Source organism: Micropterus dolomieu, linkage group LG05 (genome assembly GCF_021292245.1).
Source record: "Micropterus dolomieu isolate WLL.071019.BEF.003 ecotype Adirondacks linkage group LG05, ASM2129224v1, whole genome shotgun sequence".
In the NCBI taxonomy this organism is placed as follows: domain Eukaryota; kingdom Metazoa; phylum Chordata; class Actinopteri; order Centrarchiformes; family Centrarchidae; genus Micropterus; species Micropterus dolomieu.
The window spans coordinates 2,399,709-2,506,260 of NC_060154.1; the positions used below are offsets into that span (position 1 = coordinate 2,399,709).

Here is a 106,552-nt window from a genome sequence, read left to right on the forward strand (position 1 = left end):
CTAGCTGTCAGATAAATGTAGTGGAGGGAAAAGTGCATTGCTTCCCTCATAAATGTTGTGGAGATGAAGTGAAAAAATTGCATAAAATGGATATAATCAAGTAAAGTATCTTAAACTTGTAGCAAAATACTTGAATAAATGTACTTACTGTAGTTACTTTACACCATTGCACTCTGAAAGAAGCTAGTCTGCATATTGGGTACTAATTATAAATTAAGCGTTAATTTCTAATAATCCGTGTGTACTTTTAAGTAAAATTTTTAATGCAGGTGTTTGACCTGTGTTGGAGTATTTTAACACTGTGGTATTACTGCTTGTACTTAAGTCAAGAATATATTATTTTTCCACCCCTGGTCATGAGCAGTCATTAAATGCTTAAAGGGTTATTCTGTATTTTTCAATTACAGATAGGATGTTAGATTTGGATAGGGAGACTGATCATAATTGAACATATGAGTCAGTTTACAAACCTTTCTGGTTTACAGAAAACCTAAAACCACTTATATAGAAAGCAGTAATAACATTTGGGATGTTACGTTGTTGTCTAGTGTTGGTATGTGTTAAGAAAGACCTGTCATTCAATTTGGAGGTGATATCAGGTTCCCAAACTGTTTTTTACTCCTTTATATCAATTTCCCACTCTTATTTCCCTTTACGTAGCTTTAAGGATGTAAAAATCCTCTCATCCCATACTTAAGCTATATAAAGTTAAAACTGTGTTTAAACTGTGTGAAATATTCAAACTGACCACACAATTTAATGACTGTACCATTCCATAAAATAGAAATAATTTGTGTTAAATTTACATTTACCCAAAAAATTCAGACTGATGGATTATTGATCCCTGTTAGAATTTAGAATAAAGTTTTGTAGGTCTGAACAAAGTTCAACAACTTTGTCATGGCTGACCTACAAGCAGAACAATGAGGTCCGGGAGTTGAAGAGGAAAGAAGTTGCATTTAGTTAATTCTATTAATAAAACATGTGATGTGTACAGCCCCATACAGCGTGTCCTAAAGGATGTCCAAATGTTTGTTTTTTCTCACTCTCACTGAACAGGAAGTCCTTTAATGCATAACTGAATAGTCCCATTCTCATCATGAAAACATTAGTTTACTGTGGGGAAAATAGGCCATTTACTCAAGTACTGTACTTCAGTGTGTTTTTGAAGTACTTGTATTTCACAAAACATACATTTTACCTAAAAAAAAATTTTATTTACACAAATGTAAACAAATATCTATATGTTAGAGGCTAAATTGCCTAACCCTGTTAAAAAGGGTTAAATTGTGTTCCATCTTGACCAGTTATAGTGTTGAAATAGATAAAGCAGCACAATAGTGCACAGGTCAGTGTTATCTGACAGGTCAGGATTATTATTTCTGATACATAGCATTATAGTACAGTTGGGTAGTTTAACTTTTAACAATGCAATCAATCAGAAAATAGCTGTCAGATAGATGTAGTGGAGTAAAAAGCATATTATTTTTTCCTCTGAAATATGGTGAAGTAGAAGTATAAACTAGCAAAACAACTGAAATACTCACTTCAAGTACAACTACCTTTTAAAGTCTACTTGGGGGCAGTACCTAACTGAGTAAATGTTACTTTCCACCACTATGATCTGTAGGAGGCTAGTCTATATACTTTTACTTTTATGTAATAGCATGGTTTGTACTACTCCACTGTAACTTAAGTAAGTTAGTAAAACATTGACCGAAGGACTTTTATCTGCAAAAAAGCCGGTACTTCTACTTTTCCTAAGTAAAGAATCTATACATGTTCCAGCACTGCTAATTTATCTGCTAAAATAGTGGCCAGTCATTGAAGTGTTAAAAGTTAAATTTTTACAGCCACAGTCGCATGGTTCCTGATGTGCGTTCTCTACGTGTTGGGTCAGTCTGTCCTCAGTTGAACTGAAGTCTGTGTCCTTGTGAGGGAAGTGGACTACGGGGCCCCTGGGAGCTGGAACATGGATTAGATGCTGCATGACAGGGCATTTATTCTCATTCCACTGAACTTAACCTTAAACCTAAACTCTTTAAAAATAGTTTGAGAAGGCCTCCACTCCTGTGCAAAGCACATCTGTCTGCAACATCTTATGATGTGGCCTCATGTGGCGGACTGACTGCTGAGGTAAAGCACAGCATGGGATGTAATTAGTAGGATGATGTCAAGACGGAGAGACATGATGGATTAAAACATGTGAAGTATTCTCATGAAGGAGCCACATGCTGTAGCTGACAGCTTGTGTGAGTTTGTCAGATCAGAGAGGCGGAGTGGTCAAACAGAACAGTTATCTCAGGTCAGGGACAGACCTACTTTTTCAAAAAACACATGTACACAGTTGGATCCGCCAGTGCTCCGAGACCCAAACCAGAAAGCCCCTGTATGTTTGCTGCGGGGTCTGTGTTTGGGATCGCAATGATAAGCGGGGTTTTCCATCTCTTTCAGATGTCACATGATGTAGATCAAACGGTGCTTGGCATTGAGCGTCCCGAGACTGGAATGTTTACCTTTGACAAGAGCACCGGGGAAAACAGTCTTGTTGTCTCAGGAGCTGCTCACACCCACACACACACCAGGTTTCATGTATGGTGATTTAAACCTTGCCGTTTGGAGGGCGTCAGAAGGGGGGTATCAACACCAGATGAGCTCAGAAAAATAGGGCTGTTTGAAATCACACCCACAGAAGGAATGCACACCTGCATGAATACTACAAGCCAAAATCCAGAGGTTCTCCGTCAGGTATAATGCTAAGAGGTTATTAAACAAGATGATTATGTAGCTTGTTTTACCAAGATTGGGGTACAACTATTGCCTTACTTTAAAGTTTATGGTTTATACGTTGTAACTAGTGGTAACTAATTTAAAAACAATCCCACCACAAAGTCGATTCAGTTGTTGTTCTGGAGCTCTTATCACATGATCTTCCACAGCAGGTGGAGTTCGCCCAGTTGTCACAAACCTTTCGGAGAACATCTAAAGTTGCACGTTTATTGACAAAACAATCTTACCATTTGCCGAGGAAGATCATGTTATCGAAAGTTTCTAAATGGACCTTGTGGTGGGATTGTTTTGTCAGATTTCCAAGGTCAAAAATGGACAGATTATTCAGAAAGGCACTTTAATGATCACTGCAACAAAAGAACTGCAAATCATTGTACAAAAATCCATTTATAACAACTTAACATTTATAGCTGCAGACTTGACTGATTAGTGGTGAAAGAAGCGGTTAATTAATGACTTACTAACACTTAAAGCCCCAAACCTGATGGCTAATGACACAGTAAGAAACTCATGACTCACTTTATAATGGGCCATCAGGTCAGCAAGTTAATACACCTGGAGACTTGGGACCATAAATACTCCTGTAATGCTTGATTTTATCTAAATATAAATATATTATTCCCTCTGCAGAGAAGGTGATTGGCTGCAATCTTCCATCTCTTCGGGACCTGTACGCCACCAGGACTCTGAGGCATGAAGGAAAAATTGCGGCTGACCCCTCACATCCCGGTCACAAACTGTTTCAGTCACTCCCCTCTGGCAAGAGGCTGCTGTCCATCAGGACTAAGACTTCTCGCCACAAAAACAGCTTCTATCCTTCTGCAGCTAGCCTCATCAACAAGACCCGGGTCCCCCACTGACACTCCCCCCTTCCCTCTCAAATACTGTATATCTTTGCACACGTAAACATTATTTAATTTCACATAATTGTACATACATATTGCATACATATTTGTTGTTAAGTGTAAATTGTTATTTTTCTATTCTTTTTCAATCTATCCAATATTTATATATTTCTACATTTATTTACGTCAACTGTATATTTGTCTTTGGTGTCTATGTGTAGCACCTTATCTCCAAAACAAATTCCTCGTACATGTAAAAACTACTTGGCAACAAAAACTTTTCTGATAAAAAACGTTTTTGTGATTGGCAAGGGAAAGAAAGGACACTGAGGTTGTTGGAAGACTTGGGCCACAACTTAGTGGTTACTTACTAATCACATTAAATGAATATTTCAAGCTGACGTACTGGTGCAGACGGAGGCTCTGGTCTCTGTGGGGGAACCAGTGTTGTTTCTGGTCCCGGGACGCAGCGGTGGCGTGGTCTGGTTAACCAGTGTCCTCTCCCAGGGCTAAGAATCAGCAGCCAGGAATGTGATGTGAGTGGGCACAATGACGCTAATCCCCAGCAAAGTTGTTCTTTTTCTTCTACTCTTCTCACAAGATTTCCTTAATCGGATAATCCATGTCTTATTAAACAGGCAATGCAGAACATAGACTGAGGTCTGGGAGGAAAACACTGAAACAGAGCTGGGTTAATTCATGGCGGAGGAGTCTCGGGACGCTCTCACTGCTTTAATGTTGTGAATGGGGAAATGGATTTATTCATTAGACCCACTACACCTGCATCTTGGCATGCCGTATTATGGTTCATCTGTGTGCGTCTGTGTGTGACAGTGTTTTTTGGTGTGTTTTCAATTAAGTGTATATGATTGTGAGCTTGTGATTGTACACTTGTGTGTGGGAAACCCAGGAAATCCAGGCTCCCATGCGCCAGCATCCATTGTGTTTAGTTTCCTCCTCTTTCTCTCTGAGTGACTGTGTGTGTGAGTGTGTGTTTAGCTGCAGTGCTTCCCTCTCACGTGGCTCTAATGAGAAGTAGGAGGTAGTCTGAGCCAGAGCATTGCACTTGGCAAAGTTAGCTGGAAACAATCTCATGAATGGGTCAAGGGAGTTACGGTTGCAGGCTTTACCATTATTATGTCCCCATGCAAGAAAATTGAGTTTTCCATCTGAACTCACTGTTACTCCCCCCTCCTCCCCTTTCATTCCATCAAATCTGTGTCCGAAGATCCTATCTTCAATGACAATAGAACAGCCTGTTCAGAACATCCACATGAAAGAATTCACTGAAGAAGAAGACTGAAAGACCATATACAGTGAGGGAGAGCTACAGTGTGATAAACACAATTGAAGTGTACAGTCACCACTCTTTGTAAGGCTTATTGTATCAACTCTTTGGCTCCACTTCGCTGCAGTTTCAACTTCATTGTCCCCTCCAAGGGGCAAATTATTGTGCAGCAAGGAATTACAGTTGAAAAAAGTGTATTTTTGTACTCAAATTTTTTTTCACATATCACAACAAGCACATAATGAATTTTAGATGAATGTTTTGAGACATCACAAATGACGTAGTATTTTCCCTAACCTCTAATGGTGTCTGGCCAAGTTAACTATAACAGGTAAAAACTTAGATTGTCTTCCCGATAGGCATAACAATATCCACAATGTCTGAATGCTTCCTCCTTGCATTAGAAGGTTATGACCTTAGTTTTATCTGCATTTAACACAGACCAGAGATAAAGGGAGTGAATATCCTTTAGTTTGTGCAACTCTAGAGCATTGAACATTTTTCAAAATTAAATGTTAACTTGTCTCTAGAAACAACACCCAGTTACTGCAGTTAATCGGTTAGGTAATGTTTCTTTAGTAGAAAATAGAAACAGTCCATCAAAACTGTTTACATGTCTATGAATTATTAGAAACCAAGATATCTTTTTTTTTGGAAAGACATGCTTCTGTGGCCCCATCCACACTACTCCGCTTTAAAACGAATACGATGTCCGTCCACACCAGCATTTTAGCTGCGTTCACGTACACTGGGCATGCACATGCCGGTGTAAACATGAAGCAGATGCTCTCTCTCTTCCATAGTTACAGAAGATTTGGTGATATAATAAAGTACAATAGACGAAGAACCACACCAGATATTTTTTTGTCATGGACCAATAATGAACTGGGACTGTTTCTGAATGTAACACGGGAGCGACTGTAATTACGGTGACATAAACAGTAGTACAAGTGTAGGCTATAAATGTTATTTGCACAGTACAAAATATGTTAATAAAAATGACCACTTGCCTTCTCAAAAATCTAAAATTCTGTCAGTAGCATTGTGTTTCTGCTTTGTATGACTTATAAGACACAATCAGAGAACCACGTCTACGTCATCATTTCTAAAGTCTTCCGTTTTTGCCCGTCTGCACTAAAACCCTCTCTGAAGTTTTAAAATGATAAACACGTTCGGCAGCGTTTTCAAACTTCTCCGTTTTACGTCTTCGTTTTCACTGTTTTAGTCTGGAAAACGAAGTAGTGTGGATGGGACCTATATCACAAATGATAAATTACATTTATCTCTATTGTGTTTAAATGAGACAAACATCTCAAACCTGGACAAATAAATCCCAAACTATCTTGTGGTGAGATGCCACAGGGCTAAGAAGAAATGTTTTCCCTGTTGTAATGTTAGTGATGGGACGTCCTGTGTCAGTGTAGAAATGTCAGCCTGTATGTCCAAGTATTGTTATCCAGATCTGTTTTTCACTGGATTTCAAAGTTTACCTCGGGTCACAGTGATCCGCTCTGTTTCTAAGGTTGTTATGAAAGTGGCTGCAGATTTCAAGGTGTTTTCTCTCAGCTCGTCACATTCCATCTGCGTGGACGTTCAGAAGAGACCAAACATGCAGGAGCGGCGGGAGAAGGTTAGTAAGGGTCACTGCTGTTCTTACACAACACAGAGTTCTTTGACCCTGGGTATACCTATGCTTATGTGCTTGCAGGGAAAACATAACACACAAGACAGAGAATAACAATCTTGCACTGGGGAAATCCTTGATGAGAAACAATCTTGTGGGAGGATGTTTTTTCTCCACTAATCAGAAAAGAGCCATTTGTGTTTTTGGCTCCTGCTGAAGACCTCTAGGAAATATTTTGTTTCACAACCTTGCAGAAGCTTTGGTGTGACACAAAATTTCTCGGAACAGTTCCGCACACTGAAAGCATTTCAGAGCTTAATCTTTGCATATGGAATTGATCAAATCTAAAATGCAATCCTTCAGGATGAATTATGGACTTGAACGCTTTAACTGTGCTCTGTGACGGTCTTCAGAGACTAAAAGTGGAGCAAATAGCCTGTATTCTGAACCAGTTCCAGATTCAGAACACTGGTCCTCCTCTGCTTGAAGATTTCACAAGAACAATTTGAAAAACATCATAAAATAGGCTATGTACTACTTTGTGCAATGGCAACTTTTTTTTTGTAAGACATAACTAATGACTTATTAATGGTTAAAATAGTTTAGTAGTTCTCTGTAACAAGAAGACATCAGAGACTATAATTACGATATTAGTTCAGTAACTTAACCAACTGAACAAGCCAACATCAGCAAGCTGCTATACAATGTGTTTAGAATGATGAGTAAAAGAGGTGAAATATAATATGGTTGAAACATCTGACCTGAACTCTAAATACAAATCAAGTGTCATGCTGGATAAGGATAAACCCCAGCCAACCTGGCAACCCAAAAATATTTTTTATTATTTGGCTCATAACTTTAAATCATAATCATTTGGCGGAGTCTAAGGCTGTCACACAATTTGAACGAATAAAACTGACTTATCCACATGAACAAAACCCATATCCAAAACAATGATGTAGAAATGTGTTTCTGTTCATTATTGGTGCCTCCACCGCCTCACTTGAGTGATAAACAAACGTTAGTCAAGGTAGCTGCATTTTACTAAGTCAGCATAAAAAACCTTTATCAGAGATTGTTTTATAGGGCGTCATATCCAAAATGCTTCCACACATTACAAATGGTTTCATCATGGCTGGCTAGTTTTCTACATTTTGTGTTATTGAAGACAACAACATAAAGCCCAGTACTGCAATTGGTCAGAGAACCATTAATACAAACACTGGCAACCCTTAATAAAAAGGGGTACCAAAAAGCTAATAATAATTTTGATTGACGGAAATGTTCTTTTCTCCTCTTTGCTGCCCTGTTTATCACCTCACGACCCTTCATATTTACTTTTCAACCCATTCATGGGTCTTGAACCCAGGTTGGGAACCACTGATCCAGGAGACCAGGGGTTCTTTATTTTAGTGACGATATAGTCCTTAGTTTGTTCTCAGGTGCATGCTGCGGACTTAATGCATGTTTGATGTTGAAGTTCACCACTTGTTTGGCCACACTCACGCACAAGCATGCACTCGCTTAAAAACGGATACAAACAGATATACAAAGATGCATGTTTAAAAAAAAAGCATCTACAAAGTTATACACACACACTTAAGCGATGGGGTTGTTTTTTTCCTCCCACGCTCCACTGTCCAAATTCCAGCAGGGTTTACAGTAAGGGATGTTATGACACATGGGGTCATTGGGTAAGCAGTGCGAGGGAGGGGAGCAGTGAAACTATCGTTAACCCTGCAGAGTGTCCCAGTCGGCTGCGTCACCGGCCCAATCTCCCCTCGGCTGCGTCTGACTCAGGCTGCTGATAGACGGTCGTTCCACTACACCACAGCTGTAAACGAGGCCTGAAGAGGCCCATTTCCGCCAGCTTATCTCAGTGTGTGTGCGAGTGTTTACATTGGCACTCCTGAGCCGGGCGTGTTTGATCATATCGGAGGGTCCGGCAGGTGGTAAACACACACACATTGGCTGTAACTTTCTCTGTTATCATCAAAAAAGCGGAGTATTGACATCCTCTGCTGTGATTGCACACAATCAGCATGAATCACAAAGCCAATAAGAGGAGGGCGGGTCACTGGTTCATCATTTACTCGTTGAAAAACACAACCTTGATGGTTTCATGTCAGGGCACGATCCTTGCTGTGTTGCCATGACAACCTGTCAGTCAGGATGCTCCACATGCCACAGCACTTCCAGCTGCTTTACTATACACGCACACCAGCAGCAAACACACACACACACATTTTCACTGATGAATGTTTAGAAGTCGGTTCTTCCTGTGACAGGACTTGAACCATCCCTTCGCACTCAGCTCGACACACAAACAGACACAATGATAAGGCCCCAAGGGTTTGTTTTGTTTTCTTTTTCCTTTCAAACCTCCCATTTGTTTGTTAGATTCTTCTGCTGGGGGGTGAAGTGAGAGGCAGAAACATGTACTGTTTAACCCACAGAGGCCCTGACACCTTTGTCATATCCATTGTACTATATAGAAAGACCGTCCTCATCAGCAAAATGAAAAAAATATGCTGTTTTACACCAGAGAGGGCAGTCCATGCGTCCCATTTCCTACCAGCGCTCGTTGTTAGTTCTTTTTAACCAAGCAGTTATAGTTGCCTGAGCTTAACCAGACTGTGTTGCAGCAGGAGGTGGCAGATCAGAAAACCCCGAGCTGTTTTAGAAGGCACGGACGAGTGACGTGTTTCCTCGTTTTTAAAGGGGGATCAGTCACGTAGTCATGAATGATCCGGTGCTTCTTATTACGTTTTATGGGCATTTTATCATTGTTTGTGTTTTGTACTGTTTTGTCATGTTTTCTTGCTTAGTTTTTTGTATGTGTATAAAAGGCGGATCTCCTTAGGCCACACCCTCCCTCATTACACAAATACACATCACCTGATGTGCGGGAATCCAATAAGCATTGAACTTTATACAGTTTGGAGTTGGAAAGTATGCATAAAAATGATGATAGGGTCAAAATACTCACTTGCCTAATAATTGTGCATGCGGCGTGTATACCATCGGTCCGTGCCATATACTAAAAATAAATAAAAAAAGGCTTCAGGGCCAGTCTTGGTCTCCTGTTTCAGAGTTTCTACCTCTGATTCAGGATGTATTCCAGTTTTCTTGGGCTGTCTGACAACACTAGTGCTGTACCTGAATAGGGCTGATTTGCTACTTTAAGCCAATGCTTTAAATATTTTGCTACCCTTGTTTTCTTTGTCCATCTCAGTTGTTTTTACAATCAGGTAATCATGACCAAGACTTGTTGTGTAACTTGCCAAGGTATTATCCTCAGTTGCTGTTGTGTATTGATATAGCAATGAAAAATCTGATGCTTCGAGTGACAACATCGGGTTCAAAACAGGTGCTCACTCACTGACGTTTAGGTTGCACCCGCAGAGGAAACCCACCCATTTCAGGCATCCATACAGTTTGTTATGGGAAGAATGTTGAAAGTACAAACTCAGGGGAGGAATGGTGAACTTCTCAGAGATTTATCGGGAGAAAAATAAAAGTCAGTCTACATTTGTAGGCTTCTACATTTGTACGGCTCCAATATAGTATAGAACTGGACCTCTGGAGAAAATCCACAGGTGTAATTAATTTCATTAATGATTGTTTACTGTCCCAGTAAGCCAGTGTCTGATCTGACTTACTTTAAGGGAAATCACCTTCACCTTGTCTCATATTTTGTAGATAACATTTAATGAACTTGTAATGAACAAAATATTAGTTTTTTGGTTTTATGTTTTTGGAAAGCACTTTGTAACTTTTAACCTGCCAGCTTATTAATATTATTATTCTTAAATGATGAAATGAAAATTAATTGAAGATTAATTGATAATAAAAAATAAATAAATCTCAGTTACAGCCCTAATCACATGAACTCTATTGAAGTACGTTATGTTTTTGCTACCTGATGCCTGGCTGCCTGTAAACTCACCGTACGATTGTTCGTCTTTTCAACATTCTTCTCTTGACGAACTTTTTGAGCACTGAATTATACACTCATACACTATCTGCTATCGACACGTACACAAACTCTGCTCTCATGTTTCTCTGGTAGCAGACGTGTTCATAACGTCAGTATGAGGCACCTTCTGAAAAACACCACTTGAATCAGGCTGACATTGACCCCGATGTTGCTTACATCAGCTACTCTGTTTTTCTACTGTTACGTAACTTTGTAACTGTGATTGATGGCCTCGTCATATGTACTATGGATGTGTATGTGTGTGTGTGTGTGTAGGTGAAAATCAGCACAGGAAGAGCGTTCTTACTCCAGGAGACACATCCCCACTGGCTTTATTTTTATAATCATAATACGTCAATATCATCGCAGTGCAAACACTTAGTATAAAATATCATCTTTAACAAAATGTACATTCACATAAAACATCTCAATAATTACATCTTCAACAAAAGAACTTGACAAATATCCGATCATTCATAATATATCTCTGAAAAAGACTCTACAATGTACAATAATAGCTAGTAATACCTACATATAACAATTGAAACCCGTATCATACAGTATGAAAATATCCAATTTACAGGAAAAATATTGTACATTACTCCTTTCCATCAACTGTTTAAAGCAAGTGTATAAAAATCCTCATTTTTAATCTCTTAGAAACTCAAAGTAAGCATTCAAGCTACTATATAGACTTTAAAATCTATTTTAAATATTATAAGAAGTACAACATCAGTCCGTTCAGGTTATGGTGTCCAAATAAATCTCTCTAAAATCAACGATTTGATGGTTTCATGTCAGGGCACGAGTCATCATTTGGAGTTACAAAACTGTTAAGGAACAGCTCAAACAGTAAAAACACAGCCATTCAACAAAAGGAAATCCACAATAACCGTAGCCACACATTCGGTTGTGCTACAGCTCAACACGAAAAAGTTTGATATGTTTATGAAAATAGGTTGGCACATTTGAAAACCAGCTACCTGTTGACTACAGCAGGAGCGGGGAGGAGGAAGAACCCCCGGTCTGATGTCAAACCATCCTGAAAATGTCCTCAAAAGGGTTTGCACACCAAACTCATGAAGAAGACACAGGTCAAAAAAGCACCTTACATTCAAGAAGACCGCTACCTTTAGCGCATGCATGAGGACTACAATAAAATAGAGTCACCGTGGGTCCGCTGCTCGGCCTGTATGAATGTTTCATTAAAGCATGCACGTAAGAGCCACAGGCTTGCAGGCAGTGCATGCTAGAACAGATTAGAGGAGTTAATGGCTGTGGTAAGCCGTACTGTGAGTAGCATGCTATACCATAAAATAAATCATCTGGATTTGTATGAGGAAGCCAGACACAGAGGTTTGGGTGTCTCCTCATTAACATCAGTTTTCTTCTCTCTAACAAAGCAGCTTTAAGTTCATAAAAATAGTAGAACAGAATATTTTAACAATAGAAAATATTTCTTAATAAACAAGCACGCAGAAAAAGGTTTTCTTTTTTAAACATAATTCCATGAGGAAGGAATCACACTCGCACAATACAGAAAATCAGTTTTCTAAGTCATGCTTCAACTCCACAGAGATACAGACTGGTGTGGCTAGCTATGCACACTCTATTGGCTACATACACTATCAGGTCAAAATAGAATCCAGCTGGCTACAGCATGCAAGGGTGAAGAGGCTGAGATAGGAGACAAACCGCTTTATTGCTACACTTTGACGAGGAAGAATCTGGAAGTCAAGCATCACAGGGAAACAGACAGCGAACATGACTGGAATGCAGCAGTGGCATCATGCACTTAAAGACACTGAACAGCTCTGCTCAGGGAATCAAGAGCTTACCTCATGTGCCGTTGGAGGGTTAAAGTAAAGGGTGGGTATCACCGACCCAGAAATGATTGAAGGCAATGCCCTGTCGTGTTTTGGCAAGTTTATACCATTAACTGCCATTTACAATTATACATTTCATCCACTTTAAAAACATGTATCTCTTGGACAACAATGACCCCTGTAATTAATTAATCTGAATTTATGTCCATTAAATCAATGCAAGATCTAAAAGGCAACAAAAAAAATGGCAAGAAACTCATTGTGAGGAGTGGTCGCTAAGGCAACAGCACTGATTTGGTTTTATACTGAGAGAAAAGGGTCAGCTGAAGTTGTTAAAGGAATTTGGGGATATTGTTGTGAGAGGCCTGCGTGCTACACTATCGATCGTTCATTGTGATGTGTTTTTGTTTGATGCTGAGTTGTGGATGCAGCTTTCAACTCTGAAATAGAGGAGACACCCGTGGCCTTTGATTGATTACAGAGCAACGTGGCTAAAGCATCCTGTATCCCATTCATGACACTCCACGGGTTCGAGTGCGGAGGGAGATTCAGAGGGTCCGAGGCCGCCTCAGACTCCCATGATTGGTCCTAAACGCAGTCCATCCCCTAGTCAAGGACTCCCATTGGACGATCAGTGTCTCCCACAGACAATACAAAAAGAGTGGAGAACGGCTTTACTTTTTCCTGCTTGTAATAAACTCTTTTAATAAACTCTCTCTGCTACTGCCATGTTGTTGCCATCCATGCTATTTCCCCAGCTCCACTCTCATTTTCTTGTTTTCCAGGGTCGCCATGAAAACAGCATCCTTCACACCATTACTGTGGGGACAGAGGGCAGGTACCTGGTGGTGCTGGTGGAGGTTGTTGGTGTGGACATGCTCGGGCTCGGGGTCCTGATGGTAGCGTAGGTGGTCACTGCGGGGACGGGGCTCAGCCTGGTGCACACGCTGCCGTGGGTGAATGTGCTCAAACGGCGCTCAGCGTTGCCGGTCTGCTGCTGGATTTGAGACGGCCTGCTGCTTTTCCTGCACCCTTCCAAGAGGTATGTGAGCATCTGACCTTTGCCCTTCACGCTGACCTGGCCACGGCAAACAAAATTGTAGTAGTCTTTGATGAGACGATAAACATCCTCTGTCACCTGGAGAAGAAACGCAGCATGGATGAGGATTCTCAGACTTTCTTATGTTCCTCATGTTAGGAGACAATTAGCCATCAAGCTCTCAAATACAATGCCTCTTCCACTTAAAACAATGTAGATAAGGACTTGAAATTCTAACCACTCATGTCTGTACGTTAAGCATGGAGCTACAGCCATGAGATGTTAGCTTAGCTTAGCATAAAACAGCTAGCCTGGCTCTGTCCGGTTTATTCCAGTTCTGTCCTGTCTAGTTTAAAATTATGCCTACCACTCACTAATTCTCCAAAGACACCAAAACTCACTTATTAACACAATCTAATCATAAACAGATGTGTGGTTTAACAGGAAAGTTAAGTGTTGGGGCTATTACTTGACAAATACGTTTATCCATCCATGCAGCACTTCTGCACATTGTCTCAGACTACAGAACGGGTTGCCAGATATGGTGGGAGGTTTTGAATCACTGTGCAGGCCCAATGGTACCAAACAAGCAACTTTACTATAATAATGTGCCCAGCTGCTGTTTCCCAAGAAATAGTTCCAGTTAAGCTAAGTTAGTTTTTTTAATATTCTTATAGTATTTGCACCATATCTGTATCATCATGTCATGTGTGACAGTTTTCTTGGTGTCATTTTGCCTGTATTGCATTTATTGACATGATGCTGTTTATGTTGTCCCCTTGAGACTTTACCTGGTTAAACAAAGGAAAAGAAAGAAGACTGCAATGGACTGAATTTACCGTACCTGTATCTTTCCTTGTACTCCAGTGCTGTCCATCCTGCTAGCTACGTTCACTGTGTTTCCCCAGATGTCATACTGAGGTCTTCTGGCTCCAATCACTCCTGCCACCACTGGTCCCACATTGATACCTGGAATAAACACAAGAGAGCTGAAACACACATAGATTTTGATGACTCAAAAAATTGTTGAATTTCCTATTGCGAAATACCACTGCACCACAGTTCTACCCTTCAATTCCTTGTGGCATGATTTATAAGGTGAATGCATCATTAATAAGCTAGGAGCAGAAAAGATTATGACCGATCCCTCCCTGCCAGGACAGAAACTTTTACCCAATGACATGGAAGCATGGACACTACACATCACCTTCACGCAAAGTCTCCATTTATTACACATAGTCTTTATATTCTTCATGCTGTTAACTGTCCCCAGTCAGTATTTTGCATATTACATCCTCTTCGTCTTAAACACTGTACAGCTCTTTTTATGGTTAATCTTTCGACATTTTTGAGCAAATATATTTTACATATTTTTAATGTAAATTTATATTTTATATTTAACATGCAATATTTGTTTCTTTTTGTTTTCTCTTACTATTATTGTCACCGTTACACACCAAAATGTGAAAACAATCACATGCATGTTTAAACAAAGCACCTTTTTTATTGCTAAATTACAAATATATGTATCGTGTATAATCTCTGAACTGACAAGATGATCATTGCATACACAGGACATACACTGATCCTTTTTCCTTTTGGGGTTTCAATTCTGTTGATGCTAGTTCAGACCAAGAATTAGTATCAGTAGTGCTGATCACATATATGGTCCGCCTTCCATGGCTGCTGCTGTTATTCTATGCATGTCTAAAGGATTGCAAAATAAACAAAACGATTTGACTAATTACACCACAGTGATGACATGTATCTGTTTCATCTTTACAGCCACAGTTCTGAAGGTTTTAGAGGTTGGATGACAATATGGCACACGTAGACTAAGACTTTCGGCACTTTCTGGAAATCCAGAATTACGCAGATTCCCAAAAGTTGCGTTTCAGCAAAGAGGGTTTAGCCAAGCACACAAACATGCAATTTTTACACATGGAGCCCCACAGTCTGCAGACAGGATGGCACTGTATACACCAGGCTACACTGGGATTAAACAAGGGCTCCTGTTGCAGGCTCCCCACAGGATACCCAACACAATGGAACCCAGAACTTCAGTTCTCGCTGTGACGAGCTTCCTGGATGCAACGCTCTTTCTGTGATGCATTTCCTTCCAAACCTAGTGGTGCGAAAGTGCAATATGTCAGAAGCTCTGACACCAATGTTTATATAGACCTGTGTGTGTGTGTCTTGTAACTCACCTACCAACACCAAGTTTACATAGACCAGTGTGTGTGTGTGTGTGTGTGTGTGTGTGTGTGCGTGCAGGTGTGTGTCTTCACTCACCTACTCTCAGGACAAAGTCATTGTAAGACTGGTAGTTGATGGCATCCAGGACATCAAACATCTCGATGGCAAAATCTGACACTGTGCATAAATGTGAGGTGATGGACTTCTTCGCCTACGAATCAGAAAAACATGTACATATCAGTACAACACAGACTTATGCACAAACAAGCATGCTTACATCCAAGTTTAGAAGTGATATTACCCACCAGTTCTGTTCCTGTGACATGATTAAACACGTTATTATCTTCGAACCCATGGTTTTCTACCAAAGTCAAACCACCTCTGTGACTGGCTGTTCAGTTTGCGTAAAGTTTATCAGAAGTTGCAGAAAGGACTCTTTTGTTTGTCAGCTTTGTAGGATTTAAATAAACTTTATGAATGTGGAATATGCTGACGCCATAGAGGCCAGTAATCCCTCACAGAGGATTTGTGGACTGAAACGTGACGGAGTTCTAAATATCAACACCCAGAAAATAACTACCTGAAAATGCCGGGCCTCTCAAAAATGCTGTGCGCACTCTGAAGAGTTTCGAAACAACCCAGCAAACACACTATATAGCTATTGCATGTGTACCTTAGAGGCAGTTGTAGGGACCAGCCCTACAGCAGCCATGTATGTACTGCCAATAGTCTTGATTTTCTCAATATCCTTGTAGCACTCTTTGTCCATCAGCTGTAAGGGAAAAAGAAGAGAAAAGGATGAAAACAGCAGGAAAGCATTACAGCTATTACAAATTTCAAAACAAATTTGAGTAAATTGTCAGTTTAAGTTCATATATATCATAGGTTGTGATGGCAAACCAATCCAAATGCAATTTTAAATGGACTATTTTTGAGCGTTTGAGTAAATTAATGTTTTATGTTGCTGATTATAGATTCAAGTAGGCCAAAAGTCATCTGTAAGTAATTTCTCATTTTGAAAAACTTTCCCAACCGCAACCATTGCTTATTATATTGCATCAATAAACAAGTATTTTTTAAACCCTCAGTCATGGCCACAATGTCATCTTTGAAAATGACATTATGGAGGTCATATTGCAACGGAGCTTCCCTCCAGAAGATATAGTAGGCAGACAGGAAACTGCAGATTTATGCTGGAACCAAGCATTTACTCACCTCATCAAAGTCAGCGATTATCTCATTGAGCAGCCTGAGACACTCAACGCCCATGTTGTTCCCGTCCAGCTCAATGTAGAAGTCGTTGAAGTTGGCGATTGAGGCAAACAACACTCCAACCTGAGCGTATGACTGGTAGTAGAGGTCCTGGAGGGGAGAAAAGTTAAGTCAAAAATGGCCTGATCAAGCTGTAATGTAATGGTCAACGGTGTTTTTAAAAAAAGTGCAAAGAACGCCACTGTTGGAAGCAGAAAAGAAAACATTAAAGCATAGCAGGTCAGTCTTTAGGTTTGGGAACATGTAATAATATAACTTCAGTGTCCGCCTACTTGTATTTAAGTATTTTATTGTCATGGATGGATGTACACATATGAAGGAACTTATAACTCTGGTTCTGAAAAGCACTATAGAAATCAAGTTTACTTTCTAGTTTGTCAGTGCTTCCACCACATATCACAGTCTTCCTCAGCAAATGCAGCTTGACATAACCTACAGTACGTGTGGTCGACTGCAGACTGAACGCCGTCTTGTTATCACATTACTATCACAAGTAAGGTGATGACACCTCCATTTGCTGAAGAAGGGCTTTAATTTTCCTCTTGATACAAATGAGAAAGTTTTTTTTTTCCCTCTCTCTTTTTGGAAATGTAAATGTAAATCCACAGACCTCACTGTAAACGGTATTTATTTGAGCTACTTTCTACTGAAGAAACAGTCTCTATAAAATGAATAACAAATGTCCTGTTGTTTAACCAGAGTAGCAGGGACACTGTTGTTGGATTGATACATTTGTGTTGAAGTTTTTTAAAATGTCCTCTCCTGCTGAACACATACGACATTTAATTTGCTTTCACTGATGTAAACGAGACACAAACATCATAGCCTTGTTTTTAAAGGCAGGGTGCTGGACATTTTTTTTTCTTTATCCATTTATTGTAAGCCAAATTCCAAACTGTGATGGAAATTTACTGTATTTAATTAATCTTTAAACAATTACTTGCACATTCTGTTTGCTCCTTGTCAATTTATTTGTACTTTGACATATGGGATTTACAGCAGTTATGTTAATAAAAGCCATATGCACTGTAGCTGCAAATTCAGATTCAAGAGAGCTTCTAAGTCAAGTTATCTCCGACAGCAAAAGTGTTGCTATGTTACCAATCAGGTGCCATTCAGAAATATAAAACAATCAAAGAGTACTGGGACTTCAAATTTACGCCCAAATCCCAGGAACAAATATGTGTATGAAGTACAAACAAAACTAGTATGCTTGCAGGTAGCCACAGTAGTTCCACATGCAATAAAAACTCTTTCTCTATCACTGTTTTGGAGCAGTGAAACTTTGAATTCCAGGCAACAGAGTCCCACTGTGCTGTGTTGTGAATACAGTACATGGGTGAACTCAGAGGAAAGAGAGGAAGCCTTTCTATACACTGTAGCTCCAAGGGGTCCCCAATGTGGCGGAAACATGCTTCCTGACTTCCTGCCCCCAGTGTTTACTAGTCACAGCCTCAGACGATCCCTGCACCATCTGATGCATAACCCGCTGATTGTTAAAAAGAAAAGGCCAGTGTTACTGTATCTTTTCATTATTATTAACAAATCCCATGACAAAATCAAAACCAAAAATAGATTTAACCTACTTATGGCCAAAGTTTATGGCCACCTAGATCATGCTGTGCACTGTATCGAGAACCACTGTTGTATAGATACTATAAATAAGCTTGCTTTGCTTCCCTTGTCCAAAAACAAACAAACAAAAAAGCCATACTGTTGCATCTGTGTGTTCAATGTAGTTTATTCCAAAGATGACAGCAGAACATGCTCAGTAACGTCTGCCAAGATATTTTGAATAATAATAGACCGTATGTGGTTCTTCAGGGGTTTGTTGACAATAAAAATATGCTTTTATTTTTGCAGCAGTTATTCACCGGAAAAGTCTGAAGGCTCTGCTCTCGGTGTTTTGCTACTAAAGGTCAGCTACTCGTCATGTGGAGTACTATAGCTAAAAACAGCTGTATAAAGCCATTGTGATGTAATCAGAGTTTTTTCATCTTGGGATTGTAGATTTTAAATTTTTAACAGAAGTTTCTAAGTGACAAAGTGGGCACATAGAGAGGGCGGAGCGCATGAAATGCACGGACATTTACCAGGAAGAGAGGGTGTAATGTAAAGAAGCTGTCGAGGTGCATAATGGGAAACGTAGGATCCTGCATTTTTGGAGTTTAGAGACTTAAAGTCTGGATATCTCAGACTGTGATGCATCAATTTTGAACATTCTTCTTTTGATGTGTCCCTTTCAACACCTCGAACTTTATGAAAGTGCAATACTAAGTCTGGCATTAGTCTGCTGCTATCCTAAGTGTTCCTTAGGTCTGTAGGTGTCAGTCAAAGACCCCCTTGTGGTCAATGTGCCGTTTGTTATGCTACAATTTAGTCCAGATTTGGTTACAATATGCTAAACAGGCTACACTCTGGCTTGTAACATCAAAGCTGTGTCCTAATTGCAGTACTCTTCTATTTACGCAAATTATGCACTGAATACTTTGTACTATACAAAGTGTTATAATTACACAATCACCATCCAAATGAATGTGATCCTTCATTAAATCAGCATTTCCTGCTTTTGCATCTATTTTGCCATGGTAAAAGCAGATTTTTGAATCATACAATAATATAGGAGATATGTTTTTCCTGCTTATATGCAATTTAATGGAAACATTTCTAATAAAAAACATTCTGCACAAAAATAATGCATATTTTAGCATATTAATTGGACGCCTGGCAGGATGAATGGCACATATTTCACTGGTTATGGGCCATCAAGTCTATTCCTAATATTTCTGTCCATGTTGTATATTCACGCATGACTTTTAGCATGAAGATTAGGACCACAGCTTTAGTGTTTACAAAAGCTACAAATTTCCTGAAAGGATGCGTGTTTTCATCACTTCCTAAGAAAGGGGGAGGGAGCCCGAGGAAGGAACAGATCAGTGGATGTTCATCAATCAGTGGATACAGACACACAGGACTGTCAGCTCACACTTCCAGTTTAACACCACAACACACAGTCGGGGAAGCAGCATCATTGTGCTAAACAGCTGGGATATTTTACCCCTTTGAGACCCGAACTCTTCAATTATTATATATTGGACATTTTTTGGCTATATGGGAAGTTGTTGGCATACAAACACCAAACATAAAGGAAACTATCCACTTGTGCATCTTCAGTGTTATCAAAACACCCGATTACCTTGAAATGAAGATTCTAGTAAGATGAGATTTCAAACTAGCCAATAAGCACTGGTTTGGTTTTCTATAAGTCAAAAGATGCCTCAGTCATACTGTGTTAAATTTGTTTAAAAGACACAGATTTTTAGACATCTAGGCCTCTGGTTTCATGGCAGTATGGGCTGGGAGCATAAGCGGACTTAAAGACCAGTGGCAGTATGTGCAAATTCAGTGGTAATGAGACTGAAAATGTTTTTCAGGTACAACGAATCATCTGCATGGGTTGTCCCTGTAACAGCCATGTCTTCTACATCTCATGCATTTCATTACCGTTTACAGAACTTTATCACCCCTGAGGTCCAGACAAACAACTGATGACAGAAATCTGAAGTGAAACACTCGATTCATCATCTTAAAATAACGAAATTTGTCTTGATATCTCATTCCATTAAGAGGGTTATTTAACCAAATTCAGCTCTGTGTGCACGGAATAACAAGTCTAAATGAGAAATGTCTTATTTATTATGCCTAATATACTTCATGAAGGCAGCAGGAGATGGATTATATTATTCAGCAGGACTGTGTTAAAAACAGAGTGGAAAACATTATTGCAAGTAATGGAAAAATCTGGAGCACTGGCTCAGTAACTCTATCAAGCCCTGTGTAATATTTCTATAATATCCTTATATCTGGTAGAGTTTAGTACTCTACAGTGAGCTTAACATACGTGGATTCTATTATGTAATTTCTAATATCAGAATATCATTATTACCATGATATTCCTCTGTCATCAGTATTCACTGCTTTGATTTGTTAATTCATGATATAGTAACATGTATTCTGTTTTACCTACATAATAGTGAGTTTATCACATTTTTCTCTTATATTAGTCAGACTTTTCTGTAATACTAGAGTCCCTAAAGTACAAACAGTTCAAATAGTCTGAATATTTTGGTTTGTAGTTAGGGACCTAAACCCGTGTTATTGTTGTGTGGCCATGATCCCCCAACGGATTATAACATTTATTTAAAGGGTCATAAGATGAGTACCAGAGTAAGAAGTAGATAAATAAATGTGTTATTCAGAATTATGTTTATTTTTCAGACTTTTCCCTAATCTTTGCATTTTTGTTGTGTAATACTGTTTACTTTTGGCTCTCACAATCTAAGAAGGCAGCAGACACTACCATCTATAGAAAATGTGCTTGTTAAGATAGATGTCTGGGTGTCTTTTGAGCTGCAAATCACCAAAAAAGCACTTCCTGGGGTGTATCAGGAAGCACTGGGAAGGAATCTTCGCTGGCTTCAGAAGCCTTAACTCTCTTTAAACTGATGATGGCTCTTGGACAAGCCTGGACATGTCTGTGGATGCTCACCATGTTCCTGGGGTTTGACATGAGGAAGTGCTGAGCCACATGAGCTGGCAGCAGGTTGAACAGGATCCTCTTATTGTCCAGCTTCACCTTCTCCATGTCGTCTCTCTCCTCCTCCGCCTGTACACCATCAGCAGTCACGCAACACACGAAAGGAGAAGGAGAGGTGATTCCTTACAGAGTGATACGAATGTAGAAACCGATGTGTTTAAATACAATGAGCTTTTTTACAGTAGTTCAAAGCTCAAAGGTAGATGTAATTGCGTATCCTTATCACTAGAGGGAGATAATGTTTTGCTAACAAGACAAACATTCACTGGCATTCTTAAAATAGAAACATACACTTCAATTATCTATTGAGACTGCATAAGACCATGCATGCAAACACACATGCAAAAAATATGCATCATATCAAAATATTACAGACTGAAACTGAATCCTAAAATGTTTGTTTGCCAGTCCATTGAAAAAACTTCACTGTTTCCGCCCAGAAATTAGTAATATTATGCAATATTTTGTTTAGTTTTCTTAAATAATTACAAGGTGAATATACAAATTGAAAACAAAAAAATGAATGTAAAGATTTATACACTGCAAGAGAAAAAGAAATACAGAAAAAGTTGCATAATTAGTTGGTTTAAAAAATATTTAAGATTCTCAGCCAGTGAGGAGCATTTCTGCGGTACACATATAACATTATTCTGCACATACATACATACATACAATGTCTGAACTGATGCAGTAATGACAGAATAACTGACCAAAGGATCTAAACAGGGAAATACATGCTGAACAGTCAAGGTTTCAACTGTCATCTAGTAACATCCAGTATCACCGCTGGAGCTCAACTGATACTGGATTTTAAAGCTGATACCAACATGAAATAACTGACCGACATTTTTGTGTGTGTGTCTGTTGAAACAAGAAAGAATAAAGCAGTTTGCTGCAGTACAATAAAGAACAAAATTATTATTTGATACTAAGTTACCATAATCTGAATTGGAAACACATTGAATATATTTATACTGCATTGGCATGAAAAACATTACAATAATTTAGCACTTGTGTTTATATGTTTGTTTTTTTTACCACATACACACAAGGAGCACTTAGACAAAGCAGGGGCCAAACTGACTTCCCTATGATCAATGTCCAACCTGCTCTACCAAAGCGACTTACTCTTCCCTAAACACAACAGGAGCATTTTGGGGTTCAGTGTCTTGCTCAAGGACACAGCAGTAGACAGGAGGATCAAACCACCAACCATACAATTACCAGCCGACCTGCTCTACGACCTCAATTATAGACATACATGACTAAATAAGACTTTATTGCAGTGCACAAGAACACTGTATGCCCAAACACATTCATACCTGAGTAGCCCAGAGATAGTCCAGCCGTAGCTTCAGGTCCAGCTGTCTTGAATGCAGAGCCAGAGCTCCAGAAAACAGCAAGACAGCCAACACAGGATCGTACCCTCGTGTGTGGAGAAACCCTCCTCTGAAAGACACACACACAGAAACAAAATGGGTTGTTTCTTTATGTTTGATTAACTTTGTTATTATAACAAAAACATATAAGACATATACTGTACAGTCCCTTCCAAAAGTATAGGAACAGTAAGGCATTCCTTTGTTTTTGTTGTTCACTGAAGACATTTGGGTTTAAGATCAAAAGATGAGTCTGAGACAAGAGTTCAGAATTTCAGCTCTCATTTCCTGGTATTCACATCTAGATGTGTTAAACAACTCAGGACATACCAACCTTAGTTTGACTAGTCCAAGTTTTCATCCTTGGTTCAAACCTATAAAGACTGCATTTCCTGTTAAAGAGGATAAACCAACATGAAGACCAGAGAGCTGTCTGTGGGAGAAAAGCAAGCCACTGTCAAGCTGAGCAAAGAAGGAAAATCGAACAGAGCCATTGGACAAACATTGGGCAGAGCAAGCACAACAATTTGGAATGTCCTGAAAAAGAAAGAAACTACTGGTGTACTGAGCAACAGACGCCCAACAGGTCGGCCAAGGAAAACAACAGTAGCTGATGACAGAAATATGGTGAGAGCTGTGAAGAAAACCCCCAAAACATCAGTAAGTGACATCAGCAACGACCTCCACAGTGCAGGGTGAAGGGATCACAATCCACTGCTGGAAGAAGACTCAGAGAGCAGAAATATAGAGGCCACACCACAAGATGCAAACCACTCATCAGCAGGAAGAATCGCAAGGCCAGATTGAAATTTTACAAAGAAGTACAGAGATGAGCCACAAACGTTCTGTAACACAATCTGATGGACTGATGAGACCAAGATTAATTAATAAACACCCCGAAACAAACAAGAACTGAAAGAAGCTGCGGTAAAAGCCTGGAATAGCATCACAAATGAAGAATGCAACAGTTTGGTGATGTCGATGGGTCGCAGGCTTGAGGCAGTTATTGCAAGCAAGGGTTCTGCCACCAAATATTAAATGTTATTTACTTTAAGATTATTTGATCTATTACTTTTGCTCACCTAAGAATGCTGTGGTCTGATACAAACGGTGATATGTCCTAAGTTGTTTAACACATCTAGATGTGAATACCAGGAAATAAAAGAAATTCTGAACTCTTGTCTCAGACTCATCTTTTGATCTTAAACCCAAATGTCTTCAAATTCAAATTAGCTTTACTGGCATGAATGTATAACAACAATATTGCCAAAGCATCATACAAACTACAGTGAACAACAAAAACAAAGGAATTTGCCTTACCGTTCCAATACTTTTGAAGGGGACTGTAAATTAAACCATATATTGGACCACAAACGCTGATCTTTTTCATGTTAAACTGCACATCACGCATGCAGCTCAGTCTCACCCCACGGCTTGGCGATAGCCACTGGTCTCCATGACGACGGTGTAAGTGACAGAGAGGAGGAGGAGCAGGAGGATCTTGGGGACCGAGGAGACTCTGAGGTAGGGGACAATAGTGAGGGTGCCGGCCACGCAGGACAGCAGGGCGTATGCCATGTTGGGACAAGCTCTGTCGGCTGTTGTGCTGTTGGCATCTGTGGGGACGTCCTCCACTGAGTCGCTGGAGTTCATCCCAACTCTCCCCCAAGGAACACATCCCACCTGGGGGAAGGGATCACAATAAAGTGGGTTACATAAAAATACCAACCTAAAATTAAGCTTCTATCAGTTGGACACTGTTTATGATGATGCAATAAACTAAACTTTACTTTATTTAATGAACTGTATGAAATGAATTGTTAGCTTTGGCAATACTGTTGTTTAACATTCATGCCAATAAAGTTGAATTGAACTGAATTGAATATAATTAAATTGAACAGAGTAGCTGTTTATATTATTAATCAAGTAACAAGAAAATGATATAAAGACTAAATTAGTTAGCTTTAGAGGTGTGGGTAGACTGATTTTACTTTGGACAGAGCCATTCTTTTTTTTAGCCTTTATGTAGCTAAGCTAATAGCATTCTAGCTGTAGCTTAATATTGAAAATGACAGATATATCGATCCTATCAACTAACTCGCTGCAAGAAAGCCAAGCGGGAAGCTTCCAGTCAGCAAACTGATGACAACGCGAAGTCCCTTAAACCTGCATTCTATCAAACGGCCAGCAGGGGACGACTCTTCTGGTTGCAAAAAGAAGTCCCGGCTCCGTTAGAAATAATGGGAAAATGACCCTACTTCTCAGCTGAATAATTACCTCAGTAAACACTTTCCTAATGAGTTTATGGTCTCAATCAATAGACCATGAAGCAGAGTATGCTTCAGGGCGGGATTATCTATGATTGACAAGTCGTTACCAGGGCGACCTGTCAATCAGGCTAGAGTGACTCGTACCCACGGCACTGTGTAAATTTTACCAGCGCTATTGAAAAAGCTTATTAGGATTTGGCTGTTCACTTTCTCTGGTGAGTAGATTTAGTTTTAAGACTGTTGTTCCCTAGACAGTTAGCTCCACCGTCACAATGCTAGCATGTTGATGTTTAGAAGGTATATTGTTTATAATATTCAATATTTTAGTTTAGCTTGTTAGCATGCTAACACTAATTTTCTTGTATTATTATTTATTATTTGTACATTCAGTGAATTATTTAAAATGTAAGGTTCTGGGGGTGTTTTGCATTTACAAAACAATCAGCAACAAAACAGCTGGCTGTAAATTAGCAGGGCCATCCCTTCCCTACATCCGTGCCGCTACACCTTTGCTTTACTGTATTTCAGTAGTCACACACCCACACACAGACACACACATCAGAGCCTGACTGAGTTTTGGGGCTGATGTTGATATCAACCGATTTTATTTTAATGGGTATTTTACACTTGAACAACAAATGTTTAATTCTTCTGAAGATCTGCAGGACCATCTGCTTGGCTGTGATGTGTAACTTTGTCAACTCATGTACAGCAGAGACTTGGTGAGGGTGTAGTCTGCTGGATGAACAATGAAATGATATTTTAACCCCCCCATGTAGCATTTATGAGCAATTAATACATTCTTTGCAGCATACTATAACACGTTCACATGCACACTGATGTCTCCCAGTTTCAATCATTCGTTTACATTAAACATAGAGAAACCTGGTTATTCATATCGCGGTATACATGATTCTGATCATCTACAATGGTGCAGACATGTCATGACATGTCATTAATTCCTTAACATCAAGCAAATTTGTCATTTCATGGTTTGTCAGCTTCAACTCTGCTGCACTTACCTCCCTGCTAGATTTGGATTCTCCATCTGATCATCGGTAATGGATTACGAAGAGTGACCGTGCAATTTATGCTTGTCAGCGTGTCATAACATCATTTATGATGATATACACTGTAAAGATATACTTTATATTATCCAGTATCTGTATATTATACAGTATATCTTTTGAGTAACTACTGCTGTATGTAATTCAAGTTGAAGATGCTACTGGTGGCCTTGGGATGAAGTGCTGGCCATTGAACTACACCTGTGTTATTCCCCATCTCTCTCTTTTTTGTAATTTCTCTATATTGTCATAATGTCATAATCTCTCTATATGAATGTGCACCTGCACACATAGCAGACAATAATCGCCACCTTGCTTAAAATATTTACATGCCACAGCATCTCAGTTTCTAGCTAGCATATGGAATAACCCTAAGAAGCCATATCTCCAAACTGAGCTTTTCCAGGTTACTCCAGAATCAAGCGCGGCAGATCATAACTGGAGAACTGTTGTGCATGTGAATGTGACTGTAAGCACGTATTTAATCTGACCGCCCCCAAAGAGTCTCTGTACAAGGCTCCCTATCTGATGAAATCATTTTAAATACCAGGGTGCCTTGAGGTCGCACTGTATATCACTTTTTGTATAACACTTTTTTCTGTGTATGTAAATGAAATGCAGATCTATGACAGCAACTTCTGTCTTTTTAAGTATGCAGATGACATGGCTGTGGTAGGTATCATGTTCAAGGGTAATGAGGAACCGGAAAATTCCTACATTAATCACATCAACAATCTATTAACATGGTGTGAAGAGAGTGTTTTGCTCCTAAACGCTAATTAGGTACTTGTTGTCAGCAGGAGTGGTGGGCAAGCAATGTGTCAGTCAATTGCAATTAGAAATAGTTAAACATTTAACACAGAAAGCAAGATCATACAGAACCCACAAAGACAATTGGCTGAGCTATACACCACACAAACCAGGAGCCACGTTAATAGTTCAGGACTCTTCACATCCTTTGTTTAGTGATTTTCAATAAATCCCTTCAAGAAGAAGATAAAGGGAACCCACAGCATCCTTTAGAGATACTTTATTTCATCCTCTGTCATCTTACTAAACAAATATATAAAAACTACCAATTGGGATCTTAAAAACACACTTACCACACAGGCCTGGGTAACAGAGTAGGTAAGCAGAATGAGGAAGACACACAGCACTGTTCGGATCTGGATGGTGAGGCAGCCTGGTTGGCACTTAAACCAGAGGAAAGAGAAATGGAGATGGGGGAGCGGTTGGAAAATAGAACAAGTCGGTACATGGAGCACCTGTTTATCTACCTCAATAGCATTTGAGACACATCATTAGCCAGAAAGGGAAATCAAATGAGTGCATTTTGTCGTGTGGTTCATTATGTGCAGGCCTAATAGAGGAGATGCTTAAAGGATATGGTGTCACTTCAATGTAATGTGATACCATAGTGTCATATAGAGGGTATGAACATGATGTCAGAGTAAATAGAAGTCATCACGGTCACTCCAACCTGACTTGCAAGTATGTAACAATCAGCATGTGCGGTCATGCTTTTACAGAGAAGAAATTACAACAAAAACTGTGCTGTGATTACTTGTACGTAGTTTATTTACAAAATTGCTATGCTTGTAATCAAACAGCACCGGTACAATAAACACAGCCCGCCAGAGTTTATGATCCAACACAGCTGTTTAAAGACTGGTTATAATATAAGATATAATATCTTCCAGAACCTGGGTGGTGATGGTGCAGTGGATAAGATGCATGGTTTTGGTTTGAGAGACCTGAGTTCAACTCCCCTCTGTGATACGTCCACCAATGTGTCCCTGAGCAAGACACTTAATCCCTAGTTGCTCCAGAGGCGTGCGACCTCTGACATAAATAATCGCTTTGGATAAAAGCGTCAGCTGAATGAATTAATGTAATAATATCAAGCAGGTTTTCACAGTATACTGAAGTAATGTCAAGCACTTTCTAATAAGAGGTGTACTTTAATGTCAACTAAACAAGCACATCGTTTTCTGAATGAGAAATGTAAAAAATTTAAAGCATTTACAAATCTTTTTACAGACAAACAGAGTATTTGTTTCTTGGTCTTGAATACAGCAAAGCTCAAAGGTCGACTATTTTATAGAGCTTTTAACCAGCATATCTGATCTGATTTTGATACACTAACAATTTGTGCTTTAAAATGTGAATAGGCATCTAAAGGCTTTCAGGCTTTGTTTAGTGGAATGTAATGCAGACATAACTAGTCAATTCATTTATTAGTCGAGTTATAGAAAACTAAATTTTGATAACTTATCTTATCTAGCAAAAAAGTCAAATATTCATAAGCTCCAGCTACTCAAATTCGAGGATTTCTTGCATTCAATCGGTTGAAAAAAATTGTAGATGCATTATTCGAAAATGAAAATGGACCTTAGTTGCAGCCCTAGAGTGATGTTATCTTCTTGGCTGGAGCTACAATACTCTTTATGCATGAGGAAATAACATTGTTGGCAACATTTCAACATCTACTACTGTCCAGTACATTATACAGATCACTGTTTTGCCATTTAGCTGTGTAGGAGAAGTTGGTATCATATAAAAAAGTGGCATCAGTGTATACCCTCTATACAGACGAGTTACTGAGCAGAATCATGTGGGAAGAGGTCTGGGAATCCTACCTGAACACTTGTGAGATGTAGGTACATGACACAGGCCACATGGAAACACACACATAGCACCAGCAGCAGCAGCACCAGCATCCCCCTGAGAGAGAAGAGTGAGAAGGGCTTTCCCAGTTTTCCACTGACTGCAATGAAAACACCTTCCATTTTAATTGCCTCACTACTGCCAAGCAAGATAGATCCAATTACGTTACACGAATGGGCAAACTGCACATGTAGAAGAGTGTGTGTGTGTGCGGTGTACGTACTGTGGAATCATTAGCAAATAGATAAGGCCAAACAGAGCAGCGAGGATCAGCGAGAGAACCACTGCATTGATGAAATGGTCGTCATAGACCTGGTGATACTAAGGACAAAACAGAGAGAAAATGTCAACATGAGGCATTCATCCATCCATCCTTTCAGATGTTCATGTGGGGCTAGATAGGAGTCCTTTTCCGTGGGGAACCCTTACCCTTTTACACCAAATGCATGTGCAAGTGTGATATTGTGTAAGACCATTTTTCTATATGGGGTTCTTTGGAGGACAGTTGCATGGTTGTTCAAGGTTATTTCTCTTTCATTTGTTCAGATTTTGATGAATAACCTTTCAGTGCATTTTCCATTCCAAACCCAAATACCAACAAGAGTTGGGTCAAGATATTTACAGACATTTCGTGAATCTTAGTGCACAATCGTTTTGACAATGACAACATTGGTGAAAAATCTTTGACAATGCAACATTGGTGAAAAATCTCAAGCATGGCAGGATGTTGAGAGAAAATGTATATTGTGACTGTTTTCGTCCTTTTTTAGTCCGTAACATCCTTATTGCCTCTGTAAAGCTTCACGGAACTCTCTTCATTTTATGTTCAGCCTCGTACAAACTATGCAAGCTTATGTGTTTGGTGTAAAAGACAGATTAGGTGTTTCCTGGCTTGTTGGGATATAGAATCAGTGTCCTTACAGTTTGATATGCACAGAATACCTTAAAAGATTCCCAATCAACCTGGCAACTACCACTGTGTAGAAGCAGCAGCTCACTCTGACCATCTTCTTCCCTAGACCCTCTGATGCTGAGCTCAGATATTCCACAAAATTAATTTTACCTGCTTGCATCCACGATCTTATCCTTTGCTATCCAAAGGTAGATGGACCTTCACCTTTAGACTCAACCTCAAGTATAACCCACTTGAGAGAACTGATTCCACCTGCTGTTCTCACGCTCCATCTTAACCTTGTGAACAAGACCTGTGATAATTAAGTCCTTTACTTGGGGCAGCAACTCACTTATGAGAAGCAGCTAAACAAAAGGACAGAAGAGTGGGAATTCTCAAATCCTGAATCAACTGTCATCGTCTCGGATTAAGGTCACAGACATCAAGGTAAGAAAAGCTGTGCGGTTATCTTGTCATCAGCTTAAGCGTTGAGTGAAATGTTTGCCTTGTAGATGAAAACGTGGATAAAACTGAAGAAAAGTTAACATCAACCATGAATGTCTTTGTTAAATGAATCCATCTATTGGTTGGTAAGAGGACCTACCAACCGACAACAGAGTGACCTCCCTGGGGCCATGTGCAGAGAAAATGAAAGGATGTAGTCAACAGGACCAAGATGTGCTGTGCTATGTGGGAGCCCTAGAATATAATGTCCGCATAAGAGCTTGAGCTTTTCTGGACTGAATGAATCTAATTGAAACCATCCAAGGATTGCTGCAAAAAACTTCTCTTATGTCATACAGAAAAAAATAATAATTTCAAGAGATCTGATTTAAGAGGGAGATATGAGAACTTCTGCAACAACAATGTGTCCTGAACTCTACCAGCATCCTATGAAAGAAATCTTTTAACTGTAGTCTGTGGGAGTAAATTAACACTTTACACTAATTAAAGTTTTTTTCTGCTGGTGGCATTTTCCTGACTTCTAAAATATGTTAAAATTAGTAACAATTAAGTAGTTTTTACTGTGTATAAGGTTTTAATTCTTCTGCTACCACTTTGAATGTATCGATTGCACACAAAGACACAGACATAGATACTACACAAACACACACACACACACAAAAACCCATCCCTGTTGTGTGTCTCCTTTATGGCTCTACCCACGCACACATAGGAGAAAGATATCACGTGTGCCGCTCAGACGTTCCCAAATCATTATCTGCACTCCCTCCTGAGAGGGTGGGTGGAATCCACACACACACACACACACACACACACACGCAGACATCATAGACAACAGGCGTGGGAGAGAGGGAGAAAGGGGAGAAAGAGAATTAGAGACTAGAATTAGAGGTGTGTGTGAGAGAATGGGAGGGGTGGGGTGGACATGCAGTCACGAAGCATGTTACCTTTTGTGTAATGAGGAAAGTATATATTTGTTGAATTTCTTGAATCCAATTGTAAATATAAATCCGAGTTACTGACTTTTCTGCAGATGTTCAGTGTGTGTGCTCACCCTGCGTTCCCTGTCTCTGCTCCTGTAGAACAGGGTGATGTAGTTGAGGTCTGTTGTTTCGGACTCGGTCTGCCGCGCTTCGATGAGCCGCCCGATGTAGCGGTTGACTCGTGTTCCTGGTGAGTGCTGCACGGCGGTGGCCGAGAAAGATGTCCGACTCCTCAGCTTCTCTGACGCGGTCCGCAGGGCTCTCCGCTGTCAGAGACAACACAATCAGTCTCTGCACGGGCCAGCCTGTCTTAAAAATGTCTTAAAGTTCACTGGTTTTGAAATGATGTGTAAGGCATACCAGTGCAGAGTTTTGTGAGAGGTCAGCACTTAACACTGTAAGATTTTGTTATAACTTTGGAAACAAGATGAAAAGTCTACATGCCATGATGGCCTGGCCTTGTGAGGCTGCAATGCTCGTTATACACCAGAAAACAAGTTTGTTTACAAACTTTACAAACTTTAAACCTCATTACCACTAGTGAGGAAGAACATTTTTGGCTGAGTGTTGTAGGCTAAATTGTCAGCAAATTAAATTCAAGTTTTTCATAGTGTTAAAATTAAAAGACCAGCAAATAAACACATGCACCTTACATGTATTTGAGTTAGATACATACAATGCATACACACAGAAAAAACATAGAAAGCATATGCTATTATCACTGAAAACATTTTGACATGTCACAGTAAGAAAAGCAAAAGTGTAAGTGAAAAAATGAATGATGGCTAATTACTAGCTACAGTCTGGTACAAACTGACTAAGCCTAAATTACATTATGATTATGGTGATGGCGCATAGATAAGATGCTTGCCTTTGGTGTGAGAGACCTGGGTTCAATTCCCACTGTGAGACATCCACCATTGTGTCCCTGAGTAAGACACTTAACCCATAGTTGCTCCAGAGGCGTGCGACCTCTGACATGTATAGCAATTGTAAGTCGCTATGGATAAAAGCGTCAGCTAAAAAAATAAATGTAAAAGAGGAGTCGTAATAGAAGAGACAAAAGAAATCCAATGTAAAGCTAGAAAAGATAAATAAATAAAATAATTAAAAACAGGACAATGCATGCTCCAACCGAAAAGGCACTTCACACAAAACGGTGGGATACAGTAGTTAACACACCTTGCCTGGAAGATCTAAGAAGCCGTAACAATTAATAAGATTTGGAATAAGATTTGATAGCAGACAGGGAGCCAGTCTGCACAGCTGTTTGCAGCAGCATCCAGCACAAACTGCAGATGGGAAATACAAGTCTGTGAGATTCAAGAGTAGCAAATTGCTGTAATTAAGTTAGGATATTAGTGCATGGACAACTTTCCATTAATTATAATTTTTCTACAATTTAGAATCTGTACAGCAGCCATTTAGGTCAGCTAAACTCAGAATCAGACTGTTGACTCAGCTGTATTCATCTATGTACAGACTTTTTTCACAGCTGACATTGCAAAAGCAAAGGTGTGATAAATAACTAATAATAATAATAACTTAATAATTATTTCCAGTCCCTTTCACAATAGTATGTGAGTATATTTTACCCTGCTTATTCGTATCACGTGTTGCTTTTTAATTAAGCTATTACATTCTTAGCCTCGGGTCTTTTTAAACTAAGCTGTGCATTGAGTTGAATGCTAAAATGCAGGCAAGTTAAATTGTGTGCCTGCAGTTAGCATATATTAAATGTTAAAATGCTAAGATTTTTGCATGTTGTAGGATGCACCTGCTCAGAGTTATTTAGAGCAGGTTAGTGGTATAGCAGGCAATGTTTAGTAAGTAACTTTAACATTATTAGCTTATTACTATACTAAGATTAGCCCATTCCTTTAATATGGGCAAGTTAGATTGTTATACTAAGCATGGGAACATATAATATTAGCTAAAGTTACAGCTAAAGTTAATTAGAAATTAGCCAGTCAACTTAAGTGTCAGACAAGTGGAAATTAACTAAGCTGAGGTCTGGATGATATACAGTTTCTAACTTCTCACCACCAGCTGTAAATTTACACTAATGCCACAACATATGTTTCGTGACGTTTAAGTGTTGGGAATGTTAGTATGTTTACAGTAAGCAAAAGTCCTGTGGGTGCATTCTGGGGAGATGCTTTTCATGAAGCTCAGTTATCATGATGCCATAAACCAGTGAAATGAGGCCCAGTTGAAAATAACCAGATTTATATCTGCAGCCAACTGCAGCATATCCGATACTACAACCCTTTACAGTTAATCTAAATACGGTACTTCATTAGTTATTTAACAGGGTAAGCCATATATATATATTTATATCATACATTTTATGTGTTATATGATTCTTATCTGTCATAAAACAGGCACATACTGTACTTTATGGTTAGTCTCAGCTGTATGTATTATTAAAAGGGTTGTCAGCCAGTTCTCCTTGTCATATGTATTTGACAGCTACAGTACAGTATTATAAATAGAATGTGAAGGAGTCTATAAATTTACACCTGCTTCTACAAAAGAAAATTAATAATTTAGTCTTGAGGGAAGTGATACAAAGATCATAATATAATTCTGCTTCCACACTGTTCTGTTCCTAAAGAATCTGCATGCATCTTAACAAGTAATTTAATCTCATTTCAACCGTGTTTCGCGTAAAAATGTCACTTGGGTGAGACAGTTTCATTTTGTCTTGGTGCAGTTTCCTTTGTTTCTGTAATTTTGTAGAATGTTTAATCTCAGTATCTTGAAACAAAACAGAATAAAGCAGATTGCTGCACAAGTGTTAACAAAACAACACTTCTGACACATCCTGAAACAAGCTGAATTATTGTAGAGCCACAATAAATAATTGCACCTAATTGGCTGATTTTTTTTTTTAAGTTGGCCAAAAAAAACCTCTAAACTGGCAGAATGCAAAGTACACACATGCAGCATTTGGGAGTTTGTCTTGTGCGCAAGAGTTATTAATTTCAGGATACATATTACTTATTTACACAATACCTGCCAGACAATTTAATGGCAAAGGAAGTATCAGAAATTTAACCTCTAAAGCAGCAGCTTTCTGATTTAACTACACCAAAATATACGTAACACAGTTTTGCTTCCCATGGAAACAGGTTTATTATGACCGATACTTTCAATAACTATGCCAGAAGTTCTTACATTCACTAGAATGGCAGCAGCCTACTGAGTAATAAATAACGTAGCTCAATTGGACAGAAATCTAACGTGTCAGCACTACGTACCACTGCATCTGTTTTAGGTAATCAAAAATCTGCATTTAATTTTTCATCTTTCATATTATTAAATATTATTTTGCCCAACCAATTTGCAGTGTTATAATTCCACAATGCTAGGATTTTAGTTACTTGGATAATCATGTAACAATATGGCTAATGCTATTAGAGGAGATGAAACCAGGCTGTCATAATGCAACCTCATCAGAATCATGACGTACTAATGCCTGGCCGAGCTCACACAGCTGGGCGGATTACAGCTAGCAGGCAATTTCTGACAGCCAGACCTTGTGATGCCATGACACCGATCATCAACCACCAAACCCCGACCGACCGTCCTCGGAACAAACCAGCAGCACTGTGATTGACTTGCTGTTGCATCACACTGGTTTAAAAGCAAATACTGTATAGTCAGAGGGATCATGAGAAACACTGAAGGCAAGCTGAAAATAATGTTCATATGCACATGCAAATACAACACAATATCAACACATACAGTATCTGCACAGCGAGCTTAAGAGCAGTGAGTTAACGTCATAATATGCTCATAATATCTATTCCACTGGCTTACTTTTTAACAAGTAGTTGTAATGAACTGTACTACTTCTGATGCTGAAATCTAGAAATCCAGATTACAGAGTGTATGTGTGTGTGTGTGTGTGTGTGTGTGTGTGTGTGTGTGTGTGTGTGTGTAGCAGATTAGAAATCCAAGCAGGATTTCACTACATCACAAATAGACATACAAACCCATTAAAAGGATTTTCCTTACTACGTAACCTGGAAATATTCATGCCCATTCTGTACAGTAGTGGTACACTCATGCATGCACACGCTTACATACCTTGTCGTCATCTTCGCAGGTCATAACGTTGGAGAAGGGGATCTCAGCCTTGAACATCTTCCTACAGTGCATCAGCTGCACCAGCAGGTAGCACACTGTCTTGAACTTCATCCTCTTGGCTGGTTTGATGTCTGACAGAATAAGACCTGGGAAGATCTAGAAATGAGAACAAAGATAACGAGATGAGCATGAAAGAAAGAGCAAGAGGCTACTGAGAGGTACAGAAGATAGTTTATAGTTTAATTTTGGACCTGATAATGATCTCCTTACATCGCACACTCAATCCTCTGAATCTCACACATTAAACATTTGATCATTCAAGGCTGAAAACTACAACCAGGCTGTGTTTTGTGTTCATTCATTTCCTCTCTCTGTTTCACTTCATTTGTGAACTTCTAAGAAAAATGTTTTCATCTTGCTTTTATCTATGATGTTCCAATTTCTGTTTGTGGAAATTGAAATCAAGCTCTTTTCCAGCTCTCGCTGTTATCACTATCAGTGCTTGAAGTGGAAAAAAAATAGGTGCTCCCCATAAGCATGTTGGTGTGTCTATCAGGTGGTGACCCCACATACACAATATTTATATTACAACAATAACTTTAGCAAAAACTAACAACAACCTGAATGAGTAAGTAGTGTAAATTAGTGTATTAGTATAATTTAATAACTTAAATTATACTAATATGCACTAATACAAAGTTACACTTGATTTGGATAGTCTACGTGCAGATAATTTATTCGAGTATTTGTAACATTTCAACAGTTTATTAGTTGAGTTCAACAATTCAACTGTTTCACAAATAAAACCATTTTCTGAGATTAAACCACGGTGGTTAAGTTTAGTTTAGGGCCAATGCTGTTGCATTCATTATAATTTCTGATAATAGTATAATATATAGCTTACCACAAGTATAAGATTAATTCTATTTGGATAATATCCTTCAGCAGATCATTTTTGAGGGTTGTTTTCATTAATTAAATCTTTGTGCGAGAAAAATGGTTATTGTGTGTTATGGTACGGTTGTTAATGCTAAGTGCTAACTTGTCGATAATCTTAACCACTCGTGCAGTTTCTAAAGTTTGCTGTAGCAAACGTGACAAACTTTTTTTAATGTCACGCCCCATCCAGGATGTGATTGGTCGGTTCTCGAGAAGTGACACTGACGAGCAACTTCATGAAAAGTTGAACATATTTTAACCATTTAACAGAAGACACCCGATCTTCTCCCTACTGTCTCCAGTGACAGAGATTATCAGGCTGGTTAAAAGGGCCATATGAACCACCCATAGAACATGGAGAGGACAGAAAAGATTATTGGCAGTTTTTGAGAGGTACTGGTAATCTTAAAATGTTCAAGTGCTGCTACTGTGTACCAGTGATAACTGGCCTACTTCAAGCACTGCTCTTTATTGAAATAAAATAAGTGTTGACATCATACATCACTAGACTCACTAACCTACAGTTAGCATGTTGACATGCATGCCAGCGACTACAGGAGGTTAAAAAGTTAATGTTTGGCATGTAGCATTTAGCATATCACAAGCTAATGGTTTTTATATACTGTAGTAGCTACTGTTAATCATGTTAGCTTGTAACATTGCTAACATGATAACTACTACCTATTTAACATATAGATTTAAGAATTTATAACACACACAAACCAAATACAACAGTAAGCAAACAAATTTAATTTAACAAAGGGGTTAAACTGAGAAAATCAGAAAACATATGTAACAAATGGAAACACACACTGGGCATAAATCAAATTCACAAAAGACAGTTAGTATTAATATCGTACAGTCTTTTGTGCTAACATGTGTTGTAAGTTATATGCATGCTATTTGATTTTCTTTTCATTAGCTAAAGCTGATGGAAATTCAATAATTTGTTTTAGAGGTATGAACTAACGAGTGAAATGTTTTTTTGTTTACGATGCTAAAGAATCAAATTCAAATCAAAATACAAACGTTTGTTTCAGATTTCCTGGCAAGACTTAAACCTGTAGTCAGGCTGTTCTGTATCCATTTCCACTCTCTGAGGCCTTCCAGGTCACTCAGTATATGCAACTTCAAAGCTTCTAAAAATAAATAAATATCCAGTTTCTTTAATGATAAACCTGAGAATAATTTGCATTAGCAGTCAGGGATGGTAGTAAAAGAACGACATGACGTTCCTTAAAATACGAGAGCACGAATTTTAATGTGCTTTGGAGAATTGTCTCTTTCATGGAAATAAAGTAGGCTTGAGTGGGATTTTTACAGTAAACTGTGAGAGCAGGATGTTTGATATATCAAGTGTTATTTACATGTGTGTTTGTGTGTGTGCGTGCATGCATGCTCATATAAATACTGTGCACAAGCTTTCAGCTGTGGATTTAAAACGCTATGAGACACACACGCGCTCTCTGGTGCACATGTACAGTTGGTGTGAGGTGGTGATACTAGCCATGTGTATGCCAGCTTAACACATGTCCTGCCTTCCTCTCGGCATTAGAGGATTAAGTATTGTAACACTGATAGATGTGTAGCCTCTCGAGCTGTACACTGGCGAGAAAAAGAGAGAGAAAATGCAAAAAAGAAATGATTCTGGCGTACTTTGCGTCTGTGTGATGGCACGATGAAATATGTCTCTATGTGATGTTTCTGAAGGAAGGCATGTCTCTCGTGGCCAAAGCCCGGTTCCACCTCGTAGTCTCCATTCAAACACTCCAGGGTGGTCCTTGTGATGTGCACCTTGCTGAGAGCACAAGCAGAGCACAGGACGCAAGGCAGTTAGTGATGAGTATGGCACTAAGGTCTCAAATCATTATCCCCCTCATTACTTTTACCGGCCTAATAGCCCCTTAGCTTGCTCAAAAACTTCACAGCAAAGGAATTTTCATCCTAACGACTCATTTAATCTGGTAAAGAGTCCTAAAATCTTATTACTTCACTTGAAACAAGACCAAATTGAGCCAATGAGGTGACCTAATTCCACTGCTTTTTAAATGCTAATCAGCTTGTTACTGTATGAGTTTCCTTGAGTGAAGTGACATTCATTTAACACTAGTGGACTGTCTTATTTTAAGCAGCTCTTACTGTCCTTTTTAGAAAATTCATGAAACTGCGTCAAAGCGAAGTAATTTAATCCCAATAACTTTTAAAAACCAAATATGAAAGATGATGACTTCTTAAAAGGATAGCTCTATTTTATCTTTTAACTATCATTAACAAATTGCATGACAACACTAAAACCAAGAAAATCTATAATAAACTCCAATAAAATCAATAAAATCAATAAAGTAATATCCATGCCACTGCATTTAGATAACATATTTCGTTATTAGCATGGCAAGTATTGTTTATTCTGAAACAACAGACAATAAAGTCCCTGTAATTTGCTAAAACATAGTGTTGTGTACACATCACTGGTTATGCTCAGGGATGCTGCCCTGCTATGACAAAGCTTTGATAGTGTGTTTTGCTATTTTTGATTTGAGACAAAATGAGATATCCATCTGATGAGTATAAATTCGCAACTGCCAACAAAAATATGCTTTTAGTGTATAAGCGAGATATAATCCACAGTCTTGTTCTGTGCAAAAATATGCTCTAAATGCCCTAATTAAGTGGAAATCTAATATCTAAAATAATGCTTTTGGATTTTTTTTTTAATCCAGTGTCCACCAGGCTCTATAAACAACACTTGCCATATTTATCATTATGATGAAATACTGTATATATCATGCAAATATAAAGATATCTTTTATGTGTTTTACATTCTTACTTCCATATCGCATAATTACGTGGAGCTCAGCCTTACTAGATATCTCTTAATAAGAAAACTCATAATTATGAATCCTTACTACATCTTTTATAATTTTTAATAAATTACAAGATCTGAAAACAAGCTCACAATTAAGAAAACTATCTTATTATTATGACAGCTCTCATAAATATTAGATAGAGATCGCGTAATTATGAGCTCTCAGTAGAGATGGTGTATCATAATCACTGGCTAAATTCATATTTGTTTTGTGTCTTTAAATGGATTTTTTTTATATATCTGTGTTCTAAGTAATAAACTGGTATGATTATGTCAGCCTTATATTTTAAAATAGAATGGTGTTGCTGTAGTGCATATGCAGAAAGAATATATTAACAATAACTACTGTGATTTGATGCACACATCGTAAGGCTGTATTCTATCTCTGTTGCTGGGAGACTGTGTGTCTGAATGTGTGTGCGTGTTGTGTTTGTACTGTGACCGAGTCCAGTTTCAGTGGGTGTAACAGTCAGCACTGACCCCGGCAGGCCTCCGGCCTCCATCACATTTGCCAGTGTGACATCGTTTGACCAGACGTCATACTGCCATTTCCTGAGGCCCAGCACGCCACACAGCACCCGTCCTGTGTGCAGACCAACACGCATGTTCAAATCCACCTCTGTCGCCTCCACCACAGACCTGCAGGGGGGGTGAGGAAGGTTAATCTCTTAAACTGTTTAAACAAAACCAAGAAAATGTAACCGCCACTAAGGAGGTTATGATTAATTCCTGCATCTTTCACTGTTTGTTAGTTAGTTAGCAGGATCTCAAAAAACTGTTCACAGACTTGAGCAAAATTTGGTAGACATTTAGGCAATGGATCAGATATTAGTAGAAGTATTGGTGGTGCTGATCTGGTCCCAGGTGTGCATCGAAGAATATGCGAGGCTCCAGGTATGGCAATGTAAGCCGATGAGTTGGTAGGTCTTCACTGGGTCCACAGCTTTGGTCCAGAAATATGTCAACAACTACTAGTTGGATTGCCATTTGTCTACCAGTCAAACACATGGTTCGAATTACGGGATGGATTTGGTGGGGTTGACCCCCCTAGTTAAGGCTCGGACCCGTCATTATAAATATTACAATCTATTTTCCATACTGATGCCTTATATTCAAGAAACTTGAAATATGATTTCTGACTCCAAATGGACCGTACCATTTCCTAACCTTGACGTTAGCGTCTTGTCTGCCCACATCACTTGCAGCACAGCTTCAGTCCAGTGCATCACTGTTTTCACTGTGGAATTCAGGAGTTTTACCTGCCCAGGTAAATGTTAAAATCCAGGTTTGTTATTTCATCAGTTTTATTTATATAGCGCCAATTCACAACAAAAGGCATCTCATTGCACTTTTCATATAGAGCAGGTCTAAACAGTATTCTCTTTAATATTATTTATAGTGGCCCTAAAAATTCCCAACTCCCCAACAGTGTCTGACTACTGCTTTATTGAATGCAGATTAGGCTACATTTCATTTACAGTCAGGATGAGCAAGAGGAAAGGAGATTTTTGCTAAAAAAAAAGTTGAAACTTAAAACTTGAAATGATAATAACTGGTGCAATGAATTTAAGTTATCATCTGCACACATCAGTTAAATAATCAAGGATATTGTAAGCATTTTAAGATTTTAGTTTACTGAAGCCCGCTCCTGAGCTGTACTGGTTTTTCCTTTTTCACCTGGAAAAAAAGTCAACCCCCCCGGTTGTCACTGTATAATTCTCACCCTGGTTAAACATCAGCATGTTAGCATTGTAATTGTGAGCCTGTTAGCATGCTGATGTTAGCATTTATCTCAAAGCACCGCTCTGCCTATGAACAGCCTCATAGGACTGCTTGCATCACAGTAGACTCTCAGCATTGTTGCTCTTTCCTAAGGAAGTATTTACCTTAATAGATTGAATTGTCAATCACTATGCAGTACTATATGTGATTGCGGAACTGGATCCAAATGCATATTAAACATTTCTGAACATTTTATTTTGCCACGCCTAGAGATATGCACTCACGAACACGTTTGTGGTTTCCTTTTCTTCCTCCAAAAGCCTTAAAACTCTTCTGAACTATGTTGGACAAAAACTCAGCATAGTCTAAACAAATAACATTCTTTACAGTGGTATGTACAGATATGTGTGCAGACCACCTTCACTTCCCTTTGTTGTGGTGCACAGGAGATAAAGCAGGACTTTTCCAAAGCTTCTCCTCTCCTGTAAATCACTACACAAAGCCCGTTGTCACCAGCGAAAGGTCAGCCACTTGATGATGTTTGTGTGTATGTTTACAGGGTGGCGGAAAAGAAAACGTGATCTGCCCGGTCTGAAGGAGGGATGTCACACACACACACACACACACACACACACAGAGGGATGCACGTGTATGGCAGCACCTGTCCTTTGAGATAAAGGTCTCCTACAGCCACATCCATCCATTCAGACAGAGCAGCGGGGAAAGGGAACATGACAGGCGAGTATTCACACAAGGAAATGAGGTGTGTGTTTGTATGTGTGTGTGTGTGTGTGTGTGTCAACATGCTGGTGGCGGGAGGGGGAGGGGAATGTATGTGTACCAAGTGTCTTTGTGATTGCAAAACTGTCACAAATTCAATTTGTCTCAGTTTGTCTCTGATCTGTTGTCAAAATTAAGACATAGACATGGATATTTCTAACATTGCTTTGGGGGAAAACAACATCTTTCTTGCTGCTAAACTCCTCCTATATCATGTATTACTAATAAATATGTAGACAATGTGAAGGGAAAACTGGGTGATGCAGGGACAATGACTAATAAATACTCTTTTTATCTCTGATCAAAATCTGTCGTAAAAGCTGAAACAGGGTTTTGGAAATAATTGATGAATAAAACAGTAGTTCTGTTAAGAACAGTATGACATGACTGATGTTGTACTGATGGTATTAGTGGTTTTATATTATAGGTAATCACACCACCCACCCCACTGATCCACCCAATACATTTTACCCAACCTTCATTGATGACCAGAATTTATTTGCTTGTGCTATAGAATAGCAGTTTTATTTAAGAATTTTTGGTATGTGTCACATTTGGTGAAGATTAGGTAAAGTTTGTAGCAGAGGTACTGAAAAAACTGTTGAAAATTCTAATTTGTTTGTACATCTCTCAGTTCAGGGTTATGGGCTAAAACATGCATTATAAATAGATATATGGTGACGTTATCTGTTCTGAAAACAGACCAGTTCTTCCTTGACTTTTTGACTAACTTTCCAACAAATTTCATTAAAATCTGATGAATTTATGACACATTCTGCAAATTACCAGACAGACAAACATATGTTTCTAATTGGAGGTAACAGCAGCTTTAGCAAAACAAAAAATTAGTATGTAATGTAATGTTCATGCATTGTAATGTAGATACAATTAAACCTCATGTGTTGACCTTTACAGATGTGTGTGTGCCCAGATGCATGTTATAGAGAAGATGGGTGTGCATCTGTATGTCAGTGTGTGTGACTCACGCGATTGTGTCAATCATGTCCAGTCCCATCTCCACACAGCAGTGGGCATGGTCTGCCTTGGGTTGGGTCAGTCCGGATACACAGTAGTAACAGTCCCCCAGGATCTTTATCCGCCTGCAGTGATTCTCCTACAGACACACAAAGAGACGGACAGAGGGACAATGTCAGTAATACTAAAGCAATGTGTTTTCATTGGTTGGAATGGAGGTAAAGGGCCAATAGTTAGGTTTTTAACCAAGTCACTACTACTCCTTTTTAGTATGGATGGCAATATCAATGTCTGTTGGTCGGTCCACCGCTGGTCCAAACTGAAACAGAAACTATAGGATGTATTGCCTTGAAATGTGGTTCAGGATGGATTGTAATAGGTTTGATGATGACTGTTCCTTTAATGCCATCAGAAGGTCAAAATAATTTAATTTAGCCAAAAGTGTGGTTTATGATTAAATACCTGTAAAACAAATGGCATTTTCATCAGCCTCAGCTGTGTCAATGCTAATTTGTAAATGTTAGCATGCTAAAGTCATTGTACGTTAGCATTGTGACGTTAGCATTTAACTAAAAGCACCATTCTGTGCACGTTTAGCCTCACAAAGCCACTAGCATTGCTGAAGACTGTTAAAACAGCATTGCTGTTTTTAACAGTAGACCTGATAGTTCATAGTAAAATGAAATTCTCTGGTAATGCCTTATCACAGCTTACTAATTATGACAGAACCATTGCTATTCTTAAACCTATTATTCTGCTGATGAAACGCTAAACTTGATGGCTCTAAAAAGTTTGACAAAGCACTCAAAACACTGATGGAACTAAATCATGATGTACATCGCAGACCACATTTGCCAGCTGAAAGTTATTCATACTTAATAATGACAAAGAGTGTATTTTTAGTCCTGTTACATGAGATCTGACTGTACAGAAACTGCATGGATGCCGCAGCTGCATCTCTGCTCATGTAAATCAGATGTGTGTATTTGTGCAACCATGTGTGTGTTTGTAGTTGAGGCCAACTCTAATTGCTCCGACATGCTCTTGAAGTAGAATCCCGCCCACACATTCCCAGACAGATCAGCTATTTGTCACAGTGCACATTGTGCACAAACTCTGCAGTGATGACACTGACAAAAACACCAACACACGCTCAAATGTTTAACAACATATTAACACACACAAACATACCTGCAGAAAAGCACAAACAGCAGCACGGTGGCATGTAAACATACTGTACAGGTACTGCGGTTTAGTCGCACACACAGGGTTTCCATTTGGCACTGTGTCACTCACAGTCATCAGAAAAATCGTAATGGTAGACCCAACAAAGCTTAGCCTGCAGGCAGCCTCTGAGTGACAAACACACGTGCACACACACAAATACAGAGGATTCATGACAACTGCAGGGTAAGAGGCGGCGATGAGAAGAGAGGAGAGGGGGTGCTCTGGTTTTCTGCTCACGGGAGCAGAAAGATTCTGGCGTGGGAGGATATGAGAATTCAGAACGTGGATGATTATCCCAGCGCTGGGAACAGAAATGTGTGTGTGTGTGTGTGTGTCTGTGAACAGAAATGATAGAGAAATTGTCAGCTGACAGAAAGCCATATCGCAAGAGAAAAGTATCTGCGTGTGTTTTTGGAAATTTGGGATTTTAAGCCAGCTGATTGGGGATGGTTTGTTTTACTGGGGGAAAAATCAGTGTCCCCAAAGTTTAGGTTGAGCCTCCAGGGAATAAATGTGTTGTGTTAGCATACAGCAGTCAGACAGACTCAGCAGCTGTGACAGAGCCAGTTTGAAAGTGAATTTCTCCCTCGCTAACACGATAGGGTATAAATCTGAATTAGGATGCAGCTGCAGCTACACACACACACACTCACACACATGCATGCAATATATCCTCATCACAAGATTTCCATATAATAGCTTTCTGAGTGCTGGAGCACAGATAGCAAGCCACACAAGTCACCTCGTATCTTGCTCTTTCTCCCCCTCTGTCTCTCTCCCCGCGTTAAGTCATGACTGATTGTTGAGATGCAGAATGAACTCAAGAGGGATAATCCTGCTGATCATGTGACTTTGTGTGTGTGTGTGTGTGTGTGTGTGCGCATGCAGAAAGCAAGAGTAAACTGTCTGAAGAGACCTCTTATCCTGGTAGAGGAAGAGTTCAGTGTGAATGTGGTGTAACTGACATAATGGGAACAACTGACTTATAAGTCATTGGATCATCTTCTCTTGTTGAGATCCATTTTACGATCACAACATACACGTATAACAATTAGAAATCATTTTAATCATTATTTAATGATTAACTAGGCTGCTTTGAGAGCAAAATGTGTGCATGAAACACTGTAGTGTTCAAGCATTTTAAAGATGTTTTTAAAGTTGCTCTATATGAGGAATTTATCCCTAAAATTGGATGGATTTCGGGCTATTTAACATAAACTCCAAATCTGTTGTAAAAAATACAAGCAAAGAAAACACGCTATCATTTATTGTTATTATCAATTTTAGCTGTATCAGTATTTTTAATTATTGTTTAATGTTCACACATCCAGAATTTCTAAATTTGGTAATTTTTAAAGCTGCATGTATCTATTTATGGCCACAAGGGGGAATTAACTCCAATATTCACTTTCTTTTAGCTCTAGTTTGGTCACCACCAACTCCTGATGAAGACAATGAGATGCGTTAGAAAGCCCCAGTGCTGGTAACGGCACCTTGGGTTAAGATGATTTTGTCAACTGCTATCTCTTACAGCTGCAGCAAGTGGGTTATTTAACTCTTTGTGTGTCTGTCTGTCTGTGTGTGTGCTTGTACTTCCTACATACTGAGGACCGACAAGATTTTAACCTACAGAGTGAGGACATTTTTGGAAAGTGAGGACATTTTGGCCGGTTCTCACAACTTCAAAGGGCAGTTTGAAGGTTAAGACTTGGTTTTAAGGGTTAGGGTAGAATTAGGTTTAGCTTAGGATTAGGGCTGGCATTTTAGTTGTGATGGTTAAGGTTAGGGTAAGGGTCCAGGAAAAGTATTATGTCAATGACGGTCTTCACAACTATAGAAGTATGCAGGATATGTGTGTGCGTCTGTGTGTATGCATCTCATACAGTACTAAAATGATTATAGTAGTATGGCGGCAGATAACCTATCACTCACCTTCTTTCCCTGAGAACAATGCAACAAAGGCTTACTGATGTACAGTGTATGCTACTATACACACACTCTCTCTCTTTATCGAGTGCAGTAGTCCCAGTAGCACACACACACACACACACATACACACACATACACACACACACTACATGCTCAGCCCTTATCTCCCCTATGTCTAAAAATCGGTTCACTCATCTCTCTTTCACACCCTTCCACTTCCTTCTCCTTCTTGACCTTCATCTCCTCCTCCTCCTCCTCCTACACGCCAGTCAGCCTCTCCAACTTTACTTAACTGTTGGATCAATATATGACTTGGCATAATAAATGAGCTCCAGGACTAAATAATACATTTCGTTTTCTTGGAGGCTTTTTGTGCTGCAGAGGAACAACAGGCGAAACAGGAGCTCACCAACTGTTTAGTCACTTGTAGCCAGTCTGCCTCCCCCACTGTAGGCTGGCTGTGATGGCTCAGTGACATTATCTCATAAATTTTAATTTACCTAAGGGGAACTGAACTTTAACCACGTTAATTCAGATCAGAACTAACCCTTTAAAATACCAAAGTCCCACGAAAACACAAACTAACCTAACAAGGTAATAACAGAACTCTTGTGTTTGCAAGGTAAAATCTGTTGATGTCAAAGGAGTCTGGTGGCTTTAAAGAGGGCATATATGGATATATGGCTTTAGTTCCCCATCATAAAGGGCTGTCTGATGGCAAAGTAAAGTGGTGAAAATATTCTAAATATAGCGTACATTTTAACTGATATTGTTTGCTGGCTAAAATATGGTTCTGCCCCCATCCACAGCAGCACATTGGTTAGCTTCTGTACTGGTACTCCTGTCTGGTTCTTCAAAGTAAGGGTGTGCCGACCGCCATCTCCTATAGGTAATACACTGACTATACTATGGATTACTATGGACTTACTGTAGCCAGCTCATCAAACTTCCCAAAGAGTTCGTTGAGCAGTTTGACCAGTTCCTGGGCAGTGCACTGAGAAGCCAAGCTGGTGAAACCCACAATGTCTGCAAAAAGGATGCTGTCAGAAGAGAGAGAAAGAAAGACAAATTATAATCTGCCGTGAAAAGCTCAACTTGTCATGACAGCTGATTTTAAATTTGTTTTCTTCCTCGTGTTCATTAAGACTGTAGTTAAAAACTACACTAAAAATACATTTCCACAAAAAAAGAGGGTCAAGATTAACTGCACAAACACAGTAATTCTGACACAAAATACCCACAGATCACACCGTAGCAGAGAAATTAGCTAATGGTGATCAAAAGTGAAGCAAGCAGTGAGTACCATAATCACATCCCTGATAAGTGAAAGTGTCTTTTAGGCCAACCACTAAATCAATTAGAGAGCTAAATAGCCTGCTGCTGGCTAGCTGCTGTAGTGGGGATGAGGAAGGTGTTGAAAGCTACTTAGCCCCTCATTCATTTGCTCTGAGGCAGGCCAGATGGCAACAAAACAAGGTGTTATGGATCTTATTGACTCTCTGTCCAAAAAAAAAAAAAATCATTGCTCCCACTGGAGTAAAGGCATCAGCATTAGAGCTGTGTGTACAGCTGGGTATAATTTTTTTTAATACTGACACAAAAACAATATTTTTTTCAACAATCTAACAACTATTAGATGGATTACCATGAAATGTGGTACAGATAATCACGTTCCCCTCAGGATGAATCTCAATTACTTTGACGATCCCTTAACCGCCATCATCAGGCGCCATTATCAGGCGCCGTCATCAGGTCACAGTTTTAATGTCTCCAATGCTCTGGTTTATGACGGATTACCTGCAAAGGCCTCAGCTGTACTTAATGTTTAGTGCTACATAGCAAAAGTTAGCTTGCAAATACTCTTAACCAGGATGTTGACCATACACATTATACACATCCAAAGTCCAGAATGAACTTTCACACTCAGTTTAAATTATTGTTTTCTGCTCTTCCTCCACAAGATTAGCTTTAGGCACAAAAACTACTTGTTTAAGATTCTTTTTATTAATCCATCCACCCCAACCTCCTACTTTTTAGTTTTTACAGAACAATTTTTGACAGACAAGAGTTATAATTCACCAAAGGTCTTTGTCGGGTAAGTGCATACATTGCAGATTTTAGGTATGTGAACAAACTAACACTCTTTTTTTTCTTGTGAGAAGAGTCTCCTTAACACCAGCAGCTATACATGAAGTTTGCCTCAATAAAATAGTTTAGAATTGGCAATCAGGAACTCTGTGAGAAGAGACTTTGTAAACAAGATGTATCTGACCAGACATGCAATGCCAACTTACTTGACAGTTTTAGATACTCGGTGCAAGGGAAACATTTTGGTTGGTACCCAAGTAATAAGGTTCAATTCCAAGCTCTAGCTGCATGAAGAGGGCCCTTCCTCTGCATCGTGACTGAGTTGCTCTTTTTTGCAGAGCAGTATAGTTGCTCAGGAGCCTGATGTATGTAAAGCTGGGATCACGACTGCTGCTCGACAGAAGAGCTCTGTTGTGTGATTTGTCTTTGAATGGTGCTGTTCTGCAGGTCGTGCTGATGTGTGGTGGGTGAGGAGGAGAAGGCGAGAGGAGGGGGGAGGGGGAGCAGAGCGGTGGCGGAGCTGATCAAACGTTCTCTGGGCCACATCAAAGGGGGGCCAGATCAGGAAGATGTCACGCCCCTGCTTGGCAAAATAAATCTGACATTTGGGGTTTCTTTAACCACCATGAGTTTACATGTGCATGTGAGTGTTTGCAGCAGCTCCCTGGAGATGGGCGGGAGCTGGTTTGCTGGGTGTAGCAGCGTGATGTTTGGCCGAGTGCCAGCGCGGCAGCGAGGCTGGTGAACGGGCAGTGATGTTCCTGAACTGTGACTGAGTGTGGGAGCCGAGCAAATAGGCAGACAGTGAAAGAGAAAAAGAGGCAGACATAGACTGGAGAGGATTGTCTCTCGACAGGAGTGCTGTTGACATGCTACCTAGCCCTCCACTCCCACACTCAGCAGCACTGATACAGCTCTCCTTTTCTCTTTACTGCCTCAATCGAATGTAATCAGCTCCAAGTCAGGTCAGGTTCTCACACTCTCACACTAATACTTTCTTCATTAAAAGTGCAATAAAGGTGGCTGGGCTGAAAAAATCATCATTTCATTACTGATTAATATATAAAGTATTTTTCCAACAAATCAACTAACTAATTAGTTTTTTATTCTATAGTATATATTCTATAAAATATTACATAAACATCACAAATTCTCAGAATCAAAAAGAGTGCCCTTAATTGCTTCTTTCAAAGTCAAAACCCCAAAGAAATTCAACTTACAGTAGCTTAGTTTCCATCATTGTATTTCTGTGCACAATTTGAAGTATTGCGTTAGAAAAACTTGATGTCAAGGCAAAAATAAAACTTTGTAAATTAAATTTCTTTTTACGCTTGTTTGACGTGGTTTTTGCCTTTTTTGAAAGAGTAATGCGCTTAATGGGCTGATTGAAAAGAGAAAAGCTATAAGGATATATAGAATTCAATTGTTCATCCAGTCCGTTTCAGAGTTTGTTTACATATATACAGTGTATATATTATATATACATATAGCTACAAGATTGCATTGTTGTGTTGCTTGCCTGAGACCAAGTTGTGAACGCAATATGAGAGATGGGATAGTATCATACAGTGCATACACAGTGCTGCATCTGCACTCATTAGATTTAAAATAAATTTAAAATGAGCAAGGTTATGTTTGTCAATCAATGAACTTTTTTAAAATCTCACCTCCTTTCGTAGTTTCCAAAATATGATTTGTAATCAGTGAATGAATAATGATTAATTCACTGAATTATGAATTATGATTCGTTCACTGAACTCAAACAATAAACATGAGCCCTGACCCTGATTGATAGACAGTCGCTGAGTCACTCAAGCCCGCCGCTCTCATGTCATGATGTATTGAAGTAGGAAGTAGTACCTCATTTTTATTTAAATTTAAAATGAATAATTCAGTGAATGGATCCTTTGAATTAATATTTTGAATGAATCGATTCTTACTATTCCATTCACTGAAAAACTGCTTAGCCCATCACTACTGTTTTTCTTTCTTCTTCTTCTTTGAGGTTTATTTGCAGTTAGCAAACAACTGGTTTTGTTTCCGGTTCACGACTTTCATTTTTTCTACTTTGTTTATTACAGCCATGTTAAACGTAGTCTATACGTCCAACTTCTGATAAAGCTACGCTGTAGCCAAGTTTATTCACTCCAAACCGGTTGATTGATCAAATTGTCATTTTCTTTTTTACAACAATTTAACAGTTTGCTTCAATACTCACTTGACAATTCGATGGAAACACGGCTAATGAAACAGCGAATAACAGCAAGTCCTTGTATTTGAGGTGCTGGAAAAAGCAAGTGTTTGGCATTGTCTTTGATAAATGATTTAAATGATTAGCCTTCTGTCAAAAATCGATTAATCAACTTATCGTTGCATCGCTAGACAAATTGATTAATCCACTAATCAATTAATTCCCAGGGTGTAATTTAATACCAAGGCTTTATGATTATGTGTAATTTTTTCAAAGCAACAGCTTTCATATTCCTCTAGTGTATGCTGTTGCCAGTAAAAAGGGGAACAACTTTAAACTGGAGGATTCAAATTCCACTTTCCCAATCCCTGAGTGCCACTAAATTCTTGTTAACATCAGAAATATATTCAGTAGTTGACTTACTAACTTACTATCTTACAGTATTACTTTTGTTACCAGTGAATCTTTGATTTTCCCATAGTTAGCGGTGTTAGTATCTAGAGTCTGCAGTCAAAGTGCAACGCGACCGGATGGTCATTCTCATCTGTTTAATGTTAAATAATATCACAGTCATGCCGATTCAAAAGTCTGTCTCCAAAACTACAACAACACCAAAAATAGATGAGACGGAGTAAATAAGCATTTTCTAATCTACTGGTCATGACAACTGCACAGGCACCAGTGCTCCTTCCCTTTTCTCTTTCTAACCTTTACGCAGTTGCGTTTGCGTTAATGGCTTATTTTAATTGATCTCCTTCTATTCTTGACCTTGCAAGTGACACCTGGATCAAAACATTCCAGCCTCTCCGCACACCTCTGTGGCCCGCAGTTGTCATGACACCCCCATACCTGACATTGTCATGACGTTGGATGTAGATCTTGTGAAAGATCCTTTCAGGAGGCTTCAGGAAGTCCTCCTTCATCTCCATGGCAACATTCCTGGGCAGTAGGCTCATTAGCAGACGCTCCTGAGGAGGGATGGTTATCGGTGTTAGAACTTAGGGAAACAGGAAGACATGGACATAAATGTACACAGTGTAAGCTTGTATTCCTGCAGGTGTAAGAAAACAAATACAAACAATTTGCTCTTTGCTCCGGTGCAAACATCCAGACACTGCTTATTCTGGCAACCAGAAATAAATATACTGCCTTGACTATAGCAGTGAAATGATTACTCAATCAACCTAGTAGTCAATCAAAACAAAATCAATCAACAACTATTTCATTTTTGGAACCGATCAACTGATAAATCCATTTGTTAAGCGAAATTGCTAAACATTTACTGGTTCCAGCAACTTAAAGGTGAGGATATGTTGCTATTTTCACACTGTAAACTCAATTGCAGATAAAATGGCCGATTCCTTCATTAATCGCAAATTATTTTGATAATCTATTGTGTAATTATTCAAACTCAAATGCAAAAAAAAAAGACCTGGGTCCAGTTGTTCTATTGAAAAGATTTGATGTTTTTATTTGTCTAATATGATCTGAGTATCTTCGTGTACCTTTGCTTTTTCAGTCAATGAAACAGCTTTCTGATAATCCCAGATGATTTAAGAAAAATAATAAGCAGATTAATCAGTAATCAAAGTAATTGTTAGTTGCAGCCCTCAACTGAATATCTGTGACTATTGGACAATAATGAAAACAAGAAATTTTAAGACTTTGAACTCTATTGATTTAATGAGCATTACCACTATTATGTGTCATTTTATAGACTAAACAAATAATTAATTAATCAAATCATTAATCGTGAGGAAATTAATTAGTTTGCACCCTACTTTAGATGACAAAAACTGTTATTATTAGTTACTGAACTAACGAGATGTTGGACCACAGGAAGATAGGGGTGCAACTGATGATTATTTATCTATCAATGAATTTTTTGGATTAATCATTTGAGGTAAATAATTAATTGTGAAAAAATGCCCATTACAATATCTTAGAACACAAGGTGATATCTGGTGTCCATCCTACAGTCCAAAGCCCAAAGCTCTTCCATTTGCAGTGACACAAAATTGTGACAGAACAACACTTTAAATTCTGTTCAGTGACATTTTACTAAGTCCAGTGTTATTGTTTTCCAATGGGAAGTGGACACTATGGTGTAGTTAAGAGGAAAATTGTGGTTAAGGCACATGGTTAGGGTTAGGCAACTATAACATAAACGATAATTTCTGGTCTGTGACAGAAGTCAAAGTCCAGACTTCTGCATTAAACACAGTACAAGCCCATTAACCACACCGATTTACACAGCTTTACTTTCTGTCTTGCTATATAAAAGATACACTAATTCTTGCATTGACACTGAATGTTTGCATTGGCTGTAAATCGTGAGGTGCAGAAGCATCCGATACAGATTCATACTTAGAGAGTCTGGGCTGAATCCTCACATTTGAGAAGGTAGAACTGGAGAATGTATAACTTAAAGGGTTAATATTGTTGTCAATTCATTTTCAATAATCAACTAATCTTTTCAGCACTAAGCACAGCCTAGGGTAGTATCTACACAGATCAGCATGTTTGTTTTTTTGTCTCAGTAGCAGCAGCATAAAGTACAACTCTAGCAGGATGTCAAATGGTTGTGAATGCACAATGAATCATCAGGCGGCTCAGCTGAATAGCTGCTGAGAGGCAGCATTACAAAAGCAGAAGGGTCTTTCCTGTGTCTCCCTCCAACACCGCTTCACATTGTACATCCATTCACACAACTGCTCCTCACCTGTGAATAAAAAAAGGTAAATTAAAGTGCAGCTTTATGTGCATGCTTGTGTGTTTGTCCATATGTGCTTGTGTTTCAAGCTTTTGCGCTAATACACGTGTCGGGAGTAAAAATCGCGATAACCAAAGTGTGAAGATGAGGCCATTTTAATGAAATAAATTATTCATCTGCTTTTATTAATCTCTTCCATTTCTCTTTCCTGAACGTGTTGTAATTGCACATCAATAATTCCCATTTCTCTGATCTGTCCCAGGCGTAATTCACTGTGTGCTCTGTTTGACTTGGCTCTTCCTCATAGTGGTTTATTAATGAACCACTGGCTCACTTTCTCTCACATTAACATGAATAATCCCTGTCCTCCAGATTAACAAGAGGAGGCAATTCCCACAAAAAAATTTACAATTTGAAACTTCAGGAATCCAACTTGTTTGCACAGAGTGGAAAGTGAATGCTTTGTCAGGAGGAAGAAAAAGCCTTTTTCTTTAAGCTTAATTCTTGTCATAAGAAGATATCCATGACAAAGGAACAAAAAAAAAGATAGCATGGAGGTGAAAAGAGAAGAAAATGTGCAATAATCTGTAAGGATAAGCCTAATGACTTACAGTGTGACAGACTGATGACACAGTGTTAACAGTAGTGGGATACATGGATAACATCTATATTGAACAATACATTGTCATTTTATGGAAACTGAATTGAAAAAAAACAGATGGCAAGTTGGCTAATCCAATGAAATGAATTACTGACAAATTTACCACAAGTTCTCCAATGTACTTGTTTTACATTTTACCATTTATCAATCCTGCCCAGTGGTTTGCATGATTGTCCGCACTGGTCTGATGCAGCCAGAGGATGAAAGGGATAGCTACCTCTGATGATTGACCACTACATGTCATTTCACAATATACAGTTAATGGGATAATTTTTACTAAGCCTAATGGTTCCTAAATTTGAGAGACTCAGCTCAGTAGCTTTTATTGGATGCCAACAGGGCCACATGGTGTGAGTTAATTCCTGATCATTTATGTTGGAAATATCAAACAAAATAGAAATATTTATACAATACAGTAAAGTGGGGGAAAATGTCATTGAGGTTTCTTGGTGCCTCGGTGACCCAACTGATTAATGTATCAAATTTGACCATGTGGTTAAAGTTTGCATGATGATTCTAAGGCTTTGGAAAAGCCTTAACACTCCTGACCTGAAAGACTGGTTTACTTTAATGTTAAAAGTGCAGTCAGATGAACATAAGGACATATAATCTAATGACAACAAAGGAGAAATCCATGAGCTGTTGAGACCAGAAAAATGACAGCAGTGGATGGTTGTTCAAACACTTCAACTTCAATTGTTGTGCTATATTTATGCAAAAAAAGTTCATTCTTGACTGTAGTTATCTTAATTCAAAGTTCACTTACTAGGTTTTACTGAGGCTTTTGGCCAGATCATTCAATCTTTAGCAGCAGATGGAGTTTGCTTAGTTGTCATGGAAATGTCTTGAACCTCAATCGTGCAACAACAGAAGGCCGTTTATGACTTTAAATAACTGATGGAAAGAAGACAGATCACCCAAGTTCCAAACAAAAAGTCGTGAGATAAAAACTGAGCCAAACAAAGACTGTGAGATGTGGTTGAAAGATCTGGAAAAAGCTAGTAAGTAAGTAAGTTATGGTCTTTTTGGCAAACAGGCTGGTGTTTACTTTTTCTAGACTTTTTGGTCATCTGAATAACGTGTTCTCTCTCAAAACTTAAGATACAAGTATGACATTGTTGTAGCACCCCAAAACCTTTTAGGGAAGACAACATGCTGGATTGTTGGGCGTGACCTTTGACCTTCCCACACCTGGTAGTTGCATAGACATAACCAATCCTTAACCATATTGTAGGCAGATAAGGCAATGTTGGTATTAGTTGCTTTTTTCATGGTCATTCTTGAGTTTGGAAATAGCAGTTTAACTCAACGTCCACATATCACCTTTTTCCTGGAGCTTTCATTCATAACAAACAATCTTCATCCGTAGATGGAGTCATGGATCCGTTGAAGTATGAGCTCAATAGCTACTAAAAGCCCTGGCAAAAGCTAGTAAATGGACCTTTAGATGGGACGTTTTTATCAAATTACTATATCCAAGGTCAAGAATGAACATAGATGCTTAAATTGCTATGGAAGAAACCATAACAGCTACTCAGCTCACATGTCAACAGATCAGTCTCCATGACTATTGAAGAAATATCATCTGCAAATGAAGACTGTGTCACAGTTTAAAGGTTTAGAATAAAGATGGTAAGTAGACCTTGAGCTGGGATTGTTTTGTTGCGGTCAAATTGACCATGTTAATTTGTTGTTTATGTCCGAGCACTTATTACAGATGTCAGAAACACTTTTGAGTAATGTCAGGTTGTATTTTACTGTGTTTTTTAGAAACTACACAGTGCCTCAGGGTTCTGAGATAGCTATTGAACTAAGAAGTCAATTTTCCACCCAGACATACAGCACATTGCCTACACATGTTCAGGAATCAATACAACCTATGGATCCAGCTTAAAGCAAAGACCTGAGCAAAGACCTGAGTGATAACCAGAGGCCTGTTTGATGGCTGAAATTCAAATCCGAGACGTTTGTACGTGGGCACATAGGCAGCAGCCTGGTTGGAGGCTGTTGGTAGATCCCATTCAGGGGCCTGTGTGTGTTTCACTCACCCAGATAAACTGTGACCTTTCCTGGAGTAGGGAGGCCATGGAAGCAATCTGCTTATGTAATTACCTGTCAGAAGGGAGCCTGTTACTGCCGGGGAAAACACAGCATATCATCATCTAATCTACAAAGCGCAGGTGCTAAGTGTGCGTGTGCGCTCACGAATGTTGTGTATAACAAAGGTAAGAGGCATATTACATACATGGGACAATTAATTGTCTATTAAACAACTGATGTAGGTGTGTTTCGTGCACATGGCGGGCGAGTAGGGTGCGGTACATAACAAAGTGTTTCTGTGTGTTAAAGTTGCCTGATTGCTCCTTTGTTAAATCGCTGCATGTAGGTGTGTGCGTGCAGAGGGGGTGGAATGTGTGGCACTGGTACATGTGCCACAGTAATTGTTCTTTCCTTAAATAGCTGCTGTCATAGTTACTGCGTGCCTGTGGGCATGTTGTTAGAATACATTGGCACCTGAAACCTTCAAAAAAAAATAAAAAACTTCTCAAGAGACTGAAGATTTCATGAACATACGCGCTCAAGACGAGGTGTGTGGAAGCATGTCTTTCTCATCCCGCTCTCCTTCTGCTGTTTTCTATTTGTGCATTTGTGTGTGTTTGTGTGCGTGTGTAAATTCACGACTCACCTGTTTCTCATTTTCATCCTCCAGTCTCAGCCTCTCCTCGATGCAGTTGCGGGCTTGCAGGAAGACTTTCCTCTGGGTGCGCTCAGTGAGAATCCTCACAAACACCCCCGACAAATTGACGCTGGTGAATAGCACTGCGTTGGCCACCAGCTGCACACAAACAAGAACAGACATGCCAAACAAAGCTGGCAGTGGCCTTGTTTTTTCACTGTATGTTCATGTGGGCCTGAAGGAACACACATGTCAATATGTGCATTTGTGTGTACAATCATACATCCCGGCTAGATTAGACTTCACAATCCTTGATTAATCCATGGGATGGAATGAATGGCAGACATCAAGGTCAACACAGTGATTTCAACATGAAAGCTTTACAGTGGAAAGGCTGACAAACAAAGTGCATTATTGGTTATTGATCACAGACTATTGATTCAAACACTTCATTTGGATGATGGACTCTGTAGCCACTCTGTGTCGTCGCTTCTTAGGAGGTGAGAGCTGAAAGGTCAAAGAACACTCTAATCACGCAAAGCTGGAGATGCTATGTTTACTGTTCAGCAAAACACCACCCCATAAACAAAATAAGACTAGATTAAATAAGACATGATGGAAATACTTCCGTCTATAGTGCATAGACCCCAAAATAAACCAGATGGACTGTGTGTGGGGGGGGGGGGGGGGGGGGGGGGGGGGGGGGGGGGGGGTTATTTCTGCTACACAAAGTTATGTTTATTTTTTCTGAATTTTCTCTAATTTCATTTTCTTGTACATTTCTGGGTATTTTTTACCTCCCCTGGCCTCTAAAAATAAGATTTACAAATAGATTACCATTTGGTTGCACTGCTCCCATCTGTTGGGGATGAGGGGTTACAATCCACAAAGGTTGGGAACCATTGATTTAATGCGTTACTGCTAATGAAGTAAGTTTGTCAAACTCGTGTGAACCATAGGAATGTTTTTATGTTTTAGCAGTGGTTCCCAACTTGGGGATGAAGAAAAATCTGAGGGTCCAGGAGAACAGAATTGAAAAGCAGAAAAAAATATGTTTCTAATACACAAATCACCTTTATTTTTCTTATTTTTTTCTTAAAGCCTGGTCGATTGCTTGATCATTTTACATCTTATGCCACCTAAAAATTACAGACAAAACAATTCAAGAAGAATTAGTCTCAGATTTAACTGGTCATTGCCCAATGACAGTCATAACCTGGTGGCAAGTGTAGATAGCTTCATTTTAGGAGTAACCTGATTGTCTTATAGGAAATATCTCAGAAACCGTATTTAACATGATGTTGATGTGTGAGAATACATCCTGAATACTCAATGATTACTTCTGCTTACAATCTGGGGCACAAGGACCAGTGAAAATTCAGCACTAAGTTGTGTACGTGGCTCTGCAGGATCCTCACTGCGTGTTTCAGCACCGACAGCTGGACAGCTCCTCCTCTGCCTCATAACAGAGGTAAGCAAAAGTGAAAGTTTGTGCTCGTTCCCAGTTTTACAGCTACGATTCCCTGGAGCTAAATCGATCAGGGGTTTTTAAATCTTTCTTCTCCAGGAAAAGTTGGACGTGCGAGCGTGATGTTTCTCAGCACCACTCATACAGACTTCATAGCCCAGCTGAGAGCTTCCCACAACTACAGTCTTCTACACTGGAGCGTCTGCTCAAGGCTGGTTTTAGAGTGAAAGGGGGACTCAACTCTTTGATATGATGATGGCTTAAGTGAAAAAAAATGTTAAAGATTCTAAGCATAAAGCAATGGAGTTGGTTGAGTGACTGAAGAGCTGATCAGGATGCAGGTGCAGCACTTACCGGTCTCCATAGCTTTTGTTTCCTTCCAGTGACCGACGTCGCTATGACAATGAAGTGGGATGCAGCCAGCATCACCCCGAACAGCACAGCCAGCAGCGTCCGCACCGGCAGCAGCACGTAAGCCACGAGGGTGACTAGCATGAGCTGCCACACGCCTTGCTCAGGGGTCCCGGCGCTCACCGGCTCCGAAGTGGCGAGTGCTAGCGGGAACGGGCAGCAGAGCAGCGCAAAGGTGAAGCTGAAGAGCAGGGCCAGCTTCGCTATTTGCTGCAGCTGCGTCACCTGCAGGTATTTAACGTTGGTGACGATAAACAGCGACAGGAACACCACGCAGTGCACCGGGTAGGAGCCCTTGGACAAGGTGAGACGCGGGTTGGAGAGCAGCTCCATCAGGGACAGAGACGACGCGGCCACGATGAGGACCGCCAGCGCTTTGAGCGTGGCGGTCTGCTCCAGCTTCAGGTTGTAGTTTTGAAAGAGAGCTTCCAGCTCCTGGCTGTTGAACTCGTCCTCGCAGGCGATGGCGCCCAGGCGTGCACCGGCCGGACAGTGACCCTTCCTCCGTCGGGTCTTGACTCTTTCGAATGGCATCTCCTCCATGTTCCGGCCATTCATGAAGCGGGGGTGGCGCACGACCCCTCAACTTTTCTTTTCCTCTCCTCCGTTCTGGAATCGACCGGGCACCCTCTCCCAGTTCATGCGTCCTGGATGTCCGGATTGATGTCAGAGGGGAGAGGGTGGCAGTGGAGACAACAGAGCCCCGTGCGCGCTCTATCCACAGGTTGACGATTGTCGGTGTGTCGTCAGAAAAGTAGCCCGACCAATGTGCAGCACGCCTCTCTCTCTCATTCTCTCTCTCTCTCTCTCTCTCTCTCTCTCACTCTCTCTCTCTCTCTCCGACCACCTGCGGTGCTTCAGACAGGGTTGCCCCTGATCATGCGCTCTTACAGGAGGGACCACGCTTGCCTATGATGATAGTCAAAACACATCACCACGAGGCTTGGCGAACAGCCATGTCACGTAAAAAAACAATTTGACAGTATTTTCTCCGGTCATACTTTCTCTCGCGTCTGAGATGCACAACTAGCTCACAAACCTCAAATATAAGCCTACATTACTGTTTGTCCTTCTCCTGCTTTAATTTGCTTGAGTGAAATGTCAGTGGTTGGGTGAAGACAGCAGCAAAACAGCGCTGGAGATTTCCCCTCGCAGTGTCTGCAGTCAGAGCTGATGTAGTTCCCAGCTAAAAATAGACCAGCTGCATCGGTGGATGGTCCAATATAGCAACAATTTGGTCTTTCCCGCATCTGTATTTCTCATATATTTTATTGCAGAGTCAAGTGTTTTTTTTTCAAACAGAGAATTAACAGAAAACACGTTACAGAGGGGATGTAATAGTCCTGCAGGGGGACTAAAAATAAGCTCTCTTTCCGAATTGACTGTGAAAATGTAAGAGTGAGGACGTGCATCTTAAACTGTGGTGCACCGTTGTATATGGTTGAGGACATGTTTTCTACATATGTGCATAGTTTGTGCATGTATTTGTGCATATTTTGTGCACGCATTTGTGTTATGCTGTGGGTAATCTAATAAGTTTAATTTGAGTTTTACTTAAACACCCAAGAGGATAAATTTTGTTCCTGCAGAACAAATATTGATAGAATAAAGACATATCAAAATGTAACTAATGAAGGACATATAAAAATGTAACTGACTATTTCAAAAAGAACTATTTCAAAGCAGAACTATGAATTATGGGAGAATATGGGAAACAAGGAAAGGGTAAATTGTCTTCAAAACAGCACCAGCTAAAATAGCAAGTAATTGACAAGAAAAGTAAAAAAAAAAAAAAAAGATCTTTAGGATATTCACCTCAGGTTTAAATTTGGTGTAGAACAAATAGTGACAGAATAAAGGCCTCCTTCAGTGACAATATAACTAATCTTGGCAGGGAATATAAACTTGCAATATGGAAGAACGTTAGCAAAAATATTGCAGAAGTAAAACATGGAGAAAATATCATTATAAAGGAGCCAAATAAGATGCAAAAAAAAACTGTTTACAGCAGAGGTCTTCAGGATATCAATAGGGGTTCAGCCAGATTAACCGTTTTGGGGGGCCTGGGGTGAAAATAAATTTTATTAACCCTATCTCTGTGGATTATGTACAGTATTCTTATGCTGCATTATTATACGGCCCCAGGTTTGCAGTGTGGTAATCTTGTTAGACATACGAGTATGCACTAGCATCAGTTGAAATATTCAGTCTTAAAACTAGAGTTTTTATCAAAACAACTTCTATTGTGTTTTACTTGTGTATATTCTAGAGCTGTCCCCGACTAAGGATTTACATAGTCAGATCAGAATCGCCAAATTCAGTCGATTGATAGTCCAGTCATGTGTGTTTTTGTGCGCGCCGATTGCGATTGCGAGCAGAAGCTACTGCAGCTGCGTGCACGTCGCGGTTCCTCCAGGGTCTGTTTCAAGTAGCTGGCTTTTAAAAACGATAAAATATTCTTTGTGTGGTTCATCGACAGTGATAAATTTTTCTGAAAGTCCTGTGAGGTGGGACAACTTGGCACAACACCAGTGAAGCTGGGGCTCCGTCTCTTCCGCACTGCCCCTACAGACATAGGCCTATAGGCTATGCGTACACATGCACACTGATGACTCAGGGTTAGGGTTAGACTACAGTTTTGGATTTATTCACACACTTTAAAAACATTTATTGAAAGTTTTATTCTTTTTACAGGTTTATTTACAGCATTTAATGTTGAAATGTATATTGATCATACCAGAAAACTGGTAGTTCTGTGTAAAATCAGATGTTGAGCTCCTCCATATCACCGAAATGGCGTGATCCTCGTTTCACTGCGAAGCTTTGACGTTGAGACTGATAGTCGAATCAGGCTCCGCCCATCAAAACATTGAATCTTCCACTATTCAGGGTCAGTCCTTGTATATTCCAAAACAAAATTACATTTAACGGAATTACTACAAAACTACAGTAAACCTGGGAGGTTTGCTGGCCCCATGAGGGTCTAGGACCCCAGGGCAGTTGCCCAATTTGCCTGATTCGCAATCCAGAAATTACAAAGCAAATCGCATAGATCTGTCAGTTGGATTTAAATGTGAAAATTAGTCCAGGATGATAATAAAATCCTGTATCAGCAACTATTTTAAAATAAATTGCACCTCAACAGTGTGATGCTTCCTCCTTACAGCTTTACATTACATCTGAGCACTTAACTGCCAGGTCAGACCAGAAACCAAAATAACAGGCTTTCAGTATCTCAAAAAGTGCACATTCAGAAGACAAATGCAGGTGTTTCAGTGGCCCTTTTTGATCTGAGTGCACAAGTGCCTCAGATCACTAAGATCTCTGAGGAAGTCAGTGAACTGGCTCATCAATGAAAAAGTCAATGTGAAGCACTTTGGGCCCTCCCAACAAAAAGTCTCTGTATGTGCACAGTCAATTACTTAATGTGGTCAATATCCACTACTGTCCAGCATGTTTTAAATCAATAGGCTGCAGAGTCAAGATCACAAGAAGAAAGACAAGCTGACTCCTATCTGTGGGGAGACTAATAAGATTTTGTCTAGTGGTCCTTTTCACGGAGTGAAAACACATTCTCACTGTAAAGTGTCTGCACTGTCTTAGAGTTAGTCTTACTATAAAGCCTATAAATAGACTTATTTGGCTATGAATGCGGTCGACATACTGCAAAGATATGTCCCTGATAGAGTCCCCTTTCTGCTGCCCACTGCACCAACACCTCAGAATATGGTGGTTTACAAATAAATAACTTTCATTAGCACTATTTAGAAAGTTTTTAAAATTCCAACATCTACAGTAAACACAGCGAGAGATAGACATTAACTAATAATAACACATTATATTAAGCCCACTATTTAGCATTTATAAGCAGTTGAAAAAAATCATAAGTTAATAGCCATGACATATTATTATGTAATTGTAAGCATTTATTTTGTAAACAAGAAGAAAGAAAGAGAAGAAACTGGCTATTACATTAATGCTTAAAGAAGTCCTGTTTGAGAAATCATGAAATCACTTCCTGTCTAGCATCTGCTCTTCTGCTAGCTTCTGTAACTTAATGTAATCTCTCATTCAGTATTTCTGTTTTCCATTAGTGTAATCCTTGGCTTTACTATGTATATTCTAAGACAAAACATCCACTACAGCACTTATTAGACATTTAAACCATCATAATCTGAACATAGTTACTTTGTGAGCACAGAAAAAAAACAACTATGAAAAAAATCTGTTTGACCAAATCACTAGCTTTTTCCAGAGCTTTCAACCATATTACATGGTCATCATCACTCGATCAAATCAACTATTTTGTCTATTATCTTGACTATTTCCAAGAACTTCAAGAATGAACTTGAATATATGATCAATTCTTGTGTGTGCTATATTGTGAAAATGTTTTTTAAATAATTTTATAGTGGACTCTTGGAAGACTCGACCTTTGGGCCAAAAGACATCTAAATTAACAAGAAGTCTTTGGTTGAAGCTGCTCACTGCAGGTTTCAACCAAAATTCTTCTTCTATAGGACAGAATCATCAGTTGAGGTTTTTAAGGAGCTCTTAAAACACACATTTACAAATTTATATTTTAACTCACTGACTGTCTTTTTTTTAACTATGTACATGCATCAACATGTGTTAGAGTCTCTTTTATGTTCTCTTAACATCAAACACTCAGAGCTGCATCCCTGTGTGTATACAGTAAGGTGCTATATAAATAAACCCGTCCATGGTGCAGCACTTAATCTGCTTTAAGTTGTTTGTGAACAAAAAATGGAGCATGATTTTCCATCTCATATTCCCACCGGCTCATTCAAAGTGTCTGATCTTTCCTGTTCACCATCTTCTTAGTGAAGTGTTACAGAGCAGCCAGGTAGCGCACACACACACACACACACACACACACACACACACACACACACTGGCTCCATTTCTCTCTCTCCTGAAGTAAGTGACAGCTGCAGATTTTTGGACCATCCCTCCCTCCAGGATGCCTGACAGTCCCCGTTGCCATAGCAACAGAGGCAGTAAGGCTAGCAGTTGTGACTGATGCTGCTGAGGTGTTTCCCAATCTGACACCCAGACTCCCTCTCAATCTTTTGTCTCTCTTGTGCCGCTCTCTCTCTCTCTCTCTCTCTCTTCTCTCTGACTTCCTTTCAGGTGGTTTGAGATGATGAGAGCAGCTGATGTGTTAGTATTAGTTGCTGCAGTGACACAGTGCCCTGCCCTGCCGGCTCATTGTGCTCACTGACATTTCTCCAAATTGAGGCTCTGACATGGAGGATGGAGAGGTGCCGAAGAAAGCTTCAGAGGTGACCGAACCACACAAACCTTCATACCAACCATGCAAAAACACAGACAGTTGTTGGAGGAGGGTGGAGGGTGTAGACATGCAACGGTAGACCTGTGTGGTACGAGGTTGTGTAGAGCAATTAAATTAATAAATTTCTAATAAACTTTTAAAAGTCTAACGCTGCCCCAAACCAGGTGACCCCAAGCTTTGATTTGTCAGGCGCCTGCTCCCATAGTCACAGCCAGGTGATTTCCTGTTCTTGGACCTGGTGTGTGTGTATGCTTGTGATGGGAGCCAGTTGGCAAGGAGACACAGAGACAGCTAAATGGGAACTTAGCAGACTGGGATCTTGAGCACATTCATGAATAAGAGCCCTCCACTGGGGCTGAGGAAGCTGCTGCTGCAGTGTTGTTTGCATTCATGAATAAACCTGCATGCTGCCATTCATACAAACACAATTAGCTCCATGCTTCTCCTGTGGAAGACAGGAATAGATGAACACAGAAACCAGCTCCCGTGCATAAATGTTGATATTTATACAACAGCCAAAACCCCTCATGAGCTGTATTGTCCGCATAATCTCTCTGCACCACTAAATGGATTTTTTCTTACAACTTTATATGACGAGGTTAAAAGAACAGGAAAACAGATTAGTTAAACCTTTAAATCTATCTTTGACACCTCTATACTGTTGCTTTAATGTCTTTTTAAAGCACTCAACAGCCAGCGGATTGTACATATGCATCCATATGCACAAGAGGGGGAAATGAAAAAGATGAGAGAGACACAAAAAGAGAGTGTTGAGCAGTAGGCTGTGTGCTGAAGTGTGTTACAGTGTGTAAATGTGTGTGTGGCCTCTTGGGTTGCAGTGTGTGTGTGTGTGTGTGTGTGTGTGTGTGTGTGTGTGTGTGTGTGGGAGTGCTATTGAGAGATATTTTTAATTCTGTGTGTCAGCTCCTCTCATCTCCCACAGCAAGAGATGTTGGAGGAAAGCTGAAAAACATTTCCAATGCAACTATCACTTAAATACACACAGACACACACACGTCTGACTACATGCACATGCACACGCTCACACACACTTGTACAAACGCATACAGTTTCAGAACTCTTCATACGGTACCAGTTGCGTCTTTGAAAGTTAAAAAAAGCCTGCCAGATTGTCTGTGTTTTTTATGAATTTGCTTGTGAGGGAATTTTACATGAACACGATTCAAATATGAATGCGATCCTGAATGGATACAATTCCAGGTGGATCCAAATGAATGATAAAATCTGCCTCTCAAGCCACAAAAAAACACTTCAATCAGATACTTACGGTGATAAAAGATTAGACAGACTAACTGTTCCTCACAGCTTATTAGATGAAATCAACAACTTCTGGTGTTAAGTTTGAAAGAAAAAGGAGGCATTTGACTCTCCCGACACCTCCGAGCCGAAGTGACTAAATAAGACTTGACCATATGGAAGATAATGACAATTATAATTCCCTGTGGAGCAGCAGTCGTCGACCTAATGATTTTCTTCCATGCCACTGCTTTTAGGAGTGTATAAAGTCACTGTGGACTGCAAAATAGGATTAAGTTCGTCCTGGTGGAATACAGCGCAGGATTGCTCAAAGTAAAAGGTAAATGGATTTTGCTCACACTCCTATATTCTCAGTGAAACGTGAAAAAACACAAAACTGTCTCAATCACACGTCGCACAGCAGTGTATATACTGAGTTTATGTGGCCACCCCTAGCATGAAAGATACTATCCAGACATGACAGATCGGCAGTCTACAGACATCTAAATTCCAGACGTATGATTATACATAAAAATTATGCTTTCAAGCCTCTCTTGATGCACCTGCAAAAGCACCATGACTGTTGAACACTTAGAAAGGATCCCAAAGGTGAGTCACAGGAAGATTAAATTGTTCCTTAAATGATTCTGTAGAAATGCAGAATACTGAATGTATCGACTGTTGACTGAAAAGCTAAATAAGTACTTGAGGCTGCTGTATTGAAGATTACACAATAAACTAAACTGCAGTCCACAAGTATGAACAATGACTTTGAGGTTAAACTATCAGCTTTATCAAGAGTGTTTAATTCACCTTCATTTCAAGAACAACAATATTTGCCGCTTGGTCAAACACTTTAACACTAATTTATGTTTTCATGACAAGTGACCTCAGGTGAAGCAAAGGTGGAAGAAGTATGTCATTGCACTTAAGGTGCTTTCAGACAGAAAGCGGTTACTGCTGCGTCTGCTATTTAATGACTTGAATGATCTGTATTTTCAGTAGGTGACCATGTATTATATTTTAAATCTAGAAACCTAATCTAATCCCCTCCCTCAGCCAAAATGAGTGAGGTCTAAATAAGGAAATGATAAGCAATATGCTGTCTCTAACTCATATGTTGATCACAGAGCGCATAATCAGACTTTGAAGTTCTTGTTGCTCCAAAACTATTTTCATGGATTGATATGTTTGTTTACTGCTGGCGAAGAAGTGTATAGTTCAGAGAACTTAGGGGCTTTCTGGCACAGTACTAAACTGGTTTGAATCCTACTTAAAGGACAGGGACTACTTTGTGTCTATAGGTACTTACGGAGCTGATAAAAATGGCCTGTGGAGTTCCCCAGGGCTCCATTTTGGGCCTTCTTCTGTTAAACATCCACATGCTGCCACTAGTTCAGATTATGGAAAACAATAAAATATGTTAAAATAATTATACAGACAACCCACACATTTATAAAACCATGTCACCAGGGGATAATAATAATAATCCCTTTAAAAAAGTGTTGAGTAAGTACATTGAACAAATCATATGCCAGAATTTTCTTCAATTAAACAAAGTGAAAACTAAAGTAATTGTTTTTGGAGCCACGGAAGAACGATTAAAATTCAGCGCTCAGCTACCATCTGCAATGTTAAAAACCCCAAACCAAGCGAGAAATCTTGGCGGTATCTATTTCAGCTGGCACATTAAGGCAAGTTGAAAGTCAGCCTACTATCACCTGAAGAAGATATCAAGGATTAAAGGACTTATGTCACACAGGACCTGGAAAAAGTTCCATGCATTTCTCATCAGTTGACTTGACTACTGCAACGGTGTCTTTACAGGTCTCTCTTTCAAACAGGCGGCTAATTCAGAACACTGCTGCTCGAGTCACTCACTAAGACCAAAAGAAAAATAGATTTAATTTTAGTTACACATCTACAGTATCTATTATGGGGGAAAGCAACTCAAAGAAAACTTAATTGTATGTGTTCATCCCAAGTGTGCACGTACGTCCCACATTTGACACCTTCTACTGAATAATCAATGGGGATGAAGCCACAGACTGCTGGCAAGAAAGGCCTGCCCCCCTGGATCCGTGACTGGATGGTGAACTAAAGCTATTTGTACAGATATTTTTTACACATTCATTTGAATGTAGCAGTACAAAACTTTTTCACACAGCTTCAATACATTCGGGACAATTCCTTACAAAGCCCCCTGCCCTGCCTTGCCTGGGATGGTTGCCATGATAACACACTGAGTTGCAGCAGCAACACAAAAAAGTTTAACAATCATCATCTCAGTTGGCAGAAGATCAGAAAGCAGTCATATGTGTTTTGGGAAGGACTGACAAACCAAATCGACAGACGCTCACATGGGTCCTTTTGGAGAATGTTTACACATTTATTTATTTTGTTCTTTCAGTTAGAAGACTAGTTGTCCATTTTAGGTGGAAAGTGTCAGGTATTCAGTCTGTAAGCTTTAGAACAGTACAGCTGAACAAGTCCAGCTGATCATGTGTCTGAACACACGGCTGAAGGCAAAGAGACTTAAAAACAAGAAAGAAAGTGTAGCAGGCTTGCAGTACGAACCTGGTGGATACCAGATGTCTTCTGTCTGCATGTCGAACACTTCAGACAGTCAAACTGTAAAGGATCAAAAAGCAAATAATGAATACATATGATGATTTATGTCAATGTGAATTTGTCTCATTATTTTTAAACTGTGTATAAAAGGGAAATAATTTCAACACTGTTATATGATGTAGGCACCCTTAAATAAAGCTGAAACCTTTGAACTACAATTCCAATAGTTTGGGGCATCCTTTCTATTAGTTATAATAGATAATAACACTGTATACTTACCAGAGTACTGTAATGGCTGACATCTGGGAACATGGCGACATCGCTAAAACAAAATTCAGAAGATGAGACGACCAAATGAGTTCAGTTGTGTCTTAACCACTTTATGTGGAGGAAAAAGTGAAAACAAGTGCACTTGAAATGATGGTAATACTTAACAACCCACAAAAGCAACAGCCAGTGACACTGTCAGAATGTTTTTCTCAATCTTTGCCAAATATGTTCAGAACTGGAAATAGAAGTAAGAAACAAGATGTCACAACTTAGTTAGTTTCAGAAAACTTCATAAAATCATAACCAGTCTTCCCCATATTATTTTGTCTACACAAAATGCTGAGAGAATATCTAGAATAGAAAAGAAACTTGTCCAGTCCAGTTGCCTATAATGACAACTTCAAGATATCCTCTGACCTGGATTAGAGTCTTCATAGATACGTTGAAAGAAAGCAATTGTCAGTTTGATTTTAACTTTAAAATACCTCCTGCATGTAGGCAATGCTCTTCTTGACTCAATAACCAAGAGCTGTGTGTGTGTGTGTGTGTGTGTGTGTGTGTGTGTGTGTGTGTGTGTGTGTGTGTTTCACACTTCACAGTGGCACTTATCCCTGACAGATTATGGCTCCACACACATCAAATGTTAAAGCGGCGGTGTAAATTATTGATCCCCATCAATGTTCACAGATCAGAGCTTTCAGCTGGCAGAGGAGTTGGGACTAAATGGACAGCTGAGCTGCACGTTAGAGCCCAAGCGACGCTCCTCCTGTACAGAGGAGCTCAAATATCCAACCCTGATAATTAACACTGTGATGATCATAATGACCGATCACTTTACCAGCCGATGGATATCAGATTTATTTTATGTGTATCAGTCCCTTCAGGAATTTGTGTTCTTCCAAAAGCAAGAATTAATCCAAGTTTATCACTATAATATCTGTGAGAGGTTGCATTTTTTATTGTCAAAGCTTTTGCACAAAAAAAATTAAATGGAAAGATTGCTTGCCAATTTTACCAATGTCCACATTAAATAATCCAGTTCAGAACCACTTTAACCTGCCAAAGCAAACAAAAATCTGGCCTCAATCTCAACTAAAAAAATTTCTTTTAACTTCACTGCAGAGGCCTGTTTTTCCCAAGATCTTGTCTTTTCATGGCATGGTTATGTTTACGGAAAGATTGTGGTTATGGAAAATAAACTGCAGTTACAAGGTAATTTTAAGATTAATTCATTGGTCTCCACGAATGACCTCCACACACTTTCTATCTCACTACATAAACTGCACACTATTTCTTAAATTGGCACTGGATGTGCAATATGAACACAATACCAAGGGGTACTGGGCTGGGCAATGGTGTTTCAGGGTGTACACCTCTGTATTGGAACAACAGCAGTCCCACCATTTTTTGGACAATACACCGAGACAAAGTCAAGTCTACAGTCCCCTACACTGTGTACACATCTAAGCAATGCACCTTCAAAAAACAAACACTGAAAGTCAGGAGCTTCACCTCTTACACTGTTTCATTTCAAATCCAATGTGCTGGAAGACAGAGCCAACAGAATGAAAAAATCAGTCACTGTCCAAATATGGCACTGTATTCCTCTGTCTGAACACACACACAGACAACGACACACTCACAGGTAGAGCAGCTGTGAGCCCCACATCTGATTATGTTATTGACACTGGGCAGGAAACACAAGTGGAAGCATGCCTCATCTGAGTGTAAAATACACAGAGGACGAGGCTGCTCCATCACATTAAATGACATAACTAGTTTACATCACTGCTGCTTTACTGCGTGCAGAGAACAAAACTGACAGATTAGAACAGTGGAGCCTCGCAATCCATAAATCAGTTTGTTTATGTGCTAGAATTGTTAATGCAGTTTGCTGGTTTGCCAGCCTTAGTTGTGTCTGAGCATCTCTGAACCCCCAGGGTCTGTGTTACAACTGATGATTAGCATTTACATAATGAGCTAAATGTTAGCTGCTGCCTTAAACTGCTGCTTCTCAGCTGTAGGGAGCAAGTTGACCTCCACAGAAACAAACAGGAAGGCTTGAGGAAGGGGACGGGACAATGATGACAACATGTAATGTTCAAAATGGTGGAAAATCTATAAAAGAAAGTCTGGTGATATTCTGTATTTTTTTATTGTCACCACATCCCACGAAGAGACCCAAAGTAACAAGAGCCCGTTTTCTACTGCATGGTACCAACTGGACTTACCTCGACTCACTCAACTCTACTCACCTTTTTTTAGGTTTTCCATTGTAGAAAAGTTGTGCCTGTACCTGCTACCAGGTCCTTTTTTTCGTATCACATCCGTCAAAGGTTCCAAGCGAGCAGAGGCGATACTAAAATGTGAGGCCGGCCAGCCGCTCGCTCACAAAGCCCTTTGGTTCCACAGTCACACAGACCGCTGCAGCAACAACAGCAGAGGAAAACACAGCTGTAAGGTTTTCATACCGCTTATCTGTCTTTACATTCTGAGTAATGTTGAAACGTTTTAACTTAAGTCAAGAGACTGCAATGGAAAATGGAGGACGGCGGGCCACAACCAAGTTGAGTAGAGTCGAGTCGAGGCGAGTTGAGCTGGTACTGGGAATGGTAAAACGGCAAATGTGTCAAGTATTGTGTGTATGTTCAGAACCTGATATTTCTTCTTCCTCTGCACCAAAGAGCTCCATTGCTGTCCAGAAACTATTAAAAACACATAAATGAGCCAAACTGTTGCACTGGGTGACATGCTCCTACATTACCATGAACACACACACTGTAGTTCATTTGGACTTAATTCTACATACACCGTCCTGCTGCCCTAAATACTAACTAGAACACCAAAAGTGGATTCATCCGCCACTGAAAATACTCCAGAACAAATGTACCATTTCCTCCTGTATGAGTAACATTTGCTAACAACTACAGTGACCAGCTGTTTGTTGTTTTTTTTAAGTCAAATTATAAACTTATCATTAGTGAGCCACTGATGTAGTAGTGGTCCTTGACTTTTGATTATTATTTTCATAATCATCCTCAGGTGGTTAAAGGAATAATTGAAACATACCCTCATTTGCTTTCTTTCTGAGAGTTAGATGAAAAGTCAGCAGTCGGTTAGCTTAGCTTAGCATGAAGCCTGGCTCTGTTTAAAGGTCACAAAATCTGCCTACCAGCACTTCTAAATCTCTCTGATAAACCATTTATATCTCCTTTCTTTAATCCGTAACAAAACCGAAGAGTAAAAACGACAATTTTGTTTGTGCCGAACTATTTCGTGGTCATGACCAGTTGCCAGGCAACAAGCAGAGACTCCAGGAAGTTAGTGGTCAAGACCAAAAAATAGTCATCAAAAGTGTCATTTTCACATTTGCTTTAGTTTACTGTGCAGATTAAACAAACAAGATATAATATTTAATTCACAGACGTGAGTGTGATTTTCAAATCTAACTCCTCGCAAGAAAGTGAATTAGTGAACTTCCCAAAATTATCAAACAATTATTTTAAAAACACCAAAATCCAAGAAATAATACACCACTCCTTAATGGTTTGTCACTTTCTTTGCTCCTCTAAACAAACCACAAATTCTCTGCCTGCCTTTCTCTTGAAAACACAGCCACTTCCCCCTCTTTCTCCTAACTATCACAATCTGTCCTCTCGAAACACAGACAGCTTGCCTGACCGCCTGGAATACACATTCGGATCTGCTTGTCACTTTACATCTCCCCTGTCTTTCTTCCTCTGCCCTCTACTTCTATGTGTCTAGCCCTTTTCCTCATAATCTCTCTATCTGTCCATCTTGTGAGCGTGCTAGTCAATAGAGATGTCCTGCTTTTAATTCTTCTGCTGGGGAAACAAGGGAGGACCAAGAGCATGAGGGGGGGGGGGGTCTAAAGAGTGGGGGCTCTAAATGTAAACAGTGGCACACAGAGCAGCTTAAGAGGGCTATAAATAGAGCGCTAGAGCAAGAGAGGGAGCAAGCAAGAGAGAGAGATTGACTGAGAAAGCTTTGCTTACGGAATAAAAATTGCTCCCGACAGTCGGGATTAGTGCTTCCCTGGAGGATTTTCACTCCAAAGCCCAATCTGGGGCAACTGGGAAGAGCACCAGCCTCAGTCATCTTAATTCAGTTAAACCCTGCCCAACATAGATAGACAACATAGATCCACGTATGTTCGCATGTAATCGTACAGAAATATAAATTTATAGACACACGTTTAGCTGGTAGCAGAAGGCTAAGCAGGTTGAGTGGGGACTGTCAGTTTGAAACAAAAAAGAGGAGTCTAAAAATAGAAATTTAAAGGAAATTGATACACACTGACTGAGCTAATACAGATGTAGAACTGTGTGTTTTGGTTGGTCATAATTGAAAGATACACACCCCAATGCTACCATGCATGTCCACACACACACACACTCTCTCTTGCTCACACACACAGACTCACACTACTGTGAGCCTCATTACCAGCAGATTACTCAGTACCTGATCCTGCTAAGCTTGTTAAACAACACTGTTCTGCAGCAAACACAAACACACACACTGTGAGGTGCTAAAAATAACTAGCGTCGTACAAATCAAAACAATGGAAATATACTAAAAATGGCTTACTTTCACATATTGTAACTGTCCAATGGAAAATGGAGGTTTGGTTTGGAATTTGGTCATTTTAAAGTCGAATTTTTAGATTTCGGCCACAAGTAAGTAAAAAAACATCAAAACAAGCTTTCAGATGCAATGCCGTGACTTTGGCTTATGTTACAGTTAAGGCCATGTTTAGACTACACAATATCAGCCCGACCCCCATAGACTACTCATTTAGCCTCTACTGCAATCCCATGTAGTGTGTCATAGTGTGAGAAACTGGCACACAACACAACATCCTGATAAAGAGACTAGTATGTCAGAATCTTTTGCCTTCTCTCGCCGTAAAGTCGGGCTCTGGCACCTCCTTTAAATATATATATAAAATCATCCTAAAACAAAATAATATTGTGTAGTTTGATCACAGCATTTTGTATTACCAAACACACAACTGCCTCTTTACACATCCTGCAGAGACAAAGCTACCTTGATATAATATCACCTTAATAAGTTGTCCACCTGATGAAAGTAAATTCAATATTCACTCTCCTTTTTGCTCTGATTTGGTCTCCACCAACTCCCGAGAAAAATATCTGGCTCTGTCACTGCTAGTTGCTTAATTTTCCTGACCAGCTAGTTTGTAACTGTCTGTCAGCTGTTTTATGCTGAGCAGGTAGTGTACAGTAGTTTTTATCAGAGTTTGTCTGATGAATGATGACAGCTGCTGTTGGAAAGACTGAGACTGAACCAGAACGTAAATCCGCTGTTAAACCAAAACAATGAGCTATAAGAGGCAAAAAAGGTCTATAGGGCTGCAGTCAAGAAATTCTTCGTCCTTTGTGTTACTAACAGAAACATTTAAATCTTTTTCTTCTGGATCATCTAACAAACCTTTTTTTTCTTAGTGGATAAAAACTTGATATTTTGGAGACACAAGTGTACGTGCAAAGACCCATGTGCCCCTTTGCTGCTCAACAGTTTGTGAGAAATGATGTGGGAAGTGTGTATACAGTAGCAGTGCTGCAGGCTTCCTTCTGCTGAGGCACTACACATATCTTAGTTCCCACAGCAACACATTAGCACTCAACTCTACCATGGTGAAGCCAGTAAACACCATCTGAGAGTGTGTGTGTGTGTGTGTGTCTGTGCGCACGCTGCTGAACCTTTATCTTTATGAGGACCAATTTGGTTAGTGGATATGAGGACACCTTTGGAACATTAGGACACCTTTGGAAAGTGAAGACATATTTGCTAAATGAAAACATTTTACAGATAGAGGAGGTTTTTCTTTTTCTTTTCATTTTTTGGAACATAATGACGTTTTTGGAAGGTAAGGACATTTTTCAAAGATTAAGACATTTTGTCCAGTCCTGACCTCTTCAAAGTGCTATTTAGGGGTTAATGATTGTTCAGGTTAGGGTTAGGAGTGCAGTAAATCAGTGAAGGTCCTCACAAATATGCTATAGTTAGATATTGTATATATCTATATATAGTTAAAACATGTGAGCATATGAATACTTGCAATGCTGCTACACTAACCTGTAACTTTAAACTCCCTATCTGTACAGACACAAAGTCCTCACAAGAAGAGAAAACTAAGAAAATACACACACATACATGCTGTGTATATCCCACACAGTCATGCTGCAGTCTTTTGCTTTCCAGAATGAATAAAGTATACGTTTTCTGAGTGTGAATTAAAAATCGATAGCTCTGAGAGTTGCAGGTTGTACGGAGGGGTGGGTGTCTGTGGAATTGTGGCTCAAAGTTAATTCAGTCTCACAGTTTGCCAAACGAATGAATAAAATATGATGCTCCTGTTTGCAAAGAAGGTGGGAAAGACTCTCTAATTGAAATTTCTGCCGGTTAAATGAGAAGTTGTAAAAGCTCCGTATTTGTATAGTGCCTTTCTAGTCTTTTCGACCACTCAAAGCGCTTTTACACTACATCTGCATTCACCATTCACACACATTCATTCACTGAGCCTAAGTGCTCAAACAAAAACTAACATTCACACACATTCATACACTGGCGAAACAGCCGCCAGAGGCAATTCGGGGTTCAGTATCTTGCCCAAGGATACTTCGACATGCAGCCTGGAGGAGCGGGGGATTGAACCGCCGACCTTCCGATTAACGCACCAGCCACAGCCGCCCAAGTTGTGAGGAGACAAATTATTCACACACACATACATACTGTACATTTAATAAAGTCGGTCCAATAGGTAACCCAAGGTGTTGGTATAAGCTACATCCTTGGTGATGTGGGACTATGAACATCTACATTGATCAAAATAGGACAAAAATGCTCTGTGCAGTCATTTGCCTTTTAAATATTTCTCTATATATACTAATTTCCACGACTGTATTAATAATCCACTCTTGCTTTGCATCTTATTTTCTCTCCTTTTAATGACCCTAACAGCTACAGAAATAAAGAAAGTCAAACATGCGGCCAGAGCTGATAATTCTGAACAAACATTCTGGTGAAATATTTTCAAATGTTTGCACAAAATAAAGCTGACAAACTTCTGGGAAATCAGCTACCCTGCTTCCATCCTCCAAGTCACGCAGACACACAGACAAACAGACAAACACAAGCCCCTGTCCATTAGAGGTCACACGTGGGCCCACAGCTCATAAAACTGGTGGAGAGGGGCTGCAGCTGGGGGGAGGGTAAACCATACTGACGTGGTTGCTGGTGACACAGTGACATTGACGGAGACATTTTCCGTAACCTCGCGCCGGCCTTGGCTGAGGAGGAGAGGATGCTGTAATTTGTCTCTTAATTGCAACACTTCTTCTGGCCTTCTTCTAGTATTCAGATCCTTTGCTATGTGACAATTTTTTATGTAATTATTATTGTACAATCATTCCAACGATTCTGGTGTCATAAGTATGTGTTTCTTTAAAAATGAGACAATCCTGGTTAAAACAGGTCCAGGTTGTCTTTAGTTTCAGGCCTTCCATCATCGGTGTCCCCAGGGTGGCACAGTGTGCTCTCTGCCAGTGTCCTTTTTCACCCTACCAGTTCGAGTCAGCAAAGTCAGAGATTTCTAAATATTACAGATAGGAGAATCAGGATTATTTAAAAATGTCCTGCATTTACAATTTTACTTAAAAAGCGGAGACCTCATGCTGCACTGGTAGGTGTGACTAAGAAGTCCAACTAATCAGTGCTGTTGGTGGTTGGTAGTGTTGGGGATGGTGATTGATTCCTCACTGTTTCATACCCAACCACATTTTCCTTTTTCAACAGAAACTACACAAAGAGCGTAGTGATGCCAATTCTTGCGACCTTTAAGTTAAGTACAGTATAATCAGAATGACACTGACATAAAACAGGTTTTATGGAGAACAAGTGTTGTCTCCTCATCTTTCATCATCTGGATTTTGTAGTTAGAGATGTTATCAAAGTGTGGTTGGAGTATAAAGCTGGAATCTGGTTCCCTCGTTGCTTCGACAAGTTTTTGATGTGATGAAATTATATATGTTAATCTAAAGAGACCACTATGAACAGGTCCTTTTTCAATTGGGTTGTGGGTTGGGATTTATTACTATATATGTATGTTACTGATGCATTGTCTTTAATGTTGTACCTAGTTAATACATGGCATGGTACATTATCATTAACGCACACACATTTATTTAGGGTCATTCACCAAATTCACACAATATTAACTAAATTAATGAAGGAGTAAAAACTAGATCTTGCCAGAGGGTTTCTGTATGAGACAGGCTCACAAGATTAAAGGAATAGTTTGACATTTTTAGAGGGGTCACTCTGATGTTTGTACAGTAAATATGAAACGCCAGCTGTCAGTTAGCTTAGCATGGCAGGAAGACCGGAAGCTGGAGAAAACAGCTAGCCTGACGTATTACACTTCATTTGTTTAAATTCGTACAAAAACTGAAGTATAAAAACTATGCAGTTTGTAGTTTTTCAGGGGAATATGTGCAGGTCTATTCCTTTAAAATGTGATCAGTCTCCCAAAATAGCTACAGTTGCACATGAATAGATTCTCTAGAAAATGTACTTAGTTACTTTCCATCTCTGCTGACTGATAAAGGCGGGTGTTTATAGGATAAAGAACTTGTATTTTCAGACACATTACACTCTGACCTACATTTTTCCTCTCGTTGCGTCGCTTTTCTTTTCCACTTTATTTCTCTCTCTCATACCCTCTCTCTGACAGGCCTAGCTGGCAGTACAACTCAGATTGGTGTGAAATCGCCGCCTAACAGGCGGGAAATTGGCTCTGTTATTTTTGGAGCAGAGTCACGGGGGACCGTCGGACCATCATCCTCTCCCTAATGAGCAGGTGATGGAGGCGTAGCTGGGGAGGGAGGGAGGGATGCATGGCCTCTCAAACATCACACACTTGGCAGATGTACAGATTAGGGCGGAAAGGGAAAACAGCACTGCAAAAGGTATCTGAGAGAAAGCAGATGAAGGAATAGAAGGAGAAAATAAGGGATGAGATGGTGTGATGAGATTCTGTGCCAATATGAATATCACCATCAGATTAGCCAAATATTAATAACCTCAATTGACATCAGCCACTTCAACACATGAGGGTTTAGCGATATGGCCTGCACACAGTGTGTAGATATATTTATACTATATTTATGCTGAGATGATTAAAGTCTGGGGGGTGGCCATGGAGAAAAGTGTCAGGAACAATACTATCTTCAGCCAAAGCAGAACATGACAACAGAGAACATATAGATCAGTGCTATCAGATAGCTATCAAGTAACTTCATTGACACAGTCAAGTTCCAAATGTGTTTGTTTGGATTATAAATGACATTTAACACCATTATAAATTGTTCTTAAAGGTTTGCATTTTTTCCTAATCTGTATTAAAACAATACTCAGATACATTGAGAATAACAAGTCCTCCAAAAGGATGAAATACGTAGTTTGTCCATGCCCGCTGAAGTGACACATATCTAATGTGACTTCCCTATCGGCAGGAGGACACCTTTTGTCTGTTCTACAACTCCAAATCCTCTTGAAAAATCAGTGTGTTTTCTGATGTGACAACACTATGGTTAAGGTTTGGTTAGGTTTCAGGAAAGATTGTGGTTTGGGATAAAATTTCTTTAAGGTTAGAGGACCTTCGCCGTCATGGTTACGATAACAGGTGAGGGAGTGATTGTGGTCATGCTTTTAAAAAAACAACTTTGACAGTCGGTAGTAAACTGGAAATGAACAGTGGTCTCTTGTGTTTAAGTCTGATGTAGAGGGTTCTGAAATTTGCTGAAATGACTGACTCATTGAAAGAGTTAATGATCGCTGTAATCATTCACACAGGCTTTTGTCACATCAAATGGGTGTTTTCCAAAGTTACTGTATAGTCCCTTACTGTAAAATGTCCTTTTTGTTTGCACAATGTTTCCTTGCCATGCTACATGAAGGGATAATAATACAAAGAGGAAATACTGCACTAAAACACAGAAGCTTTGGAAGATCATTTGATTTCACAAACAAAGCCTTGTATTACCTTTAGCTGAACTTTGACATCTCTTCACAGCCAGTATGAATGATTACTTCAACCAATAAGTTATTCAGTGTACATACCGCCTTATGATTATTGTTACAACAATTTTTTCAGTAGGTGTGTCCAAGTTTCAAGAAGCTACTTGTAGCTCTATTTCAGCAGAATGCGGTAGTTTATCTTTATTCTCTACTCTTTCCACTTAGTCTGTGTTAACTGCAGAGGAAGGCCCCAGGAGTACAAGTACACCTGGTAGGGATTCACTCTATAAAAGACAGTACCATACTGTACATGAACATACAACTGGATTTGGCATGTGCAGCGTGTGTTTATGTTGAGACAATGGAAGTGGGGGGTTGGGGGGTGTCAGGTCAGGTCAGGCACAATCCCATATTTAGCTAAAGCAGAACATTGCCTTGAACCAAAAACATATACAGTGCAACACAATACAAACTCTCCTACCATCGCCACCACATACTGCAGAAATAATTTCTGATCATTTCTGATTCAGACAGTTGCATCATTTGCAAATGATGCAGTATTTAAGATACATGCACGCACACATTCTGAGGATGCACTGCAGAGATACTCTTCATTTTATGAGCTTGCATTTATTTCAGTGTACTTCATTTAAAATGCATCTTTAATCGTGTCCAAACCTTAAAATACATGTAACAAACATTTCATCTAGCTGAGGAACTGCACAGTCACTGGTTTCCCTGGTTTAACTGGAGCTTGCTCATGGCCACTAGAAGGCATCATACACAGTATTCATCACGGTCCATAAATTCAGACAACACTGAATTGACACAAACACTCCACATATCCCAGGCAGAGCCCACAGATCCTTTGGGAGGAGTCAGTTTTTTCTCCTAACTGGAGATGCAGTGGCTGACACAGCAGCAGATAAACACTGCCCCCTACTGTCAGACATTCAATATTCATGTAATGCAAAAAGACTGACAAAGCTGGCCTACATGTGATCAGCTTTCAACTGTAGTCAATGCTATTCATTTGCATCACACTCTTTTTCAACATGACTTTTTATAATGTTGCACTCATAGAAACACAAGTTTCACAATTATAACTTCAATTTGGTGGTGTTGGCTGCAGGCAGCACAGAGCACTGGTGTGATTTGGCACTGCAGCAATATTTGCTACAATGTTCAATATTCAGTGTTAAAAATTGAAATGCTTCCCTTGATAAAATGACAAGGGACTCCTCTCTTACTTCATAATTCAACAATTATGTTTAAATGTGTGAGTGTGTAACTTAAACAAACAGTTTCCCTTTTGTCTTTAAATTTGTTGGCCTTATTTTTCATGATCTCCAGACTGTTCATGTTTGGTACTCACTATATTCAACCCATTATTTTTGGTATTTGTACCAATGAAGATCTCCAGTGTTAAGACAGTACGGTTTGCGATCAGCTGATGTCCAGGACTCATTTTTAATTTTTTTCAGTCTCATGGCGTGCCAGCGCGGGGGGTAACGAGGTCCCACAGGGGCCGTGGAAGTGGAACCTGAAACACACAGAGAAATGTTGTCTGCGCTGTAATGTGGGATAAATGAGTGAAAACGATGCACGTGTGTGAACGTGTGACAGTAAAAGAAACATACTTAAAGCGCATTGTGGCTGGTGTATCTTCCATGTTGAATTCGGCCACAGGGACTCCTCTGGCTGCCACCTGTGGAGCAAACATGGCCGCTGGATACACAACGGATGAAGTGCCAACCTGCAGAGTGGGGTTTTAATTGAAACTTTTAAAAGGATGACCTAAGATCAAAGATAAAAGTCCTGGTTATTAGTACAATGCAGTATTTTTGTTCGATTCTCTGACTGTGCTGTTCAGACAGACTCTCTGGTCTATCTAGTCCTACTAATTATCTTTCTCTGCATGTGTACTCTCTACAGGTATGGGTTTTCAACTATTTAGTTAAAAATATAAAACATTTATACAATTATTAATGAGTGCAAGTACATTAGTGAATTTGGCAGTAGTACTGTACAGCAGTAGGATGCACAAACACATACATACCACGAGGCAGAGGTCACAGCTGTCCAACACTTTCTCTGCACTGGTGAGGATGTCTGAGTCCAGAGTCTCTCCAAACCAAACCACAGCTGGTCTCAGGAGACCGTGACAGCCATTCTGCTCACACCTGAAACACACATACACACTTTGTCAGAACAAATAACCTCATTTGAAAAAAGCAGAGGACTAAAAGAGCATGAGTGTGTCTTACCTGGGCAGCTGCTCAACAGGGATCTGGGCGTCATTTGTGTCGGGGTCTGGAGCTCTGAATTTGTTAAAATAAAAGTTCAGTGTCACTAATTGTCACAATTTCACCCCAATTCACTTGTTTTTTTAAACCATTTTTTCTCATTTCATACTGATGTTTATATTTTCCTTCATGTAACAGCTACACGTTGGACACACAGATACATTAAAGTGAGTAAAACCAGAGCATTTTAGGTAAGATGATTAACAATTTTCATTATGACATTATCATTTTTGTCTGTATTTTTTACATAATAAAAAACTCAACTATTATAATATAGCATAAACATGAAACACTGACCCACCTGAAAATGAACATCCAAACTGATACTATCAATTACCTATTTATTTAATTGAATTCATTCATCTTCTGCACCAATGTATTCCTTCAAGATTTTTAATTTAATTTTATTAAAAGAAAGATATTTACACTCTGGACTGGAGAACAGAAGGTTGACATAAAAAAAAGACAAGAATCTAATCAAAATTACTGTAACAGAGTGAGTAGAGATGAGTTTTAACATTACATGATCAGTTCTGGTATTAATTTATAACTTTAGCACAGGACTTCAGTCTTGTATAGCTGTCCATTCCAGTGATTAAAAACATCAATTTTAAATGTCAGATTCGTGACAAAGCGGCGTTTAAAGTGACATTTAATTTTGATAAGGTGTTATTTAGCTCCTGCCGTCTGACAGACCGCAACAGGTTTTATTCTGCCGGCATTCTGTTCTCAAATGAATATGATCAATATCTCTTATAACAAATTTTCATTTTGTTGAGCCAAACAGTCTAATTCACCAAACGACACCAGACAAAGCTCTTACCCTTTGCCCTCCAGAGCAGCACAGATGGGGCTCTTGTAATTTGCTGCTTCATGACCGCAGCTCATACAGCGTGTTTTAAACAGACTTCCTGGATTAACAAGAGACAAAATTATTATTGATGAAACAATTAGTTGGATCGATTAGCTGGAAGACTGAAAATGGATCAGTGACTATTTCAACAATGGATTAACTGTTTTGTGTAATATATCAAGTACAAAATGGCCAAACATTTGTAAGTACCAGCATTTATGCATATCTTTATTATTTTACAAAACTTGATTTCAAAGTTTATGACATTTTAAGGACTAAACCAATGAAGAAGTATTAGTGGATCAATCAGTTATGAAAATAATCGGGTGTAACCCCAAAAGAGACGGACAGACAAAAAGGATCAAGAATGATTTACTCAATTAATTCTAAGACCCTATAAAATGTCAAAATAGAGTGAAAAATGTCCATCGCATCCAATTTACAAACATCCAAGGTGATGACGTCAAATTTCCCATTTTGTTTAAACAAGGAAAATCATCAAATCAAATCAACTTATTAGCTGGAAGTAGAGAATTTTTGCTTAAGAAATTTCTTTAACAATGACTATTATAAAAACAGTTTTTTAGATTTATTAGTGGAATAGTTATGAACAGATAACTGCAATTATTCTATCCATGCTGGCATTAGGTGTCTTCACTGTTTTCTACTTGCCGTGGATTTCCAGGATGTTTTTGGATCCGGCGCGGCGGTGGAGCTCGTCGATATTTTGAGTGACGACTGTCACCTTACGTCCCTGTTTGCTCAGTCGCTCCTCACACTCAGCAATGGCCAGGTGGGCGGGGTTGGGATTTTTTGTGAGCATGACCTCTCTGCGATAATGGTAAAACTCCCAAACACGGGAAGGATTTCTGGAGAAGGCCTCTGGGGTAGCAAGTTTCTACAAGATGAAAACATGAAAAATGGCTATTAACTCTAAATGTTCCTGAGAAAACTATTACCAGTAAAGTTCCTTTTTCAAAGTTGTTTTTGCTTATTGGAAATTTAGGCTAAATGAACACAGCACTGTTTCAACTTAATTCAGAAATGCAATAAAGTTTCCAAAGAGTAAGGTATGTTGGTTGTCCTGATTCAGGACTATTTTTAATCATGGTAAAACTTTCAGCGCACTTCTTGGAGTTACTCTGAGATGCTTGATAAGTACATACTCCAACACCTTGGTATCCCACCGGAGGAGCTGGATTTAAATCAGTGAAGGTAAGCTAAATAACAAGCGCACCTCTATTTATAATCCAGTACAGTTCAATAGTTGCATACCTGTGCTTCCCATTTTCTCCAGTAGCCTCCTGCTCCTCTGAAGGTGGGAACTCCACTCTCTGCACTCACCCCTGCTCCGGTGATGATGACTACATCCTTGGCCTTGGAGAAAATCTCCCTGAAGGCTGCTAGGTCTGAACATAAACACGGCCAGAACAACAAATACATAACATAAAATGTTAACAATGAAAGCTCATGGATTGGTGGATAAGAATAAAAGAGCTTCTCATCAGGGAGATGGTTTAACAGAAGCAGAACCTGAACTGGGTCTGGCCATGTCTTGGCTGCCCCAGGGCCTTTTCAGGTGGGCATACAGGTGAGAGTTTATTATGCCTCTACAGGTGAAATGGCGCACAATCATCAGGGTTTGGCAACTAGGGAAGAAAAATATGACACTATTCATAAAAGAAGCACCACCAATTTTAAATTCAGCTTATTCCTTCCACGTAATCAATGATTTTACAAGTTGAGACTTTTTGCACACACACACACACACACACACACACACACACACTATTTTCTTCAAGTAAACACAAGCCAAACTTTAACAAGAGGTTTAAGGAGATGTGTCACTTCCGGCTGCCATCTTTGTTTGGGTAAATAAAAAAGTTTGCAAACGCGAAAAGTAAAAACTGCTGTGCAGCTGTTCTTCCACTCTAATGTGAGTGTTTGGTCATTCTGCAAATGCCTTCAAAACTCAGGTAAGTGTCGTGAAATGGCCACACCAAGGGTTTCTTCAGTTCAAGTTCAGAACTAGTGTGTATATTTCACAAACACAGATGCTTCGGTTTGCCAAAGTCTCAAAGCAATGACGAGGTGAGAAGCACAGCCCGGGGTCAGTTGTGTTCTCAAGAAGGTCACTGTGGGTTTATCAAGCTTAAAGGTCATGTGAGTTAATATAAACAAGCACAAAGCTAACGTGCTACTTAATTGTCCTCGCTAATTGTGACATGAGTCAGGGGATTTAAGTGTCATTTTGTCAGTAACACAGTAATATTGCTAAAGTTTTTCTGCAAAATAACAAGCATTATTCCTCAAATAAGCCTGACGAAAGCTGGCAATAAGTTATGCTAGCTAGCTAGGCTAACACCCTGTTAGCACGCTAACAAGCTAGCGAAGGAAACGGCTATTTTCACCGGCATCTCACGGCGTTGGGAGGTTATTGTGCCCATGGTTGTATATTTCCATGGATGAGTTGGATCCTTTTATTAGAGCTGAGGTTTGCTAACGCTAAATAGCTACCTGTCGGACCGAAGCCAGGACCATCAGCTGAGGGAACCAGGAACTCAGTCGGTGTTTTCTCTCATCCATCAGCTCAGTAACTTTACTGGATTGGTGTGACTGTCAGGAAATTACCCTATCAAGAGTTTCAGCGAGGTAAATAACAACCCCTCAAAAAACTCATAAAATAGATGTGACCAGCAGATGGAGCATTTGTTCTACAGGAGTCTTTTTTTTCCTGTAGGTGTAATCATTGTTTCCCTTCAAAGTAACACTGGAGGTAGAAAATACATCTTATAGTACTTTAGAATTATTTGTAACCAATATTTTCATTTACTACATGGACTGCTTTATCTACTATGATCAATAGCTGCCAATACAAACATTAGCCCAAATACACTTTAATCTGCTGTCGCTCAGTGGTGCTTTGTTACTCAAATAATTGTGAAACCAATTCAAAGTAGTTTTATTGAGCTTTCTCCACTAGAAGCTAGCATTGGAAAATAAATAAGAATGATTGATTGAAAGACTGATTTATCATTTTAGTAGTTGCAGTGGGAAATTGCTGTTTTACAGCAGCCAGTTCACACAAACAAATAAAGCAGGTAAGAATAATATACCTTTTAGTCCACGTGATATTTATAGCATTACAATTTCCATTGCGTTTTTTTTCAGTACTAAACTCAAGGGCTATTTCAGTAGAGTATCTGCAGGCTATAGGGAATATTTAGATTATATATTAGGCTCTTTAAAAGAAAAGGCAGTTGCAGTGTTTAGCAGGCTATGTAGATTATAACAGCAACTAATATGTGTCCACATACATTTATTTTGTATCGTGTTTTTCTTGCTAAGAATTTTATAACCTGTATTTAGAACAGAAAACTTTTGCTGTCTCTTGTGGTTGACCCTGCAGCCTGTGTAGCTGGAGTCAATTCTGTCACTTCTGTTTTCTTTGTCCCGCCCTGAATGCATTTCTGTTGGCCAGTCTTGCACGTGTAGTCAAGCTAAAAGACAATCTTATTGGCTTTTGGTGTCACATATTATCAATAGTTTATGAGAGGAGCTTTGTTGGCATTAAGGGGAACATAAAGAGGTAAGAGAAAATGGGGCATTGACCTCAGTGTAAAGATGCCTGCAAGATTTACTATCAGCAGGCCAGCAGAAATGTCATACAAAATATGACCAAGAGGGTCCGAACTGTACATGTTTTGATTCTGTATAATGACTATGGGTGTTTAACTCACCAATGACATTTCAATATCAATGCAAGAAGTTATAGTTTTCATTATCAATTTATCTGTAGATAACTGTTTTTGATTATTCAGTTAATTATTCCACCTATAATGTGTCAACTAATTGTTACAAATCATGGTCACAAGTTCCCAGAACCCAATGTGACCTCTTTAAATTGCTTATTATGTTGCACTAATAGTCTGAAACAAATCCTACAATTTGAGAAGCTGTAACCAGAGATTGTTTGACATTTGCTACTTGATAAATGACATTTGAAACAATTAGTCTACCAAAATGGTTGTTAATTCATTGTCTGTTCATTTGGTGTGTAATTAAATGACCTTTCATGTCAGCTGTCCTGTAGATAAAGCCTGCACACAGGAGAGTTGAAATGATGTGAATGTGGTCCGGTGCTTTTCATTGGCCAGAGTGTAGATAGAGTCTTGAGCAGGGGGAGCTGACTTACAGGAAAAGAAGGGAACAGAAGCTCATCAAGCCTACCATTCTCTCTCTCTCTCTCTCTCTCCCTCCCCCTACCCGCCATCACCATTACAATAGCCCGCCCCCCTCCTACACCGTCTGCCCGGGCGGGAGCACGACTGGCTGCTGCGGCGCCGAATCTCTCGCAGTCCCGCCGGTCGCCAGTGGACGCTGCCCGGCTGGCCGAACATGGCGGCGGCCCCGGAGGAGGAGGAGGTAGACCGCAGACCGATCCGAAGGGTCCGGTCCAAGAGTGACACGCCTTACATCAACGAGGCGAGGATCTCTTTGCACCTGGAGACAGGTAGGAAGCCAGCCAGTGACACGGCTACTCTCCACTTTATGTCTGGCTCTGTTAGCAGCTCCCATAGGGGAATATTGTAGTGAAACGGGTTTTCGCAGTGTGAGAAATTGCTTCATCGTTTAGTGACAGTTCCCACGCATCAGCATGACTTTGTGCTTTCATTGTTAAGCTCTGACGGTACCCATGGTGCTCAGCTGCACCTGGGTGGATGGTATGGTAAGTGACTCATGCACTAGGAGATGAGCGGGGAAGAAATTTCCCACATAGGCTGTTTTCTATTCCAACTATGCGGTCTGCAAGGCACAGTCAGTATGGGAAACCTAATTACCCCTATTGCTCCAACCAGACTCCGCCTTGATTGTCGGCTGCAGTGAAATGCTGTGTGAACTTGGCCGCCTCTGGCTACTAATTAAAAATGCAATTGTTGTTGTTATTATTATTGCATTTGGGGAAGGAAAGGTGAGAAATGGATGCTCTGGCATGCGAAACCCTTGCCAAATGTGGGTGCTTAAACCCAGAATATCTGCGCGAGAACAGGTTAGATAAGTTATTGCTTCCTTTGTTGCCATGGTCACGATGCTACGCTTTCACGAGACCGGGATCATCGGCATCTTGGAATAGATTTACAAATACATCTGTGTTCAATAAGCACTCTCCATTGAAACCCCCTCACAACACTGAGGGAGGCTGCTTTAATATCGCATCAGCGCGGAGCTGTCCACTGCCCTCGGTGCTGAAAATGCCACCGAGCAGAAAAGGCGACCGGTGCCTTAAGGATTTGCATGGAATTGGTATCTCTGTTGAGGCTCATCCACATTACATACAGTAGAGGACTGTCTCTTTCTTAATGAGCTACTGCATCCGAATTTGTTCTGACCACCCCCATCACCCCCCCCCCCCAGAATTGCCCAATGTGACAAACCCCTGTCACATGGTGTGTGTGTAGCCGGCAGTCTAGGCTAGACTCATGCTTATATTTATATTTTCCATTTTGCACAGATGCCAAATCTAGAAAATTCCCCAGCCCAGTCTATGTTCTACTTTGTCTTGATTTGGTCTTTTTTTCCACCACTGTTCTGACAAACATGCATTCTGCAGTGCCTTAGGCAGTATTTATATTAAATCAAGGCTCTACAATGTGTAAAAGAACATGTGTAGAGCTGTTTTTATTCTAAAGATATCCTTATTGTTTTGCCTGAAGCAAAGATGAGAAATATATGTGGGAAAAAAACAGTCTTACATGAATCTTGATGACATCTGGAATTACTCGCATACTTGCTCTGTAATATGCCTCCCCCTTTTTTAGCCTGCTTAGACCTTTATGACTCACATTGTTCAGACCCACCTACTCCTAATCTCTCTCAGCTGCCCTCTCTCTGGCCCTCAACAATCTTCCTCTCCATTTTGTTTTATGTTAAGCACCTCCTTTTAGCAAGATTAGCTGAGCTTCCCCAATATGAGTAACACTATTCTTCCATTCATGTCAGGCTTTCCATCAGGCATGGATTGAATCTGAAGTGGGTGGAGGGGGGTCGTCTTGCTAACAGTGCTACTCCTGGCTATTAGCTGAAAACAGAGCAGGCAGGCAGCAGCTGCATGAGGCTGGCGTGGCGTTATGGACAAACCAGCGGGCACTGCCAGCTATGTCAGGAGCGGTATTTTTGTCTTCACACCTTTTTCACTTGAAACATGAAGCATCCCTGTTTTCTTTCCTTCCCTTTCTCACTACCTCCCCAGATAGTTTTTGTCTAATCTCATATTTTTTTCCTGCCACCAGTGAAGCCATCTGCCCGCCCACTCCCTTGATTCCCATTTTCTTCATGTTTTTGTATTTAGCTGCTGTTGTTTTGTATAAATCCAGCCCACTCTTTTCTTTGATGTGTGTCACCATTCATATGTGACAAAAATCCACGGCACCTTCAGTGTGCATTTGTTAATGTACATGCTTGTCTGGTGTACATATGTTAGGAGGCTGGATGTATATGAGTCTTTGTATTTAGTAAACAAGAATTTACCACAGAGGCTTTTGCCAGATGCTTTGTTGCTGCTCTCTTGAGCTTGAACCACTTCGGCCACTTTCATTACTGAACCATGATGAGATGATTTCACTATGGTTTGTTTATTTGCTGTCCAGCATTGCTATCAGTGCAGTATCATTATGATTATTGTACTCCATGTCTGCTTTTGCTAGATTTATTTAGATTACAGGCAATTTGGGGAGGATGAATTACAAGTTTAAGACATAAAACATGTATGTCCTCACAGTCTGAAGTCTGCTGAATTTAATATGCAGAGAAAGGGCTAAAAGTTGTTAACATTCTGATTAAGTCTTCAAATTTTCCCTTAAATAGCTCCAAATTGTAGGGCAAAATCACATGTCCCAACACTTTATTGGAGCTTTGATTATTACAAAGAATGAGTTTGGCAGACATGGCAGATAGCTATTACATTTTCTGTTTCCTACCGACTGTCAGCATTAGTTTTTTATTTTATTTTAATTTTTAACCACGATTGTTCCCCACCCTTAACCAGGCATTGTGCCTAACACTAACCTTCTCTGAACATAACCACACCGTTTTTTGCACCTAAGCATAACGAAACTTAACCATTTCAGGTGACACCATGGTATGCAAGTCATGCGGTATGAATAATTTTTGAAGCGTTTGTAACGATTTTGGACGACACTGATAAGCAATGTCGTCTTGCAGATAGGAGTGTCAGGTCAGAAAGCCATTCATTAGTGATTGTTAAGTACAAGATGCATTTGTAACAATGAGCCTAATCTAGCATGGTTTAGGGAGTTAATAAGAAAAAAGCTAAATTGAAAACTTTTGCAAAAGATTTTTTTCATGCCAATTATTATTAGCCCAGATCCGTTTTAAAACTGTCTGTCTTTTGGCATTTCTGCTGTGCATCATCTTGGGCCAGTCCAGATCCTAGGCAGCATAGCTCTGCTCCAGCAATGTAAATCCAGGTCAGCTCAGTCATGGCTTAACTCTTCCCTCAAAGACAAAGACACAGGCATTACCACGCTCTCATTCAAACACAAAGAGCTCTAATACAGATCTGAATGGAAGACTGAGACAGAGGAGGCTTAAATGAGAGGAGGTGGAGGAGCAGGAAGAGTCTGAGGAGGGGGGCAGGAGGGAGGCTTCTAAATTGTGGCAACATAAAGACCGGCACAGTGAAAAAGAAACCGTTGGCCGTCGTCCATAGAATATGGTGGGAACGGTGAACAAACAAACCACCTCCCACCATCTGAGTAATGCTCTTTGTCTCTCTCATGCACGTACATCAACACTGCTATCTGCATACGTTAGCCTTGAGCAGCAGAATGGCAGGACTACCTGGGCAGAATACAAAAGCACAGGGAGGAAGTGTGAGAGCTTTAAATGCAGAGGAGTACTTCCTGCCTTGCTGCCTCCCACCAAACATACAAAAACCCTCACTTTTCCTCTGCTGACACGTGGATCCATCCATTTAGCTCAGACAAGCTCACCATTGTGCTGAGAGAGAGAACCTGAGCCAGGGAAGGCGTGTGAATCAGACTTAAGTTGACAAGATAGTGGAATGGTCTCTTAGCTGGTGTGATGTCAGAGTACAGGAGCACAGAGAAGTGTAGCTCAAAGGAAAACACCTTTGGATACTTGTACACTGTTGTATATCACCAGTATGTTAAATGTGGGTGGCGATGGTGCAGTAGATAAGATGCATGTCTTTGGTGTGAGAGACCTGGGTTCGATTTCCACTGCAGCATATTCACCGTGTCATGCTAGCATCCTGTTCATATTTCTGTCTGGTTTAGTTATGACCAGGCAAAGGTTTTTGGACTGGACATTGATTGCTAATTGCTTGGTTAATTTCATTGTTGTAGATATTTTTAGTTAAATTATATTGGATTCAATGCCTTTGTTGGCACATTGCTATGTTTCTTGGCGCTTTACAGCCATCTGTCAGTCAGTGGGAAAATGGGAAACCATCGGCTGCACTGTGTATCACATCATCCGCATGCACGAGCACATGCATGTTTGTCCTCACGGGACAAACAAAATGGGGACCCACACATTAAAAAAACTGCTCCATGGCTCTACTACAGGTCACAGGGTACCTAAAAAAGAGGGCAAGATGTTGTTATACGTTTTTACAAGATTTTCCCAGAGGTGCCTTACCACCATATGTTATTTGTTTACATTTTTTGCAGCTGTCTGTAGCTCCTCTTGTTCATCTGCACATTGCATTGTGGGGAAATATCTACATAATTAGCACACTCAAAATTCAAGCTCTTCTGATTTTGACTTTTTTGAGTATACTTAATTTTGGCGCCGCTTTAATGTAGCCTTTACCAACGGGTTTATTTATTGCAATCTGTGGCTTTAATAAATGATCTACCAATCCTTTATAAATACTGTAAGAACCTCTTTTGAGTTGCCAATACTTTAGCCTTCATTTTGTCACTTCCAGTCGGAACGCACTCAGAACTTGTCCTAGAATCAGCATTTAGTAAAGAACTGGGACACAGTTTCAGTGATTTTTGTTTCCCTGAATGCCTTTAGACAGCAAGTCTGGACTTGTTGCATTCATCACCCAGATGTCAGGGAGGGCAAAAGTGATAGTAATGCCAGTGGCGTACCAAGAGAGGACTTATTTCCCATTGAGATAAAGTAGTAGTAGTACTCAAAATGCAGTTTCTTGTTGGGTGCATTGCATTAAGGGCTATTGAAGTAAACTGTCGCTGGTGAAAAATGTCTCTCATTTCTGTATATGGATTCCTCCCAGGATGAATGTTTGCTGATGTTTTTTGATGAAGTTTCATAGACTTTTATTTAAGCTGGCTTACTGTTTTCTGCTATTTAACTGCAATGTAACTGTGCTGGAAATATCAGGGTCAAATGGATGAGACAGTGAGATTACTTTGCATCATCTTTGTCAGTCATAAAATGAAATTTGACTGAAGCATTAACACGTTAAAGTGTTAAAGTGTTTATAGCTGTTTATATATTTATTTTTTATATTATATGAGCCTTACTTTGATATTTGTCCCCCTGTGGCTGTTTTAAATGTACCCCTTGTGGTTCCTTCCTGGGCAGTTCAGCTGTTGGGGGGGGTAGCTGCAGGAGATGTACTCAGGCAAAGAAAAATACACAACTCAACCACAAAATGCAGCCAGAGATGCTGGATACATCACCAGTAGCAATTTTTAGCAGATTTTGCCCTCCTTTAAGTATGCTGTGAAGGCTTGGTGGTGAAGGGCGCCTATCAAAACAGATGAGTTGGATACAGGAGACAGAAAGAGGGAAGAAGAGAGGGGTGACTCATATCCCTGTGATATGCCAAGTCTCACATTCACACATTTACAGGGACGCACACACACACATACAACCACACACATACACAAGCTCCTACAGGCTCTGCTGTTCTGTCACTTTGTATTAATTCAGCACATAGCGGGTCCAGGCAGAGAGAGGAGGAGGAATGGGGGGGTAGGGAGTGAATGGCAGTGAGAGAGAGAAGGAGATCAAGAAACTGTAGGTAGAAGAGAAAACATTGAACTTTGTGTTGCCTTTGAACTCACAGACTTCCTTTGTCCTTCTTCATCACATCACACATTGTTTGACACTGTTCCCATGTGTTTGCTGCTGTGTTGATGCCAACACATTTGTCATTTCTAGACAGATGGAGAAAGAAAAAGAGAACAAAGGAGACCAAACCAGACACAAACGCTCACGTTGTTGTTTTGGCGATTTTCACATTTCACTTTTATTCAATTGCCAAAATCACAATTTGCATCAAAAGGCATCACAGTATGTACAGCGTACGCCACCCTCTACCCTTAGACCCTGGATGTGGATACAGAGTTTTTTCCAGTTTCTCTATGTACAATTCATCAATTACTGAGCAATGACTTCCTGCATTAACTACAGTGTGTGTTTATGGCAATGAAGGAATATGATGACGGTTCTTGTTCTTCTTTGTTAGGTATTTAATTAACTTGGATAAGTCTAAACAGGCATTCCCACCTTCTTTCCTGATCCATTTAATAGATCAATCTGAGAATGTTATAGTGATAAAAATCATGTTGTTTGTTAATAAATGATCAGGGTGTAAGCAGCCCTTGGAAAGCCTTAAGGCAAAAGGTTTTTGTGTATGTGGTTGCAGACTGTCAGAAGACATACATGTATAAACTTCAGGGGCCTGTACCATGAAGCAGGATTGGAGCTTAGCAAGGTAACTTTGGAGTTAACCCTGGGTTTTCAGGTACATCGTCATGTTAACGTATGCTGACCTTGCTAGTACCGGTTGGGCCCCCCTTTTTCCTTCAGACATGCCTTAATTCTTCGTGGCATACTTTCAACAAGGAGTTGGAAACATTCCTCAGAGACTTTGGTCCATATTGACATGATGGCATCTCGCAGTTGCTGCAAATTTGTCGGCTTGTTCCACCACATCACAAATGTGCTCTACTGGATTGAGATCTGGTGTCTGTGGAGGCCATTGGAGTGCAGCGAACTTATTGTCATGTTCAAGAAACCAGTTTGAGATGATTGAGCTTTGTAACATGGGAACACGGGGTATGTTGAGCATGCTTTGTGGTACATGCCCCATGTGACACTGTTGGGACTAGCTGTACTGTTGCTGCTGCTCGCCACAGTTGCTGGAAAGTTCACTGTCAATTTTAGCAAAAACTATAAATTTATTAATTTTAAGTGGTTAAGCCATCAATTATGTGCCACTTATCTCGGTCCAGGTCAAGCTGATTATTGTATGCCAATTTCGTCAAACAAAATCTTCTTATTATCAAACTAAAATTAGAATTTGAGAGAGAATAAAACTAACTGAAGCAAAACAAATCTCAAAAGTTACATTTTAAACTTGCAAACAAACTATTGGACATTTACATTTTTGGTAATGTCCTTTTGGCTACGTTCATACTGCGGGCTGTAATGCTCAGTTCCAATATTTTTTTCCAGATCCAATTTTTTTGACGGTTCACATTATTGCTTAAATGTGGCCTTATCAGACTTCAGTGTGTACTGTCCTCAGCCTGAAAGTGACCCGCATGCACAGACGATGTCGGCACCGTCGCCATCGCTGTATCGGATTTGGACCACAAATGAAAGTGGCCCAAATCTGAACTGGGAAAGATCAGATTCCATGTGACTTGGCTTGTTCACACTGTTATAAAAAGATCAGATCTGAGTCACACATGAGCAAAAAAATCAGATTTGGGTCACTTAGGCCTGCAGTCTGAACGTAGCAATAGTTTACAGTTCCCTCTGCTGCTTTCACATTGATCAGACTTGTGCTGTCAGCTTTGTGGTTATGCTGCCAGCTCTCTCTTTTGCTTCATTTTGCAGTTCTGACCCAAACATCTAGCCTGGGCTGATTTATTTTTTTTTCAGGGGGCAATCCCCTTTGCTAGTGAATGTTTGAGTGACAACTGCCCCAGATGTTGTTTATTGTAGAAAGCTCGTAAGTGCATGGGATGATTGCTTTTGTTGTCTGATGGAGTGGCTCCATCAGACAACAAAAACTACTCTCATGGGGGAGAATCTCCTCCTTGTTTGTAAAGCTTGACCAGACGTAGCTTTTCATTTTCTTCCAACGGTATATCTCCTCAACAAACGTGGTTGCGCTTTTGAGAGTTTGTTGAAGTGATGGGCTCTTGCTAGAGCACTGACCCTCTTAGAGGTACGTGCGTGCGTGCGTGGCGCTCAGCCCCCCCCTCGATGAAACACCAACACAGAGAGCAGGTGACAGAAGCATATAAATGACACCCAGACATAGCAGCATATTTTTTTTTATGTTCGTTTGGATTAAAATAATAAGGAAAAAACACATTTTTATAATTTGCAATAACATTTTGGCAGATTCAATGATATTCAGCTTTTTACAGTTGATTCTATTTTTGTCATCAAACTCATGGAAATCAAAGGCCCCTAGTTTTAGATAACAAGCTAGCTATTGTTAATTAGTTAACCTAACTTACATAGCAATGCTTAGCTTTACTACTAATTCAACACAACACAAACAACAAACCATCTGGCAGGCTACAGCTCAGACAACATATATGATCAATACTAAACACTTTAGTAATCTTGTAGCAATCCAGTTTCCAGTAAATTTTGTGTTTAGGGTGTCTGACACAATTATCATCATCATTCCAGGACAATTTAGTGTAATTTATCCACTGGAAGCCAGAGGAAGCGACCTCTCTTTGCCCTACCTGGCACTCTGTCTCCTGAAGAGCGACTCTGTGAAGCCTGGTAGAGTTAGGAATTGGGCAGAGCCACTGCTGTGCAACTAATCACCTACAAAACACAGCATGTGCAGCCTCTTCCATCCATTCTGCCCAGGACGTGCCCAAATACAAACTATTAACTTCTGTCCCTCAGGAACACCCAGAGCTTTGTGTTTGTGTCTGCCCCCCCCCCTCAGATTTGACAGATTTCTTCATGGCACTGTAGCCATTCAGCGTCTAAATCAGAGATGTAGTGGGTGGACAAATGAACTGGTGGGAAAATAGCGGTTAAAGTAGCACAGTGATGAAGATTAAATGGCAGAGGTAGTCTGTTTTAGTCTCCAAACAGCCGGCCTCCTCCTCTGTGTCTTAGCGGCAGTGAGGCATATTCATTTTGCATACTAAATCTCTGTCAGGATTGTAGTCACAGTTCGGGGCCTAAATTAGCAGCAGCATCATCAAATGCCGGAGGATGATTAATTTTTTTTGCCTAATGAAGATAGAAGCCCAAATGGGATGAATAGGTGATATGTGGGGTAATGGATAGTCATCAGAAATAGGCAAGAGGGTGGGTGGAGAAGAGGAAATGTGTGGTTGTCCAGTGTGACATTAATCACATAGACAGTAATGAGTAATGTGAATTGTACATCTTACCATGAGACGTTTGTAGTCATAGTTTGGGTTTTATTTGCTTGAGACTTTAGTCTCTAGGCCAAAACAATGGAGGTGATTGGAATTTCAATTTCAAAGCATCAACAAATGACTTTGGAAAAACTCAACAGCGGGTCTTTGCAGAAACAATGTCCTTTCAGGACACTCGAAAGACCTCAGTGTGAGCTATAATTCTAATGGAAACAGTCCCCTGTGAGTTCTACAGATGTTTCAGAGTAACTGAGACATTGTTTCTGGAAAGACGAGAGTTTGTCTTATAGGGGTTTACAATTTGTTCAGAATACAACACTGTTTATCCTTTTTGACTTTTTAATTTGAATAACAAAAAACAGGAAGAAACTCAGAGTAACAGGATAGATAATTCCTCTTCCCAAACTGACAGGAAAGCAATAGGTGCTGCATCACAGACAGAGGTTTCAGTAGACTTACAAGACCTGAAATATACTGTACAGTAATAGATTGAAAAGCTTAACTTAATTTAAAACAAGTATTTATTTAATAATGAATGAACGGATTAATCAATAATGAATCTTAGCTGCAGCTCTTCATTGAATACAAAAAAGCAGCATGGCTTCCAATCACTAGGCAAACAGAATAAAAGCATGCAAAGTTACACAGCTCCATGTACTGACAGAATTATAATATAACACAAAGGACTTAGTGAATTAGAAGAATAGAAATATACAGTTTTACAAAGCAACTTAAAACCTGCATTAATTGACTGGTTGTTTAACACAGTTGCTGTAAACACAACATTGCCGTATTATCACTTAATGGTGGACATTTTAGCAAACTGTTGCAGGAGACACACACAAACATTCATTGTGAATCATATTTATGTCCACCTGATGAATGAAAGTCCAATAATCACTGTACATTTAGCTCTGTTTTGGTTTCTGTTGATGCTCCACTATGTTAACCAGCTAGTCTCTAACTGTGTCTGTCTGCTGTTTGGTTCTGGACAGGTAGTATATGTGTTTTTAGAGCTTTTTAGCTGAACACAGCACCAAGCTGCTGCTAGAAGTTAGGTTGATGTGAGCGGTCAGCGAGAACCATAATAGTGAAGTTGCGGGCTGAAAAAAAAAAAAAAAGCGACGAGCTGAAAGATGCTAAAACCCTCTGTACAGCTGAGCAAAACTGCAGTCGGGTGAAAATTCTCTGTAGGTTTGTCACCACAAGCGACATCTTTTAATTTACAATTAGCATTTAGTAATGTACTAATAATTAGTATTATTAGTCATTTGATTCATTTGTTAATAATACAAATTAATTAGTGCAGCTTTAATTGTAAATGTAAGTTAAAAAGATTCAATAAAAATGTTTCTCAAAACCTCGGCTGACCTATTAAAGAACAGTAGCAGCAGTGCATTTCTCTACACTTCCTAAACACACCCCCCAGGAGTGGAGCAACAGTGCATTAAAAGCAACACATGTTTGTTAAAGTCAGCAGCATTTAGCTTAAAGGTTTACTTTAAAAGCAAGGTTGACCTGTGAACAGTGGGCCAGCATCACTCAGGGTTGCAGCAACACTGCTGTTATTGATCATGACATTTTCATTTGGCAGTTAGTGCCAAGCTATAGAGGCCCAGACACATGCCCTCTGGAACCTGATCAATAACTAGTTTAATTGTTTATTTTACTTATTTTCACATTTAAAAACATTATATTAGCACAGTATATAGCACTTTTCAAAAAGGATCAAAGGGGAGGGAGATAAGAGATAAAACACAATATATAAATCAAGCAGAATTAAGTGTGCGACAAACATAATAAAAGGTATAAAATCAATCATGAGAAAACAGATGTAAGGGTGTGCATAGATTTGTCTTGCAGGAGGCTGTTCAGTGTCACAGAGCAACAGTATCAAAAACACAACAACCTTTAGTTCTCAGCTTAAACATAAAAAGAAAACTAAAAACTAAACAGCAGTGAGATGACAGAAACCCACATAGCAGGTCTCCTTAGCTGAGGCACAAACAGGCAAATCACATGCAAAAATAGGGCCGTGCTGAGCCACAATCACACATACTGTGTCAAAGTGAAGTCCAACACTGAAGCTTGTTAACTAACTCTTCTAGTATTACTAGGATGTAAAAATAAATCGCAGGCAGTGTGTCAGTTCCAAGTTTGAATCTCGTTAGAGTAGTCAGGCAGGCTCCAGCACCATGGAGATGTAAATCACTGCTCAGGCAGGTCAAGGTAAGATTGATTCAGTCAAGGCGGATATGAATCTCCATCACAGTACAAAGGCACAGAGATAAGAAACTCTATTGGCTGTATAGAGTTTGCCATTTGCTGATGTGGTCATGACTGAGCTGCAGTGGAATCCTAATCTGGGCAGTTCATGAGAAATGCATGTTTAGACTGCTGGCACCATAAAATAGATGCTGTAGGACAGGATGGTCTATGGTGAGACGGATGTAAAGAGCTCGGTGTCTCACAGATAGATAATAATCTGACAGCTGTACAGACATGCTGTCCGACAGAGGACGTGCTGCCATCTCTGATGTGACAAGCACACCTGTGGTCTAAGGAGGTGCTGCACAGGCGTGCGTGCGTGTGTGTGTGTGTTTGCGCGCTTGTGCATGCGTGTGTTTGGTGGTATGTCTCAGAGCTTGTCATATATCTAAAGGTGCTCTAACTTCTCAGACACATTGAGGCATGAAGTCGATTACTGTCAGCAACACATTGAGCTGTAGCCTGCCAAACCTTTGGGCTCCCACTGAGCCCCTCATGTGTGCAGGGTACATGAAACCTTTCTGAGGACTGAAACAAAATGACATCCCCCCCCCCACACCATCCACACTGTAGTTCTATATTTTGTGGTTCTTTTAATGTAGTTTTTGGAATTCAAATTCAGATCAACAAGGCGGAGTATGGAATGTAATAAGATGTAGTTCTCGGGGTATAGAAAGGTAAATAATTGACAGTAAAATAAATATCATCAGGCATAATCAGGCAGCACTGTGAGCATTTTTATAGTTAAAAATAGGTTTGTGTTTTGAAATAGTGGTGTATTGACTTCCTCAGGTTGCAGGTACACAAACTAAAATAGACAGTATAAACAGACTCCGAGCCACTTTTACACAAGCACACAAGGAATTACTGCAGTATGCTATACCATATTGTGAACTGTTTCTGTTTTATTTTTTGAATGCCATTGTCATGCTGTTCTTTGACTATGTAACTTTGACTTCTATGCTATATGCATAAAGTTACCTTGCTTTTTATGTGTATAGTAGTCAAACCCACTGTAGGTCTGAGTTGCAATTAGGGCGACTGTGGCTCAAGCGGTAGAGCGGGTCATCCACTAATTGCAGGGTTGGTGGTTTGATCCCCGGCTCCTCCTGTCCACATGTTAAAATGATACTGAAGACACTGAATCCTGATGGTTGTACACTAGTTAAACTACCATCAGGGGGGGTAAAGTACTTTGGATGAATGCGCTGTAAATAAGTACTTTGTTTAAGGACTGCACTTAAGAGCAAGTTACTCAACTCCACTTCATTCTCTGAGATCAGTGGATGCAGCTCTTCTGGTTGTTTTTGGATCCTGGCTTGTGACTAAAGGTGACCGGGCCTTTGCTTTGCTGACCCCAGACTGTGGAACACTCTACCCACTGAAATCAGACAGACTACATCTTCTGATTCTTTCCATTTTTAAAAAACTTTATTTTATTCCCCACTGTTTTTAGGTTGTTTACTTCCTCTGCTGTTTTTTTTGTAAAGCACTGTGTAACCTTGTTAAGAAACTATGCAGGTGCTATACAAATAAAGTTTACTCTAAATAATATTATTATTATTAGTAATATTGGTCATTTTTGAGCTTGAACTGAAAGTATGGACATTTCGGCACTGTCTGACTTGACAGCGTCGTTTTTATACCCCGACCCTGCAGTCGCCTGCAGCTCACATTAGACTATCAAGTCAGGTGAAAGTTTGCCGCAGTCATCTCGAACGCACTTGATGTCATCAGGATTCATCCTCGGGGCACCATGGATACCCATTGCAAGCCTTCCAAGATTTTTATATATTTAAGTCTGCACCAAAGTGGTCGACCAACCAACCAAAAAATAAAACACTCCAGCCTGCATAGTGAGCACTTTTACAGTTGATGCTTAACTAAAAATAGAAATACATAAATACTTTCTGAATTGGACCAATTGACACTCTCATGTGCCACAACGATAATGTGAATCATACCTGCAGTCCCACCATCTTGGCTTCCAGAGACAAGAGACGAGTGAGAGTGAGACTATCGATTTATTGATTTAACACCCCACCAGTGCTCTAATCTCACATCTCCTTCTCATTAGAGAAAGAACCAACAGTCAAAGAGTGGTATAAATCCTGCCAGTCATCAGGATAAGCCAGACAGATGATAGCCGAGTGATACTTGAGATAAGGGGCAAAGATTGTCCTTTTTACTTGCTCCTGGTTTCCTCACTCCTGGTTTCTTTATTAGTTTGTGTCTTCACTTCAGTCAAGCACTGTTGTGAGTTTAACTGTCTTCTTCACAAAGCGGTTGTAAAAAAAACCCCAAAAAACCTCTTAGTTCATGATAATGCCTTTACTTGTAACTGAGAGGAAAACTGGAGCCGTGATACTTTGTTGAAGGAGGAAAGCTCATTCCAGACAGGAGGCTTGTTCACTAAACCGTTCCCCTTTCATCTTGTGATACAAAACCTTGTACTTTGAATTTGAAAGCATTCATGAGTCATCGTCTGCAGCAAGGAAAATGCAGCATATGCTTCTGATCTTAGTGTTACATAAAAGACAAGAGCGTCCACACACCCACAATGTACATGAGTGAAATGATGGAAAATTAAAAAAATAGCCTGCGATCATTGACTTAATACACAAATCAAGTCTCGCTCATTCTCGCACAAACACAAGACACATCCCAGGCTTTGTTTGCCTGTGTAACATGAAGAGTTGGTTCTGATTAGAGACTGATCCTCCAGTCTGGACCCTCTAGCTCAAACAAATTATTTCATCCTTGTAACTTGTAAGTGAGCTCCACCTGCTGCCAGAGATTTGTAACTACACACTCTGACCCCTCATTGGCCTCCACAGAACATAACCAAGTGTCTTCTCACAAGCATGTTGACTCAGTTGTGCTTGTTTTAAAGACTTTCCAAATTTGACTTGCTTTTATCCCTCAAGAATCTTGAAACTGTTATCCAATGCCTTTTTATAGCATGTTAAATTTAGCAGAGAACATGGGATGTAGTACAAAAAAAGTTTCAATACATGTTGATTTAATTAGTATAGATAACAAAAAGAAGAAATTAAGAAGAATTATGGTTAAACAAGATGTATTCTCTTGTGTCTGTTCAGAGTAACAAACCTATTTCATCCAGTATTTTTCACCTGTGTCTTTCTGCAGTCGAAGAGCGTATGTCTTCTTTGTCATTGACTGGTTAAAGTAAGTGCACAAATGTCCGGCTTTTTACAATTACTTGGAAATGGGAAGGTATTACTCCTCTATTGGCTTCTATTGATTTCCATTAGAGTTCAGGATTGATTTTAAAATCCTACTGATTACTTTGAAGACTGGCTATGGCCTTGCACCTTACATTACTGAGCTTTTATGAGTCAGAGTGCAATTCATCTAAATTTGAAATCTCCCGGTGACTGCATTGGCTACCATCACAGATTGGCAATATTTAAATTAAATGTATTTAAAATACAAATTTAGTTACTTTTGTGAGGGGGAAAAAATAAGATGTAGTTTGTAACAAAATACTTTTAGAGCTTGTATTTGTGCATTTGAAATACTTGAAATGCATTATTTAAAGGTTCTGTGTGTAAGTTTTAGTGACATCTAGTAGTGAGGGTTGCAAATTGCAACCAACTGCTCACTGTGCGTTCATGTGCTCCTCAGATGGGCCCATTTCCCATTAATTTTAATGGCAAAATTCCATATTCAAAATGTAAATTTAGCAGTAAAAAAATATTTTCACATCTATCTCAGTGAATTGAAGTGTTTATTTCCAGAGCTGGTGATTGTTGGAACAGGGGAATGACTAACCAAGACCGTTCTGGTTTTATTTAGTTTGAATGATGTTTTATGATGAGTTAACAAGACAATTATTTTGGTGAAAGAGAGAAACTTGAATTCAGAAGATGTACGGTTGTATTTTTCAGTTTGAGAATGAAAATAGATTTAAGAATATTTCCTTTCTCAACATTTTGTGAGTTTACTTTGTTTATTCATTACACAAAGAAGCCAAGAGAGCATGTGCACTGTTACTGTCACTACTTCATTCTGTTGACACTGCCAGTTCATTTCGTGAATGTTTTAAACTAAAATTCTGGCCATATCTTACACAATGTACCTCTAAGGTCAGACCCATATAGAGGCTAAGTTAATCGCTAAAATGTGATATTAGAATATGTTTTGATATCATGATTCAAATTATTTTAATTAAATACATTTTCTAATTTGTATGTTAATTTGTAGATACCTTTTTTATGGGCCCCTATCAGGCTACCACACCACCACAAGGTTAACAGGGAGCCAGGATTGGCTGAATCTGTGAAGGAGCTAAACTTGTCAAGGTACAGCCAATGAAATAGACTAAAACTGGAAGTGACTAAGGCCTTCAAAATAAAGTTAGTAGAAGAAATTTATAAATTTTTACACACAAAGTAACAAAGATCCAGAGTAGATTGTGGAGTTTGTGAAGAGGATTATCCACGTTTTCGAATATGTTATTCTTTTAAATAAATTGGAGAGTCACAGATTTTAATAATTCAAACAGTGAGATTGTAATGAACAATAAAACATTTTATAACAAAACCAATCTGTTTAAAAAGTGGAGATCAGAACCCTTGAATATGTGATTTAATTTGGGTGTTAAAAAAGCCGCTGCTCCTGAGTGCAGCGCTGACTTGGAGTAACCACAATTGCTAAAGTGAGTTGTCATACTAAATCACCTAATAGCGATGCTAATAGAAGTGCAGAAATTTAATTTACACGAAAAGTCTCACGGGAAAACCAATGTTATCAGTGTTTAATCTAATCTGGAACAGTTGGGTTTGTTACAGTTAGTGCCTACTTTGCAGAGCTGCTCAGTGGTCATTTCCTGCTGTTAATGCATTTAACCCAATGTTCTTACTTTTCAACGTATGACACATCCCTGTCCACAGCACTGAGGTAGAGAGCAAAATTCTGACCTCACTGACCTTCAGTTTTTTGTTATCTCATACAAGTTGATATTGCAACTTTTCTAATTAATTTGAAAATTTTCTCTTCTGCACGTGTAAAGGCTCATTGGTTTGCATATGGTAGATCCAGCCTGGTCAGTGCTGTAGCCATATGAAACAGATGCATTTCCTCTTAAGAAGAAGGCTGCTGAAAAACTTTGACCGACAAGACAGAGTAGATGGCTGCTATTACTGTTTCGGTGTGTATCAGGCGGTCATGTATTAAATAAGCAGACAGTAAAAAGGACCATGCTGAAGAGATGATATTGTAGCCAACAGCTTGTTTTCGTATTGCTTGGTCAATGTGCTTTTATTTTGCAAGCCGTGTCCGGAAGCATCTTTTTATTATGGCTGACTTGTCAGTAGTGGAAAGCGCTGCAAACCAGTTGAAAGCCCCCTTCCATCAGAGCAGAGGGCAGAAGGGTACAGTCCTGCAGTCCAGCTCAAACATGGCGGGCCGCAGGGGCGACGGGTTGCGATCTTGGTCCGGGTCTGCCACCGACTCCCCATCTGTAGCGGCGCCCGCGTATGAGGCGCAGAAACCGAGGAAGAGGAGGAGAGCTTTCTGCCTGACCAGGATGAAGTCCCGCAACAGCTCCGGCAAACAGCACCAGCATCAACCCGCCGCAAACAACAACAACATGCCGTTCATGATCCACTGCCAGATCGGCAAGGAGATCAAACACATCTGCAGCAACTGCCGGGGAGCCGAGCCGCTGGACGGTGAGAGGATACGGTTCCGTTTACTAGGCTACTCCAAGAACCGGGAGGGAGGAAGAGGGGGCGGTGTTTTTTACTCTCCTGGTTTTAAATGATTATTGTCATATGTTGGTGACCGCTCCCTGCCTGCCCGGGGTGAATCAGTCCTGCAGCACTCAGATCAGCCCTTAATGGCCCTAACGATATTTACTTTTTAGTGACCTTTAAAGAACTTCATGGTATTTTAAAAGCCTGTTGTATCAGTGTAGCCTGCATCCGTCGCCACAGTGCCAGGCTGTTGGTGATTTTGTTGCGATAAAGCATGATTTCAGATTCCTTTTATTTTAGTTCTTTACTTACATTTAGGTTCTTTACATCCTCACAGAATGCAGGGCTGCTTCTCCTGACAGGATTATTATCAGTTTATTTGGCTTAAATGCTATTCAGAAATTCTAATTAATGGACTAGATGTAATTGAAAGATCTGTTTACAGTCTTAATATCTGTCCACAGATGGATGCAGTCATGCAGACGATCATTTAAACTGCTGTGCAAACCATCTGAGACAGAGGTCTGGCTCCCTTTCAGTAATTATTAGTTACACCTTATCCCCACCCAACTTAAAATTAATTTTATTGCCCATTAATCACTCTATAAAATGTAATAAACTCTTCAAATGTCTTTTTTTCTCTGAGTCGTTCAGTTTACGATGATATAAAACGGAGAAAATTTGCAAATATTCACAATTGAGGAGCTAGAGCAAATAATGTGGCTGTTTTTGCTTGAAAAATTACTCAAACTATTAATAGTTTATCAACATTGCTGCCCATTAGTTTTCTGTTAAGTGATTAATCAATTTATGGACTCCCCTCCCCGCCGGCTCATTGTCGGTCTGCAGATGAGTACAGAAAATTGCTTAAAATGTTTAGTCAAGACCAAAGTCTACATCTCAGCCAGAGATGTGACTATTATCAGTAATTAAAAGTCATTTTGCATTAAAAATGAAATGATTTAAAACATTGTCAGCTCCAAGAGCTCCAAAGCCCAAAGATTTCTTAAATAACTACCATATAAAAACAGGAAAAGAAGCACATCTTCACATTTGAGAACCTCAAACCAGCTACTTTCTGCTTAATAAATACCTTGAATATACATTCTTTCTTTTAGTATTTTGACCCTAGTATCATCATACTTATGACTACTAGCATAAACACAGCATTTATTTGATTAATTGAAAAGTTTATTTTATTGGAAGGCCTGTCAAACTGTTTCCAATGATATTGTCTCAGCACAGATCAATACGTACATGCAGAAGATTAAAGATTGATGCTTAATATATAATCTATTACCTTGTCAACCCAAAACATATTTCTGGAGCAGAGATCATTTCCACTATTGATTAATTACATCTCATTCCCAGTAATAAGACCAAAAACAAACAACTAATTTAAAAAACATGAGTGGACCAAGACCCTGGATTAGTCCGCTAATGGAGTGAGCGCTTTCAGCTCTGGTAGCAGCATCTATATTTTGCTGCTCTGAGTTGTTGTGGAGCTTGTTGTTGAGTGAGTCAGTGCAAGTAAACAGACCCGGGGTCTGACTGAAAGAATGTTGCCCTGCAGTGCGAGTCTGAGCCCTCTGACTCACAGCTGCAGTCACTCCGCGGCCGGAGGGTCAGACAGCACCAGCGGGGATAGGACACCCATATTCTGTTTGCAGGGACAACGATGAGTCAAAGGAGAAGATACGAGCCCTTAAAACCGTGAAGCAATTTATTGAAGGAGTAGTTCAGCTCAGAAATGCTGAATCCCACTCATGGAACATAATCAAACATAAGTGTTTTTATCGCCAAATGTTTGTGCTGCAGACAAGGAAAAAAAGACTTCTTTTTTTTTTTTTAAATATTGATTTTGTTGGAGAGGTTTTAGCTTTGAGAGAAACTATTCCTTTATTTGTCCAAGGAAGAGTTTCGTGAAGCTCTCTGATGTTCACACTGAGGTGCCACAAAGAATAGCCACAGACTCCCAACTGTTGTCCACTGAGCAGATCCGCCACAGGCACAGAGAAGGGGAGGTGGAGAGTGTTTGGGGGTGTGGGGGGGGTTGGATGTTGTTGTTGAAGGGCCTCTCGATGGTCTCTGCTGAGCTGGTACAGATTTGAACTGACATCCCTTTTGTAACAAGCCCACGTCAAGGCTGACATCTCCTCCTGTCTGCAGCTGCTTCAGATGTATTTGTTTTTCTTTCCTCACCACCAACATACTTTTATTTGCCGTCATCATTTCCTTGGCAGTTGTTGGTTCATTCTGGATAATAAGAATAATTAAATTAAATAAAATTAGTAAAATTTTGATTTCAGGAACTTTCTGATCAAAGAAAAAAGCAAACAAAGTCAGGAATCTGACCATTTAGTACCAGCTCTCAGTACTGGACAGTTAACAGTCAACATCCAAAACCCAATAAAGCACTTTATGGCTCAATTTTCCTCAGAAGGTTCTGGGTTCAAACCTGCCGGGATCTTTCTGTGTGCATGTGCCTGCATTGGTTTTGTCATCCAACAACTTTTGTCAAATGCTCATTAAATTTGATAATAGACATATTGGAATAAGCCCAGGTAAAAATAATTGTTATCGAGTTGCCTTTTTCGCAGTTGGAACAAAATTCTAATGCCACATTTTTTGCATTCAATATTTGATGCTATTTATGGCACAACAGCAAAAGTGTGTTGGACTCACTTGACATTTTGCTCAGTTTACCCTCCTAATAAAAACCTAACATTTTGCGGACAGGATTATGGGTATTTTTCAAAGATCACCATGTGTATTTTGATACAGTTGAGATTTGAGTGTTGTGCTACCTTGGCAGCTAAATGGTCGCCTCTGAGTGTTTTCTAGTTATTCGTTTCAGTCGTCTGACCACCTATCACTGTATTATGTGTTTTGTCTTTAATTCATGTTGTCGTAAACATGAGTCAGGCTGCAGGGTCGCCCTTTAGGGACATTTTGGATCGATTGAACCTGAGACTTTTCTGTTATATAAAATAAGCAACTGGAATCTGCCTTCTTGTACAGGTTTTCATGTGTACATTTTACTACTCTTCTGTAGTATATCTGCTTGTAAATATGTGTTTCAGTACCTGCTGGTGCTTGTGTGTGTTTACATCCACTACTGCCTGCTAAAATGTTGCCTTCATGTTTTTTTATTTATCGCCACTGGGCTCAGGCCTCACCCTCGTGCCGCAGAGTCTGTCTCATACAGCAGGATGTTGTGTATAATGGGAAAGTTGTACTTTCGAATGAAAAACTGGCGCATGCTGTATAGAACAGCCTCTAGCATGATTGCTTTCAACAGCTCCCTGTAGGACCATGAGAGCTACAGTTCAGAGTCAGACAGGGAATGGGAAAAGACTTGACCTGAAACAAGATGATATATTTGTTTTAAAAAACAGAAATTTGTTGTGGATATTCACTGTACCACTTGTTGTTTATATTCTGTTCATGTTCTGTTTTCCTATCCATCTTTAATTCCTCTCTGTCAGGCCCGTCCTGAGGTTTCCCCCCCTCGCCTAACTATGATAAAGAGCGATCCAAATAAGGTTTACCTGACTTGATTATGCACAGCCCCCTGGGAGAATGTGTCCCTTGACATTTGAATCACAGACAAGTGATTGTCTGTTTTCCTTAAATGTAGAATAAAGAAGTCCAATTTTACAGTAAATATGCAGCTGTGATAATTGAATATTTACTTTCTACCTGACCATACTAAGCAGCCTAAAATTACATGTTATTCAATCCTTTAAACACTAGTATTATTTTATCACTTACCTCTAAATTTAGACTTTACATATAGAAACGTAAGAGTCTCATAAAGGGTGCGTGTTAAGTGATATTTATAAGTAACCCAGAGTGATTTCATGTGACAGATGAGGAGTTGGTCGGGGGTAGTGCATCTTACGTGGGCTCTTACCCAATAGGGCTGCAACTACTGATTATTTTCATTGTCGATTAAACTGATGATTATTTCCTTGATGAATCGTTTGGTACGTAAAATGTCAAACATTGTGAAAAATGTCCATCCCAGTCCAAGGTGATGTCTTCAGATGTTTTGTTTTGTCGGACCAACAGTCCAAACGCAAAGATATTCAGTTCACTACAATATAAAACAGACAAAAGCATCACATCTTCAAGTTTGAGAAGCTGCAACTAGAGGATGTAAAGACAAAATCACCATCAAGCAAGTCACAAACATATTTATCTAAGTGTTGTTTACCTGCTTGTTAATGATCTTGTTGTTCCCGATCTGTTTTCCAGCTGAGGAAGTGGAGAGGTTGGCAGCGATGCGCTCTGATTCGCTGGTCCCAGGCACACACACACCTCCCATTCGGCGGCGGAGCAAATTTGCCACCCTGGGACGTCTGTTTAAACCCTGGAAATGGAGGAAGAAGAAGAGTGAAAAGTTTAAGCAGACCTCTGCTGGTGAGAACGAAAAACACTGTAAACACAGCACTTCCATTATCACCCAGTTCCCCACCGCCCCCTTTAGCAATCTGCTGCACTCACATCTCCGACAGTTGCACCTAGAACCAGAAGCATTAATGAATGGCTCAGAGGTGCTGAACTGCAGAGCGGGGGGGTGATATAGGGGCTGCAGTAAAGCTCTACTG

General features: G+C 39.8%; 3 protein-coding genes across 9 annotated transcripts in view; 1 reads left to right on the forward strand and 2 right to left on the reverse strand.

Annotated features, from left to right (window-relative positions):
* Nucleotides 1–10,826: 10,826 nt before the first annotated feature.
* On the reverse strand, nucleotides 10,827–70,585 carry adcy1a (adenylate cyclase 1a). Of its 7 annotated transcripts, none has more exons than XM_046050460.1 (23): nucleotides 70,406–70,585; nucleotides 67,346–67,388; nucleotides 67,073–67,126; nucleotides 65,808–65,886; nucleotides 56,052–56,201; nucleotides 50,841–50,959; nucleotides 46,641–46,752; nucleotides 42,568–42,695; nucleotides 39,560–39,718; nucleotides 37,870–38,011; nucleotides 35,275–35,430; nucleotides 31,251–31,445; nucleotides 29,063–29,160; nucleotides 28,812–28,896; nucleotides 27,276–27,365; nucleotides 24,262–24,518; nucleotides 22,779–22,905; nucleotides 21,409–21,525; nucleotides 16,803–16,949; nucleotides 16,261–16,359; nucleotides 15,684–15,798; nucleotides 14,236–14,360; nucleotides 10,827–13,490 (listed from the first exon to the last, which is right to left on the reverse strand). In XM_046050460.1, the coding sequence occupies exons 4-23, from the start codon at nucleotides 65,877–65,879 to the stop codon at nucleotides 13,161–13,163; spliced, it is 2,823 nt and encodes a 940-aa protein (XP_045906416.1). In that variant the 5' UTR covers nucleotides 65,880–65,886; nucleotides 67,073–67,126; nucleotides 67,346–67,388; nucleotides 70,406–70,585; the 3' UTR covers nucleotides 10,827–13,160. The 7 variants fall into 7 exon arrangements, with proteins under 7 accessions (XP_045906416.1, XP_045906413.1, XP_045906415.1 ...); XM_046050457.1 differs by lacking the exons at nucleotides 65,808–65,886; nucleotides 70,406–70,585 and adding exons at nucleotides 67,509–67,571; nucleotides 69,592–69,619; XM_046050459.1 differs by lacking the exon at nucleotides 70,406–70,585 and adding an exon at nucleotides 67,509–68,123.
* Nucleotides 70,586–78,008: 7,423 nt separating this feature from the next.
* sirt5 (sirtuin 5) lies at nucleotides 78,009–83,230 on the reverse strand. Its single transcript, XM_046049515.1, has 9 exons — nucleotides 83,075–83,230; nucleotides 82,091–82,206; nucleotides 81,833–81,966; nucleotides 81,230–81,455; nucleotides 80,528–80,615; nucleotides 79,666–79,719; nucleotides 79,458–79,581; nucleotides 79,039–79,154; nucleotides 78,009–78,941 (listed from the first exon to the last, which is right to left on the reverse strand). Exons 2-9 carry the CDS (start codon nucleotides 82,191–82,193, stop codon nucleotides 78,869–78,871), a joined length of 918 nt encoding a protein of 305 aa, XP_045905471.1. The 5' UTR covers nucleotides 82,194–82,206; nucleotides 83,075–83,230; the 3' UTR covers nucleotides 78,009–78,868.
* Nucleotides 83,231–101,592: 18,362 nt separating this feature from the next.
* Nucleotides 101,593–106,552, forward strand: part of LOC123971021 (phosphatase and actin regulator 1-like) — a 19,484-nt gene continuing 14,524 nt past the window's right edge. The window contains exons 1-2 of the mRNA XM_046049520.1: nucleotides 101,593–101,915; nucleotides 106,200–106,364. Of these exons, the coding sequence (XP_045905476.1) occupies nucleotides 101,642–101,915; nucleotides 106,200–106,364 (439 nt within the window). The 5' untranslated portion in view covers nucleotides 101,593–101,641. The remainder of the gene's footprint in view (nucleotides 101,916–106,199; nucleotides 106,365–106,552) is intronic.

Coding starts and splice junctions, on each gene's coding strand:
- adcy1a (XM_046050462.1), bottom strand. CDS start 58,479: ATGAATGGCCGGAACATGGAGGAGATGCCATTCGAAAGAGTCAAGACC. Junction 38,012..39,559: donor GAGGCCGGAGGCCTGCCGGG/GTCAGTGCTGAC, acceptor TTGTGCTCTCAG/CAAGGTGCACATCACAAGGA. Junction 13,491..14,235: donor GAGTACAAGGAAAGATACAG/GTACGGTAAATT, acceptor TTTCTTCTCCAG/GTGACAGAGGATGTTTATCG.
- sirt5 (XM_046049515.1), bottom strand. CDS start 82,193: ATGATTGTGCGCCATTTCACCTGTAGAGGCATAATAAACTCTCACCTG. Junction 79,582..79,665: donor CCTGTTGAGCAGCTGCCCAG/GTAAGACACACT, acceptor TGTGTGTTTCAG/GTGTGAGCAGAATGGCTGTC. Junction 79,155..79,457: donor GCTGTGACCTCTGCCTCGTG/GTATGTATGTGT, acceptor CCCACTCTGCAG/GTTGGCACTTCATCCGTTGT.